Source organism: Acanthochromis polyacanthus, chromosome 18 (genome assembly GCF_021347895.1).
Source record: "Acanthochromis polyacanthus isolate Apoly-LR-REF ecotype Palm Island chromosome 18, KAUST_Apoly_ChrSc, whole genome shotgun sequence".
In the NCBI taxonomy this organism is placed as follows: Eukaryota; Metazoa; Chordata; class Actinopteri; family Pomacentridae; genus Acanthochromis; species Acanthochromis polyacanthus.
In genome coordinates, this window is record NC_067130.1 from 7,574,501 (window position 1) to 7,718,679 (window position 144,179).

The window sequence follows — 144,179 nt, forward strand, 5'->3', positions numbered from 1 at the left end:
TAAAAAAACTATAACTGACATTGTCGGTCTTCTGGATGTGGTATCGTATTTTTATACTGTTTTATACTTGCTTTGCAAGTTGAGTGATTTTAAATTCAGTTCTCATTGAGGATAACGGCCTCTTTCCACCATCATTTGCATTTACTGTTGAACCAGTCAGTCTATTTCACCGTCTTGTTGAACACAATGTAGAACACAACACCATCTGTAACACGGTAGGAACGCAAAGAAAATAGCACTTAGCAGACACACATCTACCTGTTGAAAAGTGCAAATGTAGAACGCACTTGTTTGTACTGTCGTTGGTCCTTTTGTGTCTATTTGTTCCTGCATTTTGTCCAGATCTTTCTGCAACATTTGGCTGATTTTTCTGAAGGACATTAAGCTTTTTGATTGTTTTATAGTAAATAAATGTCATAAAGGTTTGGGTCGAGGCGGATTTGTCTGGCCAACAATATTGTCAAGTGCAGCTTCTGTCTGTGCTTCACTCTTTACTGTTTTTTCTTTACCTGCCTGTGAACTTTGCTGTGGTTGTTCCTAAGTCAACATTTTCACCAGTCAGCATTTGACCTACACATGATGTCATCAATGAGAGACAACACATTGGCTTTCTGGAGGCCTGGTGCAATATAGAATTTGTAATATTTGTCCTCAGCTGTAAGTCAGTCACTCAAACTCTAAAACAACAACAACAACAACAAAAATCTTAGTTGACAAGAATAATTAAATTATCTTAGACTGTTATCATTACTTAATCATTACATTAAAAACTGCATACTGAATGAACAAAATTCTTTGCAGTGTGCAAAGTAACCATCAAATCATGCGTTAAGATCTGATGTTGGTTCCCTGTCTTGTTTCTCTACTAAATCACCCACAGGAAAGTCAAAAATCTATTTACAATTTGTTTTTGCTGCCACAGATAATAAGAAAAAAAACATATAAAGTACAATTTATGACAAATGCTAACATTAGAGGCGAACCTTCCTTTAAGTTTTTGCAGACAGTATTCAGGTTTTGGACCTTTTAACCACTTCAACAGAACATAAATGTTAATAATTCCTTGTTAATGTTTGTATATGTTCAATTTGAGAAGCTTTGTTTAAGTAAAACTACAAAAAAGGACAGATTACTAAAACAGAGACATCATTGAGTAGCTTGAAGGCCAGCAAGGACAGCAATGAACAGAAAACACACAAAAGTGCTTTAGGAAACAGTCTTTGAAGGCTTTTGAGATTCACCAAAACCTCAAAGTCGCCAGCCTCCATTGTTCTGGGAATTAATTAAACATGATTTATTTAGCTGTGAGTCATATGGACACTGGATACCTGACTTGAGTGAGAAGTTTGCCCTCCAGCAGCATTCTGCACCTGTTTTCACTCCAATTCCTCCTCTCATGTCCCTGATACCTGAATCCGGAGAGCTTTTAGGCACGTCACACCTGACAGAAGACCCATTTGTGTTGAGCTGAAGATTTACTGGCAATCTGGTTTAAGAGGCATGCCCGCACGCTCTCTGGATTTTGACTCTCAGGTTTCAAGAAGTTTATTTCCACCAGCAGAATGATGTAAAGCTGCTGGGCTGATTTGTTTATAAATTTGTCATTTGCAATGTGGAGAATAGTCGGCAGCCCTGCAAGCATCGGGACAAATTCACAGCCTAATTGGTCCGACTGCGACTTCATGCTCAAGAGTGTTTTATGACTAGAGGAGTCTGAGGACAAATGTGAAATACAAAGCGTGCTTTCAGATTCTCAGTGACGTCAACAGCCGAGAAGATTTACTGGTTACTTCACAGAAACATATTTGACATTTCTGAATGTTATTATTAACATCAATACCTGCAAGCTTCTTTTATTAAACTTGTTTTGTTTTCAGCTGTGCCGGTCTGTTTCCTGTCGCTGCAGATTAAAAAATGATCCGGTGTGACTGGCACTTTGGAGACAACTTTGACAAGCTCGGCATATTTATCTTTGAATTTCGGGTGTGTACGTTGGGGTGTGTTTGTGTGTCTGACAAGGACGAGCTGAACACATGAGACTTTTGTCATCTCGTGTAATTATGGTTACAGAAATGCACTGTGGCATTGCTCCAGTACTTCGGTATTAACATACTGCTTTGAGCTCAGCTACCTAGATGAGGGTTTATCCCAAAGTGTGACATCTTTCACCTTTGTTGTCCTTTGATCTTTTTCTGGTCTGTAATCCATCATCCGTTCACATCTTATCCACCTACAGACGACAAAACAGAAGCAGACTCCTGCAGCTGGATGCAGAATATAAAAAGAAATTCTCTTTAACATTTATCAAAGGGCAGATAAAATCCAAAATGTTAAATTAAGCTTTTAGGAGCTAATCTGGCAGAGAGGTGATGTTAATTTTTGAATCTTACAGAACCCGTCCACAGAAATGTTGGCGGTAGATATTTCAATTCAGCTTCATTCGGTTTTATTTATGTAGAGTCAGTTTGCAACAAAGGTCATCCCAGAGTGCTTCACATACTAAGGTGAAGATATTACAATAAAGTTAGAAACCCAACAAATCCAAATACGCCCTTTGAGCACCTCTAAAGCAACAACAGGGAAGAAAAAACTCCCCTTTAACAAAAAGAAACTTCCGGCAGAACCAGGCTCTGGTAGGGCAGCTATCTGCCTCGACTAGTTGGGGTGAGGGTGAAAGGTGAAGACAGAGGAGGACATTAAATATTGTTGAGGTTGCTCAGATCAGAAATGTGTAGCTCTGGAGACAAACACTGTTCAGAACAACCAGAATCACATTTTATTTCTCGTAAAATCGGACGCCACCAAACGGTTTCTTTCTTTTCTTTCCTTCTTTTATTTTGCAGTTAGATGTTTTTAATTCAGCAAGTGGTAGCAAAGTAACAGGTCTACAAGACGGCAATTTCACAAGTCCATAAGTTAATGAGTAATGAATAGGGTGATAAACCTTCAAACAAAACACAGAGGAAGAACGTTCACATTATTGCAACTCATAGCAAACAGAATCAAACATTCCTTATATGCAACAATTTCACCTCAATGACAATTGTTGTCTTACTCACTTTGTTTGTCACTTTTCACATAAACCTGAAGCAAACAAATTATAGCATGACTAATTTTTAACTTAATTATGTGCCACATGGATTTTCCTGCATTGTAAAAGACGCCAGGTGTGCAAATTTATATGATCTACCATTAACCCTGTAGACCTCAGCTTGAGAAACTGTTTCATGTTGAAGTTATGAAGAATCTCGGGTAAAACGTCTTCAACTCTGAGTCCTCTGCTCAAATCCAATGGAAAAGTCACAATTTATTTCATTCATGGGACTTTCATTTCAGCTGAAATTACATTTGCGAGGTGTCGGTTGCTGTCGAACCAGGTCTGGTGTTTCTGAAAATATTCAGCCAAGAGGAGAAGTTGTAAAAGCATTGCATGGTGTAAGTCTCCTTGACTGGACTACAGTTCACACTCACATAATGAGAATATAGCACGTGTGTGTGCGTGAACCTGAAAAGCTCCTTGTAAAGTGAACCTGTGAGCCATTCATTATTCATTGCGATCAAGCGTTGCCATGACTCTCCGTCTGCTTGGGAGAACCTCACAAGTTTGGCACGACTCCTTGAGCGTCTGCTTCTGCTGCCAAGTGTTTCTCTGAGTTCAGACTCAGAAAAACACAGTGTTTCTTAAGAGACACATGCCGAGAATATTAACTGTGCTACTGCCATCTCATGGCAAATCTGAAGACAAAGCAGGGAATTGAAGAACAGATAGAGGGATCCTGTCTTTTGATTCATCGGCTCACTGTACAGCAGAAGAATACGAAGAAGTTACACATAACAGTCGAGAAGATATGGATGAAGGTTCAACGATCACTTATTTCAATGTTATTTAAAGGTTAAGATGACAAACCCACACATTCAAAATGTTTTTTTTTAGAATGTGTTGGATATATATTTAATCTCAATAGCGGATGAAAATCCAAAAAGTTTGCAGACGTTCTGTTTGAGGCTCAAACTCTAAATGCTTGGATACCAGTAAATGTCACTCTGTACTGGGAAAATGAATAACGGCTCCTATGAAAATGCTAAGCGGCATTCAGTTTGTTTTGAATGTCTGCATGAAGAAAGTTTTGAGACAGTTTAGTTGCTGTTCTCCAGTGAATTCATTTGGCAATTCTATTAAACTGGAGGTCTCACAAGAGACAGATTAAAACAAGACCTTGTCTCCAGCTCTGCAGGCGTCTCTATCAGGTTGTCCTCAGGCACACCGCAGTGAAATAGTGTAAGAATAATACGGCAAGCTGCTTTGTGTGTTATCTCAACATATTATTTTGCTTTTTGTGTCATTTTGACATTAAATCTAACAATGTAGCATCGATACTCACTCTCTAACTTTAACGTGTAGACATGATACGCAAAATGTGTGTGAAGTGATGTGCTATTTATTTATAATAATATGAATAATTATTAATATTGATGTACTGCTATTATAACAATTAATAATAGTAGTACCAATAGGTGAAGGGTTTAGTTCAGGCAACTGGACTTATTCTTGTGATCTTGAAGACGTAGTGCCACTACCGGTAGTGGTAATAGTAATATTAGTAGTAATGGTGGTAGTAGTAGCAGTAGCAATCGTGGTGGTTGTGGTAGTAGTAGTAGTGTTGGTAGTGGTAGTAGTGTTAGTGGAAGTTGTAGTGGTAGTATTGGTGGTGGTGTGGGTGGTGGTAATAATAGCGTTAATAGTAGTGGTGGTGGTAGTACTTACAGTTGCGGTAGTCAGTAATTATCGTAGCACTGACTTTAATGTGCTCACGATGCTAAAGGAAAGGTCAGAGGATCGTTAGAATCATTAGATTTTATCCTCAGGGCATCATACAGCACTTCATAGGATCTGTGCTGTAGTTGCTGAGATATTTTAATCTGGACTGAAGTAATTGATCGACCGACCAACTGTCTCTGGATTAATACCGATAGCCTGCTGACGCACAGCTAAGTTAGCATTTGTGCTGCTGTGCTTTAAGCTAAATATTAACGTCAGCATCCTAATATGCTTACAGGGATGATGTTAACATGTTTGTTTTGAAGGTTTAATGTTACCATCTTGATTTACCATGTTAGCATGCTAACATTTGGCAGTTAGCACGAAACATGAGCTGCTAACAGCTCAGCTCGGTACACGTATCCTCACCACTACTGAAAAACAACATGTTATCCGTAACAGTAGGAGAGATGTGTTGTTTCCTCTTGCAAAAGTGACTTACTTTTGTTTTTGGGACAGAAATCTTTACAGTTTTTAGCCAGATGTGTTGAATCATAATGCCAGGCACTAAGTGTTTCTCTGACAGTTTTTTAGCTAGCAATAAAAGCGTTGATGTTCAGCTGGCCTTTGTTAGTATTATTGCCATTACTAGGTGACTAAAAATAAGAATTCACCTCATCTAGAGATAGTTTCAATAGTACGTGAGATTTTTGTATGTTTCTATGGTTTTACAACAGAGGCTTTAGTTTGGCTCTGGGTGTTTCCTTTTCAGACGTTTTTCCATTTCCTCTCTCTGTATAGAGGCTATAAAACCAGTCATCCAGGTGCAGCACATTCCGAAGTTCCCATTTATAATCTCTATCTAGTCTTTTTTTCCTCCTCAAACACAATGAAGTATACTTCATTGTGTATATACAATAAGTAATATATTTCCTGATTTCAGGGCCTCGCTTTCCTCTCCTCCCATTCTGTGGTTTTTTGGACTCTTTTCAGCTCACCAGCATTTCTTCAGTGTGTCTAATGAGCTGCCTGGAGGAATTCAACCAAACTAGTCCTTTTAGCATATTTTACACACAGAGACAATTCAGACACCAAACCAAATTTAAACTGCTAATATCATTTAAAAGCACTATATGGTGACAATCCGTTTTATTGTGTTTTGTGGTGTAAAGTAAGAACTGTTAGTATGTATGCTGCATTTCAATACTGCCATAAATCTGTTCTCATTTATTTTTCTATTTCTGCTGTCAGACAACAGAAAAAGTATGAAATAGTGATGAAACACAGCATATTAAGGCTGCACAGTAAGCAGCTGTCACTAAATGGAAAATTTCCAGCTCTGCAGTGCTAAAATACTGATTTTAAAAGCGGAACATCATCTTAGAAAATCACAATACACAAGTTAAAGACAATAACTGTGCTGTGAATTTAGTGATATTTCAGTGTAAAATGATTGCATAGTAAGAAATGTACATCTATGTCTACCATGTGGTCAATCGCATATGCAGAGAGAGTGTTATTCCTGAAGTGGGCGGGGCCAGCAGCCCACTTAGAACAGGACTGAAACCACAGATTAAACAGTCATACTAAAATGAATGATCTTTGTAGTGTTTTGAGATTAAAAACTGAAAGGCACGCTCAAGGCACATGTGAGACTGTCAATAATTTGACAAGAAAGACCACAATGTGACAGCTTTAAAATAGAAACACGTGTCTTGGTCTGCATAAACGCAAGAAAACACACACTGATTGTTCCCTTCGTTCTCAGAAATGGAAATTTTTTTAAAAGGAAAATCAAAGAGACCGCGAACAGTTTAACACATCAACACATTGTCACAGATGCCTTTTCTTAACATTTATATTGCTTAAAGAAACAGCTTATTTATTATATTTAGTTATTTTGCATGTTATTCGCTCATGCTTTCTGATTGGCTTTTGGGATGGCAGTATAATTGGTCTGTCCACAACTTTGGTCCAGACTCAGATAACTCAACTAATCTAAAAATTAGACATATATACACACGTGGACAAAATTGTTGGTACCCCTCAGTTAAAGAAGGAAAAACCCACAATTCTCACTGAAATCACTTGAAACTCACAAAAGTAACAATAAATAAAAATTTATTGAAAATTAAATAATCAAAAACAGCCATTATTTTTGAATTGTTGATTAACATAATTATTTAAAAAAACAAACTAATGAAACAGGCCTGGACAAAAATGATGGTACCTCTATAAAAGATTGAAAACTATTTGACCAGAGTGACATGATTAACTCAGGTGTGTCATTTAATTGACATCACAGGTGTTTCCAAACTCATAATCAGTCAGTCTGCCTATTTAAAGGGAGACAAGTAGTCACCCTGCTGTTTGGTGAAAAGGTGTGTACCACACTGAACATGGACAACAGAAAGCGAAGGAGAGAATTGTCCCAGGACATCCGAAAAAAAATTATAGACAAACATCTTAAAGGTAAAGGCTATAAGACCATCTCTAAACAGCTTGAAGTTCCTGTGACAACAGTGGCTCATATTATTCAGAAGTTCAAGACCCACGGGACAGTAGCCAACCTCCCTGGACGTGGCCGCAAGAGGAAAATTGATGACAAATTGAAGAGACGGATCGTTGGAATTGTATCCAAAGAGCCCAGAGCAACCTCCAAAGAAATTAAAGGTGAACTCCAAGGCCAAGGTACATCAGTGTCAGATCGCACCATTCGTCGTTGTTTGAGCCAAAGTGGACTTCATGGGAGACGACCAAGGAGGACACCACTGCTGAAAAAAACTCATAAAAAAGCCAGACTGGAATTTGCAAAAATGCATGTTGACAAGCCACAAAGCTTCTGGGAGAATGTCCTTTGGACAGATGAGACCAAACTGGAGCTTTTTGGTAAGGCACATCAACTCTATGTTCATAGACTCAAAAACCAAGCATACGAAGAAAAGAACACTGTCCCTACGGTGAAACATGGAGGAGGCTCAGTAATGTTTTGGGGCTGCTTTGCTGCATCTGGCACAGGGTGTCTTGAAAGTGTGCAAGGTACGATGAAATCTGAAGACTATCAAGGCATTCTGGAGAGAAATGTGCTGCCTAGTGTCAGAAAGCTTGGTCTCAGTCGCAGGTCATGGGTCTTCCAACAGGACAACGATCCAAAACACACAGCCAAAAACACCCAAGAATGGCTGAGAGAAAAGCGTTGGACTATTCTAAAGTGGCCTTCTATGAGCCCAGATCTGAATCCCATTGAACATATGTGGAAGGAGCTGAAACATGCCATTTGGAGAAGACACCCATCAAACCTGAGACAACTGGAGCTGTTTGCTCATGAGGAGTGGGCCAAAATACCTGTTGACAGCTGCAGAACGCTCATTGACAAATACAGAAATCCTTTAATTGCAGTGATTGCCTCAAAAGGTTGTGCAACAAAATATTAAGTTATGGGTACCATCATTTTTGTCCAGCCCTATTTCATTAGTTTTTTTTTTTAAATAATTATGTTAATCAACAATTCAAAAGTGATGGCTGATTTTGATTATTTGATTTTCAATAAATTTTTATTTATTGTTACTTTTGTGAGTTTCAAGTGATTTCAGTGAGAATTGTGGGTTTTTCCTTCTTTAACTGAGGGGTACCAACAATTTTGTCCACGTGTGTACATTCATGGTGCCCAGCGGATGAAAGCAGCTGAGGCGAATCCCTACAAAGAGCTAGACATTTTGTTTTGGGATGAACTCCCATCAATGTTAGAGACTCACGGTGCTGAGAGGATGAAGCTCAGTGACTGAGTTCCACTTATAAATAACTCTGTATTTTTAAACTTCCTGCGAGTAGAGGTCAACAATCAGCCCTTTGGAGTGCAGTTTGTGCAGCATCAGCCGCTTTCATTTGAATAAGGCTTACTTTTGTGTGTAATTTGGTACAGATGATATGTAAAAATGACTTACAGCGCCTCTGTTTTATGCGCTGTCAGCCATTCCGCCTTTTGTCAAGCTGTAAATAGAGCCTCGCTGGCAGCCGCAAAGTCTTTCATCTCCTGCAGGAAACAGTCCTCCTGACAACTTTTTAGAAGTTTCAATCTCTCAGTGGTCTGTCTGGAGTGCGCTGTCATTTAAAGCTGACAGCAGTTCCTTCCTGGAGCTCAGCTGTGTGACATCTGGCTGGATAGTCTGTCTGACACGGAAGGATACCACAGGAGGTTTCTGTTTTCATTAGAATCAGGTTTGGGTGTTCAGCGATCACAAGCAGCACTTTGGATAAATCTGCCACAAGTCCCAAGCTGCTGTGCGGGGTTAACAGAGGAATTCATGTATCTTAAAGGAGTAGTTTGACATTTGGAAAAATACACTTCATTTTCTTGCCTGGGGTTCAACAAGAAAGTCAGCGCTTCTCTACTGCCTGCATCCGTTTAGTACAAATTAGCACAAAGACTGCAAATCGGGGGAAACCTGGCTCTGTATTGTTTTTCGTTAAACACAAATTGCAAAGTGTAAAATCCACATTTGAAGTTGGTTTATTCGATGATCAAACACGGTAACTTTCTGGAGTTGGCAAGAACTTTCCAGGATATCTCTGTTCCTGAGCACAAACAACATGTACAACATTAGTTTATACATTTGCTTTTTATTTCACATTGAATAAATGTAGTGCGTGTTAATTGGTGAGCTTTGAAGCTGCCCTGATGCTGGTTGTACCTTCATGTTCAATGAACAAGCATGAGTGAGAACTTCTCATCTATGTGAATATATTTACTGTGAAGAAAAATTACTCGATCTCCCCTTACTGAGGGATTTCCTTGCAGCTTTTAGTGGAAGACATCCCAGAATGTCATGCAGGTTGAATCTGTCAACCACAGTCACCTTCAATTTTTTATTCTAATTTATTTTTTATTCTTTATTTTACCAGGTAAGATCAGTGGAGAACAATTTCTCGTTTACAGTTATGACCTTTCAAGAGGCCCCAGCGGGAAGAAAGAAAACAAATAAACAATACATATATACAAAAAAGACACACAAGTGTTTAAACATAGATTAAAAACACTCTAAATTAAAGCTAGCAATTTAATGACAACATTCAGCATGTGCAGTGGTCAGCCAGGGTCTGCTGCAGCTTCTGCTTAAAAAATGAAGTTGCAAAACTTATGTCACCTTAAATTATCCTATAGATTATCACCTTTGAACCCTGTTCCTATTTGCTTCTTCCAATCTGAGGCTGTAAGCATGTTTAAACCCTCTCTGTCCCTATTATGGCCCTGAGAAAAGCAGCTGCTGTTGGTTATGATTAGATATTGTCTAGTTGACATTCTTGAGCAGACAAGTTGTCTAAACATGGCGTTCCTCCCAACTCCTTAAATACCCAAGATTGAAGAGAAGCCTCAGAACTGGTGCTGGCAATGCTCACATGAATGTCCTTCTTTGTTGTATCACTTCTCTTAATGTCAGCAAACTTTATTCTCAACCTAAGCCATCTGAGTCTCCAAAGTGTGTCTGAGTCTTCCCTAACATTTACCAAAATGATTATGGATCTGTTTGCTTCTGTATGTTGTATTTTTGGGGCATATTTTCCCCCAAAGCATCGATGAGATGACTGTGCAAAAAGATTGGTTAACAAGTAAAGAAAAACTGGGGCAGAGGATGATGTTTTGTTAGAAACTTATGGTAATTTCGGCTTAACTTTTATCCATGCCTACTGTGCAGAGGGACACCGTCACATGTCCTGGAGGCTTTCGAATTTTCCACCTTTGAAATATCTCAACATAACTGCTTCATTTCAAAAACACTAAGTGAGATCTTGAAGGCTTCAGTACAGGTTCATAATCATGTCTTTGGGTCAGTCGGTGCAAGTTTCCCAAAGCTTTTAAAAAGATTGCAAGACAATAACTTTTTTTTTTTTTTTTTTTACAGCAGTCTGCCCAGAGTCTGTCATCACTGGACAGAATCCTTAAACAAACATAAACCAAATGCAGACAGCTCATTTAACTGGACAAATCTAAGTTACTCATACAGACACACACACTCATTCGCCAAATATGGTGGCTGCTTCACTGCTTTGTCTCCGTCCATCATGTATTGTCTTTGGCCTGATTTGAAAGTTAATCATTTCAGTGCTCAGTTAAATGTAGTCTGAGTGACCTGACAAAGATTCCTCACTTGAAAACGACAGACGCCAGCTATGCCCGAGTACCTAACACTCCTGGTAGGTGACATTTGGAGTCATTTTATTTCTCTGCACATCATTTTCACTCCTCTTAGGTGAAACCAAGGTTCAACACACATATACTACACTTATTTAAAGTAATATTTCAGTGATTTTTCCAACATGTAATGTAAACTTTGATTTTATCTGACACGACTGATTTAAAACAAAATGTCTACATAGCATGCCTTTGTCTTTTTCTATTCTGCAGATAAACTGTCCACTTGTAATTGCTATCATTTTTATTGCTGGTATCGGTGGGACATTTCATTTTGGATACTGTGTATCTGTGATGACCTCCCCCTCTGGTGTAAGTGGAACTGCTCCAAAAAATCTGTGTAAAATCTAACAAGTTTAAATACAGTCATGGAAAAACAATTAGACCACCTTTGTTTTCTTCTATTTCTTGTTCATTTTAATGCCTGTTACAACTAAAGGTACATTTATTCTGACAAATGTAATGATAACAACAAAAATAGCTCATTAGAGTTTAATTTAAGAGCTGATATCTAGACATTTTCCATGATTTTCTTGATAATGACCAAAATCCCTTAAGGTATTCCATCAATAGCTATGGCACTGGACTTCCAAAAACAGCTTTTAGGCATTCCATGTTTTCTTTTCTCTCTGTTTTAGTCTCATGATTCACACAGGAGTTAGTACTGATTGCCTAATCATTGTTTTTGATGACTGCAGCCATGCGTCTCGGCATGTTCTCCACCAGCTTCTGACATTGTTCTGCTGCCACAGCAGCCCATTCCTGTTGCACAAATTCAAACTAAATTGCTTTGTTTTTGGGCTTGTGGTTCTCCATTTAGGATTTCATGACTTTCCACAGGTTTTCAGTTGGATTTAGATCTGGTGATTGAGCAGACCAAAACATGGTTCCAATGTTCTGGTTCTCCATCCAGGCTTTAACTGACCTTGCCGTGCGATAAGAGACATTGTCTTGTTGGAAAATCCAGTCATTGGAGGCAGGAAAGAGTTTTCCAGCTGATGGAAGAAGACTGTTTTCAAAAGTAGTCCTGTACATGATCTGGTTCATCTGCCCTGGTCCACCCATCCTGAAACAACCCCAGATGGTCACTGATCCACCCCCATGTTTTACTGTAGGGGCAGATAGTCTGGTTTGTAGCTTCTCCAGGCTTCCTCCTAACCAGTAAGTTGGCTGGAGTGGACATCAAGTGAAAATTGGATTAATCACTGAAGAGAACCTTAGCCCAATCATCAACAGTCCAATCCTTGTGATCCCAGCAAAGAGTAACCAGGCTTTCCTCTGACTTTCTTTGATGAAGGGATTCTTCCTGCCCTGTGTGACTTCAGATTAGCGTCAAGAAGTCGGTTTCCAACTTACCTTGCTGAACAAATCATTTTTCCACAGTGTCCACTCATTTTTATGGTCCCTGGAGGTCTGATGATGATTCCTAACACAGGAACGGATGAGTGACGTTCATCTGATTGATGGTCATCTGATGTTGGGCTTGTTTTTTCTTGGTGTAATAAACGACTGTCTTGGAGATTTTCACTTTTTTCACTACCTGCCTCTCACTCATGCCAATTTCTAGCAGTGCCAAGATGTCTGCCTTTGTGGCTTTAGTTTTAGGCGTTACGTGAGAGCTGAAAACTTGTGAGTCATGCTACAGCTTGAATGTCAGCAGGAAACCACTGTAGGCCTTTGTATGTACAGTGCTGCTGATGACATGAAATGGCCTCTTATATATCCTGGGAATACAATTAAGCTTAAGTATGTCAAATAGGACATAAAGTATTATGGAATCAGCTTCATTTTTGTCGTGTTCATTGTATTCTTCAGGTAATATACCTTTAGTTGTATCAGGCTTTAAAATGAACAAGAAATTAAAGAAAACAAGGGTGATCTAATAATTTTTTCCATGAGTGTAGCAACAAAATGTGTCCATCAGCCACATTAAGTACTGTATAGTACTTTTGTAACTCTGTGTAACTGTACATGTTGTTGTTGCAGTTCATAAAGGAGCTGGTGAACAAAACATGCATTTATAGATACAACCTCTCCCTGGAGCAGTGGCATCTCTCCCTCATCTGGTCCTTCACTGTGTCTATTTTCTGCATCGGGGGTTTAATAGGAGCTCTGGTGGCCGGTTCACTGATCTCAAAATTTGGCAGGTTCGTGTACATGAACATAAAAATCCCAACTTCTATTAATCTATTAAAGAAACACAGAATGAAATGTTTTAGTGTCAGTTTTTTTTTCTCCAAGCAAAGGCCTCTAAGTCTCTGTTCCCCACAGAAAGCGATGCCTTTTGCTCAACAACTTCATGGCTATAGCTGGAGCTGTGTTGATGCTCTTGAGCCAAACAACCATGTCTTTCGAGATGATCATGGCGGGACGATTTCTCTACGGCCTCAATTCAGGTAAACCTCATTAGCTGTCCCTTTTTTTCGGCTGCTCCATCACTCTTGTCTCCACATTTCAGCCTACAGACGATCGATTTCTATTTATACTTGTGACTGTTGTATTTCTAAGACCTCTCAGTCATCTGTCTCACAGTTATTGATCCATACTGAATGTACGATTCCCCCGTGTACGCCTCCAGGAGTCGGCCTTTCTGCTCACACCATGTACCTTCTCGAATGCGCTCCCAAGCAGCTGAGAGAAACGGTGGGTGTGACCATCGCTAGCTTCATCTCCTTGGGGAAGTTCAGCGGTCAGCTGTTGGGGATCAGGTGAGGAAGCAGCCGTCATCTATACTGTGTAGAGTCAAGTATGGGTCAAATGGGGTAGAAGGTTCAAATGACAACGATCTCCTACAGACCTGTGGTGTAGGACCCCTATGCAATATTGATATGTACTGGGACAAAATCCATTTATAGATACAGAATAAAAGAAAATAAAATGACAGAAAAAAAACTAAATAAAGTCATGATGATATTGTAAATCTCGTATTGTCATTTAGCTGTCCTGATAACTCTGTTTACAGTAACCTGTTACAACCATCTTATGAATAGTTTGACAAAATATCTGATGATTGGCAAATTACAAGTGGAGCTCATCAATATTTTTGTGGAAACAAATCAAGTTTATATTATAATCCTTGCAAAAAAGTGAAAAGAAAAATCACTTACAGTGCCTGTTGACAGTGTTCACCCTCCTGGATATATTCACTTTTAATTGCTTTTCAACAATGAATAATGGCCAGTTTAATTTGGCTTTTTTGACAAGTATTTACAAAAAAGACTCTTTTGTATCCAAGTGAAAACAGATTTCTTCAAAATGTACATAGAAATAAAATGTAAAATAGGTGATTGTGTAAATAATAGATGCACTTTTGGCTGCGTTTACAGCACTGAGCCTGTGTGATTACATCTCAGGACACTGTCATTTTATCCAATTCTTATTTGCAAAACTGCTCAAGCTCTGTCAGGTTGCACAGGGATCTATTATATATAGATATATATTTTAATTAATTGACATTACTTTGTAGAAATGTACTACTTTTTGTAGGTGCTATATCCTTGAAAAATGACTTTTACCCATTTTTTCGGTCTCTGAACACAGAATACGTCAAATTTGAAAAAAAAAAATCAGTTTGTCCACCCCTGTAGCCCAGAGTGAAATATCTTAACACCTATTAAATGAATTGCATTGATGTTGTTATTGCTCCAGCAATTCTCTAATTTTTCATGTAGCATCGTCAAATTTTACATTTTAACGTTCGTTCTCTACTTTACTACCAGCTACTTGAAGAAAATAATGAGCACCACTCGCCTTGAATGCAAATTGCTTACCTTGAAATAATAACACTTAAATACTGTGTGTGTATTAGCTCTCTTAATGCACGCTTCCGTGTTGTGTGATCCAACATCATGGATGCTTCAGGTTATCATGTCTTTTTGCTGAGTGTCTGAAAACAAACTGACACAAAACACCTTTAAACACATCTCACCTCATTGAAATTTGAAATTGTTTGTTTCTTATATTTCCTGTAAATTGCATTAATGTCTAATTAATTTCTGGCTTTCAGTTCTTGTGGTATGACTGCTTACCTGTCTGGCCCAGAAAGTTTCTCATCTGGGTTGCACACAAATTTAACTCCCTTTCCTGAGCCCTGGGATCTATGATGGAAATCTTTGGAGCTGATGGAAGAAGGTTCAGATATTTTATTGAAGCTCGATATCGAGAACATCAGAGATGAGCAAGACAACTTATCTCTGTGCAACGCCACCCAATTTTAAAGGTTACCTTCCCAGCGGGGCACATTTCCACCCGTGAAAAACTTCCTACGTGTCTTAATCAGAATGTTCTTCATGGATTGCCACCAGCATACATATGCGAAGTTTCTGTCCTGAACTTTAAAGTCGCGCTGAACATTTCACGCAATATTTTCCCAAACTCATAACACAGGGCCCCGGTGTTACGACTGTTTATTCCCTCGACTGGAGGCTCAGCCTGTCGTATCTTTACGACCTTGATTGTTTATGGCAGCTGCTGTTAGGTATCAGGTCAGCTTGACTTTACTGAGGATAGCTGAGTCTTTGCAGCGAACACAGAGACAGACAATGAGCTACTGCTTTCAGAGTTTACTTAGGTGACCTATGAAAGCTAACCCAAAAATGGAAATATCCCTTCACTGGAACAATTTACAAAAACAAAAAAGAAAAGGGTAAAAGCCAATTGTCCTGTTAATAATTTAGCAGATGTATCTACTGTATGCAACAGAAGTAAATCCACCCTTTCACAGGGTCACTTAACCCTGATGCTGTCCTTATTTATGGGCACCAAAAAATATTGTTTCCTCGTCTGAAAAAATTCCAAATAATCAGCAGAAAAATTCCCCAAATTTCTGAAAATGTCCAAAACCTTCAGAAGGAAAATTCCTATAATTCTTCAGAAGTTTCCCTTAAAAAAACACCCAAATTTGGCAAGGAAATTCTAGTAAATATTTTCAAAAATGAGTAAAAATCTTCCAAAGAAATCCTTAAAATATCTAAAGTGATTACAAACAAATCAGTAAAACTTCTAATACTTTCTTTAAGAACATTCACAAAAAAATCAACCAAAATCCAGCGAAATTCACTGGATTTTGGTTGATTTTTTTTGTGAATGTTCTTAAGAAATATTTTTAACATTTCTTTTTTTCCCACCAAAAATGTTCAAAGATTTCCCAAACATGTTGAAAATGTGGACATCAGAAGTTTCACTGTGAAAATATATTTTTTTCCACCACATTTTCAAACTTTAAAATGGGCCAGTTTTGACCAGCAGGATAACACGAGGGTTAAATATCAAATAATGGCTCTAATTTTAAGATGAAATGTAGGGTATTTGCACTAATGTAAAATAAAAAGCTAAAAATACAGGCCCCACAGTAGGACCAATAGCTGGCCAGGTCACTTTTTCATCTTTGGAAACTCTTGTGTCATTTTCTCAGTTTGCTTGTTTCGTCCTCTGTCAAGCTTCTGCAGACTGGGAATCATCTTATCAGCCAGTATTTTGCCAGTATATCATCTTCCCAACACTTTTTTGCAGTCATGCAGCCCCATGTTTTTCCCCTCACACCTCTGTGTTTCTCTACCAGTACTATGAATTCACTGTGGCAGGCCTGGCGAGAGTCACATCAAACATCCTGGACCTCATCAGAGTAGAACAAATTTGTCTTGGTTCTCAGTGAACAACAGAATATCTTCCAGGCTTCTTTTCATGTTCCTGAGCAACATTTCATCCCGCAGCTTTCTGCCAAAAAGCAAGAAAGAGTCTTTTTCTTGGACAGCATCCAAAGAGACTGACATTATGCGCTGTCCTTCACACTGTCTAAGCTGTCACAGAAACTCAGATTGTGTCTCATAATTCCTGTGCCAAGTCTGAAGCAATTCCCGGTCTATTTTTTTTAGAGCTTAACTGTACAAGTAGCACACTGTCTGCGGTGTCAGTTTAGGAGGACAGGGACTACGGCTCTGATTAGTGGTACTACAGCTGATTACTGATGCAGCTGATTTTAGGCGAACTTTTAGTTGGCCAGAGATCTTCCTGCATTCTTTTCCATCATTGTGGAGTCTCACATTTTTAACATTTCTTTTTTTCCATCAAAAAATGTTCAAAGATTTCCCAAAAATTTTTCTCCACATTTTTAAACTTTAAACTGGGTAAATTTTGACCCGCAGGACAATATGAGGGTTAATACATCAATGAAAATGAAACATCCTCACAGAGCCTCCAGCATGCGTGTTTCTTAAAGGCATTATGGAGGATTTTTTTTTGTTTGTTTAATTTGTCTGATTCACATAAAATGAATATACTGACCTTTAGTGGACTTGTATGTATGGTTTCTAAAAAAATAAAAAAAATAACTGTGGACATGGCAGGACCTGAAAAACATCAGCCAATCATTGCGCTCGGACCGAGGCATTTGGTTTGCTCCCTTTCCTGTCAAACAAAAATCTTCCGGCTCAGGCCTAGTTACGTAGATTACGTACGCCTTGGACTTACGTGTTTTCTGTATGTGTTGCTTTGGTATAACTTCGTAGTGAGCTGGCGACTTGTTTTGCTCATCTTTTTTTACATAATGGCAGCTAAAGATCCAGGGGGACCCAGCCGTAAAAGACAACTTCACGAGTCCTACGGAAGTTTCTGGAGGGGGGCGTTTCTTCGTAAATGTTAAGAGGGGGGAGGTTAGAGGGGGGTGAGGGAGAGATTGTATGTGCATGCACATGCTACGTTCACAGTCGTAGGAAATTAAATCTCCTCTAATGCCTTTAAGACAGGGATGTTATTTTCAAGGTTCTGACCACCTTTTCAATCAGTCATGATAACATTGTAACCATCCAAGTAACTGCTGAGCACTCGGCCAAATCACATAAAACAAGTCAAATGGCTGCTGAGCTCTCGAGTCCCATCTGACTGGTGTTTTCAGAGCCATTAGCTTGTCCGTCTGTTTGTTTGTCTGTCAGCAAGATTATGCAAAAAAACTGCCAGACTGAATTTCATGAAACTAGGTGGAGGAAGGCCAATGAAGGAACTCATTAAAATTTGGTGTAGAATTGGCTCACTTTCTTTAGAGTTTCATGATGGGGCAGTAGTGTTGGCAGAGGGCTGCTCTCCCTGAGTGCTCCTCCAGTTCCTCATGTCAGGGTGTTCCCAGATCTCAGCAATTAGCTTGGTGAGTGCAATGTTGGTATTATTTAGGGGTCTGATAGCACCAAATAATACCCAAGTTGTAATAAAGCCTTACAACTTTACTACTTGGGCTCCTTTAACCCTCCTGTTGTCTTCATTTACAGGCACCAAAAAATATTGTTTCTTTGTCTAAAAAAAAAAAAAAAAGAAATTCAGCAAAAAATTCCCCAAATTTCTGAAAATTTGGAAAGCCTTCAGGAAGAAAATTCCAATAATTCCTCAGAAGTTTCCCTTAAAAGTTTTATTTTAAAAATTTCCACACATTTGGCAGGAAAATTCTTGTAAATATTTTCAAAAATTTGAGTAAAAATCTTCCAAAAAATACTAAAAATATCCAAAGTGATTGCATGTATATCAGTGAAATTCTATTATTCTCTTTAAGAACAATCACATAAAAATCTACCAAAATCCAGTGAATTTCGCTGGATTTTGGTAGATTTTTATGTGATTGTTCTTAAAGAAACATTTTTTTTACATTATTTTTCCACCAAAAAAATGTTCAAAAATTTCCCCAAAATTTTGAAACGTGGACAGCAGAAGTTTCACTGCGAAAATATATTTTTTTTCACATTTTCAAAGTTTATAATGGGTCAATTTGACCCACAGGATGACACGAGGGTTAAGCAATACCAGAGTACCAGAGTGCATTTGGATGCATGTAGTCGTTTCACATTGGGACATCTTGACTATTGGCTAAAGTGGCAACTCCATTTGCAGCGAGTTACTCGGTACAGAGAAGAACTGGCCCTGGTTGCTGGGTTTCATCGGTTTCACGGCGCTGTTCCAGCTCGTCTCTCTGCCCTTCTTGCCAGAGTCTCCCAGTTTCCTGCTGTTTGAAAGAGGAGACCGCACAGCCTGTGAGCAAGGTGTGAGAAAACACTTCAGGGGATTGTTTCTTAGTCAGATTTGTAACTTTGTTGTTGAGATTCTATGGTCTAAATCTCCTGCTTTCTTTTGCTCCATTAGCTGTGAAGAGGTTGTGGGGCAACACTGACTACAGCAAGGAGATAGAGGAGATGTTGAAGGAGAAAGCTGCCCTGCAGAACGTTCGTAGTCACTCGATGTTGGAGCTGATTCAGAACCAAACAGTCCGCTGGCAGCTCATCACTATCTTTGTTACCTTCACCTCACTGCAGCTCTGTGGCATCAACGCTGTGAGTTACACGTCACGTTTCACCTCTTTTTTTTTTTAATAACATGTAATGTGCAATGTGTCTGAATGCACTGCTTTAAACCAAAATGCTGTCTAAATGGAAATATCATCAAGTTTATTGTCTCTCTATGTCCACATCCTTCTCTCCAGGTGTACTTTTACTCTTTTGAAGTGTTTCGTGCTGCAGGTATCCAAGAACACAAGTTACCTTACGCCGCCTTGGGAACAGGACTGTGCGAACTGTCCACCTCTGTTACCTTTGTAAGTCCCATTTCACCGATACCCAATCTGGGTCAATATATAATTGCGGGACTTTTTATATCATAGTGGACATTTTTGCTGTTTTCAGGCCTAAAATCAACATGGCCGCCTATAGCCAAACACCACATGGTATTTTTACACAAAGATTCCTCTAAATATTATGTATACAACTGAGTGAAATAGAAAGTTATTCATAAAGCTATTGTAGTAAATCTGTTGACATGCCATGAATCCACACTTGACTCACACACTACTTTATATTAAATAACTCAGAAAGCCTTGGAGTCTTCCAGTCTTTTCTTCAGGAGGAAATGACATCATGTGGAGCAGGTCATGTGATCTGGAATTCACACACTTCCTAGAGAGGTGTTTTTGTAATGGGGAACTTAGCTGAAAGTGATTTCTGGGACACGTATACAATTTGTTATTTTGCGTTTTAAAATAAGACAATTGACCACAGAGAGACACAAACTGACAAACACAAAATGACCAAAAAAGGGCTCAAAAAAGACATAAAATGACTCAATGAGACACATAATTATCACATAAAGCAACAAAATGACGAGAGATACACAAAATAACTACAAAAAATTGCAAAATGACCACAAAAACACCTAAAACTTTCACAAACAGACTGTAAACAGCCACAAAAAGGCACAAAATGACCACAAAAATGCACAAAGTTATCACAAGAAGACGTAAAATGCCCACAAAACGAACTGAAAATGGCCAAAAAAGAAACAAAATAACCACAGAGAAGCAAAATGATGGGTAACTTAATTGAAAGTCTTGGACACAGATACAAGTTATTTTCCATTTAAAATTTGATATATTGCCAAAAAGAAATATCTGTCATGATTATCTCAACTTGATAAAAAAGAAGCCAATAAAACCATCTCTGAATAAGCTCATTTCATTATTGTTTAGCTAATTAGTAGAACATTTGTTTTGTTGTTCCTCTTGTAGTGACTGATCAATGGGGGGAAAAAACCCTCTTTCTTCTGCTCTCAGAGCTCAGAAATGTTCCTCTGTAAACCATCTGTGACGGCTGTCCTCGTGTGTACTGATAGCTCCCCCATGTGGCTGTTTGATTCTGTACAGTCGCTGCCTGAGCATTTACTGCAGCACCTTAACTGTGTTTTGATGTTGCAGTTCATGATTATTCAGAGAACGGGGAAGAAAGTCCTGCTGTTCAGAGGGTATGTAGGAATGTCTACCACTCTGGCTCTCCTCACCATCACTCTGTACCTGCAGGTAAGTCAAAACAACACCAGCCACGCACAGTCTGATGCATATTTTGATGCAGAATATTAGAACTTAAGCCTAAATCCTTTCACTCTTCCCAGCGTTATCTGTTCTGGATGCCGTACTGCAGCATGGTCCTCATTTTCATATTCATTTTCTCTTTTGCCTGTGGACCAGGTATGTTTGTCTCCTAGCAAATATTAGTTCAGGCTACATATTTGCATTTGAATCAAAGCATCTAACTGCACCATAAACATCCATCCTGTGTTCTTGACCCAAAGCTGCAGGGACGGTTTCTCTTCCAGGGGAAATCTTTAGTCAGGCTTTCAAATCCTCTGCATACACGATCGCCTGCACCATCAACTGGACAAGCCTGTTTGTGCTCGGGATGATTTTCCCAGTCTTAGTGGTAAGCATAATAAATACTGGCAGACTTTTAACCACAGGCTACATAAGATAGGCATTAAACTGAAGAATTTATGTTGGTGAAATAAGGCGAAATGCATCACACACACACTGACTCACAAACGGCCTCCAAATGTTTCGCTTCCAGGAGAATCTGCATTCCTTTTGCTTTATCGTTTTTCTGTTCTTCTGCGTCGTTGCTGCGATTTACATAAACTTCATCCCCGAGACCAGGAATCGGACGGTGCAGGAGATCGCTGCAGAATTCAACAGGATACACTCCAAATCTGCAGCGTCACACAGGATAGCATTCACCGACAACGGCCTCAATGGAGTCAAAACATACGAAACCAAATTCTGATCAGATGTATTCGGCTTGAAGGAGGCACTGCATATCACACTGAGAAGAAATAAATGGTTTAAACTGTTCATTAATGACCATCTGTAAATGCAGAGTTGATCCAGGAGATTAAAATGCTGATTTTTCTGTTCTATAGCAACATTTTTTTTTCTGTTTGTAAGCTTTTAATTTCACTAGATCTTCAGTTATTCAACTTCAGAATGTCCTACAGTGGATATTCACTTTGTGGACTGACAGATATTTCATTTCTGTCCTTATAGATTGTACTTGGTTAATAAATATTAAATAATAAATAATATTAATAATAATTCAAAATGTTTTCCTCCCTGTGTGAGACTGTTGTTGTAATATTTATGCCATTTTTCGTTGGTTTCATGCAAATTCGAGTCTCAGCCGACAAGAAATTACTGTTATAATGTCTTAGACACCAAAATACCTTTGAAAGAGAGAACTTACTACATTCATCAACAAATGGCAAATAAAGAATTTTGTCACAAAAACAATCATGCGTTTTGTTTTTTTCCTGGAAATGTGATCAAACCTGCTGAGTGAAAATTATACATCCAGAAATGTTAATATTGGTTTAAATGTTCTGAGGCCGTTTTCACCCCAACAAGGTTCTAGTTGTATCTTTGACCAATACTCTTGATAGATTTGGTGCAATAGAACAAAATGCATGAGCTTTCTGACACAGACTTGTTTCTTCTTCAGTCTAAAACCTTATTTGTAGCTTGATTTAGTCATTTTTTTGCTACTTATGGTCGGTGTTGGGGTCATTGTTTTGTTGTGTCCGAGGCCCAAGCTGATGATTTTAGGCTTTCTTGAAGAATGAGGAAATAATCCTCTTTTTCGTTATTCATTTTACTTTGTGTAAAGCAACAGTTCCACTGGCAGCAAACCAGAACACAGTAATACCACCACCATGCTTGATAGTAGGTTTGGCATCACCCCACCTTCTCTACTCCAAACATATTTCTGGTCATTCTGGCCAAATAGTTAAACTTTTGTTTCACCTGACCACAGAGCTTTCCTCCAGAGGGCCTTCTATGAGTCCATGTGATCAACATTAAACATCAGTGAAGCTTTAAGGTGCCACTTCTAGAGGAATTACTTCCTTCTTCATGGAAATTTAAAACCGTGGATACCGAATAGTGTGTTCCAGCAGCTTCTAGTTGATTGCAGATTGCCTTTTTGGTCATTTTTGGTTGACTCTTGACCACCCTGACTAATTTTCTCTGGGCAGCGGGTGATAATGTACTTTATACTTACAAACTTTGGCTCCAAGTGACTTTCCAGACTTGTTCAAGTCAATGATTTTGCTCTTCAGACTTTCCCATTGGGGGGTGGCGTGGCTCAGTGGGTAGAGTGGCCGTCTTGTAACTGGAAGGTTGCCGGTTTGATCCTCGGCCCGTTGTGCTCATGTCGAGGTGTCCCTGAGCAAGACACCTAACCCCTAATTGCTCCTGATGGGTTGTGGTTAGCGCCTTGCATGGCAGCTCCCACCATCAGTGTGTGAATGGGTAAATGTGACATATCATCATGTAAAGCGCTTTGGATAAAAGCGCTATATAAATACAACCATTTACCCATTATACTGTTTGCGGATGAGTTTATCAAACAGGCCCTAATTAAATTAACTGAGTGGAATCAGCAGCTCTAGTCAACTTTAATCACTCATGAGAAGTTAGGAGGCTATACCATTTAGAAAATTTGATTAACACAACTTTCTACATCACAAAAACTATTAATTCAAGGTGGTTTATATATATTTAGATCCAGTAGATTTTGTCATATTTCCAGAGGACCTACAATAAATTTATAAAAGAACCAAAATGCATGATTGTTTTCTATGTTTCAGTTATTTTATCTTAGAAAATTAGAAGTGATAGAAGCCATTGGAGAACTGAAGACTGCCATGATATACACGGTCTGTACAAGTGCATGTAAACTTTTGTTGAAACTGTGTACAGATAAACAGTGAGTTAAATACATTCATTGTGACAGATGGAACTTACTGCAGCTCTGGTCTGCTGTTAGCCCCTCAGCTGTCAAAATGTGATCATCTGCAGTTAATTTGCTTTCAGTTGGTAATGTGTTCCAGTGCTGACAGTCCTTTGTGGAGGAAGCTAATTGTCTAAATTTAGATCTATGATGTGATATTTTATTGTATTCACATTGCTCCTGGTAACTCTGTTGCTGTCTTGTCTCAGGATATTTCTGGAAATAGTCTCTGGGGCTAAGCTATTGATGCATCTGAAGACTAATTTGAGAAAACAGAAATGACTGAAGCTCTGAAATCCTAATATGATAAGAGACTAAAAATAGATTCCTCATCTCATTTAAATGAAATAAGAAACACCTTCTGTCCTCAGGAACACGATCAAACCTGCTGCCACTGTAGCTTATGTTTGTGAAGTTTGTTGTTGTTGACTTGTGACACTTTCAGCACATGTTGCCGGTAACGCTGAGCTCTGTAGCTTCTGATGAACCTAAAGCCAAATGATTAAAGAACTAAATGAGTCACAAATCAAACATCTGAGGCGTTTTGCTTTGGTGAACACACTTGATCAGTTTGGGTCACAGCAGGGCCGACAATCATCGGGAAACTCCCACCATGTGCGTGCCCTCAACATGTGTGCGACCCTGATAACACAATCTGCACTCTCGAAGCTGAAAGCGTGAGTCAGAAGCAACAGGAGACGTCTTCCTGCAGCCGTTTGCATCATCGACAAGCATAGAAGTGACGAGGAGGAGCTTCAGTCTGCGTACGAACACAGAAAAAGAGCCACACCTGCAAAGTTTGGGTACATTTGGCAGCTTAAAGGGCTCTCCTCTGACTTTGTGCCAAAAGCGTGAAGAGTTGGACATCAGCAGGCAGGAAAATGGACGAAATGGGCACATATCCCACCATGTACCCCGATCAGCCCAGGTTGAAGAGAGACTTTGACCAAAAGTGAGTCCATTTACTTTGAGTAATATCACAGAATTTGTGGGGCTTTATTATTTTTATGATAATTATTCTCAGAAAAACTTTTTTCTTTTTGTAATTTCTTTGCCTCATTGGTCACAACAGCAGGTCAGGAAATTATTTAATTCTGCACCATTAATATATCACTCTGCATTTTTCCTTATTACAAATTAGACAGTGCATAATGGCCTACAGCATCCTCTGGTGTGTTTTCTGACACGCTTCACCTGCTTCTATCCACTCTGTTTGCACCCGGTATCTAAATATTTAAATCGCTTTAGACAGTGCTCCTGCATCAGAAGAACCTCCAATTGCTCTCAGGAGAAATACCTTTGATGCACAGCAGCGACACATTCACAAAACACGCGCTTGCAGGTTAATTATTTACAGGAACCCTATATGTGAACCGTTGACGGTTGAGAGCGGGACGTCCAGCCTGATGGTTGCAGCAGATTGGCCTCCTCCTTCAAGAAACCAGTTACAGCAACGGATTCTTATCAACACAGCTTGGATGCTTTTAGTTCTAACACACTGTGACGCCATTTGAAACATTTAAAACACGGTGACGGCAGCAGAACGGTGATAACATCTGCAGCCTCCACCCAGCTCCACCCTGCTGAAGGCCCAGGAGGAGAAAACAAGGAGGAGAACATGTGGGTTCAGGTCAAGAAGCAACAACAACGACGAGCTCCCATCACCTCAGATGACTCCTACTCCACTTACACCCAGTCTCATGGTAGAATTGATGCTCACAAGCTGATAAGAATCGAGCTGAGTTTGTGTTACTGAACCTCAACAAACCTCGTTGAGACAAACGCACCACAGATTGTAAAATGATGAATGAATGTAGCACAGCCTCTTCTGTGTCTGCAGGCCTGATTTGTTGTTTGTGTTTAATTGCAGGGTGTTCGTGAACAGAAGCCTGACACTGGAGAACATCAGATGCTACGGCTTCGACATGGATTACACGCTGGCATGTATGTGAAGCTCTGTGTGTAAAACGTTGTGCCACCAGCAGGAGGACTGTCGTGTCTTTGAATTATTTATCACAACTTCAGCGTTCTCTGGAGCCACAGCAGACCTGCAGGTTGAGCACTAATGTGTTTTGTTTTGTTTGCAGTGTACAAGTCTCCTGACTACGAGAGCCTGGGCTTTGAGCTGATAAGAGACAGGATGGTTTCTGTTGGTTACCCTCATGAGCTCCTACGGTACACTTACGACCCCAGTTTCGCCACCCGGTCAGTGTGAAGTCTGTCTCAGTAATCAGTAACAATCAGTTTATCTCATGAGCTAATTTAATTCTCTTCACCCCTCAGAGGCTTAGTGGTCGACACGAAGTATGGGAACCTCCTGAAGGTGGATTCAAATGGAAATATTTTAGTCTGCAGTCACGGCTTCCGCTTCCTCAAAGGGTAAAGTTAAAGTCAGAGCTGAACACGGTGAAAGAATTTTTTTTTTTTGTATTTCTGCTTTGTAAAGACCATCTTTACAAGTTAACTCTGGAGTTGAGCTATATTAACCCTGTAAAATCCAAATGTTAAGTAGTGTCAAAGCAACACAAATCTAAAAAAAAATCAAAAATGAGCAAAAAAAATAAATAAAACTTTTTAAAAATATATATATACATATATATAAAAGTCCAAATATAGAAAAAAATGAGTGGAAAAATAAAATTAATCTACATTTTTTTGTTTATTTATGAGCTGGATTTGTCTCGTTTCATTTATGTTCTGGTTGTTAAATCCATTTGTAGATCATTACAAGATTTCACACACTTTTAGAAATGCTGCTTCATGCACATTTGTTTTCAGCTTTTTGTCATTTCAGGCCGTTAAAGCGTCCTGTGTTCCATTTGTGCTCCACAGGGAAGACATTCACAACTATTATCCCAATAAGTTCATCCAAAGAGGCGACACTGAGCGATTTTACATCCTCAACACTCTCTTCAACCTGTCAGGTATGAAACGTTTCCTCTTTCCTATTGTTGATTGAGTTCATTTTAGCCCTTATCTTTCTAGGAACCTTTTCTTTTCCAAGTATATTATGTGACTGAACTAACGAACACACTCCCCACAGAGACGTATCTGTACGCCTGCTTGGTGGACTTCTTCACCAGATGCACCAGATACAGTAAGTAAGTGGACATTTTTTATTATTCCAGCTCCTCTCTGCACTCTTGAGCCTTGAACAATAATAAATAAACCAATGAACTTCTTCTCAAACCAACTTTTTCATGCTTTTCCTGCTGCAGCCTCCTGAACGGCTTCCAGCACGGTGACCTGCTCATGCCCTTCAGAAGCATGTTTCAGGACCTTCGAGATGCGATGGACTTCATTCACGACACTGTAAGTTCATAAAACAGAACCATATTGCGACATTTTTGTGTTTTTGTGTGTCTAATTGTTGCACATTGCTGTGTTGTTGCACAGGGAATCCTAAAAGAACGAACCATAAAGAATCTGGAGAAGTACGTGATCAGAGATGTGAGTAAACTAAAGACAGATTTTTCACCTGGATTAAATTTAGCTTGAAAATCCTGAAGATATAAATGTTTTCTTTGCAGCCGAAGCTCCCAGTCCTCTTACGTCGAATTAAAGAGGTGGCTAAGGTGTTCCTGGCCACCAACAGCGACTACAACTACACTGAGGTGAACCAGAACCCTGTATTGTTGATCAAATTACACCTTTTTACAGCAAACTATGTGAAAGTAAAGCAGAGACTCTTAATCTAACGTGCTTTTTTCAATGTTTCTTTCATCACAAAGAACATCATGAACTACCTGTTAGAAAGTAACCCTAAGGTAAGGCAATTTTAATTGTGTTTATTAGAGAATATTCAGGATCAATATATAATTGCGAGACTTGTTGTATCATAGTTGACATTTTTGCTGTTTTCAGGCCTAAAACCAACATGGCCGCCTATAACCAAACACCACATGGTGTTTTTTACACAAAGATTCTTCTAAATATTATATATACAATTGAGTGAAATAGAAATTGAAAATTATTGATAAAGATATTGTAGTAAACCTGCTGACATGCCATAAATCCACAATTGACTCACACACTACTTTATATTAAATAACTCAGAAAGCCTTGGAGTCTTCCAGTCTTTTCTTCAGGAGGAAATGACATCATGTGGAGCAGGTCATGTGATCTGGAATTAACACACTTCCTTGAGAGGTGTTTTAGTAATAGGTAACTTAGTTAAGTGATTTCTCGGACACAGATACAATTTGTTAGCCTAGCCACGCTAGACCCAGGTCTGAAGACACAAGGGTCTAGGAACTCTCGACAGGGAGGGAGGCGGGCTAAAAGGTTGTCTTTCAAATCACTCTGCAGCAATTGGGTAGGTATACAACCAATCAGCGCAACGAATAGGCTGACGTAGTTCCTAGAGCGCCGGAAATCAGAGGATGCGGGAGTTCGGTGAAGCCTTATTTATACAGTCAATGGGTGAAGCTCAAGTATATTACAGACATGTTAACAGAAAGATTATTCAGAGTCAGTGCTAATGGAGCTCAACGACTGTTGTCGTTTTTGTTGTCGACCCTGGCAGAGAATTAAATTCGTTGCCGTCGGTTGTCTAGCGCGGCTAGGCTAATTGTTTCCGGTTGTTTCTGTCAGAATCGTCGCGCCTCTGTCTTCACTTAGTTACGCCCGCCTTCTGACTCTACACTTCATGGTGATTTGTCGGCCAGTTTTAGGAGCATCCAACCTCGAGGCTTATGGAGGGTAACTAGACCGACCCTGGCAGAGAATTAAATTCGTTGCCGTGGGTTGTCTAGCTAGGCTAACAATTTGTTGTTTTCCATGCAAAATCTGATATTGGCAAAAAAGAAATATCTGTCGTGATTATCTCAAATTAATAAAAAAGAACACAATCAGAACATTTCTTGAATAAGTTTGTTTAGCTCATTAGAAGGTGGTTGTTATTAAATTCAGACGACATTTTAGTGATATCCAGTCATTTTTTATTAATAAATGATTGTTTTCATGATAAACAATTGTAGAATTTGTGAAGACATGATCATCATGAACATAACATAAAAATGTATGCAAGATATATCCCATGGACTTCAAAAGTCCCTCAGTTATATATTGACCCTTCAACTTAAGACCATCATATAAATTTAATATTTCTTCTTCATTCCAGCCTGGAGCTTCCAAACCGTCCTGGCACAGCTTCTTTGACCTGGTCGTAGTCGACACCAAGAAGCCGCTGTTCTTTGCAGAGGGAACTGTCCTGAGACAAGTGGACACGGTATGAACGAGTGTCTCATTAATCACAAAAGAATGTCGTGTATCAGCAGGTTTTTTAATATAAATGTTGTATTTTGGATGCAGAACACTGGAAAGCTTCGGATCGGGACGTACACCGGCGACCTGCAGCATGGAACAGTTTACTCTGGAGGTGAGATGTGAAAATGCTGAATTTTTATTTATTTATTGTCGTGTTGTGACTGTTTACTGGATTCATAAATAAGAGCAGAACAAGGATTTTGGAGTTTTTTTTGTTGGTAGCTACATTTCTCACTACTTAAAGTGGAAGCTTTTGGACACCCTTAAAATTTTACACAATCTCAAATATTATCATGAAATATTTGTGGGAAACTCCTTTTTGTGTTTCAAAAGGTGTGTCTGCATTAGACAGACACAAACAAATGCAAATTATGTTTTTTTTGTTTATTGCACAAGAAAAACTAACAAAACTAAATTCAACCAAAATAGCCCAATACTGAAAATTTCTCTTTTTATTGGCTTTTTTAAGGATTTGTTTGGTATTATGGCTGTGATTGTACTAAAAGAAATTACACATGAAGACCTAAAAGTGGTTCTTAATGCAATATTTCATAAATTTATAGGTGTCCCAAAACTTTTTTCTATTTAATTTCTCTCCTTTTGTGTCTTCCTGCTGCAGGATCTTCAGATATCGTGTGCGATCTGCTGGATGTTAAGGGTAAAGACGTCCTCTACGTCGGAGATCACATCTTTGGAGACATCCTGAAATCTAAGAAACGTCAAGGATGGAAGACGTTTCTGGTCGTACCGGAGCTCGGCAAGGAGCTGCATGTGTGGGAGGAGAAGAAAAGTAAGAGCAAGAAGACTCAAACTTCTAAGAATTTACAGCTTTATGATTGTTTGATCAGAGTTTTGACGACTTTCTTGTTTTTTTTTTTCAGATCTCTTTGAGGAGCTTAAACGTCTCGATGTCTTCTTAGCTGAACTTTACACGTGAGTCCGTCTGTAAATAAAGCGTTCAACATTTACACACTAAACATCTGGTTTATAATGAGTTAATTTTGGACAGTTTATCATCTGTCATCATTTATAGAGGATAAATGAGTGAGTTATAGACTGAGGATATTTTAACCTGCAATGCTGTCAGGGTGTTTTGTCTGATTACTATTTACTTATCTGTCAATAATGATATGTCAGTAAAATTTTTCTGCACAGAATGTTTGCTTTTAAGGCATTACCTCCACACAGCGACGAGAAGCTGATGCTCAAAAGGAAACCATAAAATCTCAGTGTTAAATAAAACACTTTATATTTAGAAAATAAAAGCTGACCAACAGCGTAAAAAATGTTCTAAATTTTTCATAAATGCTGGAGAGTTACAGACAACATGCAGCCTCACTTTCACAACTGAATGCTGTGTTGTTTTTGCTCCACAAGGTCCTTTTTGTTGTTGGTTTCAGACCGTTTAAAGTATAGGAATAAGGCCTGTAGATTAGTTTGTTTAGCAGCTCCTCTAAACTTTTCATTTGCACAGTTCTGAGTATTTGGATTAGGTGAAAAAAAACATTTATTTAAAAAAAATATACTTTAAACATAACAGAATAATGAATTAACACAACTGAATAGAAAATGATATAAAATAATTAAATGATGTTTGAGCTGTGTTTGACTCTGGCCACCAGGAGGAGCTGCAGCACCGCACTTCCAATGATAAAATCAAATTTAATCAAATTTAATAATAAATTTTGTAATCAGGCATAAATTAAATCTGTCTGCTTTTATTAATTGTACATCATTATGTGTTAAACAATTCATGATAGGATAACAAAAATAAAATGTCATGGGTATGATGAATTGATCATTCATGCTAAAACATTTGGAATATTTTAGAGGTTTGTTGATGTTTTGCAGCTCATAGATCACAAAGAAAAGGATCCATTGCACCTTTATTTACTAGCATTTGTTGCTATGAAAGAACATTTTATTGTCCACTGTGGCACAGTCTGACTGAGTTGTTCTGTGTTTGTTGTTTGAAGGCATCTGGACAGCGGCAGCAAAGAAAGTCCAGACATCAGCGCCATTCAGACGAGAATAAAGGTGAGCGTCACACATCAGAGCTACTAAAGGTTTCTGTTTTTTTAATGGAGGCAAAATGCAGCTGATTTAGCGACATATGGGTCAGTGTATAATTGAGGGACTTTTGAAGTCCATGGGATACATCCTGGATACATTTTTATTAAAAGTTTTTTGTGTTCATTATGTTCATGTCTTTACAAATTCCATCATCATTTATTATGGATACAATCACTTATTAATAAAAAATGACTGGATATCACTAAAATGTCAACTAAATAACCATCCAAATTTAATAACAACCACCTTCTAATTAGCTAAACAATAATAAAATGAGCTCATTCAAACATGGTTTTGATTGTGTTCTTTTTATTAAATTGGGATAATCATGACAGATATTTCTTTTTCTGCCAATATATCAAATTTTATATGGAAAAAAACAAATTATATCACTTTCATCTAAGTTCCCCATTACAAAAACACTTCTCAAGGAAGTGTGTTAATTCCAGATCACATGACCTGCTCTACATGATGTCATTTCCTCCTGATGAAAAGAATGGAAGACTCCAAGGCTTTCTGAGTTATTTAATATAAAGTACTCAACAGGTTTACTACAATATCTTTATAAATAACTTTCAATTTCAATTTTACTCAATTGTTTATATAATATTTAGAAGAATCTTTGTGTAAAAATGCCCTCTGGTGTTTGATTATAGGCGGCCATGTTGGTTTTAGGCCTGAAAACAGCAAAAATGTCAACTATGATGCAAAAAGTCCCAATTATATATTGACCCATATGTGGTTCTTAAGTTGCCTTTTTGTTATTGCTGGAAAGATTTAAACTCGTCATGATGTTAGCACACTGTTCTGCCTCCTTCATTTGTTGCTGACAGCTCAAATCATCAACATAAAACTGTGTATAAATGCACTAGGACACTTTTTAATTGCACTAATACAGGAGAGTTCAGTGCTGCAGCAGAACCCAGAAAGTGTCTTGCTGCTGGTTTGCAGGTGCTGACCTACAGGATGGACATGTCCTACGGCCAGATGGGCAGTTTGCTGCGTAGCGGAGCCAGACAGACGCTGTTTGCCAGCCAGCTGATGCGTTATGCAGATCTATACTCATCCACCTGCATCAACCTGCTGCACTACCCCTTCAATTACCTCTTCATGGCTCCTCCAGTCCTCGTCAGTGCTCTACTTCTGTTCAAACCCCTACACAGGAACAAGCACAAGTGTTGCCTTTTAAAGATAATCACGGCGCTTTTTCTCTTTCAGATGCCTCATGAGGCGACGACGGATCTCACAGTGATCCAGAACGATGTCAAGACCAACAAAACTGAGTAAGAACTTTTATGTATGTACAGACTGATTGATCATTTCAGTCTAAATTCTGTTATATTCTGAAGTAAAACTCATCAATGATGGACATCTTTCTCTCTCACAGTGCTGAAGGCAGCCGATTATACTGAACCAGAAGAAGCAGAACATGAAGATGCTGCAGAGGAATCTTGTAAATGTGTTTCTCCTCAAGGTGACTGCTCACTCGGGTTTGTTGCAGGCAGCCGTGATGTGCCTCCTTTACAGAGAACAAACTTATTGCTCCACCTGCTGGATATGAGTCACTATGCCATGGAGACTTTACCTTAGAGATCCGTAATCCAAGCAGGAGACATTTATTTAACCCTCCTGTTGTCCTTATTTACGGCACCGAAAAATGTTGTTCCCTTGTCTGAAAAAAATCCAAAAATTCAGCAAAAAAAATCCCTAAATTTGTAAAAAAAAAAAAATAAATAAATAAAATAAAATTGCAAAATCTTTTGGAGGAAAATTCCTTAAAAGTTTCCCTGAAAAGTTTTATTTAAAAAAATTCCCAAATTTGGCAAGAAATAAAAATTTAAAAATAAAAATTGTAAATATTTTTACAATTGAATAAAAATCTTCCTAAAAAAAATCCTAGAAATATCTAAAGTGATTACATATATATATATATATATATATATATATCAGTCAAACTTCTAATACTTTCTTTAAGAACATTCACATAAAAATCAACCAAAATCCAGCGAATTTCACTGGATTTTGGTTGATTTTTTTTGTGAATGTTCTTAAAGAAACTTTTTTTAACATTTTTTTCACCAAAAAATGTTCAAAGATTTCCCAAAAATGTTGAAAATGTGGACATCAGAAGTTTCACTGTGAAAATGTCTTTTTTCCCCACATTTTCAATCTTTAAAACGGGTAAATTTTGACCCGCAGGACGACGTGAGGGTTAAATATACATGAGGGTTACTGTATATATGAGTGAAACTTTGTTTGGACAACTAGTTGTGCGGATGCACTTTTAATCAGGAGTTTGTGCAATGAGGTAAATGTATTTATTAGTTGTTTGTGTAATGTCTGTTGAAGTATTTCAATAAATCATTAGTATTATTGGTTTTCATTCATTTCGTTAAAGCATCATGATGTCTCAGCGAACAAAACGAAGACATCCTCATGTTGTGTGACTTATGCAGTTTTCTTCTGTAGAAAGTTCTACAGATGTAATCCTGAATTTTTCAAACCACAAACAAAAATTCTTCTGTTTTGTTGGACAGGGGGCAAAAATCTCAAAAGCTGACACTGTAAAACAAGAAATTAGTCAGATGCAAGTTGGAGCCCAGCTGGTAGTATTTCCCTAAATTCTATCCTTTATTTTCAACATGTTGCAACACGTGATGTCTCCACAACAGAATGGAGGTCATGGGACAACCACGTAGACACTATATTGAAAATGATCATTTGTAAATTCTAAATGGAGTCATAAATTACAGGAACAAGTTATACATTTCTCATAACCGGATGTAATGAAGTTGTTGATTCTGGCTGAAATGTTGCCCAACTCGTCCTAAAGGGCTCAGGGAAGTTGGTGGACATTGTGGGGGAGAAAATTATGGAAACAATCACTTATTCATAAAAAAAAAAAGACTGGATATCACTAAAATGTCAACTAAATAACCGTCCCAATTTAATAACAACCACCAAACATTTGCAAAAGTACAGACATGAGTGGGAAAACTGGAACCCCTGGTAATGGGTAGAAGGCAACTGTGTTTTCTGTTGCTCATGGACTGGCTGAAGTAAGGCAGCATCAGGAGACCAACATGTTAGAAACATGAGAACACAGAGGACCCAACCAGCAGGTCACAGTTTATCATCTCCAACAATAGTAAGAGACATCATGATGAGATCAGCTGGATTTCCTGCAGTATGGTTGTGAATTTACCAGAGGATGCTTATACTCATGCTGATGTGGCCGTAGACTACAGTATTTTAATGACTCAATAAATTCCTAAGTTGTTTATTTTCTAAAATACTTTTTAGTTTTTAATAAACATTTATTGATTTATGTAATCAATAAATGGACTTTGCCTAGATTCGGACTTCCAGCATCAATAACTCATTAGATATAGGTTGTCAAAACATAAACGTTGCCTCTTTCCCATCGTTGTAAGGCAGACAATGTGGGTCTGTGTATTTATCTGGCAGTTCGATTTTCCGTTCTGAAACGGGTATTGAAAAACAAAAAAGGAGTTTCTATTTGATTTTCGTTTTACGATACAAAATTAAAATTGAAATACAAGGCGTTTTCCTTTTCATGATCAAAAATGGATATACGAAAATTTTAAAATTGTTTGATTTTCATTTTATATTTAAAATAACAAAAAAGTAAAACCAGAAAGAGACAGAAGCGAAAAAAAGGTCCGTCTTTTCATTTTCTGAGACCGGAAGTGGTCATCAGCAAGTGTGGAACCAAACAGAGTATGGTGCATAGACTGTATATCATTTTTTTCCGTTAGTTTTCATGGTCAAAATGAGATCAGGTGGCTGATCTTAAAACAAATCAATACTGTTTTTTTTTTTAATAGAGCGCTGAAGTTTTGCAATGCCAGGGGGCGGGGCTACTTGATTGACAGTCTGGTCTGGAATGATTGACAGGTCCTATGGACGAGGCAGCAGAGACTCTGCTCTCCTCGTTTGAATTAACTCTGATATGATCACTGTCTGTTTGTTATGGTCCAACGGTGCCGAAGGACCCGATTGAAACCCTAGGGTTTCTTTTTCTTCTTCTTCACTCTTTTCCCGTCTCTTCAAACTCCACTTTGGCAGCTTAAACATACCCCAAAACGCATCAAACTTTGCATGCACATCAGGACTGGTGAAAAATTTGATATTTTAATGGAGTTGTGCACATGTGTGGCAAAATGGCTCCATAGCGCCCCCTGTAAAATTGGAAAAAGTGGTCATTAGGCCAACTACAGCCACAATGTTTGGGGGGCATGTGCAGCACATCAGCACACACAAAAAAGTCAATCACAGTCACGCCCTAAACCCAACAGGAAGTCGGCCATCTTGAATTAGCTGTAAATTTTTTCTAATTAATAACTTATCGGGGGTAAGTCCGAGAGATAATGATGGGACAAATGAACCGAGGCACTGAGGCGTGTCTCGAGTAAAAGTGGGCGTGTCAGATGAAGCTTTGCTTTGAGGCTCGGGTTGCTTCCGAAAAAGTCACGTGACCGATGACAAACGAGGCCTCGGTTTGTGCAGATCACGTGATTGGTTCGTTCAACGTATCGCTGTCCCATAAAAAGGTTTTGAATCTCGAGCCACACTGTGGGTGTTGTTGGCGTTTGTGGAGAGAGGAGTGAGAGCGAGTTGTAGAGAGAGTCAGAGCTAGTTGTAGAGAGGTGTAGTCAGTGCGAGTTACAGTTAGTATTATTCAGTAAGTATTATTAGTTAGTATTATTCGGTGTGAAATACAATAGCAGCAGCTGGAGGAGTAGGAGAAGTGTAGGGAGAGCAGCAGTTTAGATTATTTCCCCACTGCAGTGCTTTGATGTGAGACATTATATATATTTTTCTTTTACACTGGTTTGTGGGTTGTGTAAGATTATGGGTGTTTGTGTGTCAGTTTTACCATTTGTAAATGTCACTCCTGTATTTGGTGTCTGCACCTTCTATCACCTTCTTCAGTCACATGTGAACTACACACTACTTTGACACGGGTATGTAAAGAAGCCACTGGGAGCCACAGTTCAACAGCAGGGCCTGCAAAGCATGTGTTAGTTTCTGTGTTACCCATTCTGACAGACAACATGTGTAAGTGAAATATGTACAAAAGTTTTATGTATTATTAATAAAATGAGCTGTAAACTATACACTGGTGTTGGATAATGATTAATTCATGTGATGGTGCATATATATATATATATATATATATATACACACATACATACATACATACACACACACACACACACACACACACACACACATATATATATATATATATATATATATATATATATATACATAAGCCGGTATCGGCTTCAAAAGTCATTCCACTGATTAAAATGTTTCACCATGCAGTCATCAACAAGATGCAGACAATCACTTCCACCATTTCAAGGCAGCTAGGTGACAACCTGATAAGAAGTCTCAGGGAACACATAAGCTGCCTGGAATCAGCAGGTGCCCTGACAATGCCAACCTTGTTGGATCCAAGGTTCAATAAACTTGGATTCCAAAGTCCGGCAAAAGCAGATGAAGCTGTAAACGGACTTAAAAATGAATATGCAGTGTTAATAAGAACTGAGGCCCTGTCTGCATCCCCAGACCAGCTGCAAGACGCCCATGTGGATAAATCTGCAAGTAATAGTAAGAAACCCTATCTCTGTATTCTTGATTGTGATGTTGGTATTGTGAATTACACCCCGCTCTCCTTTCTTGTTGTTAGGTGAACTTTGGCAGCTGCTGGATGATTCTGTTAATAGCAGCAGCAGGAGCAGTTCAAGTGTCGTGGCAGATTCAGTCAATGAAGTTGACCGTTACCTGGCAGAGCGTAACATTGGAAGAGCTGAGGATCCTCTGGCTTACTGGAAGATGCACAAAACCCAGTACCCTCACCTTTATACGATAGCGCTTACATGACTATGTTCCCCAGCTTCATCAGTGCCCTGTGAAAGGGTATTTTAGCAAGGCGGGTGAACTGTTATGTAAAATAAGAAACTGCCTGAATCCAGGCACAATGGAAAAACTTTTCTTTTTAAATAAAAACACAAACTCTTGAGATGTTTTCATTGTTATTTTAATTAAGAACTCTGTATCTCTGTTGGTTTCCATATACCATGCATACACTATAGAAACATCCATTATTTATTGTTTCTGCACATAAAAGTCATTCCTACATTTCAGCTCAGGTCATTGTACTTTGGCAATGCCGGTAATGTCAGTTTGTCCAGTAGATGGCAGTATTCACTGTTTCATTAAGACCTCGAGAAGTGAACCTTTTGGTGAAGCAATGGGCTGTAAAGCCTCAGTGATTCATGGGGCTTCATTTGACCATCACTACTGCTGGAAGCTGCAAGCCAACACCTAAAGAACAAACTAAAGCAACGGAACCAAACCCAGTTCAGTGAAGAGAAGCAGAGGAAATGTTTGACTGCAGACATAAAGCAGGAAGACACTGAGCTGCTCAGGTGTTCCTGATAGCACCAAGCAACCACCTGGACAGCCAATAGGAACACAGCTTAGTGGAAGTCCAGAGGGCTGGCTTAGTGAAGTAAATTTAGTTTAAAGTTGAAGCAGAAAGTTAACAGAGAAAGTTGAAAACCATCTTCTGATCCCTGAAATCTCTGATTTTCACACAAAGAACGTCTGAACATGTCAAATTGGTTCCATAGTAGAACCTTCACTGTAAAAATGTCATAGTATGGTGTGTTGCTCAAAAAACATTACAACCGACTGTCTAGGGTCACCGAGGAGCTTATGTTGGTTTAACCAAGTATTCCATCCATATTTTAACATTGACGCTGACGACCTGCATAGAACATTTCAGATTATTTTACCACAGATCAAAGGTACAGCGAGAGGTCGGTAACAGCTTTAATTTTTTCTTACAACTTTTCGATGCCCCCCCCAAACTATCTGGATCCCCCCCTGCATACAACATGGAGCATTCTTTTCTCCTTTTTGTTTCTCTATAGCTTCATGTCATTTGAGTAAAGTTGCATGTTCAGATTGTAGCCCCTGGTCTAAGGAGAGTCTCATCTTATCAGCTTTAAAACCACGCCTTACTGAGGTGTGGATTTACTCAGTGGTCGAGAATTCATTACCAGTTGAACAGCTCCAAACTTTTTCTTGCCAGAATGTTCTAACCACACAATTGAAGTTTCACTAGCTGGGTTTCCATTACCCTTAGATATGCGCAAAATGTAAATAGCGCAATAAAAAACTGGTAATGGAAACACCTGAATTTCAAAAAAGGACTAAAATATCGCTAAAAAGTTTTTACGCTCTCATGAGGTGGTTTTTCAGATGTTTCGATATTGAAAAATATCGCAAAAGCCCAATGGAAACATTTTTCCCGCAATTATACGTCACTGGACGTGACGTACCTGGTCACATGACCAGTTCTCTCGGAGTAAACATGGCGCGGTACGTGTGGACAGAAGAGGAGACCGAGACTTTTCTTGCCATTATTCTTGAGAAAAACATCACTGCCATACTAGACAGCAAACAGCAGAGGAATGCAGAGTGTTATAAGGAGATAGAAGCAGGTTTTGGGTGTCCATCTTCCTGCAGTGAAATCTCGCGGGATATTTTACAAGAGTTACGATGCTTCTGTCCAGAACAACCTTCAATGGAAACACGTTCAAAGCGTAAATATACTTTGTCGAAATTTTAGAAATATCGCTTTTATTTTGCGAAAAAACTGTAATGGAAACCCAGCTATTGTTTCTCTCAGTGGGAAAAGAAAACCGTTTACATGATGCATTTACTGTGTTCCTCAGTGTTTTAGTTCATTTGGGTGAACTGTCCCTTTAAGGCTTCTCTTTCTGCACTGAGTAGTTTTTCCACAGGGTGGCACATAATCACCTCTGCAACAGACCTGAGGATCGATTCCTGCACAGCTCATAGACAGTCTATGGTACGGCTAAATGAGTTCAAGATGATTTTTTGATCAACACAAACACCTAAAAATAGTTTTATCCAACTAAACAATTATTTTCCGTATTCTGTCAAAAAAAATTTCATTGATTTGTTAACAGTAAAAACAGAAAATACATCATCTGATCCTGAAATAGATAGATAGATAGATAGATAGATAGATAGAAGGTAAAATTGATTCTGTTTTTATTAGAGCTGAATCTTCACTGAGAGAAATTTGCTGAAACTTACTGAAATTCTTTCACATTCTTTCTCTTCTACTTATTTCAGCAACATTTCAGTCTGCAGGAAAACCTCAGCTTCATAGCAGCTGCTTTGCTCACATCTGATCAGCTACATTTTGTTGTTGGTTTTTATACCAAAATTCAACATGCAGAACTCTCCACTGACATCAGGAAACTGTTTAAACTTTAGCTTAATGCAGAAAACTTGAACTACAGTTTAAAAAATATGATTTTACCAGTAAGATCTGGTGATGAAATAGACTTATTGTGTCGTGTCGCTGAATTTTTGCTGCTTTCTTTTCCTCTTTCAGCTAATACATGAGAGTCCAGACTAGAACACCTCCACCTCCTGCCTCCAAATACACACTCTGTTCATGGATGATTTCATTTCTTGCATCACGGCTATTTTCGTTTGTTTGGATTTCCTTCTCCATTGTCTGTTAGTCAGCTGCATTTATTGTTTTTGCCTCTTAATTCATTTGCATTCTGTTTTATTTTCTCAGCTGCACATATCCTCGTCTTTCATCTCTGCTGTATTTAATCTGTAATCTGTGTTTCATTAGGAGACAAATTAACCCCAATCCCAGCTCTTCGTACCTAATTTGATGCAGAATTCTTTATTTAAACTCAATATTTATCAATTGCATATGTGATAAATGATAAATTAATGATTATCTTAGTCACTGGTTGCCTCTGCACTACAGCTCCTGTCCTTTGGATGGCATTAAACTGCCATTCTGCAGAGGAGGGGGTTTAAAAATCATTTTTAAAAAGCATTTGAGGAGCTAAATGATGAGTCTGACCACAGATAAACTGTTGCATAGATGCTCTGTATCTTCATTTATCTCTTAGTGAACAACAAATCAGAAAGAAACTAAAGGAAATAACTTTTAAATTTTAAATGTTTAAGCCCTGCTGGTAATATTTAGTCTGCAGTCGAGTACTGCAGTAAATAGCGCTTCAGAAATGGAAGGAAAGAGCATAAACAGAGCAAAAATTAAGATAGAAATCAGAATATGTGTCAAACAAAGAAGTCTTTTATTCTTTAACTTCAATCTTTCTCTCTGTTAGGAGCTGAAATGGACTTTTGGTGCCACTCGCGTAAACACTTATCCTGACAAAAACACGTTCATTTTATTATTTTTCCTTCAGTTTGCAGTGTTTCGGATTCACCTAAACGTGATTTTTAGTTTAATTGCATCAAACAATTTGAGAAACCCTTTCACACAGATCATAGTGATCCTGAGTGTAAATATGAACCCCAAACCTGCATCACACTGCGTTCTACAGAGAGAAACTCAGTGTTCAGCCTCAGCAATAAAGTAAAGAGCAGCACATTATCAAAGCAGTCAGCATCTCTACGGCTTCATATTTGATTAAAGTATCATTTGGGGTGTGTTTTGGCCAGAGGCCTTTCCTCTGCATTAGCATATTATGTTTGATCACAATGTAAAAGATGTACGTTTTTCAAATTTAAAATCACACATTTTCTTTATGTTCACCTTTTGAGCACACAGTCTCTCTTAGAATTCACGTTTAGTTTAATTTGCATTTACAAAAATTTACACTTTTCTACACTATCTGAAGCTAACATCATGTTTTTTAGCCTTCTTGTGCAGTAAAACGCATAAAATCAACACATTCTACATGTATTGAGAGCAGTATTTTACAGACTTTTGCCCCTTTTATAGTTAGTATTTAGGAAACTTCAAAATAAGGTCCCACTGACACACTATGAGTTTAGAATATTAAATATATTTATTATAAGTCGATCATGAGGTTAAAAAGACTTTATTGAGGGAACTGAGTTTGTTACTAAAATAAAACAGACTTGGGAGAATAAAACACACATATTCACACAATCTTTGAAGCAAGAAATCCATTTTAGGTGTGAGATTTTAAAGTTTAATTGCATTGAAATTTCAGTCATAATGTGCACCAACCAGTGTCTGTTCTGGTTGACAGTAAAGTGGATATTCTATTCTTCTGTTCTAAACTCACATTTTTATGAGGAATCTTACTGATGATTGTTTTTTTTCACTGTTTTTAATTCTTTAACAAACTGTGTGGGTAGAGTGTAAATAAGTCCAATTTTTAAATCAGATTTTTACATCTGCTAGACACTGAGATAATACACACAAGATTTAACTCTTCTAAAAGTGTTTTTGTAAGAAAATAAAGAGGAACAAATGAGGAAATTCACTTCATAGCTTTTATTCAGAAGTCACAGCGGAACAGAACAGCAGCTTTTTAAATCAGAAATGTTTCATGAACCGCTAAAAATAAAAAAATATAAACACAAATGCACATTTCGATGGGTTTATTATTAATTACAGGAATGTTTTCATAAGAGCTTTTCTTTTGTTTCCAACACTTCATTTGTTTAACATAAATTCATTCCCAGCAGCCAGAGTGAGCAGCAGCCCCAAGGATAAATTCTAACACTTTTCTGACTACGTTGTGTTTGTGTAATTAATGAAATGCAGATGCCATTATCTCATTAGCTTTGTGTTTTTCTCTGCGGTTTAATGTGCGCTGTGGGTCCTCAGAAAGGCAGCGCTGACATGTTGGGCTTCATTGCAGGATACTTGCAGCTCTATGCAGTCAGATAACTGCAGAAGCACCACCGTCCCCCATTCCACACATTCCAGGATTTCCCAGCAAGCATTGCAAGCAAGCCTAAACAAGTCACGTTCTTTACTCAGAGAGAATTTCACACAGTCAAGTGACTGAGGTCTCCTTTTGCTTTCCCTTCAGCCTGCGATCACACAAACACACTTCTAGTCACTTTATCCATCATTTTCCAGGCTAATTTTTCTTCTTTTTTTAACCAACAGCAAACAAAAAAAACAACAACCTTCTTTCACCTGGAACTTTTTACCGCAGCAGGGTAAATCTGTGCCCCCCACCCAAAAGGAAAAAATACGCTTCCTGTCTGCTTTTAATAACGACTTGTGTCCTTCTGCGGCAGCTTGTAACAGCAACTGGACTGTGGTTAAACATTTCCACCCAGAAAGGTCCGCTGACAGTCATCAAAACAAACAAACTTCTTACGTTAGGGTTCAAGCCAGAGGCGCACACGGGAGCACTGACACAATCTCAACGCAGGGAGGAAAAGGACGAAAAGAAAGAAAGAAAGACAGAAAGAAAGGCGAGGGGGTGAGAGGGCCTTTGCTCCCTACATTCCTCCCAAACCTCCCCTCCCCCCGTCGACCTGCTCCCACCGAGGATGCTCAGAAACCACACAAATCGACCTCCCCCCTTCTACTCCCCCACCTCTTCCTTTTCCTTTTTTTCATCTGCTTATTTTACCCTCATCGATACTCAGTGTTTGGTGTGACGACAAGACGACACACACAGGGAGAAAAAACTGGAAAACAGGAGGATTCTTCCACCACAAAACCTCTAAAAACCAAGTGTCAGTATAGAAAAAGACACATCAGAAGTGTATTTTCCACATCATGTCAGCTTTAATTTAAATTTATCTGCAGTGCCCTCCATAATTATTGGCACCCCTGGTTAAGATGTGTTGAAAGCCTTAAAATAAATTCAATTGTTATTGCAGAAGCACGCTCTCACATTGAAAAATGCATTATAGGAGAAGATTAGGTGCTGTTCTGTTGGTCAAAGGGAGTACTGACATCAGGGTGCTAATAATTGCAGCACACATGATTTGATGTAAAAGAATTATTTCTTAATGTGTGATTTTTGCCCCACTGAATAAATGCACTTGAATTAAAGGTTGGATTTTCCTCTTTTTTTCATTGTGGTCCTATATTATTTAGAAAAAAACTGAATTTATTAGAAGCTAAAGAACGCATCTTAACCAGGGGTGCCAATAATTATGGAGGGTGCTGTATGTGTTTAGGCCTATTCTTCCAAATTCACAGAACAAAAATCTAAACTCCAGGTCAGATAAGCCACTATGTGAAACATTTTCATCATTTTCATTCTATTTTTACTCCATTTTTGCTCTTGTCAGCCCCTAAAAATGCATCTGTCTCTAAATACACTACAGCTCAGGAGGATGTTTTTTTGTTATTTTTTTTTGCTCCACCACCTGCTATCAGCCATCAGCTCCACTTCTGCACAAACTCGTTTGAAATGAGCTCCCTTTTAGTGTCGCTTTAGCGTGAGCTCAGGCCAAATGCTATGACAATACTATTGCACTGCTAGAATGGATGGTACAGTAGTGCAACATTGTCAAAGCAGCTGACCTCAGCATGTGTCAGCACGTGGACGTGGGGACGGCCATTCCTCACTGCCAAACTCAAATCACATTTCAATAAATGCTGGAACTGCTTTTAAAAGCCTTCAGATTTTTGCTTATAATTTGCCTGGTTTCTTTGGCGTTCAATGGCAAAATGCAGCTTCTTTAAACCGACAGATAAAGCACATTTCTGGCATTGGGAGGCTCAGATTTAAAGACACATTTACAGCTCTGTGTGTAGCAGTAAAGGCAGACGTGGATCTTTTGTTATTTATCAGCCAATGCCCTTTTAATATTGCACTGCTCATCTCAATGTCCAGTAGTGCAACAGAAAAAGGGCAGTGGACAACAACATGGACTCCCACTGCACATACTGACTCCTTTTTTATAAAAAGAAAAGAAAATCACTTGCATTTTTATTTTTAAAAAAATTGTATGACATGAAAACTAGAGTTAGAACACATCAAGCAAACTTTAATGTTAGCTCCCCTCTTTGTGGTTTCTACCCATTTCTCTTTTTAACCCTATAATTATGCATCTGTGGGAGACAAAAAAAAGTTAGGATGTTACAGATTAACAATACAACTTTTCAGCGGTGGAAGTTAAATGAACTTCCCAAATTAAACTGCATTGGTTACTCTCACCCTGGGAGAATGGGAATTTCCCAGCATGTGGGCCCATACTATTCTCTCCAGTGAATGACATGCATTCTAATTTTGGTGGAGAAATGGGAGGTTGGAGAGACAGGAGCAGTAGGGGGAGGAAAAAGGGGGGAGACTCAAAGCTTTCAGAGAGGGCTGACACCCTCAAAACTATCAAATACATTTTTTTAGAAAAAGAATCTCCTCTTTAAACTATCATTTCCTCTGTTTTCATTATAAATACACAAATGAATAAAAGCAAGGAAATCAAACGAACTCACTTCTTCAACAGGAGGGGAAAATATAAGAAAAAAGTTGCTGAATTTGAGTGAAATTACCAAACAATCAGCTGTGAAAATAAACTGAAAAGCTGCAAGTTTGCACCATTAAGGCGTTGTTACACAACATATAGAATCTATAGCATGGCAGAGGGGTGGAAAAACGAGCCTGGAATCCTCCTAGAACACCATGAAGCCTTTACTAATGCCTCATAATTCCTATAAAACACCCCCAAAGGGTGCTCTTGGTTTTTGTTTTCGTTTTTTTACCTGCTCTTGGAAGCTTTATCCGCCATACATCAGAGTGAGCGGCCTATACGCCTCCTTAAAGCAGCGGATCTGCTCTGCAAAGCCATTCCGGCCAGCTCACAAACCCACAGTACAATACTGACGACTTGTTAGATTGCACAACAGCACACACGGGGCTGTGCACATACACTCGGGAGGGGGAAAAACACGCCACAACCGTGAAAATGTCCACCTCGCTACACGCAGCGCCCCACGACAAGGTGCAGGACGCGTTTTTAGTCCGTCCACGGGGCGTTCAAATCCTGATCAAGTTTTTTGAAGCGAGGTTTCCAGATGCGCAGCGCACACGGTGGGGTTGGCTCAACTCTTACTGCTGCCTTTTCTTTCCCTTCTTCTTTATTTGCTCTTTAAAAAAATTGCACTCAAATCTTTTGCATCTCGATCTTTGCAACTTCTAAGTTTGCGCTGACAATTTTACGCACGAGAGAGAGACAGAGAGAAAATCGGCTACAACTCACAGTGGACAACCTCCCCCCACCTCCTCCTCCTGCTCCTCCTGCCTGCTCCTCTCCCTCCACAAACCTCCACCTCCTCCTCCAACAAGAGAGAGAGAGAGAAAAAAATCCCGAATAGTATCTAAAGCCAAGGGAGGGACAATCCGTTATAGGCGAGAAAGACAGAAGTAAAGAGGGAGAAAAAAAGTTGTCCATAAAACAAAGAGAAAAGCAGCCCCTCTCCAAAAAAAAAAAAAAAAAAAAAAGAACACGCGTCGCGGTCCAGCTCCTTGCGTGGATCCGCGCCGTCATCCCGTAAAGGCTGCGAGAGAAGCTTGGATCAAATCTGCGGCGCTTCGAAGAGTCGCGGAGAGAAGAGGGAGAAGGTGGGGGAAAAAATCGCAAGTCTCCCCCATGCACAAGCACACGGCCTCGCAGATCCGGACTCCATCTTTGACTACTTGACATTCAGAGCCTGCCGGAGCAAATTCCTCGTTTGCATGCCTCCCGCTGATTGGCCTCTTCCTGCGCTAGTCTTTGCTATGTGACGCGCCATTGGTTTGGATTCGGCGTGTTCAACATTTCCAGGCGCCGCCGGATTGGCTGCGCGCGGGGCAGCGTCACACCGTACAACGAATACCTGATTAAATGTGTCCCATTCACAAATTTCTCATCATCATCATCATCATGTGCCCCCCCTCCTCGCGCTGTATCTGGATACTTGATCGCTAATTACTTTATTTACTTGGTGGCGCACAAAAAAAAGGAGAAAAAAATCTTTTGTGCGTTTATAATGGGGATTATATTTAGCCTGTAATTGGTCTCTGGAGGGACAGTAAGCTTCTCCAGTGCGGACTATAAGCCGGGCTTATCCTCAGACATGTTGAGCGAGGATCAGGCCCGCAGTGTTGGGGTAAAAATTAAAATAATCGACTTAATTTAATTATGAAAAGACGCGCGGAGATTTGGGATTTCCGTGCGTGAAATCCAAACTTTTGCAGGAATCAAATAAAGTCGGCGACGACGAGCGTGACGAGGTTCTGAAAGTCGCGCAGAGTTTGCGTAAGAATCTGCAGAATGGGCACGTATGGAATAGTTGGTGGAGGGGATCAATGGTTGGATCGGATCACACGGTGCTGGAGGCGGATCCATCGGGCGCCTCGGCCCCTTGCGAAGCTTTGATTGACGCACAGAGAGGAGTAGCGGGCTGTGAAATTTGGCATTCCTGGCCAGAGGAGCTGAAATAATGGCATTATCCAGTGGGAGAGGGCCCACTTTTTACTCCCCACACACCCACCCTGACTCCAGCCCACTCAGAAGGGATCTGATTGTGCAGCCAGTCGGCAAAAAAAAAAAAGAAAAAAAAGAAAATGTTTGATGTAAAGGCGGGGCGATGATGGATCCGGTGAAGGCTTTGGAGCAGTGATGCCTCCTCTGCCTCACTGTGGACTGTCAGGCTGCTGTCAGAGTTTATCACAAAAACTAAAAGTCACCCCCTGAAAGTGGCCACGAAGAGATTTGATCTAATTATAACCTCTGATTTCACAGCAGCTGATAAAAAAACATTTGTGGATATTTTTCCTTTCCTCATTCACAGCCTAATGAAAGCAGACAGACAGAAAACACACTGATTGAGCTGTTAAATGAATCTTCATGGACACCCAGAGGTTATTTATCTTAACAAAGAGGCGAGAAGCTGAAGGGAAAGAAGTAATGTTAAATGTAAAGAAAAGATTTGGCACATTTTTGAGATGAAATTCAGTTTTTACAACAAACCTCACAAACTATTCGAACAAACAAAATCATTCCATGTTGGTTCAGAGCTGGCTTAAAATTAGAAATCTGGTTTCAAAAAGAATAAAAATGACTCACTATTTAGCTGAACATTTTCCTAATGTCCTCAAAAAAACCCTTCAAAATGTTAAGAAGTGCTTCTAAAAGTGTTCAAAGTGATTAGAACATTTATTTCAGTTGTTTTTTCTCTCAAAAACCCTTCTAGTGTAGAAACAGAAACACAACTAAAAGATAAGATAAATTTATTTGTTTAAGCGGTTAGTTGTTCACATGCTTAAAGTTCTTTAGATGTTGGAGAGACATTTTACCTCCAGATTTATGAAATTAAAATGCCAAATCAATTATAGATTTAGATTTTTAAACATCACAAGTTTGAAAAGACACAATTTTTTCCTCATCTAATTTACAGATATCCCAAAAATCACTCTTATTATACAGTAGATTGAGTGGAGCAGCTGTTAAAGACAAATTTAATGATTTCAAAAAAGCAAAAGACACCACCTATGAATAGCCAGAAATTAACAGAGAGAGAAAACGGAGAAAACGCAGACAAATCTCAATAATTAATTCTAAAATGTGCCTGTGTTCAGAGAGTCCACAATGAAAAGACACTGAAACAATTTTCTATGATTCATTCAAACGTGCATTTTCTAATTTAAAAGCCACATTCGGCTCTGATTTATGAAGTTCCCCAAACACAGCATTTACATTTTACAATTAAACAAATGCTTAATAAATGAAATATGTTTTACTGCTACTAAGAAAAAAAAAACAGCTCAAAAACAGGCCAAAAAAATGTGGATATGAATTGAAATAAATAGCAGCAGAATTCCTGAGTGATTAAAGAGCTTTAGAGGACATTTTATCCACATGCTGAGCAGATTTTCTCCCATTAAATGACTGGTGTATTTAGACGTGTATTTATCTCATTTGCACACCTTTTTCTGCCTTTTAAAATCTTTTCTAGAATCAAACAAAGGTAGTTTAATCAAATTCTAATCAAAGATGTGAGGGGGAAAAGAAACATATATATTAAAGTGTACCTTACAGGAAGTAGAGGAGATTAAACAGAGCAAAAGAGCTGCAAAAAAATTCAGTTTCATGTTTTGGCAAATGTTTCCTGAGCCTGAGGGGGAAAGTGCCACAAACCAGCACTCCCTCCTGAAAGGCCTGACTTTAAACTGCAGCCTGTGTGAGGTGTCATGGGGGCTGAGAAAAGCCTTTTAAACATGGGAGTTATTGTTCCCTCTCCTTTTCCCAACCTCCCATCCTCCGAAAATGTACCTCCTTTCTTCCTCTGGCCTTTAACCTCTCCCCAACCCCCTATCCCACCATCTCACGTCTCTCCCTCCACATTTCCTCTCTGCTCTGTCGTCGGCTGAAGACCAAACAAACCGTGATGGATCGTCATTGATGATTTCCCACAAGCAAGAAGAGAGAGGGAGGGAGGAAAAAAAGGTTAATGGAGAAGTTCTAGGTGGGTGGAAAAGAGGGTTTTATCTTTTTTTATGAAGTAGCAGCAGCAGCAGCAGACCCCACCTCGAGCACCCGGTCTCTTCCAAAGAGGGTTCCTCCCCACCCCAGCCTCCCCCCTTCAGCCTCCCCTCTTGAAACAGACTCTATGGACTGCATGCATGACATTCCAGCTGTGTGGGTGGCACAGGACTTCTTTTTTTTTTTTTTACAGCTTCTCCAACGGTACACAGAGGCTCCTGAAGCACAACAGCAGACCAAACCCATGATCCATCTTCATGTTCTCCACCCAGGAGCTCGGCCTCGTTCTCCTTCCACCTCCTCCACCTCAGTTCTACCGTTTGTTTGTTTTACACCTGAGAAAAAATGTTGATGGTTTTGTTGTCTAATGACAGGATGCGTAAAACAACACATGGCTCTGCTGCTTTATCTCTGACTTCCACTGATCGCCTCCTCAGGCCTCCTCCTCTAAACCTGCTCACAAACAGGAATGTTTCCTCACCTGCATGACTAAAAACATGTGAGTTGGTTTGATTAGCACTCTTAGAAATTTAAAACAACTGATTTTCACATGTAATAGACAACAAAACCCTTTTCAAATCTAAACAAGTGTATTTAAAGCTCTCTTTTTGGAGTTTTAGAATCATTTTTACATTGCTATGCTGCACAGCATCCTGTGAATTTGTCTTTTTATCAAACTAAATAATATCCCCTGTAACATCTATTTCCTTAAACACAATACTTTAAGGTTATTTTCATGATTTTTCCTTCATTAAATGTGTAGCAAAAGTGAGAATGAGCCATTTTCTACAAACTGAGCGATAAATAAAAATGTTTAGAGACACCAGAAGCTGACTTTACAGTTGTTTCAGCCTTTATCAGATATTTAATAAATTGTTTCTGTATGTGTTTCAAAATGTATTAGTCAGAAATCAAAAGAACATCTGTCAAAAATGCATTCAAAAGTGTAGAGAGGCTGGTGTGTAAACGGATAATGAATGAAAATGTAGGAAAAAATTGTTTTAATAATATAAATTAAGAATTCATTTGATTCATTTAACCGCTGCATTAAAAACACTTAAAATGTTCTGGGTGTAACTGCATTATTATGTGTTAGAATGTATTTATTAAATGTTCGTATTGTGCTTTTAAATGCAAAATAATGAGAGTTAAAGTTACTAAAATGTTTGCACCTACAGCAGTGACGGAGTAAAGACACTGTGAAGAAAACACAAGCTCAGAAATGTGACTTTTTACATGAAAAGTTGTGGAAACTGTTCAAATTTGAAATGCTAATATGTGGATCTTTGCGCATGATAACTTGTGATTTCATGCTTGTTATTCTACGTTTTGTCCATATGTCAGTTCAGTTTTATTCACACCACATATCAGTAATGTGCCTCACGGGGCTCCATCTGTAGCTTCAGCAGACGACGCCTTCATCCTCACATCCTCACATCTTACACCCAAAACCTCCTCTTGAAAATAAAACAAAAAAAAAGCCTTCAATTTAACTGATATTACTGCCACCACCAGCAGAGCTGTGAGGGCAGCAGCCAGTGGACGAAACCAAACAAGCTCCTCTTCCTCCAACGCTTCCACTCCACAACACCCTCCATTAAATCAATTAGTCATGATCCCCGAAGATCAGCGCACGAGTTTATTGAAGCTCAAAATCTGCTGGTGGGGGACATTGATTTTTAACCGCCGACAATAAACAACAAACCTCGCCCATAACTCACAGCTAAGAGTACGTCAAGCTTGTTTTTTCCCCACTTTTTTTTTTCTTTCCTCTACCGGGTGAGTGCAGGAGCAGAGTCCAAAGGATGAAAAAAAGAAAAAAAAAAAACTCAACCCCATTAACTGAACTTCAGAGGAATTCCTCACTTTACATACTGAATGCACATCGGGTCAAAGGGCAAAGGGCCAGAGGGGAATCCACCCGCGCCCAGGCAGGCAGGCCTTATTTAAACAAGCCAGGAATGCCTGTTGGAAGAGAGGAAGAAGAAGAGGAAGAAGAAGAAGAAGAAGAAGAAGAAGAAGAAGAAGGAGGAACCTCTGTGCCATTAAAGTGAGTGGGGGCCAATAAATACCAGCGACTTTTTAAATTACCTGCACGGGCTGACTTCATGTGCTACTGACTCTGAAATTTATTAGGAGCGTTTCCCGGTTATATATTTACTAGTTAGAGTGGAAATGTGTTCTGCTGCTGCAATAGAGGGGAAAATCCAGACGTGTGTTCCAATGTGATGTGCAGGAATCAGATTGTGGAAGTGAAATCAGCGTCTTAAACGTACATTTCACCTTAATGTTTTACCTTGAAATAAACTCTGAAGTTGGAATCATTTCATTTGTTGCAGCTCTTAGGTGAAGTTTTTAAGACCACACTGAACTATTCTTGATGTTTTTACATGACTTTTTAACACGTTCCTGCAAAATGCATCCAGATATATTTGGTGTTGTTGGAGACTTTTGTGTCTTCTCTAGAATTTAGGATAAGTTTCTATTTTTCACTCTGAAATAAAATTTGAAGTTGGACTATATATAACACAAAAAGTGCCATTTTTAGCTCATTTCAAGCTATTTTTGGAGAGTTTTCTATTTAAAAACAGTCTCTGGGAGCTAGCATTTTCAGATCATTTCTCCACCTTCCTGCCAAAAACGAGCCATCTGCAATAAACATTTCCTGTAATAAAAAAAAAAAACTTGAACTATTAGAGTTTTTGGCTGAACTGCAGGCAGTGTTTCCATGACAACAGAAACTGAGAGGAAAATAAAACAAACTGGACCAACAAAAAGCTTTAAATTGTCCATCTGTCTGACTTTACATAGAAGGTCTTTAAGTTATATTTTTTTCCAAACTGATTCTATAATTTAAAAATGGTTAATCTGAACACATTTGAACTCATTTTTAAGTAATTCTGGACAGTTTTTGTGTTATCTCTCTGTATTATCACATAGATTTGGCTTGTTGCAGCTCTTAGGTGAAGTTTTTAAGAGACCACACTGAAATATCCTTCATGTTTTTGCATCATTTTTTCACACGTTTCTGTAAAATGCATCCATACACATTTGGTGTTATTGGAAACTTTAGTGTCTTCTCTGGAATTTAGGATACGTTTCTGTAAGTTAAAACACAAATTTGTATTGTTGAAGGGGTAAAAGGAAAAACTCCACATGCTCCTGTTGTGTTTTTTTGATGTTAGTAAGAGGTAGAATCCAGATAAATGTTAAAATGTGTTGTGCAGGTAAGATACTGTGGAAGTGAGACCTCTTAAACATACATTTCATCTATTTTTCACACTGAAATAAACTCTAAAGTTAAAATATATACATAAAACAGTCGGTATTTCATATAGAATATATATAGATCTGGTTTGTTGCAGCTCTTAATTGAAGTTTAAGGGAAATATTCAAATCTAAAGCCAGTGTTTTTGAGGATTACATTGGAATTTTCTTGATGTTTTGCATCTTTTTTCACACGTTTCTGCCAAACTTTGCTTGTTCTCTCGAATTTAAGCTTAATTTCTGTTGGTTTGAATGATTTTTAGTGCCACAGGACAGATTTATAATGACAGAAAGCATGCTAGTAAGGTTAAAGGGGTTAAAGAAAAAGTGCATCTCCACATTTTTCTTTTGTGTTTATGCAATGAGCTGCTTCAGTGCTCGTTATAAGGAAAAATTAGACTTCAGTTGCAGTGATTCCTGCAGCAGATGCCTGCTAATTGCTGCTGCCCTATCACCTGCAATTTCAGGATCAATAGGAGAGGAGCGCCTCTAAACACAAAACCCTGCATTCCAGCCCAGGGCCAACCTCTCCGTTTTAGGACCATCTCGCCAAAAGTTTCTTACAAATGACATGCTACAATCCCCATGGCCGTGGTGGAATTCTGTCCACTTCAGGGCTTCAAAGCTGCACAGGAATTGCCGGCAGCTCTGGCCAATAGGTGCCGAGGGGTGGACCCTGCCTGCCTTGACCTCAGCGACCTTCCCCAACCTCCCCCACCCTGTGTCCTGCTCCTCATCCCCCCAGCCAGCCACTCCATCCATCCATCTAGCGAGGCAGTCAGTCAGTGGGTCAGGCTGCTCGTCTGTCAGGCCGGTCGGAAGGTCTTTCAGGGGCGTCTTCAGTCGATGAATATTGAAATGAAGAGCCAGAATTTCCTTTCACTCGAGCACAAAACCCACAGATTGTACCTCAGTTGAGCTTCAAAATTCACATCTTTTCACTGAAGCGGCTGTTGGCGGGAGAATAAATTGCTTTGCTCAGTGAGCGTCGTTCCCTGTTCTGCTCTTTACTCCGCTCAGGCGTTTATCAGACATTTTATTACACTGATTGTCATGTTATCTTTGAGCTGCTGCAGCGGATCAGACACACAGAATGCTTCATATTCCGCCACAGATAGATACAAGCGCAACACAAGCACAGAGGGAAGCATTGGTGGATATTATTCCCTTTCTGCAGCAGCCTTTTCTCTAAACTCTTGACTCAGCGTCTTTGGTCTGTCATTGAGGCAGCCATTTTCCCATTAAGGCTCATGAGATCTGCCCTGCAGGAACCAATTACCTCACTTTGATGAGAGCTCGCCTTTCATTTCAGCTAACTGCCGGATCAAGGGAAGATTTCTTTCTTTTTTTGTTTTGATTCTGCAACTTTCCACGTCTCACGGAAGGTGAAGATACGAACGCTGTGGTTCGTGTGCATGTCGGTGGATTCAGCTGCAGCGCTGCTAAAAGGTGGTTTTACTGGAAAATCAGCTACAGATTTGGCTGGTGAGTGAAAATACACTGGTGTGTTTGGATGCAGATTCCACATCAGGCCTTTTACAATTGTCTGAATTCTCTGCCAGGGTTTTCACGTTTGTACTCTGTTGCCATCTGCTGGAAAAAGGCGAAACTACACAGATTTAAACTCATCTCCATTTGATGGATCGTCTCGATTACTGTGTAAAATTCCTGAAAAGCAGTGTTTATGAACAACACCGGAACCTATTTTAAATGTAGACAGTCAGCTAGAGTCAGTCAGTGAATTGATTAGTTAATTGGCAGAGAAATCATTTTCAGTTTTCAGTATTTTTTCAATTAAAAATGTCTTTTTCAGCCTCTCATTTCTAAGTATTTGCTGCTTCACTTTGCTTTATGATTACCTTCGGATCTGGGGATTGCTGGTCCTCTGAGAGTCTTTTTCACTCTTCTCTGGTATTTTATTAATCAAGAAAAAAATCGACAGATAAATCAATAATGAACATTTCCTAGCTGCAGCCCTGAACAGCTCTCATTAGTATTCCTGTGGAAAGCAGCACACAGATTAAAAACACTATCTCAGATATACTTTTCTTTTACAAGGACAACTGCAATTTAATTTCAGTAGAAAATGAATAAAAGCAGTTCTGGGCCACATCAGAACTAAGTAAAATTCCAATTTGTGCATTTTAAGCAGTTCAGACATCATTTATCTTTGTACAACTGCTAATAATAAGGTGCCACAGTTTCAGAAAATTTCTCTTTCACACCATTTTAAAAGCCCTGATACACATCATATATATTAATTAGACACAAAAAAAGATCTAATCTGGTTTCCATTCTGCCAGCAAAGATGGTTGAGAGTTAATCAAAGCTTTTCAGAACCATGAAAGATGGGGATATTCTGGTTTGGGATATTAGACAGCAGTGTTGCAGTTAATAGCTTTTATTAAGCTGTTCTGTGGATAATATAAGCTGCTGTTCTACAGTGTATTGTATTGTAATTCACTGTGACTTTCCATAACATTTGAGGAAATTTGTGCAGCTGTGTGTGCAGTTCCACATATACAGACTAGGAAAGCTTACAACAGGTGTGCATGAAGTTCTATTCATATGACAATAGATGGGTCAATATATAATTGCGGGACTTTTTGTATCATAGTTGACATTTTTGCTGTTTTCAGGCCTAAAACCAACATGGCCGCCTTTAACCAAACACCACATGGCATTTTTACACAAAGATTCTTCTAAATATTATATATACAATTGAGTAAAATTGAAAGTTATTTATGAAGATATTGTAGTAAACCTGTTGACATGCCATAAATCGACACTTGACTCACACACGACTTTATATTAAATAACTCAGAAAGCCTTGGAGTCTGGCCAGTCTTTTCTTCAGGAGGAAATGACATCATGTGGATGATGATCCAAAAAGTCAGATTATATATTGACCCGACTAGTTTGCACGAGCTACAGTGAGATCTTAGAGCAACACCTTCTAGAGGAAGCAAATGTGGAGTTACTTTTTTGGGAAAAAACCTGAATATGCAATTTTGATACACATAGATTAAGTTTTAGGAAACCAAAGAAAGTCTTTAAATCCACTTAGCTCTCCCTCCTTTCACAATGATGGCATTTATGTTGGTTAATTAAAGGGATTTAATCAATGCCCAGAGAGGGACTTTCACATAATTAAGTGTATGTCATGTTGGATTTAGTCGACGACAAACTGCAACTCCAGTTAAATGTTGGAAATATTTCACCAGAAAACAGCCATGTGAGATACTAGTGGCCACAGAAAAGCAACCGCTGGAAGACAAGCCAACATCCTGAACAAACAGGTGACCCAAAGAAACAGACGCACTGTTGTTACAGTTAGAGTCATGTTTATTTACAGCAGAATCCTGAATGAGGAGGAAGAGAAGGGGGCAGGGCAGGGGGAATTGGGTTAAAAGGAGACAAAGTGTTTTAGATCAAGCGCTTCAGGATTCATGTTTTCACTACACAGTTCTTAATTTATTTTATTCACCATTTTTCTATACAGAATCCATTGAGCCGTAATATCAACGCGCCAGCAGAGCCGGAGTCCTCTGCTGGAGGGGAGAAGAGGTGGAAAGAAAAATGGGAAAAAAAAAAAAAACTAAAGCACTAAAGAAAAACAAACAAGGGTTTAAAAAGAAAAAAATTCTATAAAAAAAGAAATTTATCATCATGATCGTCAGCAGTTATTCATAGATGTATATATACACACACATATATATGTATATTTATATATATATATATGTATATAAATCTATATATTTTCTTGTCATGTCCATGAAGAAGTGAAGGGGGTTTGTAGTTCCATGACGTCAGAGTTTAGGCGACTGCAGCGGTTTGCCAGACGTCCCAAACCTGACAGCATCCAGGTCATAGTTTTCAGCCTTTGTGAATCAGTCAGAGCTGACCAATCGCAGTCCTTCTGACACCCACTGACGTGAGCTCATAGGTCCAGTGCCTCCGTGTTGGTCAGCAGAGCTCAAAACCGCAGTAGCCCTGTTAACGCAGTCTGAGAAATGATACACTGTACACTTAACATGCACGGTCAGATAGCATAAAAAAAGTAAAAAAAAAACAACAACAAAAAAAAAAAGCCAGCAAACTGCGTCGTCCGTACGTCTGTAAGACTTCCTGCCGTGTGCTCACTCACACGTTTTCCAGTATACATTAGATATTAACTGACAAGCACCACAAAACAGTGGAAAGACAAAAAAATGACTGTCAGGTACCAAATGGCGACAGTAAAAACATCCTGTGGGTTCATTTCTAATTTTTTGATTTTTGAAGGGCGCGACTGATTCATAACTCCCCCTTCATAGGTCCAAACAGATTTTTATTACATAATTTGATCAGGCACACGAACACACACACACACACACACACACAGTTGACCATCCACCCAGAAAACCCCTTAATCTGCCTCTACACAAATCAGACCACAGTACGCCTTCATATCCCACCGACCCTCATCTCTGAGCTGCGAGTCTAAACTCTCACAATAGTCAGGTCTTCATCGACTGAGGTGAAACACTGACATGTACAAAAGTTCAGATGAGACGCGCTGTTCATCTCCATCGACTTGCCTTTTATCAAAAATTCTCTGATATCATCATGCTCAGACATTTACAGACTACTGAAAGTTGAAATAGGTTTTTTTTTAGTGTTTCCACGGCCATAAATACATGTAAACTCAGGATGTGCACAACAGAATTTCAGTACAAAACCCAGCAAGACGTATGATCGATGTGGTTTCATGATAAAAGTAACATTGGATACCTTAAAATTAATTCAACATTCATTTATTTGAAAGAAAACACTGTTTACATTTCCGCCTGTCTGCAGAGACCCATAAAATAAAAATTGACCCCTGTTGTGTTTTTTTCTTTACAAGTTAGATACAAACTGTTTCCATTAGACCTGTCGTGTGTGTGTACGATACTCTTTGATCCAACACGCCCAGCTCAATGCAAACCTGACTATTGTCAATGTTTTCAACAATGTTCATGATTTCAAATTAAAACCAAGTAAAACGCTCATGTGCTCTGCTCACTCACTCATACACACAACACACACTCAAGCACACTTTAACACTAGAGCAGGAAACTAACTGTCATCGACCAGCAACAAATGCAGATGTTTTGTTTTTTTACCCCGAAAAAAAATCCATCGGTTATGTTTCTACCGCACGAGCCAACACACTTTTAGAAAACGGCCTCCGAATGACGGACACTCAACGCAAACTGGCAGCCAAATTTCACCCAAAAATCCGGCTGTTGGCTGGCGTCAGTTTCCCACCCTGTTCAACATGCTCCCAAACACAAATACAAACTCAAGATACCGCAAATACATGTGTACACATATATACAAATAGAAGCGGCCCCTCCAACGCCGGGGGCAGCTTAACAATTTATAATGCATCATTTCTGTATATGCCAAGAATAAAACTTTTCTAAATAAAATACATAGTTATCTGTGAGGGCGGGGAATGAGGACAGCAGATGAACAGAGAGGAGGAGGGTCGGGGCTGGCAGGGAGTGTCGGAGGAGGGCGGGAGAAGCCACCGTGGAGGGAGGATGGAGCGCATGAAGAGAAGCCAGGATGAAAGAGGGAGACGGATGGAGGGGGAAGACTCTTCTTTTGCTGTGTCGCTGCTCCTGGGCACTGTCCTGTGCTAGAGCAACACTCCACCTCTTCTCCGTTTTGTTTAAATTGTTCCATCATCATCATAATAATAATAATAATATTAATAATAATAATGACCACGACAATGCTAAAAAAATATATATAAACCCCAGCCATGTCTCACAACCGTAAGTCCACAAAAAGGGGGGAGGCCTGGCCCTTGAGTTCATCTGAGACAAACGGAGATGCAGAGGAAATTAAAGACGAAGGAAAACGAAGAGGCCTAACGAATGGGACGGGCCATGTGAGGGAAGTGGCAAAACGAGACCAACTATAGAAGTGGGGAAAAAGGAAAAAAGACAGGGAGGAGGGGAGGGGGGAGGGGCAGAACAAAAACAGCACAGGCAGGATGTGCTATAATGAAGAGGAAATAAACAGCAAAGAGGAAGCAGAGATGAAACAGGGAGGATGCAGGGACCAAAGATGAGTCGTGTTGGGGCGTTGTGATCCACACACTGGTGTCCTTCTGAGGGTGTTCACAGAAGATTGGTGGAAAGCATGAACAAGTGATGACAACATGGCCTCACTGTGAGTGCGCCCTCTCTCCTTCCCTCTCAGTAAGGGAAAAGATCCGCAGTCTTCCCCGCGCTGGTCGTTTATCCCAGGGTGCATCATACCTCCAGGAAGCGAGAGCTGCTGGCCTTGGCGTGGAAAGGCTCGGACCACATGCGCCGCAAATCCCCCTGAGGACCACAAACACCAGTTTAGACTCTTGAGTCAAGTGTTTCCTGCTGCATCCTCAATGACCGGGTCAGCTGAGACAACTCTGTTTCTAATTTTAATAAATATCCTTCTTCCTTTCACTCTCCTGTGCACTTAAACCATACAGGAAGTCCTCGATTTACGACGTCCTCGACTTGTGTCGTTTTGCCGTTAAGTTGGAATCGATTATGGGCCGGTCCTCGGTTTAACGTACGGAGTTTCGTCGTTATGTCAGAACTGGTTCAGTGGAACTCGTTGGCAAGTGGAGCGCACAAATACTGTACGTACAGTAGTCATGTGGCGCTATAAGACAGCTTTGTTTACATTTGCTGCCACATTGGCTTATGCTGCATTTGCTAACTTCATTGGCCGCGTTCATATGAAACCTTTAATTCCTCTTTAATTCGGAATTAAAGTTAATTCCGCTTTAAAATCTCCTTGTAAACACTTAATTCCAAATTCCGAATAAACTACCTGGTTTATTCCGAATAAACTAATTCCTGTGTACGTTTTATTCATGTATACAGTGAATTCTGCTTTAGTTAACGCCGGTCATTCTGCGCATGCTTGGCTCCTCACGTAACGATGACGTAGTGACGTACACGTTCTGCGACCTTACTGGGGTGAACATGTTCAAGTGACGCAACAGAAGTAGGACGCCATTGTCGAGTTGCCGTTTCAAAACGACAATAAAAAGCAAAGCAAAAACATGCCTTTTAGTGGTTCCTCCATGTTGTTGGGGAAAAGAAATGCCGCGGCAAATGGAGTTTGTTTTCTCCTGATAAACAGGGATACGACACGTCCACTCCCTGTCCAATCAGAATCCTTTCCAATGCCCAAACGTTAAAGCGGAATTAAGGAAGGCGGATAAACATGTGGTCCATGTAAACCTTAATTCAGAATTAATATTTCCATGTAAAGCACAAAACTTTAATTCCGAATGAGTCAATTCTGAATTAATAATTCAGAATTTAAAAAAACTTTGTGTAAATGTGGCCAATATGGCTCCCACGTGCAAGTCAGACTTACAGTTTACATTTTCACCGGTATTTTCCTACCGAGCTGCCAATTAAATCGGTCGATTATAGCCCTGGAGATTTGCCGATAAAAAGCCGATACATTCTTAATTTCTCATAAAACGGTAAATGCTGCTAACTGTCGGAGTCGTGCAGAATGATGTCCTTGTGCAGTTTGTCCAACACATGGAGCTCTGAGTCCATCAGTCCTCACCGCTGTCTTCTCAGTAAAGAACAGGTGTAAACTACAGCCTTTAACATTACAGGAGTGGGCTGAGCAGAGCTTGCTGACAGGTAAATTTGTTACAGCATTAACAGTGACTCAAAATGTCTTCCATTTCAGTTTAACTCTTTGATTTGAGTCTTTCATTTGAATCCTGACTTCACGGCAAAGAAAATAATGGAGTAGAAGAAATGTGATTTAATGTTAAAAGGCATCAGAGGGCTGCAGAAATGTTTTTCCAGTAACTTCACTCATCATGTTGCTTATATACGGCATATATATATATATATATATATATATACACATACATACATATATACACAAAACCTACGTCTAATTTGCAGAAACAAGAAGTACAACACCAGATGTATTTCATCACTCATTTATAGATTGACTTTTTGAAGGTTATATAATTTCCCAGAGGTTTAATGCTTTGTTGGATTAAAGAGTCCTCTCTGTTGTAAAGTTAAACAAGTACTAAAGTACAAAGTATGATACAACAGTAAAATGTTCTGCCTGTAATTCATGTCTTTGTTGTTGTAAGTGTTAACAGACCAAAAAAAAAGTTATTTTATTCATTCTACATTTTTTAAACTAATCGGCCGATTAATCGGTTATGGGTATTTTTTCTGGCAAATATCGGAATCGGTCTCAAAAAATCCGTATCCGTCGGGTCCTACTGAGTTGTGTTTCAGTGTGAGCTAATGACTGTTTGTCATTACTGTAGTTGTACAAATATGTAAACTGATTGATATTGCGATTCACGTAATGCTTTGTTTACATTTTCACCGGCGTTCCGACTTACGGCAAAAACCAACTGATGTCACACCATAAGAACCGAACTCCAACGTAAGTCGAGCACCTGCTGTATCTTTTTTAGCTGTCTAAAATTCTGTGACTATCTATTAGACAATTCATGAGTCAGTAAGGGGGAACTAAGAACTACAATTACAAATTATTCAAGTATGAACCAGATTGTGCATCCCAGTTCATCTTTTGTGTTTTCAATTTCCCTAATTTACAGTCGCAATCGCAACCAGTCTGTTACATAAAATTCTGCAAGATGTGAAAAACAGACCTTGTGTACTTCAGCAGGATGCTACCATTTATAGAAACTAGAGTGCATTACATAATTCCAATCAATAAAATGTAAAGTTGTCCTCTTTTGATGGTTTCAGTTTTTTCTTTACAGCTAAATGCATGCTGTGCAACTTTTTTCTACTCAAAGCTCAAAGAGAAAGAGTGCTTATTTGTTTTATAACTTTTTACTAAAGATCTTTCTATTCAATGTGTAATGCTAGTGAGAATGAAACAAAAAAATATCTTATGTACACTGGCCATATTTAAGCATTAATTTGTTGAAGTTACATGTCTTACTTGAAGTTGTTTCCCTTGATTTCAAGTGTGTGTGCAAAATTTAGCTAAACTTGCACAGCTGGACTTTACTTTCTTGCACAATAAATGTCTGTGCTCCAGCCTGTCGACGTACCTTCAGGTAGGCCATAGTGAGCAGAGGCAGCAGGGTGAAGGGCACCAGGTAGAGCAGAGCGGGCTGAGCAGCACGATGGATCCTGGAGGCCACGGTGGCAGTCAGCAGACCTGCAGAAACACACCAAAAACATGTTTAGAATACTTAAAAAAAGATGAGAAACATAACAATTTATATACGATACATTTAACCTTAGAAAGTCCACGAGTTTTAGAAAATACAAAAAATCATCCCTTCCATGCTCCCCATCACTGAATGAATGCAACCTTGACCTTTAACGTCCATCCGCTCATCGATTGACTGCTTACCCACAAAGTATCCGATGAGAGTGCAGTGGAAATAGGAGACGCGCTGCATGCGTCCGGACATGTTACCAGGCCCCGGGACTTCCCCATTGGCTTGCTTCTTGTAGTTATCGTAACGCAGGACGAAGCATAACAGCAGCCCCGGCATCACGATATCTCCTATTCCCAGCATTGAGAAGTGGCTTCCTGTGGAACTGCGCAAACGTAAAAAGCAGAAACGAGGTTGAAACGCAAGACGGACACGAGAATCACGGTGCTTTGCCAATTCCCATGTGTACCGTTTCAACTTCAGGGCCTGACTGGGTGTTAAACTGGAACTAGTTAGAAGTCAGTAGTCGATTAGTAGCAGATTAGAGAAGAAAACCAACTGCTGGGGTTTTATTTATCCATTAGGAAACTTTGAGATTCCTTCATCTTATATTAGTCAGACGAGAAAAATCACTTTACTTCGCAAATATTAAATTTCCTCAAATAGTGACCTTTTCTTACCAGAGCAGCAGGAGGTAACAGGTTTGTATTTGAGGGTATTTATGCATATTTTAAGTACAACGTCTCATTTTGATTGACTCCCGTTTGCCCGTTAAGGTTTCTGCATCATGCTGTTAATCCAAACTCAACACTGTCACAGTAAAAGCCCTCTGGAATTTCAGAGGACAGAAAACCTTCAATTCTTGGAAGAGTTTTATTGCGATCTATTTGCAGAGATACTGTATGCAACATCGACTGAATGATGGATAAAAGGAGTTACACATTCTGTGTTTTGTCCCTGCTGTGTATTTTTCATCTACTTGTTTGTGTCGACTATGTCCCCAGCTATTATCAGAGCTTTTGATTCACATTTATTTGAGGAAATACCATAATTATACAGTGTCTGTTGTTGTACGTCAATCTCAGTTTTGGACTCGGCAGTTCTGATGCTAATATCTTAATGTCACCATTCATGTTAACTAAGGTGGCAACTAGCAATTATTTTCTTGATAAATCATTCAATGAACTGTCACAACTTTTTAAAGCTCAGGATGTCATCTTCACATATCCTGGACTGAAATATAATCCGGTTATTATTATTATGAGAGAACAAACTGAACAACTAAGATGCCAGGACACCAGAGTGTTTGGCATTTTAGCCAGAAAGAAATCCATTCATCATCAAAGCAGTTGCTGATTAATATTCTGTAAACTGACAAATCCATTATGGCTTCAGCTCCATTAACTACTGGATGTTAAAGATGTTTAACATATGACATTTACCACGCTAGGCTAGCATTAATCTCAATGTCATTACTTTTAGAGGTTCCCTCAGTTAAAGGAAGTGTAAGTCTAGTGTGAGCTTTGACTTGATGGTGGCACTAAATAAACTTCAGGAGATGACAAGATTCTTTCGGATTTATCCACTGGGGGCCTTAAGCACTGACAGACAGACGGCTTCTTTCAGAGTAAACAGTATTAATAAACTTAAATGTCAGAAAGCAGAGCAGAATAATGAAGTGAGAGCCGGCGAGTGAACACAGGTCACACAGCAGAGGTCGATCAAAGTAATTAACTGCATGATTAATGTCTGAGTTACCTGGGAAAGACCAGCTTGCCGGGTAATGAGAGGCGGGGTACATCACGGCCCATCCCCGGCCCCAAATGGAGCTTCCTGGACAGAACATCTATGGGATTTTCAGCAGGCTGGGTGGCAACTTTGACCATCACATTACTATTGAAGATGTAGGCTGAGAAAAACACCTGGAAAGAGTCAAGCAAACAAAAAAACATCACATTTAGAAACCAAATCCATGTTGGGTTTTTACTTTTGTCTGACCAACAGTTTAAAAAATAAGTTTACAGTATAAAGTTATTTGTAAAAAGAAAGAAAATCCTCACTTTTGAAACACTTACTGTAACCAGTGTGATATTTAAACTCGTTTATCAGAATGATCATCAGTTCTTTTCCTATTATTAACTTCTGTGCTTCACCATCGTCTCCAAATGTTATCAAAGTGAATGACTGCTTTGTGCTCTCAAAGCAGACCCCAAGCCAATGAGAAAAAACAAAAAATCATTTGTTGAATTCATTTAATGTGCTTTTATTACAACATAATGGATGACACAAACGGTCACAGTATCAGCAGGGAAGTTAAAGTGAAGGCAGTGGGGTGCTGGCAGGTCGCTCAGTGCTCAATGTGGTAAAGATTAGAGCAAAGGCTGAAAATGGACTGACTGGTGGAACATTAGCAGAGCAGCATTACAGGATAAGCCACAGTCTCTGCATACTTTAAACCGCAGGTGTGCAGCTTTAAAGTTTCGTGTTTAATGTATGGAAGGCTGCTGCAAACCTGTCATTAGCACAGGCAACACAACATTCTGCAGTTAACACAAAGCATCTCGCTGCCCTTTTCATTGCATCTCAGCCAAGGAATTACACTAATCTCATTTTAAAGCGATCATTAATAGGATACTGACTCTCCTTGACTGTGGCGATACTTCAGCTGTTCATTGTGATGTTGTTTTCCCCTCACTGTAGTGGCCAATTCAAACCACTGACAAATTTGTCTTTTTTTTTTTTTTTGCTCAGGAAGGTTTCCAACTGAGTAAAATGACACAAAGCATTTCAGTGAGATCCATGAGAAGAACTGGTCAAATTCTCTCCATGCCAAGGAAAGCTGCTTCAATGTTTCCTTTCTCTGATAGCATAAGATGCACTGGTTCATCCTTTACTGAAGGAAAGGAGAGAATGTCATCTCTCAGTTCCTTATGGCAGCAAGTCAACATCAATATATTCACTGAATATCCACTGTTGTAAGATTACGTAGCCTTGTGTAAGTGCAGTTGGATTATCTTGGCAACGAGATTGTTTCCAGGTTTTCGTCAATTCTGCTTCACATCTTTCCTTGACCTTGTGATGTTTTGCATTAAAGTCAAGGGAAAAGTGTTCAGTAAAAGACTGAAAGTCTGAAACGATTGCCTGAGTTATTTGATTACTAAAATTACTTGAAGCAAAATTCTCGAGGCTTCGTTCTAATCCACTACATACTAGACACCAGGTCACCAACTAGTCCAGACCTAGACTGCATCTGATATGGACCTGGACCTAAAATCAATAAATTAGGGATTTTTTATTTGATAGGATGCTTCTATTTTAACCGGCACAGCTTTTCGAGTGTTCCTAGTGACCGGAGGACTGAACTACGAAGGCAGTTTGACATAGACCTGTGTGTCAGTCGGCTCGACAAAAGCTAAAACCTCAGCCAGAGTTAACAGGTATGAAGATGATTTTCAACTTTCTTTGTTAACTCAGACTTTCTGTTTCAAACTCATCACACAAACAGAAGCGTTTAACGTTTCATTCGATTCGTTTTCTGCACAAAATGAACCAATTGTGTGCAGCTGCTTCAGTCAACACATTGTTTTCATGAGAACAACGATGAACATAAAAATTTCTGACGGCAAAAAGCGCCGTGACTGGAAATGAAGTAAGACAGGAATGCTGGTAGACAACTGCTAAACATGCGTTAATGTATTTAATTTACTGATCAGTGCAGCTGGTTATTTCTAACAGACAGCTGCACAATAAAACTGTCAAAATTCATATATTCAAACACGATATTGAATTGAAGTGCATGCAGGTCTGACACTGTCTCATAATGAAAGAAATCATTTTAATTTGTGGCCAAATCAAAGTGAAACTAAAGTTACTGACTGAATGTTCTCTGTAATCAATACAATAAACTAATCAGTTATCTTATTTGTGTTCTATCAGCTGCAATAGCTGTGGGTTCAACGGACCAACCATAAAAACATATTCATGTAATTTCTGCATCAACAATGAAATACATGTAGGTTACCATGGCCTTGAGTTGTAGCTAAATACCCCCCTACTACACTAGACATGTACAACACCCCTGTACTATACTATATATGTACAACACCCCTGTACTATACTATATATGTACAACACCCCTGTACTATACTAAATATGTACAACACCCCTGTACTATACTATATATGTACAACATCCCTGTACTATACTATATATGTACAACATCCCTGTACTATACTATATATGTACAACACCCCTGTACTATACTATATATGTACAACACCCCTGTACTATACTATATATGTACAACATCCCTGTACTATACTATATATGTACAACACCCCTGTACTATACTATATATGTACAACATCCCTGTACTATACTATATATGTACAACATCCCTGTACTATACTATATATGTACAACATCCCTGTACTATACTATATATGTACAACACCCCTGTACTATACTATATATGTACAACACCCCTGTACTATACTATATATGTACAACACCCCTGTACTATACTATATATGTACAACACCCCTGTACTATACTATATATGTACAACATCCCTGTACTATACTATATATGTACAACATCCCTGTACTATACTATATATGTACAACACCCCTGTACTATACTATATATGTACAACACCCCTGTACTATACTATATATGTACAACACCCCTGTACTATACTATATATGTACAACACCCCTGTACTATACTATATATGTACAACACCCCTGTACTATACTATATATGTACAACATCCCCCCCTGTACTATACTATATATGTACAATACCCCTGTACTATACTATATATGTACAACACCCCTGTACTATACTATATATGTACAACATCCCGTAGATGTCCGTCCGTGCTCCACCAGGACGGTTATTTCTGCTGTACAATGCGCTCACTCCTGCTTTTGATGCTGTAACACATGCCAAGTGCAGAATCTGATTACTCGAATAATGGCCAGAATAATTGATAAAATACGCAATTACTAAAATAACTGATAACTGCAGCCCTAGAAGAGACATATTACATACTTTGTTTCACTATTCCACCACAACCAGTGTCAAATATGGCTAGTAAACCACAACTAGCCAACAGTGACAAAAAATTATAACTGGACTTTAATGTGATCTTCATCCTAATTCTGGCTCAACGAGACAGCTGATGTCCTTCATTATCTAGTCACACTTCCTTTAAATCATTCAACTGTGTACTTTCCTTGAATGTTGTGTTGTTGTGAAGATTGGGTTTTTGTTGGTAGTTCTCTATAATTTGCTGAGCCGTGCTGGGAATCACCGCTATCAATGCTAACTACCCAGTTTCGTCCAAACTTCCCTGCTGTTGAGTGTAAAATGTAACTGTCCAGGGGTCTTAAAAACAAATTCGCAGCCTTTAGATTAACTGAATTATAATTACAGCTGACATGTGTCCTCATACAGTCTGTTTGCTGTGTCTCATGGCAGATGTGATGCAGATTATGCTTGGGGAGGGAGCATTTCTTACCCAGAATACATCATAAATGAGCAGTCCTGACAGCAGCAGGCAAGACACCTTCAGACTGGGGAGCCGTACGAAGGCTATCATGGCGACGCACAAGCCCATGGCTAATGCTGCAAGGAGAAAAACGCATGATAGTTAAAGAAAAATACACATTTTAGCAGAAAGTAGCTGAAAATAACAACATAGGAACAAGTTTATTTCCAACTTCATATTTAGATTTTCAAATTCCTACTAAACTCATTTCAAAAATTAGTTCTCCGTTTAAAAAAAAGCAGCTACTAGTTATATCTGTGCAAGCATTTTCATGTTTGATGACAAATTATTACAAATTTTTCCAGGGCTGCAATGTTCACAATATTCAAGAAGACTGTCAGCAATACATACCGAGTCAAATATTGAAAATACAAGACCTGCAGACACTTTTCTCTGCTTTGTCAGCTTGTTATTAACGTCCATGAAGAGCAGTCAGCTTAAATGTCAGTTACATTTTCCAAAGCAGTTGTCTAAGTACATTCTTCTGCTGCTACTGCTTGAAGATAATGTTACTGAAATCTTCACACTGCATGAGTCATGACAAGTTCCTTCTGTCCAAGAAAGATGATGAAACTGAATTCTGTCTTGATTCTTGCCTTTATAAAAAACTGGGACGGTCCAATCTTTTTCCCCACTAGCATTGTAGTTCGCAACCATGCTACCATATAGACTACTATATTTACTGTATTTAATATTTTTGGGCTGATATTTCATTACCGCACCTCATTGTCCATTGCTGCATAATTCTTAATAAATCCATCATGCTCTACTCTGCAGCTCAGAGAAATGTGTCTGTATCTGCACAGTTTCATGTTACACAGCCTGCAGCAAACGTGCTTTCTATGAACCTCGAAATAAGCTTGTAATGTGCACAAGAGCCTTTTCACAGCAACGCACCGTCCATAAGAAGCCAGTGTCCAGTCAGCACCCAGATGAGCACCAACATAACAGAGAGAGAGAAGGACAGGAGCTCAGCCAGAGTGAAACGCCCACAGCAACCAAACGAAATCCTGCAAGAAGACAAACACACAAAGGAGATGCACTAAAATCACATGAAGTACACACACAGGAAATTATGGAACATTTAAACATTTACTGGGCAATATATGCAGTGATCACAGAGCAGACTACGCACACTCAGTGATGTCCAAAGGTGAGAGGTAATGAATGTTTGGATGTGGAAGTGGGCAAATGGACACCACTAAAGATAAAACCTTTATCTCACTTCTCACTTGCCAGTCATGAAAATGATTCATTCATGATTTGTGAATGAAACAAAACAGAGAATGAATGTGTCTAGACACACAAACAAATTAAAAAAAAAAATTGTCAATAAGCAGAAATGGTTTAGGGTATGAGGTGGAGTTATTACTCACTCTCTACATCTGTAAGTAGAGACGTGATGTTCGTGTTGTTATTGAGTATGTGGGTTATTTTGTTGGTAATTCCCCCAATGTTGGTTTGTGCACATTCAATACGTTCCTCAGAACCTTTTGCAAGCACTGGTTTCTGGTAGGACCAGTCAGAGTGGGACCTCATTATTATATATCGGTCATATGTGTGACAGACAAATGAACAATCTCCACTTCTTTTAGCATCAGCTGGAAAACAAAAAACATGCAAAAGTTTATTTTAAATTTAATTGTAAATACATTCAGGCGTCAAGGGGTTAAAGTTTTAAATATAATCTGTAATCAGTAAGAGAATGAGAGAAACAGTAAAGGGCTAGTCCATCCAAACAACAGAAAAGATTTCTGATTTAATGCCTGCAATCAGGTTTAGGTTTATTTTCCAGCGTTTAGTGTTTATTGGTATATCAATATTAGAATGGCATTGCAAAATCCCGCCATTAAAAATGACACGATAGCAAAGTTTATTAGTAGTGATATTTAAAGAATGACAGTGTTTTAACAGAAGCTGTTGTCGATGTGTGTTTCTGCTTCCACTTCCTGTGCCCACAGTGGGACAAGCATGTTTTCTCTCTCATATAGAAGCTGCAGCTTTCACAGTAACATAACGAGATGGATACAAATACAAGCACTCTAGATGATCGTCAACAAAGCAGATGCACGATGTGAAATACAGCATTTTTCCATTCACACAGCCAACAGCCAGGGTGTGACCAGAGTCGCCACAAAGACCGTCTGTAAAAGATATTTTAAACCTACACAGACCAAAGAAACAAACACAAGCATCTCTCTGACAGACATGAGGACTTATTCAAAGAGCAACAGGTTAGCGAATGTGGAAGACAACATTATTACATCATACCATCCACTATGAGTCGAGCGAGTGAGATTTATTTGGTGATAAGTAAGCTTTGTTTTCACCTTTGGAGTTTGATGAGGCAATAAAAGCAATGATGACTGTAGGGCTGGCCCGAATAGTGGCTTCTGGCCTCCGAATATTCAGGCCCTATTAAACACGAATATCCAAATATTCGGACCCGTTCGTCTGGTCTCCCGGGTCCAAATGTTGCCTTCAGTTAAACTGAAGAATTCCCATACAGCGGAAGTCTTCAGCATCTTGTCTTGTGTTTATGCAACGAAGTGAAGCGTGACGTCAGAGTTGGCAGCCACCCGGCCATTTGGGTGGCGTTTACAACACAAATGGAGGAGCCGAAATCAGCCAAAGAACACGGCGGGATGAACCGAAGTGGGCCGAAGGTGCAGGGAAGAGACGAGCTCCGAATATTTTCATCTGTTGAGAGGAGGGGGTGATCACATAGACATATGTGTATATGTCTATGTGATCACATGATGAGATGAGCCGATAAGTGCCGATGTGGGCCGAAGGCGGAGGGAAGACAGTAACGCCGCATATTCTTTCCGCCCGGTAACGTCCGACGGGGGGGGGGGGGGGGGGGGGGGGGGGGGGGGGGGGGGGGGGGGGGGGGGGGGGGGGGGGGGGGATTCGGATACCAAAACTAATAACCGGATAGTGCCGTAGCAAACGAATATTCGGATATTCGGGTCCAGCCCTAGATGACTGCTTAACCGGGCTCATGTTATCTTTTGAAAACATCAAAATTAGTAATGCAGTAGTAATAACTTCACCATAACTTCCAAACTGTAAAAAAAGACCAAAAAAAACGGGCATTTAGACATATGCAGAAAAATAGCACAACTGAATTCCTGCAAAAGGGTGAAAATTGGTGAAAGAAATGTTAAGGATTTAAACTTTGTAAGCAACACTTTGATATTTGAAAGTGAAGAGATGTGAAAGAGCAGATCTTCATAAAGAGTTCCTCTAGTTCTCAATGGTTTGGTCTTAAAGCGATTAAAACATTGGTACTGTAACATTGTATTGTTGTTTCAGGGTTTATTTTAGCATTGTCCACTGCTCTGAGTTGACATTAGCCAAATATCTTCAGTTCTTCTTTTTTGTTTTTAATAATCCAATCATTCTTTTTAGTTCACTGTTCTGTCTTTTGCTTCTATTACTTTTAATTTATATCTTCTTACCTTTCCTGATGTCATGTTTTGCCAAGGTATTATTTCAGTATTGGTAGTAAGATATTTCAGCTGGTATGTTTTCCTTTTCAAGTTTAAAAAGATCCCCTTTATCACAATGCATCTGAATCATAATCTTGCCATCACAACAGCACGGTACAGCCTTTTACTGATTCGACAACTGTTGCACACAAAGACATACAAAACAGCACGGAGCAGTTTCAGCAACATTTATAGACACAAAGAATCCACATGGTTTCCTTACTTGTTCTGTGGGGAGCAGGGTCTGGTCAGATACTGGCACATTGGCAACAAGAGGAATGCAAATGCGATTGTTGCAAGAACTGAGGAGAAGAACAAAGCACAGCAGTGAGACCGACAGCTTTCACACCTACAACGTTTGTGTCCCGGTCATTTCTGTCAGTTTAATGTGGCAGATGATGGTCTTAAGTTTCAATCAGCACATAAAGAGGTCTTCCCCGGTGTGTAACTACTAAACAGAAATTTGATAGCCTCATAGTAAGTCTGCAGCTGTAGTGTTTTTGTGTTACGGTAAAGAGCGACAATTACCTGCTGTGCAGATGGTGAAGACCACCTGTACGGAGTCAAAGAAGAAGAACATGACTAGCAGAGACACAGAGGCTCCTATGGGCAGGAACAGGGCCTGTGTGGAGTCTATAGTCTGAATGCCTGAAAACAAGCAGAGCAGCTCATCAATCAGTTATAATCACTTCAGAATCCAAGAAGATATGTTGTCTGTGTGTAATAGAATTCTGTCATATATGAAATGCTTACTGTTGTTTGTGTTGCTGTTATTGAAAGACCCCGTTGTTGTAGGGTTTCCATCTTTATCCTTCTCCTGGTTCTCGCAATCCATGTTTAATGACCTGCAGGAGGGAGGGTCAGAAAGAGAGGAGATGGTGTGATTTAGGCATCAACAATCAGACACAAAGACTCAAAAACAGAGCTTAATTTACAGTGAATGAATGACACAATGGCCCCTGAAAAGTAACAGCTCTTATACATATGAATATTCTGTCAACAGAAGTTGTCATAACAAAAAATACTATATATATATATATATATATATATATATATATATATATATATATATATAGAGAGAGAGAGAGAGAGAGAGTGTCATTTTCTATTGACATTAATGACGAAGCAGCAGGCAATCAATGGCTAAATTTTGCAGCGTGGGAGGTCTGTTAACTTGAAGTCAAATGTGGCTCTAAAATTAAATCTGCAAAGTAACTCACTCATACCACCTCACAGAATAGTTTCATGTGACTTTAATAATCCTAAAAATAGTCACTAATTAGTTATAAGAATGATACATGCTTAAAAATACTTCATTGAGTAAAGTGCCCAATCATGTTCTAAATCCCATAGTTGTTAATACTTTGACATGTCACAGCAGTTACAGCTAAATTGTATTTAATCGATCTGGTTCCAGAGTCCCGGCATTGAGAATAATTGCTCACTCTCACACCATCACGGTTTATTGGGACATTTGACTAGACCAGACCAAAGTTAATTATGTTTTAGTAACACTGTCACTCAATATGTTTGCAGCTAAACACACATGTGACTGGAAACATCATGGTGAGAGTGCAAAAAGTGGAATCCTTAAACATAGCTTAAGTCAAATTTCCATCCAAAATGTTGTGCAAATTTATTCCAGATTCAAACTAAATGAATACATTTCCCCATCCATTATGCTTATGCATACTAAGCCCATCAAGATGAACAGCTTGTGGCATCAATTCTCCACTCAGGTGCCATTAAACCGTTCCACAAGAGGGGGGCAAAATTAGATAATGAGATTAGAAAAGTCACAGTCAAACTGAAAATGTGGAAACATTATGGAAATATGACATTTATGTTGAATGTTAAGCAGGCTTTATACTATCCATTGTAGCAAATATGCCCAAACGTCTTGTTGGATATCTTTGGAAAGCCCTCATACACCTTTTCAAATCCTTTTTATTTTGTTACTCAACTGTTGGTGGTATTTTCCCCATGAACTAGGTGCAGCACTTTGAATGAGCTCCTAAAGAGACTGTGAAAAGGTGTGTCGTAAATGATTTTGCCTCACGACAGCAACTATCTCAGCCCAGGATGACCTCAGAGCAACTTGATCTGATCAGTTATTTCTTCCAAATAATAACTACAATCCACTGATGACTGTAATGTTCCCCAACCAATTTGTGTCTCAGTGTGCCATCCGAGCTGGCCTGTATCGTGGAGTGAAAATGGAGCATCATCAGCACCGAGCCGACTTCTTTATATTTGGACGGTAGATAAAACAGTTTGCATCAATACCCCGCGTATTCATGCAGACATACGACAGATTGTCCGAGAGATGGACACCAGATTGATTCCGCAATTTCCCCCGACAACAGATGGAAAAGCAAAACATAACTGTCTCTCAATTCAGCCTGAGAATCAAAGTCTGTGAAGCCATTTACCTGCTAATAAGGCTCCTCTGAAACAAATGTGTTTTGGTAATACACTAATGCAAATAAATCAATCAAAACACCATTAGGTGCAGGACTGTAGATCTTTTTTCAGTGCACATAATGCACCAAAGCCAATTCATCCATTTTGTTCATTGGGTATATTTGCACTATGACAAAAGAAGTGTTTTCTGCTCAGTTTAAGCAGAATATATGCATTTTCCCTAGATTGAACCCTGAGAAACAGACCCATAAATCAAAAGCATATTTACAACAACAAACCTTTGTGTTCTTAATTTCCTGCAGCCTGGGACCAGGCTTCTCCCAAACAGAAAATGAGAAAAACTGCCTTCAGAACAGGACATGCAAGTGTTTTTGTTATGCGAGCCAGCAAAACTGCTTAAAAGTGTAATTAAAGGAATTAAACATTCAGCTATAAGTTCTGCTTACAGCTCTGCAAACAAAAGCTCTCTGCAAGTCATCGTCCACTATCCCCCTGACAGCTGAAGTAATTATTTATTTATCGACGCTCACCTGAAGCTGCCATAGACGATGAGGAGAATGGAGATGAGGAAGGTGGACACCTGGCTGGAGTCTACTAGGGAGTACGCCCTGTGGGGAGAAAGAAAAGCATGGTTAATATTTCTGAGCATATCACTTAATGAAGACAACAGTAGTGTTTATGCTGCAAAAAAAACAAAAAAAAAACAACACTCTTTCTATCCCAACTGTCTTCAAACTGACATGTGAATGAACTGTTGCAGCTTGCATTGTTAGGTTTTTGATAAATACATCATTACCCTAAACACACTAAGAACAGCAGGAAGACTAAAATGATTTCCTTGACTTTAAGCCCACATCAATCTGCTGCTTTCCCCCTTTTTGTCAGTCCTAACTGGAATCTTTTACACACTGCAAGTTGCACAGAAGCTTGCCGGCTGTCAGCGGTGTGATTTGGCAACAGTCACTGAATGACTTTCCGCATTTTCCCCCCGCAAACAAAATAAACATTTTCTGAGCAGACTCTTTTCTCACTGCAGTGAATAAAACCACGTGTTGTTCGACTTCAATGCCCATCTGATACAATCAGACTCAATCATATTTTCCTTTCATGTATGTCATTTCTGTGATTGCAGTTTTTGAAAGAGAAAAACGTGTCCCACAGCTATTTTGCTCTGTATGCTTCCAAGTGTGTTAGTGGGTTTTCTAAGCCCAAGGATGAGGAAATACTCCGCAATATTTAACTAAAATTGTCTGGTTGTGAAATTAAACATTTATAAATTCTAACACATCTAAATGTCCACTGAGACACACAAGCTGTAAGGCAAATGAAAACAGAGCCCTAAATAACTGTGAAAGAGGAAATCTGAGCTCCAAATTCTTAAATTATAAGTGCAAAAAAATCCAACCTCTGGAACTGTTAAACTGTGGTGAATGTCGTATATATCAGTTTCTCAGGGAATAAAAGTGGTTTTCCTGCTGGATTGTACTCTATAATCCATTCAAACTGAAGAGTACACACCCATGCGGACATACAAATCATCATTGTGAAGTCAGAATAGATCCCTGTTGCACAGTTCTTTCCATTATTTTTTTATGCCATCATAATGAGAAAAATTATATAAATGGTACTGAAGTGTTAAACTGCAATTTGAGTCAGTTATTCGGATTTAATAGTTTGAAAATCTCACATTGGTTGTGGCAATTCTATCACACATTTCCCTAAAAAACTAATATGCTGGATGGTGTAAAATTCATATAGAAAAGCAAGTGTTTCATACAAAAGCCTGTGCACAGTGTGTACGAGGAGAACTGGATAAATCGTGTTCAGCTTTAGCTACTTAGACGCATCACAATGGCCCATCTTCACATAAAGAATTAAAAATCCCTTTTTAGTGACTAAAAGGAACATATAAGAGAATGTGAAATCATTTTGATTATATACATACACATATATCACCGCTCAACCCACTGACACGGCACATCACATGCAAATGGTGCTGCACAGAGCTCAACATATTCTGTACCCTTGAGATCACAACAAAGCCAGGAGAGTGAAACAACTCGATAGTAAAATCAGAATTGCAAATTTTGTTGTATTTTTAAAAAGAACTGGGAAAACACGAGTTATTGATTATGAAAATCAATAAGGCAAATGGGATACACAGCTCTAGGAACACTGCAAACTGCCTACCAAGGAAGGGGATCTTGGGTTTTATTTTTTGTACAAGCTTAAATTTTGATAAGGTCTGTTGGAAAATGACTCCTATAGCCTCAGCCTTAGACTAGTTTAGCTATTAACAATGAATAGTGCTGAGGCATTAAAATCTGCATTAGATAGTGGAGAATGGCATGTATTATGGTATGTAGTGGTAGTATAGGGTAATATATCTATAGGAACCCCAGAGCTGAAATGTCAACGTGATCATTGCATTTTCCATGCATGAGCTATCTCTGATGATACAAAAAATTTCTAATTTCACTCATGCATAGGATTCGTGTAAAACTCCTCTATGTAATCTTTACATTGCACAGTACAGCAGCATATCAGTCTGGGACAGTTGCAAGTAATCTGTCGACCTTACAGATATGACACTTTTGTAGTAACTCTTTGACCTATATCCTCTCTGCGTTTTACGTGTATGTTTGAGATATGTGAAACAGACTAGACAAAATAATGAGCTGATGAAGGACAGGATAGTGCTAAAATCTCTGCTCAGGGTTGCCTTTTAAAGAGCATTCAGACTGAAGATAAGGTCAGAGAAACACGCACTGCACTGTCTTGACAAAGGATGAGTACCCCTTTAAAAACACCATTCATCCAGTTCTATTTTAGCTTGTCCATCAATCATTATCAGATTTTTCACAGCTCTCTAAGCCCCAACATTTCATACACATGTAATCCTAATAGTTCCATAAAAGCACCTTTTTTTTCTCCCAGACAAATGTGTAGTTTCCAGATTAACGTTGCATCTAATCACCAAACTGTTCCCAGATCAGTGATATGCAGCCCTGACATGCGATCTTATAATGCAGGCCTTTTTCTGGGGGCAGAGACAAGGCTGGCATTGTGATGCATCTGTCTCCAGTTAAGAGGTGCAGATTTGACCCTAATCCTGACCTGTCTGTCTCCTGTCAAACGCTGGCTATTGATAAGGAATGCAGGCTGTGGTTCAGAAAATGCAGAATTAAACTTGTGTGACACCACACCAATCCGGTACTATGCAGAAATACAGAATTTGTTCACATTAAATGTTTGCAGAAAACAACTTCCAGATAATTTATTTAATCTTGCTACAAGATTTTAAAGCTATTTTATATGCCTAAAAAAAACCAGTCTCACCCAAGCTGCCTTAATTAGTGTTGAATTGCTATTATTTACAGCTGACTATAGAGAAACGAATGGATGCACAGAAAAGGTGGCAAAGTGGCAGACACAAATTCTTAAAATAACACATGAAACACAGGAAAAGCAGGCATGCAAAGAGGAACAACAGTCACAAGTGGACCACTGTCAACACTGACTGACATTTAAGACTAAAAAAAAAAAATCACACGTCTACAAAATAACTCAGTTGAATAAACATTGGTAACCGCTTCCGTTTGTGTTATTTTTCCCTTCTACTTGACCCGGCTACCTCTTCTTTATTGCAGTTTGAAGCTTGTGAGGTCATTTACTCAAATGCCTCCCACTCTATTCCACCTGTAGTCAGCAACTGTAGTTGTGAACAAAAGTATGTACACTTGTTCAGACCATATATATCAAGGTAGTTTTCAGTTTCCAGTGATGCTTTTAACTAGGACGTTTTTTTATGATGGAGTAATTAAAACACATGCATCTTTGTCACAGAAAACAATAATGCATTTTGGTTCTTTTATAAATAAAATAAGGGTCTTCTGGAAATGTGGTCAAATCTTGTGGGTCAAAAATACACATACATCAATTTGAATTATTAGTTTTAGCGATGCAGAAAGCTGTGACAATCAAATTTCTTAGCGGCATGGCCTCATAACTTCTTGTGACTGATCACAGTCAACAACAGCTCATGACTTCTCCAAGTCAGTTTATATAAGCCTCATCTGATACGCTCATTAGACAAAAGGCTTTAATGGGGCAGTTAGGGGAACTCAGCAAAGATCTGGAAAACACACTATTGACTTGAGCAAGTCAGAAAAGTCACTTGGAACCATTTCAAAGCAGCAAAGATCCCAAAATCATCTGTGTAAACAATTGTAAGTATAAAGTATATAATCAGGAACAAAGTGCAAGCTATCACCTGCCGCTGAGAGAGAAATAGTCAGGATGGTCAAGAGTCAGCCAAGAATCACCAAAAACAACTTTGAAATGAATGAGAAGCTGCTGCTGGAACACACATGTCAGCGTCCACAAGCAAGCGTGTTTCACATCACCATGGTCAAAGGAGCTGCCATGCAAGAAGGAAGTCCATTCTCAAGAAGCAGCAGCTTAAGTGATAGTTCTGTGGTCAGATGAAGCAAAAACTGAGCTATTTGGCCGTAAGAACAACAAATATGTTTGGAGAAGAGAATGTGAGGCCTTTACCCTCAAGAACAAAAGACCTACCACTAAGCATGGAGGTGGTATTATTATGCTTTGGGGCTGGTTTCTTTACCCAAATCAAATGGAATAATGAAGGACAGTTACCTTTACATTCTCAAGACAATGGCCCAAAACATACATCAAAAGTAGCAAAGAAATGGCTAAATCGGGCTAGAATTAGGGTTTTAAACAGGCTTCCCTAAAGTTCTGACCTAAAACCCATGAAGAGCTTGTGGACTGTGCAGAAGGAACAAGTCTGTGTAAGAAAGCTAACAAATTTATTTAAACTGCACCAATTCTGTCAAAAGGAGACGTCGAAGATACAACCAAAAAACCTCATGAAGCTTGTGAACGGCTAGCAAAAGTGCCTAGTTGAGGCGAAAATGGCCAGGTAAACCAAATGTTAATATTGCTGTTTGTATATTTTTAACCCAGCAGATTTTCTCATATTTCCAGAGGATCTACCATAAATGCATCAAATAACCAATATGCATGACTATTCTTTGTGACAAAGACGCATATTTCAATCAGTCCATTACAGAAAATTAAAGGTTACAGGAAATTTTAGAAGCTCAAGATCGCCACGGTCTTCATAAATGTATATAAACCTTTGTTAGCAACCATACATCCTACCTAGTTACTAAAAAGTAACACAAAGAAACCAAAAAAAGGACTTCCTTTGCAACATCCTGTGTAATGCAGGTGTGCATTGTCAGTGCCAGTAGAACTTAAAGGAGTACATTACAACTTACTGCAATCATAAACCACAGAAACCTTTGTTTTCTATAAATTACATGATGATCAACGCTACTGTGATATGAACTGGGATGTATTTTACTTTGTCAAGAAAAAAAGGCTAATTCATTTGAAATTATTTAACATGGTACTAAAGTAGACACCATTTCTCATGGGTAGGAAAATCCTGGAATTAAAATCTGTCCTTTGCGGGCATGCAGTGAACACTGTTTGAGTATAGCTGGGCTGCAATGCTAGTTTTCTTCCAAGCACTGATAAAACAGCCGAGGATAAAGAGACCGAATGCTTCAAATCATTTTTCATTCTGGTACGCCTCTGACACCAGAATTCACAGATTTCATTGTGATGCTTAGGGGGAAAAAGCAGGAATCTTCTGTCTCTTTCATTCATTCAGTAAAACAAGAATGACTACAGGGTGTCTAGGCGAGGAGAGGTAACATGTAGTTCACTGTGGAAACAGGACACCAGGACAATGCTGCCTCATGTAGCTTTGCTTTGGTCTTGTTTGTCCAACACAGGCCTTTACTTAATGACTTAAAAACAACTTCAGCTGGTATCATCTTTACAGATACTTCGAGTTACAATAGGGCCTGGCTTGCTTGACCCAAGATGTAGGTCATAATCAATAGCTAACAATATAATATACCTTTTACAAATCTGACACCCTATTCAGCCAACTGTTTCTTTTGGATTACGTGTCCTACGAGCAGTTTGACTTCAAGCATTAAAAGCGATTAAGAAACTGACCTTGTTCTGCAACAACACTGACAATTATGATGTCACTGCTTCACTGTCAACGCAGCAAGCAGCTAGACGGCTAGTTTAATCTAGCACAGGCCTAATTCATATTCTAGTATCGAACTGGTTTGTCTGAATTCTGTGCACAGAGCCTGTAGAACATGGGTGAGATAGATGAATGGAACATTTACAAACAAAATACAATCCCGGACTGTTGAGGGCTGGATGGCAGCCCAAAGTGCCATAAGACGTCCTTGTTCACTGACAGACTAGGTTTTCAATAACACAATTCCAATACCGTCCTCCATCAAACCAGTTGCATGCATGACTTGAAGCTCCCAGGTCAGGACCAGGCCGCAATGAACATTTCTGCAAATGTCACAACTGTGAGGAGTGGATATTTAAGACAGAATAATATCTTACTGAGGTTTGTCCTCAAACAGATACATAACTCAAAATAAAACAAATTACAAGTCCTCTCCTGTATATCTTACCTAATTTGGTTACAGACTTTACTCTAATTAACACCTGCTTACAATAGCTACTGGGTGCTGGTCATCCAATTAGGAATTAACATTTATCTGTCTCCGCTCTCTGATCCAATTATGGATGTAATGGTTTACAGCCATCAAGACAAAGAATGCAGTTTGTGACCTTTTTGCTTCCATAAAAATAAGCATTCCACCCCTGTCTTGCTGCTCTGGGTTTACACCTGTGTATATCATTTTTTTTTCCTTTCTTTGTCTGAATGAGAGCTGAAAAGGGATTTACAAAGAAACACACAAAAAGGACTGCCATTGAGAGCACGGGAGGTTGTGGGCTGGGTTTTTCTGTGATGTTACAATTACATGGCCAATGCCTCAGCTCAAAGTCACAAGAACGGCCTCGAGCGCAACGTTGAAAGGCGTTTGGGAGTGGAAACTGCTGGTTACACCTATCAAGATTCAGGCCACGATCTGATAATATTAATTTTCTCAGAGCACATGAAGATCATGAGCAAAAACCTCAATCTCAAAATTTAGACTGCGGTTTCTCCAAATTAAAGCTAATCGGGCTTTTAACTTCTAAAGGATAATCTTAGCGGCGCTTCTGTTCAGGACACAGGCAACAGGTGCTTTGGTAATCTCTCAGATTTATACAGATCAATGTGCGCTCTAAAGTGGATAATTTGGCAGCCTTAGCGGTGTCTCAACAGTTGGAATGTATATCGCAGATTCTCAAAAACTACAATGTCTCCAACACTTGATGTAACTTCTTTAGGTAAAACAGGGCTATTATAAATGTGCAGAAGTCAACTTTCTCAACACAACTGACTTTGTAGGTTGTGTGAATGATTAACTCACAACAGCTGAGACTAATTTGACTGTGTTGTGATTGTCTAAATACTAGGAGCAGATTTTTGTCAGTTTTCCTAATGTAGAATGCTTTTCTTCTTAAATTCATTAATGCAAAGATCTGGACTTTTTGGTCAGTACAGACCCGCAACACAGCTACATTTTTAATTTCTGCTTGCTGTAGCATGCATTTTTATCATGACAGTTACATTAAAAACACAGGATCACAATATTTTATTGTATTTATGGTGAAGCTTGGAAAACTGCTCGTGTTGCTAATTGCACAAATAGTCACACACCATAAAATGACAGTGGCTAATGGGAGACAGCACCTAGAATCGATTAATTGCCAAGTAAAAAACATAAACTACGACTGTTAGACGACGACCCACAGCTCACTCTGGACATCCTATCTCTACTACTGGCATAACTTATTATGGGACTGCAGGAAAGGAAATCGATGGAAAATAAACTGGCATGTTAGCTATTAACCTCTGCTCGTTCCCATAAATATACATTTTACAAGTACAGAACAAGACCACTGGTTGCCTCTGCTATATACCATCTTTGCAAGGCAACAGAAATGACTAGAAGTTGTGAGTTTAACAGGTAGCCTCAATTAGGTGTCACTGAACGCTGTAAAAAACACTCATGTGCTTAAGCTTGTGACTGTATTTCCATTTGTCACCTTCTGTAAACAGTTTGCATATCTAACATAAAACTTGAGTAAGAGAAGGCAATTCCTTAAGAACATTATAAATCAGCATCATATATTCTGGTTCCTCCTTAATTTTAATCACCTACTGGAAGGATTCCACACCCTCAGTCACTAGCAAATTTAAAATCTTTGAGAAATCTCACAAGTAATAAACAAGAAAAATGCCACAATACCAAAACTGTTAAAACCAGAGACTGTCATAAATAACGACTGGACAGAGATAATTTATCAACTGATGCCAGATAGATACCATTCTTTATAGCCTTCCATATATAATTCTGCTTGCTAATCACAACGGATACTTAGGAAATGTTGCAAATTCTTCCTATTTAGGTCAGCAATTTAGCGTTTTTATGTCTGTATTTTTACATCATATTTACCTTATTATGAACTTGGTTATGTTTGATATCTTTCTCTTTTTAGACACCATAAAACTCCTGTCTTTCTTGTAAATTTTGCTGAGTATGAGATTTCATTATACCAGATGTGTGGCATTACTGCTACTGAAATTCCACAATTTTTAATACCAAATTCAACATTCAAAAATAGCATCGATCAAGGGACTGTAGTTCAAAACAAGCTCTTACTCTGAAAAATTGCTATGCACGCAATGTTAAATTTTGACAGAACAGCAACTACAGCAGCTTAGCAATATTGAGCAATCCTATCACTACATTGTGTGTTTTTAACACATGCCAGCTGTCGTGATTCACAAACAAGAGCAGTGACTTATCAGGACATTCTGATGACATCTTGTTAATGTAAAAATAACAACTGACTCCTTGAATTTTGTGTACAGATGTGGATGCCTGATTGAGATGCTCAGTCAGGGTGCTTACTCCAAGATGCTCTGACACATTTGCATACTGACTTTTGGTTGTTTATAATGAAACTTTTTTTTTTCCAACACATTGCAATAGACCTTCTGCAGAACCTATAATTTCTGCTACTATTCCACATGTTATTTCCCCTGTTCTCTAGTACTTACAGCAACTATGATACCATGTAAAAATAAGTATGGTCGTATTTTCAGAATTTTGGCATCATCTTGGGACCAAGTGTTGGTTTTTGTGACATGCAGCTAAACTGCATCAACATTTAGTACAGACAATCTTTTAGCAGATCAACAAAGCATTTAATTGAGATAATAAACCACTCCAAAGGCACACAGTGATCTGCACAGATACGCTGACAAGAGCAGAAATGTAAATCAAAATTACACAGAAGGGAAGCCCAATATTTTGTAACGTCTATATATATATTCTCCCTGTGTTGGCTAGTGGTAGATCTTAAATGGTTATGGTGGAAGGATGTGGTTATAAAGCCTGGCTTAACAGACCTTTCACAAGATGGCACCAATAAATGCAGTACCTGATCAGTTTCTGTCAGACCGAAATTAGAAGAGTGGGGAAAAGCATTTGAAACTTGCCAGGATGAACAAGTGAAAGTATACCCAACAACTTCCTTGGTCTGCTCGTGTTTTACATGTCTGTGTGACTGACTAACAACATTTTCATTCCAGGAAGCAACACTTACACAATTTAACCTCAAATGTGATGGTTGAAACGTTCTGGCATAGCACAGCTCTGACAGCTGCAAAACTGAAAGTGAGGAACAGAAACTAGAAGAAAACAACTACCAATGGTTAGCAACCAAACAAGCTCTGAAGATCCTTGCTGTTGTGACATCGAACTACAACCTGCCAACTTTCAAAACAAGACACCTTCAGAACTGTACATTAGCCAGCTGGTTACCATGAGCCTAAATAAGAGCTTGCTGCAGTTTATTAGCAAATTATCCAGGCAGCAGTATAGAAGCTATAAAACTAATTGTGCACAACAGAACCTACAAATGCACCCTATGTCTGCACACTGTCACAGGTCTTCAAATAACTACTTGGTGCAATGCCACTAATAAAATCAAGCTTAGTATGTATGTGGTTGTTTAATTGAACGTTTTAGTATCACAATGCATCATTACTGTGTTTTAAATGCTCATGAAGCAGAGCCAGTACGTGTGAGGCATGTCACAACTCTGTGGGTGTTTGTATTTCTGGTTTAAACGTGTTTGGGGCTCGGGCTGGCATTCAGCAGCTTAAGATACGATGATGTCTGGAGTTGGCCTCGCTGCTCGTCTCCTGGTAAGTGACAAGAGGTGGGGGCAAACAGACAAACACAGACAGACGACACGAGCAGAAAAGTAATTTACGAGTGATTTGCTGTGAAAGGTTGATGCCATTTGCGCTAGTGGATAAGCCTGATACAAAACTAAAACTACTGAAGGTACTTGCTGTGAAAATGTATTAACTTGCTGATAGGGATATGAAGACAAAACCCCACCTACTGATCAGGTAATGGGAATGACAATAACAGCCAAACAGGTGTGACCTCATCAGCATCTCTCACACACAGTTACAACTAAAATGCAGTGTTTCTAGTCTTTCTACACATCCAGCATGCAGATGAATACAAGCAACCTTGTGAAACTGCTGAAAAACACTGTTGTAAAAGCCTCTACGATATTTTGTCCTCATTCATAGTCTAAGCACACTGCAATGATGAAAGCAAATGTGACTTATCAGTTTGGCTGCAAAGCAAAACTTTTGCCAGTGTGAACATACCAGCTTTGATTTAACTGTAAACTGCATTGCCACCATTAGTCTAGAGTCGTCTCTGAATTGCCTCCGTGTCACTTACGTTATTTCTTGCACACTAGATGGTTTGCTGTCCTTAATGTTTTTCTGCCTAGCTTGCATATTAACACAAGCAACCACATATTCAAGCCTTCTAAAGGTGTACCTCTCCTGCGGTGAAAAATATTTTAAGAAATACACTTGTTTGCTGTCTTAATAGGTGTTATTAGATGAAACAGATCCAAGACATGTTTAGCTTTACTTACAACATTTACAATACAGTTGTGAATCTGCTGGACAGTGCATTTCTATCTTTTTTCCTCTTTAATGGAGGCCAGCGGTTTTCCCTTGTGTTTCGCTTTGGTTAAAACCATATTTTTTAGCCCCCAACCTGAATCTGGATATGGAAACAGAAGGAGTAAATGCACACAGAATGTATTTTGATAGCAGACCATCTGATATTTAGCCACATCTGGAGGTGGCCTGGCGAGCACTGTGATGGAATCTCAGCCAAGTCTTAATGCCATCTGTACAGTGAGAAGACCCAGCAAGTCGTAAGGTCAATCTAATTTTCTTTTTGCTATGATTATAAAGATTCCAAAAATCTTCGAGTAGTAGCAAGCGTCTGCAAAACTGCCCTCATAAATACTAATGTTTTTGATAAAAGAATGACCTTGCCACTGTTGCCTTGGGGCTTGCTCTGGAGGTCAGGCATATAGGTTCTGTAAGGCGTCTTGAGACAATCTGAATGTAATTGGCGCGATATAAATAAAACTGAGTTGATTTGAATTGAAAATTGAACCCTTCCCCCCCATCCTTAGCAATGCTTCTCTTGACCTCAGACGCACTATGTTTGTTGACAAGTAAACCAGGTGGAATTAATATAACAACAACAGTTATTAACATCAAATATGAATTCAAAAGCTTGTGGATTGGATGTAATTATCAAAATAATGTAAACAGGATTTTAAAAATGAACGGCAAATTATTGTAGATTAACTCTTTTTTTGACAGACACTGTGTTTTGCTCAATTCATAAGTTCAAAACAAACGAAACACATACAAACAGGACAACTAAATCTAATTTCTATCTTCATATTAGACTTACATTGTTTCAGTGTCACCTGTAAACTGTTCTCCAGTGAACATTTCAAACCATTCCCTCAGTCTCTCATGAAATACACCCTCCAAAGTCTATATTATTTAAACATTAATAGATAACTGTTACGGAAAGCTTTGGGGAACGACTGTAAGCCCAGAAGATGGATTTTTCCATCCATGACTGTCAGTTTAAATTCCTGATAAAACTGAGCTGTTTTCTGCATGCTGAATACTGATACTTAAAATGGTTGTCCTTATAATTTCCAAGTAACAGAAGAAAATGCAAGTCCATTTCAACACAAAGAAAACTAACCTCCTGTTATCAGCAAGCCAGATAAATGAGATGACGAATGAATAGGCAAATGCGAGCAATTTCCCTAGCCATACAGCCTTGCAACAAAGTGTGTTAAAATTCTCAATGACACAAAGAAACTCAATTAGCAAAGAAGTTGTTTAAAAGTTACTGTGTTTACTGATATCCTAATAACGGGAAAAGCTTTGGTTGACTTCTTTCAAACTGATACGTTGTTCAAATCACATGAAATAATAGAAATACAGATATTTCCAAAAAACATCTTACAAAAAAGATGCCACTAAATACAAGTTGGACAACCTATATGATAGAACACAGTATATCTGTGGACCTTCATCATTCATTGAACCTCATCTGCTCCTGGAGACTCGTTGATTTGAAGCACTCAGAAACAAGCCGACATTGTCCTAAAATTGATCCAAACACTGGACCCCTGTTCCACAGATCAGACAAGCATAATGTAACCTACATTAATTAGCCGGGCCCTAACAAGGTGGTCATTTTCATTCACAGGGACAACGCATTTCACACCATCTCTGTATGGCTTCGCTCATTCTATACTTCACCAAGCTCGAAAATTACGTTAACCTGGCCTTAACTATAGGCACCTCACAAACCCAAATATACCGTTTGTTACTGCCTGTCGTGTGCCACAATAAAGAAATTGGCATTTTTGTGACATGACTGCGATGCTAGTTTAGCAATCTACGGCAGAACCTTTGTTATTGTGTGCAGCGAGTCGACGACGAATGCTAACCAGCTAATCAGCTAACCCCAAATTGGTGGTACAGCTAACGTCAACTAAGCTGCTTGACACTGTCATGCAATACTGCGTTTATTGTGCAAGGTTACATATTTCTAAAAGCAAGTGGCCATATCGTGAGCGAAAGAATATTTCACCAACTGGCAGTGTGCTTATGAAGCCGCTAGCAGAGCAGCTAGCTCTTTAGCATTCGCTCACAATAGCACCATTGGATTTGACCGGAGCAGGCTAACGTTAGCACAGCATCAGCTGGTGCTGCTGATTAGCCGCGGCTAGCTAACCAGTCAGCTAAAGCTAGCTGTTTGGAATATCTCAGCTGCAGGAAAAAAATATTTGGATGTATGACATTTTGCCCCACAGACGGTGATAAATGCATTAGGAAGCATCAACGTTAAGAGCCCAGCATTCCTGTGAAGTGACAGATATACAATTCATTGGTTTAATGACCTATTACATTCAGACTTGGTAGTAGCAGCAGCTAACCCTCGGTAGCTATTACTAGCCAGTAGCGCAACGCCTGTGCGCACTCACCAAGATGAGTAGCCTTGCTCCGCCATATCGCCGAAAACAGTGGGTTCCGCGACTGTGGCTAACACAGATTCAGGTCCCGGTGACAACCCGTTGGGACCTGGGAGAGGTTTTTCTGCTTTTCCTTCACAATCCGACGTCCTAGCAGTTACTTTTAGGTGACAACATGATGATACATCCCGGCGGCAGCTAGTAATCACTAGCTGAATATCTTGCAATTGAAATGAGAATGATGGTTTGCTATCGTTAGGTGGACAAGACAAAGCACCCCGAGAAAAAAACCACAGATGTTATTTTCGTCGGTTTCGCTAATGTCCTGCCGTCACCCCAGCCGAGAAGGCTCGGTCTCCAACGATGCTACACCCACTGTAAATCCATATTCAGCCTGGTGTGTCCAGAATAAATTCGGATATTCCTCCGGTCTGCACCCCTAGCTGTTATGGAAGACGTTCAGCTTTGTTTTCTATGGCGAGAGTCCACGGGAACGCGCAAAATCGCCCTGCTGTAGAGGTTTACAAGTAGGACGTGCACTGAAATGCTTTCATGCGCTGAAAACGCTCGCAATGGTTTCCCCTCAGCTGGCAGCATTGCAGCCTATCATACACACCTCCAACTAAAACCGTGGGCATTACGTCGATTGTAAAATGTAATAATGCGTGGTTGTAATTTAATTAACCGCCCGATCATTTGATTCAATCACGAAATGTTATTTTAATTACTGTCAAAAACACTGAAAAACAGACATCCCCTCAAAATTAAATTAATTTAATTAACTATTAAGATGAAAAATGGCTTTAAAAAGAGAGAGAAAGGCCAAATTAAAACTGAATAGTTTCAACAGAATAGATTTGGTATAAATTACACTTGCTTTAGGCGTCTTTTTTTGGCATTATTTTGCAATGAAAGACTCATCCATGGACACGTAGGCTCAGAAGCCTATCACAGAAATGGTTTACAGAGTTATTTGAACAATTTGTAGATTGCTATCTGTATCAGGTCTTTTTAAATAATTTCAGATTGGTCTGCATGCCTCTGGTCATAACATAGAAAAGACTGGCAGTAATACAAAGCAGAAAGCAGCGAGACAGTAAAATAAAAAGAAATAATGAGTTGGTCAGTTGAGTTGTATAAAATAAAATAGGGTCTACCTTTTATTTTTTATTTTTTGTAAGAAGAAATTTTGTGGTGCCAGTCTACAATGGGGAAATTGCTAGAATTAACTACAAAATATACCTGTAGGGCCCTTTATTCAATGCTTATAAACTTTTTTTTTTACCTTGAATAATTCCCGATCACTCACTATCCTTACTCTTTGCTCCAAACTAAGCAATAATTGTATGGATTGCCATGCAGCATTATGATATTAACATATTTCGCACATACATTTATGGTCTCAAGAGGATTAACCTAATGGCTTTGGTGTTCCCCTACCTTTGTATGCAGCAGGTTGACGTTTTCATCCACAACTGTTTAATGCATTTGTATGCATTTGATGCAAACATTTGGTGATTTTGTGAACTTGTTTGTCTCCCAACTCTTCATCTAGCACCATTATGAGGTCAAAATTTTCACTTTATGCAGTAATTTGTTTTTCTCAGCCGTGAGCCCCAGAGCTTCACAGAGCCTTTAGTGCAGCTCCACGCTCTTTGTCTTGTTCTGTTAAAGGAGCCTTATCAGCACGCAGCACAATGAAAAGAGCACGGCATCATTAAAATTTAGGTTTGTTTGCTTTGGGGAAAACACAGAGACTTGGTAACAGTCCCTAACAGCCAATACAGCGATCAGAGAAAGTTTTCAGTTGTGACTAAAGGTGTATTTAAAAAAGGAATGCAGATGGCATCATTTATCCTCTGGGCAGAAATGTGTTGAGTGAATTCAATGACAATCTGTCCATTAGATGTTGATGTTCTCAAGTGGATGTTTTGACCAGATGGTGGTAAAAGAGGAAAGGTCAGGTGGTCACCAAAAACATCAACAACTCCTTCTCTGGTGGAGGTTTGGAAGACTACAGAAAATGTACAATTTGACCAGAGGGATAATTGAAGGACAAGAATCCAAAATAGAACTGGTGACCTCGAGGTATCATGGATTTGGTCCGTAAAGTTTATGGTAATTCTATTAGATTTCTTGTTTTTAAGTGAAAATGCTGAAAGGCTTTGAAGATCAATATAGGATTGTCAAAACATCTGATGACTAACTGCTAAAATGTCTTACTATATATGAAAAAACTGCATAAAATGTGCTTATATAGGTGCATGGATAGATGGAATAAGTGAAGGGGGAGAACAAGTGCATCTGTAAGTACACACCATAGTTTTGTTCAATGCTGTAAAAGCAACTTTCTGTTTTATTTGTTAACAAAACGATGTTGTGAGAAATAAAAAGTAGGCCTCAGGTCAGAGTGGGGAGTGCTTTACAGTAACGGAGCTGTTGCCTGGACAAAGGGCACTGCTCATAACAACATAGTTTATACAACAAATATAAATAATGTAATAATCCTGGTGGATCAATATGGGATCTAACCTGACAAAACCTACTAGTGCACACTGTACCCCGATTTGACAATACCTTCTATCAATATGATGGAATGGAAAAAGAAAAAAGCTCACGGACTAAAGCGTATAGACCTCATCTGTCAAGCATACAGTGCGCTGGTGGTTTGGATTTCACTTGGAGTATGTCTGCCAGAGGAACTGGCACACTGGCCCTAATTGATCATGTCACTGCTGACAGAAGCAGCAGAGTGAATGTAGAGGTGGACAGGAGGCGGCTGTTTGCTCAGATTCAGCCCAGAGCGTAAAAACTCATTGGACAGATTTCATCATTCAGCAGGAGAGCGATCCCAAACATATGGTCGAAGCAAACAAAAAGAATGAAAAGGCAACTATCTTAGAATGGCCAAGCCAGTCATCTGAGACGCCACAACAAGAAGAGGCTGCAGTGAAGGCCTGGGGGAGCGTTATCAGGGCATCTGGTGATGTCTGTGGGCCTAAGCCTTCAGGATTCTCAACAAAATATCAAATATTTTCTTTGGGTTGATGTGTGTCTGTTCAAAATGTCTGTTTTCTCCAATAGTTCTTGTGACCTTCATGTCAAATTAAAGCTGACACCTGGTACTTTAATGCAACAGTATCCAATATTTCATTCAAATTGAATTACCAGAACCTGAAAAGCTGATACACACGTGGACAAAATTGTTGGTACCCCTCAGTTAAAGAAGGAAAAACCCACAATTCTCACTGAAATCACTTGAAACTCACAAAAGTAACAATAAATAAAAATTTATTGAAAAGTAAATAATCAAAAACAGCCATTACTTTTGAATTGTTGATTAACATAATTATTTAAAAAAACAAACTAATGAAACAGGCCTGGACAAAAATGATGGTACCTCTATAAAAGATTGAAAACTATTTGACCAGAGTGACATGATTAACTCAGGTGTGTCATTTAATTGACATCACAGGTGTTTCCAAACTCATAATCAGTCAGTCTGCCTATTTAAAGGGAGACAAGTAGTCACCCTGCTGTTTGGTGAAAAGGTGTGTACCACACTGAACATGGACAACAGAAAGCGAAGGAGAGAATTGTCCCAGGACATCCGAAAAAAAATTATAGACAAACATCTTAAAGGTAAAGGCTATAAGACCATCTCTAAACAGCTTGAAGTTCCTGTGACAACAGTGGCTCATATTATTCAGAAGTTCAAGACCCACGGGACAGTAGCCAACCTCCCTGGACGTGGCCGCAAGAGGAAAATTGATGACAAATTGAAAAGACGGATCGTTGGAATTGTATCCAAAGAGCCCAGAGCAACCTCCAAAGAAATTAAAGGTGAACTCCAAGGCCAAGGTACATCAGTGTCAGATCGCACCATTCGTCGTTGTTTGAGCCAAAGTGGACTTCATGGGAGACGACCAAGGAGGACACCACTGCTGAAAAAAACTCATAAAAAAGCCAGACTGGAATTTGCAAAAATGCATGTTGACAAGCCACAAAGCTTCTGGGAGAATGTCCTTTGGACAGATGAGACCAAACTGGAGCTTTTTGGTAAGGCACATCAACTCTATGTTCATAGACTCAAAAACCAAGCATACGAAGAAAAGAACACTGTCCCTACGGTGAAACATGGAGGAGGCTCAGTAATGTTTTGGGGCTGCTTTGCTGCATCTGGCACAGGGTGTCTTGAAAGTGTGCAAGGTACGATGAAATCTGAAGACTATCAAGGCATTCTGGAGAGAAATGTGCTGCCTAGTGTCAGAAAGCTTGGTCTCAGTCGCAGGTCATGGGTCTTCCAACAGGACAACGATCCAAAACACACAGCCAAAAACACCCAAGAATGGCTGAGAGAAAAGCGTTGGACTATTCTAAAGTGGCCTTCTATGAGCCCAGATCTGAATCCCATTGAACATATGTGGAAGGAGCTGAAACATGCCATTTGGAGAAGACACCCATCAAACCTGAGACAACTGGAGCTGTTTGCTCATGAGGAGTGGGCCAAAATACCTGTTGACAGCTGCAGAACGCTCATTGACAAATACAGAAATCCTTTAATTGCAGTGATTGCCTCAAAAGGTTGTGCAACAAAATATTAAGTTATGGGTACCATCATTTTTGTCCAGCCCTATTTCATTAGTTTTTTTTTTAAATAATTATGTTAATCAACAATTCAAAAGTGATGGCTGATTTTGATTATTTAATTTTCAATAAATTTTTATTTATTGTTACTTTTGTGAGTTTCAAGTGATTTCAGTGAGAATTGTGGGTTTTTCCTTCTTTAACTGAGGGGTACCAACAATTTTGTCCACGTGTGTAAATGTCTAAATGTTCAATACTTAAGGTCTGGACTGTGCATGTATTGATCCGAGGTGGATTTTACACTCCAGTGGAACAAATAATCATGCTTGAACATAGAAAAACTTCCCTATTAGGGCTTAGCCAGCGCCAGATAAGACTGTGTCTTTGCAATGGATAAAGATGCCATCGGGTTTAGAAAGGGGTCAGTGGGATTCCCTCTCTCAAAGAGTGAGGGGATTACCATAGTCTGCAAAGAGCTGATTTTCTTACAGATTATGTACAATCTGTTCTCAGCAACAGAGACACATATTCACAAGATACAGAAGCAGCATTAACAAAAAGCCTTATTAATTCAAGGTCAACTGAGGTTTTTCCACAGCCTTCATCAACCTGTAGTCAGATACCTTGTGAAACAAAACCGGTGCTAGTTGAGTTTTATTAGAGGCAGTGTAGCCTGCCACTTCTGAAAAAAAATAAAATAAAAACAGCTAGTCTGTACTTTCAGGTTGTTCTGCTTCAGGATCAGTTTGGAAACATTCTTGTGTCATCATTATAGACACCAGCTGGAGGGGTTGCGTTCTCCCATCAGGAGCTGCAAAAAGACACAAACGAACGAACTCCTAGCTCTCACTCACTGCAAGAGCCATGGAAAAAAAATTAATAGACCAGCCTTGTTTTCTTCAGTTTTTTGTTCATTTCAATGCCTGGTACTACTAAAGGTATATTACCTGAAGAATATATTGAACACAACAAAAAAAAAATGCAGCTGATTCCATAATTGTCATATTTGACATGCGCTTAACTATGTTCCCAGGGTATATAAGAGGACATTTCATGTCATAAGCAGCACTGCACATGCAAAGGCCTACAGTGGTTTCCTGCTTACATTCAAGCTGTAGCACAACTCACAAGTTGTCAGCTCTCACATAAAGCTTAAAACAAAAGAATTATGTGAAGCCACAAAGGCAGACATCTTGGCACTGCTGGAAATTGTCACGAGCGAGAAACAGATAGCGAAAAAAGTGAAGATCTCCAAGTTCATTACACCAAGAAAAAACAAGCCCAACATGGTACTACCAAACTGCTAGCTGGTCCTGGCAGAAACATCTTTCTACCTACCAGATGACCATGCGCTCATCTGTCCGTGTGTTAGGAATCGTCATCAGACCTTCAGGGATATTAAAAATGAGTGGACACTGTGGAGAAATGTCACTTGTTTGGCAAGGATGGTTGGAAACCAACTTCTTGAAGCTGCTCTGAAGTCACACAGGGCACAGAAGAATCCCTTCATCAACAAAAGGCAGAGGAAAGTCTGGTTACTCTTTGCTGGGATCACAAGGATCGGACTGTTGATGATTGGGCTAAGGTTCTCTTCAGTGATGAATCCAGTTTTCACTTGATTCCCACTCCAGCCAACTTACTGGTTAGGAGGAAGCCTGGAGAAGCTGCAAACCAGACTGTCTGCCCCTACAGTAAAACATGGGGGTGGATCAGTGATGATATGGGGTTGTTTCAGTCTGGGTGGACCAGGGCAAATGAACCAGGACATGTTTGGGGCTACTCTTGAAAACAGTTGTAACCTGGGTAGATAACCTCAGGTTATTAAAAGTGTGTTTTTAGCCAGTATTTTGAGTTAGTCCCTTAATTTGCATTTTCTCTCAGGAGAATTAGTACCTTAAATTGGCCACGAGGTGGTAATAGAAGGCCGTTATTGTCTTTAAGATTGACTTTGATAGGTTTGTTTAGTGAGTTAATACACTCAACAAAAATATAAACGCAACACTTTTGTTTTTGCTTCCATTTTTTTATGAGATGAACTCAAAGATCTGAAACTTTTTCCACATACACAATATCACCATTTGTCTCAAATATTGTTCACAAATCTGTCTAAATCTGTGATAGTGAGCACTTCTCCTTTGCTGAGATAATCCATCCTACCTCACAGGTGTGCCATATCAAGATGCTGATTAGACACCATGATTAGTGCACAGGTGTGCCTTAGACTGCCCACAATAAAAGGATCTTTCTGCATGGAGTTTGCATGTTCTCCCTGTGCATGCCTGGGTTTTCTCCAGGCAATCCGGCTTCCTCCCATAGTCCAAAAATCCATCCATCCATCCATTCTCTATACACCGCTTTATCCTCACCAGGGTCGCGGGGGGGTGCCGGAGCCTATCCCAGATGACTCGGGCTAAGGCAGGGGACACCCAGGACAGGTGGCCAGTCTGTCCCAGGGCTACATATACTGACAAACAATCATACTCACATTCACACCTATGGGCAATTTAGAATAATCAGTTAACCTCAGCATATTTTTTGGACTGTGGGAGGAAGCCGGAGTACCCAGAGAAAACCCACGCATGCACAGGGAGAACATGCAAACTCCATGCAGAAAGATCCCAGGCCGGGTTTTGAAAGGCGAAAGTGCTAACCACAACTCCACTGTGCAGCCCCAGTTCAAAATTATGTTGAGGTTAATTGATTACTCTAAATTGCCTGTTGGTGTGAATGCGAGTGTAATTGTTTGTCTGTATATGTAGCCCTGCCTTCGCCGAGTTAGCTGGGATAGGCTCCAGCACCCCCTGCGACCCTAGTGCGGATAAAGCGGTGTGTAGAGAATGGATGGATGGATGGATGTTTAGTGCGAGAAAGTGCTAGGGGTGGCCATCTTACCGAAATATGCCATCTTTTTTTCTCTTGCCTGCACGCAGTCCCATGTGGATGCTACGCTGTTGCTGGAGTTGGATATACTTAGAAACCAAACCATAAATGAGGTATTTCGTCACTAAAGTCAACTACAGAAATTACGTAAGTAGACAAGAATCATCAAACATCCTTTAACCTCATAGAAATCGATATTCCGGTGAGTAATGGGTGCTCTTCCAGGTTTTACCGTAGCATGCTAACGCTAGTGCAGTGAAGCTAACAACGGGAAACAGGAGCCCTGGGTCTAAAAACACAGTCGAGATAATTTTGAGAGGAATTCAGTGGTTTTCCATTAATATTTGTTGACTGTTTTATGTGTTTTCTGTTGTATGGGGTTACTACTTGAGTAATTTACTGTGTAAAACGAAGAATCGCCACTCAGCACTGACTAATTAGATGATACATATATGTTCAAATGCTAGAGTACATTTCATGCAGCTAGACTGTGACTTACTGAGTCCTACTCCGTAATGTGTTAAACTGTAGGCTGAGGGAAGGATTTATTTAAATTCAAAAGGTTGTCTTGTTCATCTATGATTTTTGAGAAGTTGTATAGACCTTTTTGCGAAACGTCATCATCGAACGTCACCGCCGGTCACCGGCCCTAGCAACGCGAGTCCGCCATTTTAAGAGGGGTATGCTTTGCCTTGACGACCATTACTTTCCCACGTTTCCCTCCCGATTTGAACGACCAAAAGCAGATATGCCCAAAACCTGCGCTGTTTTTGGCTGTGGTTCTCAGTCATGGAGCAACAAGAACATTTCCTTTTACAGGATTCCGACTGAAAAGGGCCAGAAAAGGAGTTTATGGCTCACAGCATTGAGGCGGATTAACAATAATGGGACCACATGGAGCCCACAGTCAAAATGGTCCTATGTTTGCAGTCAGCATTTCATCAATGGTATGTTGTGTTTGATGAAATTATTACCCCTTAACTGATTTTATGAAATTATTAATTAATAAGCTTAACCAGTTGCGCTTCAGTGTCCCGCCTGCGGTACACTTTGAAATCTGCATAAGCAATTTGCTAAATGTCTGAAACTGCAAACGCGATTATACAAACCCTATACGCCGATGGAAAGCTTAGATTCTCATGAATCCGCCGATATAAACCACTTTCAGATGTGATTACCACAGCGGGTAATATAAACACATTTGTCCGACAAACAACGAATATCCATCCATCCGTTCTCTATACACGGCTTCAATGCACACAGCGCGACTCGACATTTCCGGGTTCATTATTACACATAGATGAAAATATTCCACAAAAAACGGCCATAATCCAACCTTGGACATCCAGACGAAACAAGCCAGTAACATATTTTGTCCAAAACATATCTTGAAGTCGGTATATACTCCACGAATAGGTCGTTTTCAAGGAAATGCACCTCACGATGCACGTCCAATATTCCCTGTATTTCTCGTCATATTTTTATTTACAAATAGAATATTAGCGATTTTTTTTTTTTTTTTTTTTTTTTTTTTTTTGTAGTACTGAAAGTGGCTGGAATTGACTGCAGCTTATGATGTCTATAATTATCTGAAATGTTGAGGGCTAGCTACTTAGCTTAGGCTAGTGCTAGCTGTGCTTCCCACAAAAAGTCAGGGGTCTTTCTACTCGCACTGCTATTTTTAAACCTTCTCTCCTCCCTTTCGTTCTGCTAACTACTATGCTGTAATCAGCAGCATTGTCCTCATTATTGTTAGCACCTCATACCCTTGGGCCTAGGGTGGGTAGAGCTCATTTACAGGTATCTGACTCTTAGTTTTGATAATGCACATCTAACTAATATACATACACTACTTCCACTTGAAATTAAAAGGTGTAATGGCTCACCCCGTTAGCTTAACATTAGCTTAGCATAGCGGAGCTGGTGTAGCCGTATCTTACAAGGCATTTATCATTCTGACATTGACCTGTATGCACAAAAACGTATAAATATAAGCATACCTCAAAGAAAACGTATGAGTCCAGGCTTTTATAAGTCTTCATCTTCTCCATTGTGTGGATGCCTGGGCTGTTGATAAGGTACTCGTAAATGGAGTTCCATTGAAGATCTGGACACGTAGTAGGGTCGTTTTCCCATGATCCCAGTGCAATTTGGTACGGACATGACTGCAAACCTACCAGTTCTATTTTTTTCTTTATACCGTAGCTTGGCTTTTGGCTCAAGATTTCCGAAATAATCACCAGACGTTTTTCTCCGGGTCAAAACCGCGTGGTTTCGGCGGTCAAATTACGGTTGCTAATGACTTTGTTGCCCCCTCTTAAAATGGCGTCGTGCGTTGCTAAGGAAGGTATGGTCACGTGTCCCAGACTCTGACGTCACTGCGAAAAGGTCTATTGTATACAGCCTGTTGTGAGCCAAGAAAGGACTGGCAGAATGGCAGCTTTTTTGAAGTAAATGTAACGGACACTTATTTTGGATTGTATGAGTAATTGCCCTGCACATCCGTGTTTTCCCATGGATTCTCTTCAGTGGGATTTCGATCTTCATCCATCTGCCACTGTGTGTTGATGTCCATATCTCCATCTCCATCAAGCTGGGATCCGCCATCACCTCGGACGGTCTCATCGGACCTTCATTATGAGGGGGCGGTAGGATTTTTCTGAGTGCACTCAACATTTTTTTGCTAGACAGCTCAGGGGTTTGGATTTTCCTGGCTGGCCAGTTGTGAGTGGGGGAAAAAAAGACATTTTTGTCTTTGAAATTGTTGGGAACTTAATTGTGTTTATCGTGAACTGTCACTAGATACATTGTTTTGGTCGTTTCAACATTCATGAGCTCAATTTTGTACGTGGGTCAATATATTTTTTCTTAAAAATTTACAATCTGTTGTCATTGTGTGTTTTTGGGGTGACTGTATTCTTAACAAAATTACTTCCTGAACCTGAATTACACCTCAAGATGTTAGAACCAAAAGGGAGGATTACACAGTCTTTTTCCATCAGCTGGAAAACTCTTTCCTGTCTCCAATGACTGGTTTTTCCAACAAGACAATGCCCCTTGCCACACAACAAGATCAGTTAAAGCCTGGATGGAGAACCAGAACATTGGAACCATTTCTTGGTCTGCTCAATCACCAGATCTAAATCCAACTGAAAACCTGTGAAAAGTCATCAAATGCAAAATGGAGAACCACAAGCCCAAAAACAAAGCAAATTAGTTAGAATTTGTGCAACAGGAATGGGCTGCTGTGACAGCAGTACAATGTCAGAAGCTGGTGGAGAACATGTCAAGACACATGGCTGCAGTCATCAGAAACAATGGTTATGCAATCAAGTACTAACTCCTGTGTGAATCATGAGACTAAAACAGACAAAAGAAGACATGGAATGCCTAAAAGCTGTTTTTGGCAGTATAGTTTCATAGCTACTGATGGAAGAACTTCAGTGATTTTTAGTTATCAAGAAAATCATGGAAAATGTCTCTCAGATTTTAAATGAAACTCTTATGAGCTGTTTTTGTTGTATTCATTATATTTGTCCAATCAAATGTATCTTTAGTTGTACCAGGCATTAGAATGAACAAGAAGTTGAAGAAAACAAGTGTGGTCTAATAATTTTTTACCCCCTGAAGGGGTCCTTTGTAATCACGAGTACCACAACAGTCATTGTAACTTCAGATGTGCTAAAGCTTTTAAATTATGCAGCTCACATGATGAACTTGTTGTGGCTATCTGATGAAGTAGAACCTCTGAGAGAACCCTGCTCTTTGATGAGTACATATCAGAGTTCTCGCCAGTGCATTTCAGCATAACGGGCCGTTTACGCTGTCGCACCGGGCTGTTACACTGTCAGTTTAAAAGATGATTAGACCCGCTACGCTGTTATTTTGACAGATAACGCCATGTGCGTTTGTTGTTATCGACTGGGTGCCTATCTAGGTTAATTTATGTCTCCCCACCTCAGCCGTATTTTCCTGTCGATTGACCCGTTCCCGTCTACAATTAAGAGTCGCTTCCAATTTCGGGGTTACAATTGGCATGTCTCGGTTGTTTCCGTGATGCCATGTATGGTGAATAGTGACCTAAATCATGAGCATCTGCGTGACGCTCATTGGCTGACATCTGGGCCGGCTGCTCGCGAGATTTAATGAAGGCTATTGCGCGTGTGCGGGAGGACCTGCCGTTACGCTGTAAAAAAATCCTTGTGAGAACCCTGCATATGAGATAAAAGTTTGTATTTAAATTTTTAACATCACAGGCACCAAGAGGGAACATTTATTGCAGCTGTGGACATTAGATCTTCTTAAGTAGGACTAAATACACAGAACATGCAGCCATAAATCAAAAATCACTGGTCGTTCAAACGTCAGTTCTTAGCTTTAGTCAAACACTGAAGGCTAAAGATATGCAACTGAAAATCTAATTTTCTCTGGCTTCCATTATCACGTCAACTATGACTTAATGAGCGAATAATATTAGGTCTGATACAGAGATTATTAGTGAAGTCTCAATTGCTGCCAGGATGTTTAATTTCCATCTTTCCATTGAATGCAGTTCATTTTAAAAACTCATCTTTTCTCACTAATCTCATATTAATGTCAGTTACATCACAGCTACAGTGTTGCCTATAATGTCAGTGTAAATGAAAATGCCATAAAAATGTAGATAAGAGTATACTAGCTCGCTCACTATTGTGTGGTTGTGTGCACTAAAGATAAGGACAGGGGTGTATCCATCATTAAGCAAATATATGACTAACCTAAACATCAATGTGAACCAACAAATCTGAATTCTGTTTAACCGTATGACTCATTTGTCCTCAACCTCTGATTACAGTCAATCGGAACATCTTCTGAATTATCAACCGGCCTTTTGTGGCAAAAACAAATCGCATAAATAATTAAGCTTAGGCACAAAAATGTGTTTACATTTAGTGAAAGACCGATATTTGGTTTAAAAGAAGAGGATGTTTGTCGTCATGGTCACAAGAATAAGAACAGGATTAAGGTTATTGACTAGTCATGGTAAGAAACGAGAGAGAAATAGCAGTCACCTGTGTTGAAAAACAGATTTATTCACTCACCCCTCCACCCCAACCTCCTCCCTATGATGACTATGTAGCTCCATACCTTAATTGTCAATGCAAGATAGTTTCAACAAAACAAACGTAGTGGGAAGGTGACTCTGCTGTGATTGGTGCTTAAGATTAAATTGGGGTTTAGGATTGGTTATTAGGGTTAGGGCATGAACAACAGAGCTTGTGCAGTACCAATTTAACATCAGTTATTTAACTTCCTCCTGTCATAATTAATATGGCCACAAGATGGCACTCGATAATCTCTAACTGAGTTGTAATGAAGAGCTCGTCCTCTGGGGTCGTTTATCTGAGGAAACACACCTCCGTTGGATATTATCTTTAGTTCTAATAACTTATGATTTAATAACAGCTTCCTTCATTGGAGGTTTAATGAATAAGATTTTTTGTTATTCATAAAAATCATATTCTATGATCTATATTTTTGTTTTTAAAAAGTGTTCATATGTAACATGTTCCCTTTTAGCAACACAGTACTCGAGCTTTACCACCAGGTGTCAGCATTTACAATGAGAATAAACTAAATGCCATTCAGCAAGTCATACAAGAGAGTTATGCATGCAAGTATTTATATTCATTACATCACTTGATTTCTATTTTCATTTAAAGAAACATCTTGCCATATTGCTTTCATTATCTTAATGTTACAATAACATTAACCATTACTTGGCGTCATGATGGAAGCAGTTACCTAATCAGTTACTTTGATATAAGACCTGGTTGCACAATTTAATCTTCAAGCTAACATTTTTAAGATGAGAATAATGACAGCAGTGATGTTATCACAAAAAATGTTTCCTTGGTTATTTCCAGTTGAGGGATGGAGCTCATTCTAACAGGTAGTGACATATTACGTATCAGATGTTGTACATCCAGACTGACCCTGCTAAATGCTCCATTTCTCTGGCTGATTTAAAGCACCTGATTACAGTTGTGGACTGATTAAATGAGCAGTCTGAGGACACTGTCAGTGTTGTTGTGGATCTGCAGAGAGCTCCAACCTGCAGGTCATGTGGCTGTAAGAGGGGAAAACCTTTATGTACCATTTCTGTTGGTTCTACAAGGTTACATACTTTGCCAATTACTTTTTAAAGTCATCATGCTCTGTGCAATATGGATGGAAACCTGTCGACTTAAAATATCTGCACCAGTGTCCAAAGTCTGAAGAGAATCAAACTCTAAAAGACTCCGCTGTTGAGACACTAAGTTATTCTGATGTTTGCAATACTTCTTGAAAAGTTTCAAGTACTCAGTCCAAGTCAGCAAAAGCATTTTTGCAAAGTTTCCCTCCCTTTTTCCAAACATTCTCAGGTTTGGATGTTTGGAGTAAAATGCGAGCATATAGGAGAAGTGACATTGGCGCAATGCAGTTCATGTGTCTTTTTTTCTGACTTTTTTTAGATGCTCAGTAGAAAACTGATCTTTGAAGGAAAGTTCATTTTTGTGTATTTGTGCCACAAGATCACCAGGTGTTTTTTGACATTCCTCCCACTCGGGCACATATTATCCCTGGCCGTGGATCACAGCACTAGAACACCAAAGACACAGATTCAATGCTGGCTGTCAAGGACACTACTGAGAGAAGCAGAAGTGACTTTCACATCTCTGTGCTGTTCTCAGACGCAAACAGCTTTATGCTCGTTTCCTGATCTCTTTTCCCACAGCAAGTTTAGTTTGTGTGAAAAAGCATAGGTGCCATCGCAGCTAAACGGTGTCAAGTCATGATGCAAATGTTTCCGAAATTTAAGACTTGTGTCAAAGCCTGTAGCTGGCAGTTGAGACAGGATCTCTGCAGCCTCTCTTTCCCCTTCCTCTCAAGCAGAGTCAGAGGGTGAACGCCTGTTTGAAGCTCTCCCCTTGGGCTCCAGGGTTCTGTGGGATCCGGGTGTGCTGACACTGTTAGCATGCCTGATATGAGGGCCTGATCAAAGCTGGCTCATTCTGCCTGACCGATTTCCACAGGATTAAGGATTAGGGAGACAGGAAGCTGGGAGAGGCACAGAGACAATCTGGGAGAGACAAAAAAGGGATGGTGAGGGTTATGGAAAGTGAAAGGGATGGAGAAATGTTGAAGGAGACAGAGGGGTCAAAGGGACTCATGGAGGACTTCTTGAAAATCACGAGGAAGAACACAAGTTACGCAAGAGGGATGAGCTGTGAAATTAGGAAATCTGTGCACTGACAAACAGCACTTTTAAAAAGAACACTGTTAAAAGAAGTGTCAATGATGTGTTTTTAGGAGACAGATTCAGAAGACAGTCTTGCAGCTTTAGTGTGTCTGACTGGATCTTATGGGGTCACCTTCTGCTACCAACCAAATTCTCCTCAGGGACCAGACTGGAAGACAAACCCTGTTAGGCTTTAACGGGGAAATCTTGAAATGGAATTTAAAAAGCGCAGGCAAACGCCTAATAGCGGTGGTTGTTTGTGCTGTTGCTCAAAAGGGAATCTCATGTTAGAAGGTGCTCATCTTTTCTTTCTTCGCTCTCCTCTCACTGCAAATAGCTGCCTTGTCTGAATCTAGTTCTATCTGAGGTTTTCTTTCTCTTCAAAGACCACCAGGTGCAGATCACTGAAGTTATGATTGGGCACTAAACATTGGGGATGGTGGTGCAGAGGTTAGCACTGTCCGGCTGAGTTTGCATGTTGTCACTGTGCCTTTGTGGGTGATTTTTTTTTTTTTTTTTTTTTTTTTTCCCCCAAAGTATGGAGACATGCATGGTAGGTTAATTGGCAATTCTAAATTGGCCGTAGATGCGAGTGAAGCTGGTTGTTTGTATCTCTGTGTTGGCCCTGTGATGGACTGGAGACCTGTCCAGGGTGAACCCCGCCTCTGATCCACTGCCAGCTGGGAGAGGCTCCAGTGCCCTGCAACCTTTGGTGATAATGTGGGTACAACACTAGCTGATGTATGAAATGAAGGCACTGATGCTATTTTCTATGGTCACCAAGTGATCAAAAGAAATATCAAAAGTTGTTATCAATAGACTTTATGTTGCTGGATAAGAAAACAGCAAAGTCTTAATCATAAGGTTTGCTGTTACCAATCAAGCAATCCGTAGCAATAAAAGGGTCTGTGATTGTTAAAAGTAGGTTGCAAAACTCGAATGTTCTTCAGTGGCCATAAAGGTAAGAGGAGGCCAGATGCCATAAAGGTAAGCAGTTTTAGGACTCTTTCAAGAGGGAAACTCGTTGCTAAATGGTAATATTTTGTTTCAAAATCACTCAGGTCAACAGGAACTTGCCTGGTTGTTGTTTTGTATTTCTATCAGCCAAAAAGATCCTCATTTACAGCAAGAATGAAACCTTTTTGTATGCGTCAAAACATGCATGATGCAAATGTTTCTACTACACCTTGAGATTTATCTCCCACTGTTGGTCAGGTAGATCGTCACAAGTCTGACATTTGAAGGCGAAGTGTCAACCACAACTATTGAGTCTTCGTGGAAAAACTGACCTACTTTGGAGTCAAGGCTGTTGAAGGTGGCGTCTTGTCTGAACAGGCACTTTCTTTGTACGTTGTTCTCTGTGAACCGGTAAAGACTCTGAAAATGGCATCCTGTTAGACGTGATTTATACAGATGGGGACTTTCTGAGGTTTTATGGTTGCTTTTGGTTTTATGTGCCCGACTTACAGTGGGCTATTGCAACATTGTTTGTAGTTTCTGTTCTCGTTTTCGAGGGGGTCAGAAAGCCCCAGTTGAACACCAAAACCGAGAGATGCTGCATTTCCGCGGTATTAAATGGCTGTTAAAGACCAAAGGTCTGGTTGTTTAAAGTAATTATTCATATGCAGCACATGGAACAGGGTCATGCACAGTGAGGGAGAAAGTGACAGGGGAAAAAAAAAAAAAGGAACAATACACCACCTGCACGCCAGACCGGATTAAAAGGCCCAGATGAGAGGTCAGGGAACCGCAAAGTTGTTCACCCCCACCAGATGTGCACTTGCTCTGGCCGAGCTGATTAATTATCTCACAGTTTATGGCACCAGTGTTGGTGTCCAGGCAATTCTATTACACTACACACCCTGAGCAACCTGATCTGGGGATTTTTCACGCCGGACACAGTGTGTATTAGGGTGTGTGTGTGTGTTTTAGAAATAAGGGAGGAGTCTCTTTACACACTGGTGGCATCCATAATGACAAAGCGATCGTGCTGCAGCGGTGCAACCATTACCGTTCTGTGTGGTCATGCATGTGTCCTCACCACACATGAACACGTTCTCTTTTTTCTGTTGTTGTTCCCCGAGATTAACTAGAAGAGGAAGAAAACGCGTGAAAAAGAACCACCCATTCACACCCTGTGACATGCCGCCTCATTTGCCCGAGTCTCTATCAGTTCGTGGTTATAGCCAATAGCAATAAAGGAAGTGGTCCCACTGTCACAGAAACAGTTGGCACGGAAACAGCACATTACACCATCGTCCAATCCCCCTCCCATTCCTTTGTCGTCATTTCTCCCCTCCCTTCCTCTCCTCTGTCCGGTCTCCTCCTCCTCCTCCCTCTCTCCCTATCTTGTATGTTTTTCAGTCATCAATGAAATCACAACCAATCCTGCTGCTGGCCTGTCATTAAGCATATAATACCTCGAGGAGCCACTCGCTGTGTTGCCTCCATTCTCACCAGCACAGCTCAGATTCCTTAATGAGCAATGTATATTTTATAGCATGAAATAAAGACGCAGTGGATGCTGTAGCTACCCCATCAAAGTCTGTTTTTCCCCTTTCTCTCTCTCTCTCTCTCCCTCTGTTACTTTCATGATTTAATCCTGACCATTTCCCCCTTCTCTCTCTCTCTCTCTCTCTCTCTCTATCCCTGCTGACTCCTCCCTCCATTTCTGCCTTGCACTCCCTCTCTCTGCCTCTGTCTCTGACACACTCAAACACACGCACACATATATACACACCCTCCACCCCCATCGCTGCAGTGTCTCAACTGCCTTGGAGCAAACAGAGGATATAGAACACAGACGCTAATAAGACAAGAGAAAGAGGGGAGCTGAAACACACACACACACAGAGACAGAGGTGTGAGTGTGTGTGGTGTGTGACCCTGTGAACATGAAGGAAGATATGAAGATGGAGCAGCAGGATTAAAGGTGGATTGCACACAGCCTTTCTCTCCCTGCAAGGGCTTGTCTGCAGTATCCTTTGTAAATGGATGCTGGCTTGTGAACACGGTAAGCTTGACTACTCTCACACAGCTTTTGCTTGTTCTTCTCCTTTTTTTTTAAGATGGCCAGCTTTAAGCCTGAAAACTGATATTTCACTGATTCATTCTGTGAAAGGCGACTGATAAAACAGGGAAGGTGATGTTCAGAGATGGCACCAAGGCAGGCAGCCTGTCCAGTCCCCTCCTCCACCCTGTTATCTCTGTGCCAACGGACGCTGCTATCTTATGCTTGCAATTTGACTCATCTCCCCAGAGCATCCTCGATGCTTATAGAATGCTTTTTACGTGAACGTGGCGCTTAGTTCATATAATTACCGTATGTAGGACAAGTGGAGGATGCATCAGTGATGGGCTTGTGGGAACGTCTCTGTGCTCTGTCCAGGCCACGACTGTAACAGAAAGAGGGGGAAATGAGAGAGTAAAGCCGCCATCACACATGATCAGGTGCTCAGTGCTTACAACTGGCTATACAAGACATTGAATGTGAATGTGCAGTGGGAGGTGTACGGATCCCGTGGAGCTCGGCTCTGCAGGCGCGGGGACGAGCAGGCAAATTGTGGCCCAACAGTGGCACAGGGACGTTGAAAGATTGGCCAGTGGAGCCGGAGCGCCGACTGCTCTACAGGGTGAATTTACATCAATTAATAATCTCGCACTTGAACTTGGATTCATTCGGCGTATTTGCGTCCAGCTGTTTGTGTCTGCTGAACAGAAATCCCAGCGATGGGAAGGAGGGAGAGAGCAGAGCGTGGTCATTACTCAGCAGGCAGAACCGGATGATTTGTGACATTTTCTGTCTCAACAGTCGTTCATGTTTTCAACCGAGCACCACCGTAGTTTTTATTTTTTTCAATGGGAAGGAGGAGGGGGGAGCTGTAGCATCAGGAGAGCATGTGTATTTGAGTATACCGTATGTGTGTTTGTGTTACATGCCTGAGAGAGGGAGAAGGAGCGAACCAGCTCGGGGAGGGGTTGAGGGGCTGGGGGGTTTAACAGTAGGGAGGCAGATGGGGCAGAGGGGCGGAGGTTGATGCAGCACAGAGCAAGAGAGAGAGAAAGAAGGCAAGAGAAGATTTGGAACAGATTGGATGGATGGACGGATGGTAGGGGGGAGTGGGAAAGGAAGGGAAGACCGTGGTAATTTCACGGTGGTAGAAAATAAGACGGCGCTTTTTCTCGAGCATGTGACACAGAAAGAATGCTGGATCTGTCCGTGAGGCCCTGAGACATCTGTGAATCAAGGCAAAGATGGTGGAAATTCCACCACGCCTTTCTTCCTTGTATCAGAAATGTTACACTCATACCTTTGCTGAACCCTTTGTAGTGTTGCCTGGTTGGAGTTTGTGGCGAAAAAAAAGAACAAAGTGGATAGAAATAGTCGTAGTGTTATGCTAACCATTTGGAATGAGCCTTCTGGGCAGCTGCAAGTTGAATTTAAACACTATGATTATTTTCTGAGCAGGAGTTTACTGAAGAGACTGTAAAGCTAAGCATATTAATCTGCAATATTGGTTTAATTAAGGCTTCAAGGGTTCTGAGTTTTGATTTAAGATGGAAACCAAAATCTGCTTGTCATGTTGTTGCTACACCAGTCAGAAGGAGAAACAGTGGGCTGTAACATCGCAGCTACAATCAGAAGTGGGTGCACAACAAAAAATGTTTTGCATGCGAACAATATTTTGCAGGCAACACTTCCCCCGTCTATGTATTGCAACCACAAGTCAGTGTCCTTGTCCAGCAGAGATCTGGTTCTCCTCTCAGTATATCCCACTTCTGCCTCAGTGACAGGTTGGTGACCATCAGGAAGACAAAACAAGGTCACATTCACTGTAGTACAGAAGCTCTAATGAACCCTGCGAGCTGCACTAACAATGAGTTCATCTTTTCCATATCAGCTGTAAAAATCTTCTGTTTCTCTCTGCAGCGTGTTGGGGGGGGAAAAATGGTCAGAGGTCACTGATGACCTTGGCTTTAAAATGATGGACGACAAGTTCCAGTGTGAAATATAAAGGTTAATCACACACTTACATAATGGGCTAAGTTTCAGATGCAAACACACACACAATGAAAAATGTCATCATGCCCTTACTTGGACTGTTTGAACTTAACGTCGGAACAAACCGAAATGCTCTGATTTTGATTAAGTAGCCTTGTTCAGACAAACACACAAACCTCAGGATGCAAGAATCCTAAATGAGCTGAATACACGTCACATAAGTTAAGCCTCTTCTAACAGCTCGTTGTTGTTGTTTTTGTTAAAACACTGCTATACATGCATGTTGCAACTCGAGTGGCATGTATGCAAATAAAAAACAGAGCAATAGTGTGGCGAACCCCGTGCTGAGTTGACCTCCTTCCACCTCTTTTGTTACTTGCTACATCCATTCCACCGGGTGACATAATGGCAGGGGACAGCAGGGACGCACTCGGCTTTAAAGCGACAGCGGCTGTTGAGGTGGCAGCTTGTGCACCGAGGAGGCCAATGTCACCGTCCGGTGCACTTTCAGCCATTTTTAACCTTGTAGGTGAGCACACCACCAGCTTGGACAATTAAACTCAGCTCTATTACAGTTAAGTACCAGGGGAGCCAAGCGTAGTTCCCTCAGCAGCCTACTTAATAAAATGATTAATCTGAGGTGTCATTTATTTCCTGGAGAGGGACCAAGCAGAATTATCACGTAGCTCCTATACATTTGTTTTAGCAGCTGTGAGGCTTAACATGGAAACTGATCTTTAACACCGTGCAGAGCAAAGATAAATATCCCGTAAAGCCACAGAAGGGGAAGACGTGTCCCTGAGGTTCATGCGTCTCAGCTGCTTTGTCACTCCGCATGTTGAGACGGGGTGCTGCTCTGATTCAGCTGGCTCAGCACTTGTGTTTGTTGTGGGTCTTTAATCCCGGCCAGGTAGCTGGGACCTGAGTGTCATCCACACACAGACAGCTGTAGGACACGTTTTGGCAGCCATTTCTCTTTCGGCAGGTGCTGATGTAGAGAGGACTAATAAATTACTTAACAGTGAAGCATCGGCGAGGAAAAAGGCTGTCAGCTGAATCGAACAAAAGCCCCGTGAATGAATAAGGATTAGGTTATCTTTTAGTGTTACATAAAATAACATCAGCTAAATTCATCCCTCTCTCTCTCTCTCTCTCTCTTTGCCCTCCTTTTCTAATCGTTGCTGCTAGTCGCATACAGGGGCCTGTCTGTTTTCCTGAGGCCGGCGAGTGAGAGGGCCTTACTTCCAGCACTCAAATCTGAGTGATGAGAGGGCAGAGCAGAGGGGACTAACAGAGCAACTTTGTGTTCCATTGCACACACATAACAGTGGTCATATGACAACAAGGGGGTGGTGGGGAGGGAGGGAGGGAGGGAGGGAGGGGGACGATGAGGGAGAGCTGTGGTTTATACCCGGTGGTGAAGGATGAAGGTCTGTGCTGAGACAAATTAAAGGCGTGTGTGCATTTGCATATTAAATACACATGCATGTGCAATTGCAGTGTCTCGATACAGGTTTCTTAACCCTCCTGTTGTCCTCATTTGCGGGCACCAAAAAATATTGCTTTCTTGTCTAAAAAAAATTATAAAAATTTGCAAAATCTTAAAGAAAATTCCTTAAAAGTTTTATTTTTCAGGAAAAAAATCCCCAAGTTTGGCAAGAAATAAAATTTAATTTTTTTTAAAATATTTTCAAAAAATGAATAAAAATCTTCCAGAAAAAAAAACTAAAGTGATTCCATATGTATCAGTAAAAGTTGTAGTATTTTCTTTAAGAGCATTCACAAAAAAATCAACCAAAATCCTGTGAATTTCGCTGGATTTTGGTTGATTTTTTTTTTTGTTATTCTTAAAGAAACATTTTTAACACTTTTTTTACCACCAAGAAAATGTTCAAAAATTTACCAAAAATGTTGAAAGTGTGGAAGTCATCACTGTGAAAACACACACGTGCAATTGCAGTATCTTGATACATGTTTCTTAACCCTTCTGTTGTCCTCATTTATGGACACCAAAAAATATTGTTCCCTTGTCTGAAAAAAAATCCAAAAATTCATCAAAAAAATTCTCCAAATGTATAAAAATTTGCAAAATCTTCAGGAAGAAAATTCCTTAAAAGTTTCCTTTAAAAGTTTTATTTTTCAGGAAAAAATTCCCAAGTTTTGCAAGAAATTAAAAAAAATTGTAAATATTTTCAAAAAATGAATTAAAATAAAATAAAAATATCTAAAGGATTCCATATTTATCAGTAAAAGTTTTAATATTTTCTTTAATAACAATCACAAAAAAATCAGTTTATTCAGTTGATTTTTTTTTTTTGGTGATTGTTCTTAAAGAAGCATTTTTTAACACTTCTTTTTTTCCACCAAGAAAATGTTCAAAAATTACCAAAAATGTTGAAAATGTGTAAGTCTTCACTGTGAATATATATATATATATATATATATTCCACATTTTTAATCTTTAAAAGGGGTCAATTTTGACCCACAGGACAACACGAGGATTAAAGTTTACAGCAGAACTATTACCTTGTCTAGATGAGGGCATGCAGGTCTGTGTTCCCACCTGAAAATGGCGACAGGCTGTTGGTGTCAGTCAGTGACCTCCACACTCCACTGGCATCCCTCCTTCCTGCTTTTACAGTGAAGTTTCTACAATAAATAATGTGACTCCGGTGTTGTACAACAGGTGACATTTTCTCACGTCTCCTGCTTCGACTCGTCCTCGAAATAAACCTATTTAAGCCTCACTTGTGCTGTTGTCTGTTAGCGGTTTTGGCAGCACAACTGGATTAAAATATAATTTAATTCAGGAACAGCTTTGGCCCTTCTGCGCGATCACTTCATCATTCGCAGGAATATCCGCCTCATTTCAACATGTGATATTTTACTCCTAATAATTTGTGATTTAGTAGCTTTTCCACTTAACACTGTCCTCACAGCAGTTGTTTTACAGAGGCTCGTTGGGTGGATTGACGAGGCTTATATTGTTGCATGTGCTGCAGATATTTTAGCTTTTCCTGTTCCAGTTATCAAATCACCAAGTGCAGATAATGTCTGTGGGTTGTAGAAGCCTGAAAGTGTCTGTTACCCACAGTTTCCTTCTGTTGCAGTAAGCGTTTATCTTATCAGTCATGACCCAAATGAATATTGTGCAGGGGTGAGTGTTTGAATGTAGATTAAAATGTTTGTAGCACAAACCTGAGATGTTCGAATTTACTTATCGTGAAAGAATTGCACCTTCCCTTAACCATAAACCGGCAGTGAATTTATGACATATTCCAAAGGCTCACGTGTGTTCTCACATTTGCTTGTGCACGCCAGGCGTAAACTAACCGTGACGTCACCCGTTGGTTTCAACACCGAGAAAATGAAGCCCGGATTTTGCTATTTCCTGGTCACCATTTTGGATTTTTTGGAGCCAGTGACGTAAAAAGCGTCATCAAACAGGCTGGACCGGAGAGCAACTAGGGGCAGGACCAGTCAATGGGACTCTCAATCAAGTATAGCCACGCCCCCTGGCTCCGCCAACTTTAACAATTTATTTAAAATTCAGTATTGATTTATTTTAAGATCGGCCACCTGATCTCTCATTTTGACCATGAAAACTAACGGGAAAAAAATCCTGAGCTGTAGAACATCAGTCTATCAAATTTTATTTTTTCCAAAAATGAATTGGGGTCTATGGAGCAAAAGCTTTTTGGAGCCAACCCGAGCAGACGGCGTGATATTGCAAGTTTTTGACACTTCCGGGTGGGCTTCAATTTTGGAGCCAGATGCTACGTCCATCTTTATATACAGTCTATATTGCACGCACACGGGACTCTAGTGTCCACCTTGTGCCATCTTATCCCTTCACATCAGACAGCCTACCCATAGTTCAGCCTGTGCACAAACATGCCATTGTCATCGCTGGCTGGCCTTGTGACTCAGTGTGACCCGCTGGATCGGAGAAGGGGGAACACAGCCGCTGAGATCAGGAACGTTAAACAGAGCATTATCAAGAAAAAGCATCTAGCATACAGGGTCCTCACCCCCGTCCCCGCCCTGTAAACAGCCCTCTGTTTTGGAGGAGTCGAGAGGAGAACACTGCCCATCATTGTTTCCCCTAATGAATGAGTAGTGTCCTCACATGTGTACAGTATACAGGCATCTTTCTCTGAAGCCCGCATTCAGGACGGCATGTCGGAGAAGTAGTAACACGAAATGTTGAACAAACAGTTGTGAGAGCCGAATTAGGAGTTTACAATAACTATACAATAATTATAGCTGATGAGCTTATGTGTGATTCAGCCTGAACATAATTATTCATAATGAATAAGTAGATTCATATCGGTGGAAAAAAGCAAATGTGACATGCTTTCATGCATGTTTTAGATCTGGAACAGTTAAAGTTTAAGTATGTTTAATTACAGAACTGATCTGGGAGATTTGCAGTCCACTCTACCACCTCCCCACCCAGACGGACGGTCTCTCGACACATGATTCTGGAGCAACTGTGCGGCCATTAGAAGCTCTCAGACACCTCCCCTCAGGAGCTGCCTTGTGGAGAAATCTCAGGCACACAGTTGCCGACAAGCTGATTCTTGAGTCTTTGACAGCCCATTCAAATGCGTCTTCGCTGCATAAATGCAGTTAACTAGCTATCTTTGCTCAGCCTGAATGACAAGGCCTCGCGCTTGTTCAGTTTTCACTGTAATCCAATCTATTCGCCCGAACCGATGACAAACGAGAAGAAGATGGAATTTTGTGTTGAAATATGAACTGGATTATTATTATGGGGGAAATGAGGGCTAATCCAGACGCAGCGCTTTTAGGATCAAATTTGAAATGTAAAATGATGCAAACTGTTGAATGGAGCAGAAGATCTCTGCCGCCTGCGACCTACATCTCATATGATTCTGACGTCGAGCGCCACAGACCTCTGACTCATCACAGAGGCAGGCCTTGTAGGTTGGAATACTTCATTTATTCAGTTCCACTGTGCAGCAAAGCATGCGTTTGGGTTATTAGTAGCAACAAGACCTCCAGTATATTTTTCCAGAAGCATCCCATGATGCAGCATTATCTACAGGATCTGTGTGAGCTAGTGGCATTGGGGTGACATTGATCCATCATAGTACAGCTCCAAGCATTAAACTGACCGTCTGCTTTTTTTGCCCCACGTTCTATAGTTTTATAGCTGCAGTATATCCATTTTATGGATTTTACACAAAAAACTATTCAATCCAGTGCCCTGTAGATCACCCACCTATATAGTTTACATGCATATTCACCATCTTGTTCATTAAATTGCATTTTTTTGCCTTGCATTTACAGGTTCACATTACACATGAATCAATTCTTGTTAGGGTATGAAGAATCAACTATCAATCCCAGTCAATCTCAGTTTCACTCATTAGAAGCAGCATCTAGTCACACAGTAAATATGGTATGGCAAAAGAGATTATCAGGAAAGCTGGAAAGGACAGCAGTCTTTTTTAAACTTATTTATGTGTGGCTTCCCACATTCAGGGTGGCTAAAGGATTTTGGAAGATTAAGATCATTATCACCAAAGTAACCAATTCCCTCTTATCAGAAAATCGGACTGTACATTAGCAGCTAGATGCATGAATTCTGGAAACCTTCCCAGACTGGTAACGTCTCCAGCGCTGCTTCCAGTAGATCCAGCAGGACTGATTTAAGACTTCTCTCAGCTCGGCTCTTCAGCAGCACATCTAAACAGAAAGCAGTCGGAATGAATGAGAGCACACAAACAAGACGGTTTGATTAAATAACGTACACAAAAGAAAAAATAACATGCAGTTATGTAACTTTGTGTACTTATGTCATGCAAATTTGTCAGAAGAGCTGTCTGTAAAATATTGCTTTCACAAGGCTAAAGTCAATATCGTCTTCCTATTTTACGCTCTAAGCTCCAACCCTGAGTTTAAAGTTTGATGACAAGAAAATCAATATTCTTTGTTCGGTCTTTGATCAAACATCCTGGATACAAACTGTATGGAAAATATTAGACCTCTCAAGTTCACTTTATGAATATTTGAATATTTTTCAGTATGTTTTATGCAGCCATTATAAAATGATTGAATTGTGTCTCGCTTCTAAGTAGTAAAACTTACACGAACTGGTAAACATTGCTGCCATAACAGCAGATTAAGAAACACTGAAGAATTGCTTTGTAATATAATCCAACATGAAACACTGTATAATAAACGTTGAAGTAAACCTTTTCTGTGTCAAGTTTAGTTGTGTTGACAGTGTGTCAGATGGGTGCTGGTCAGTTTATAGGTAAATTGTTTTGTGTTGTTCCTATGACAATGTTGCTTTCTATAGTGTTTCTCATATATTAGTAGCAGCGAGTTTGAGCTTGAGAGACTTGATTTGAGTCATGTGTCATCCATCAACCACAAGGATGTTGTGCTCCAGAGTGTTTAGCATAATACTGCAAAGAGTGAAACCTCATGCCTTCAATTTAAACAGTTGATTTGTAAGATTTGTTCCAAATAAAATGCTTGTTTGTGCTGAAAATGGAATATTTAGGGTTAGAGTGTTTTAATAAAAGGCAGAATCAGCTAGAACATGTCTGCTCCTGATTAAATAATCAAAAATCTGAAACGTCAGGACTACAATTTGTCACTGAGCAACCCAGCAGTGCTTAAATATGTCAATATAATTTAATACACCCTTATAAAAACATCAATTTGTGTCTCTTTATAGGTGACACACTGTAATGAAACTTCAGCTTGCTTTTGAAGCGTGTGCCCTGGTTTTGTTTGCTGTTTCTGCAGCTCCAGATGATATTCTGATAAAGTGTTTTCAGTATCAACATTGTCTCTAGCAGAGTTGAAATTCATCAGTCCGTCAAAGAAATGCTAACGTCTGTGGAAACTTCTCTGAACGTTCAGCAGGTGTGTAGCTGTGATGCTTCGCTCTGCCTCAGTAACATCAACACAGACCTGCATATGTCACCCTGACCTCCACCTACGGGGTCAACAGCCTCTGTCATCTTCACTCACTCCACTAAAGAAATTATTTTATTGCATTTCACTCAAACAGTTGTGACATTTCAGTTTGAGGCCTCAACCCGCCCTTCACTTTTCAAATTGCTGCACTGTGCGGAAAAGCTGCCAACAACCATGTTTATCTGAAAGAGGATTATTTAGCCACAACATCCGTTTACCAGATTTTCTGTTATATATGCCTTCATTTGAGAATGACAGCTTTCGATGTATTCAGTTTTTTCTCCTTTCAGTTCAAATCAGTGAAATCATGACCTGTGTCAGTGTATAATTGAGGGACTTTTGAAGTCCACAGGACATATCTTGCATACATTTTCATTAAAAGTAAAAAAAAAAAACCTAAGGTTTTTAATGTTCATTATGATCATGTCTTTACAAATTCTACAATTACTTATTATGGAAACAATCACTTTTTATTAAGTTGAGATAATCATGACAGATATTTCTTTTTTGCCAATAACAAATTCTATCACTTTCCACTAAGTTCCTCATTACAAAAACACCTCTCCAAGAAGTGTGTTAATTCCAGATCACATGACCTGCTCCACATGATGTCATTTCCTCCTGAAGAAAAGACTGGCAAGACTCCAAGGCTTTCTGACTTATTTAATATAAAGTAGTGTGTGAGTCAAGTGTGGATTTATGGCATGTCAACAGGTTTACTACAATATCTTCATAAAAAAAACTTTCAATTTAAATTTTACTCAATTGTATCTATAATATTTGGAAGAATCTTTATGTAAAAATACCATGTGGTGTTTGGTTATAGGCGGCCATGTTGATTTTAGGCCTGAACACAGCAAAAATGTGAACTATGATACAAAAAGTCCCGCAATTATATATTAACCCACCTGTTGGTCAACTACTATTTTTTGATTTCTGTAAAACTGCCACCTCTCTTTTCACCAGCTATGACTTTTGCTGGTTGAATACAACAGTATCTGTGGAATGTTTGTCTGTACTCTCAGGTTTCCACTGCTTGTGTGACAGCATATGAATCTATATTAGGCAATCTTTTTCTTCAGAGCCTCAGAGGCCTTGTCTGATTTTATCTGCTTATTTCTAAGTACTTCTCGCTCTATAGCATCACTTTTTGTATTTCCACCCAGAGAAGTGGAGCTTTTACGCAGTTCTGAAAATGTAGAACTGAAAAATGAGTTGCTCCTGACAGCCGCCACAGAGCTCATAAACACCCGACGTGGCCCGAGGGTTTGATCACTGTTTCGCTCTCGCAGCTTAATCTTGACACAATAGCGGGACTTACTACAGATCGAGGGATTAGCTACTGTTTCACTCCTGGGGTTTCGGATATTATTGCAAAAATCACTCTGCCAGATTCCAGTAAGACAGTGGGTGTGGGTAGTGACCACACAGTCGTGAGGGTTTCAGTAAGCTCTTCTGGTGCAGCTGCCAGGGGAAAGCTGGGCAGGAGCATGAGACAAGCTTTTAGCAGCTGAAACAGCTGCATTTGGATGAGAAAGCATCAGCACCGTAAGGTATGTGAGATGTTGTTTTTTCTATGTATGTTAGCTTGCTGGAGGCAATCAATCACGGACCTTCATCAGTAAGAGGGAGTTTATTTTTTATTGGTATTAATTTAATGTTTATGGCACAATATGTGGTGTGCCGTGAAAAAGCTTGGATGAGGCTTCAGTAGACCTGCTAACCACTGGAGTATGTACATTAAAAAAAAATCACATTTGCTTATATCACCACAGATTTATTAACCCTCTTGTTGTCCTGCGGGTTAAAATTGAACCGTTTTAAAGTTTGAACATGTGTGGGGGGGAGGGGGGAGTATTTTCACAGTGAAACTTCTGATGTCCACATTTTCAACATTTTTGGGAAATTTTTGAGCATTTCTTTATGGAAAAAAAATGTTTAGAATGTTTCTTAAGAACATTGACAAAAAGGAATCAAGCAAAATCCAGCAAATTTTGCTGGATTTTCGTTGATTTTTTTCTTTTTTGTCAGTGTTCTCAAGAAATATTAGAAGTTTTACTGATCCACCTGTAAACACTTTAGATATTTTTACTCATTTTTTGGGAAGATTTTTCCTCATTTTTTGAAAATACAAGAATTTTCTCGCCAAATTTGGGGGATTTTTTTTAATCAAATTTTTAAGGGAAACGTTTAAGGAATTAAAAGGTTATGCCACTCTTCACAATTTTAGGGCATTTTTTTGCTGAATTTTTGGATTTTTTTTTTCAGACAGAAACAATATTTTGTTGGTGCCTGTAAATGAGGACAACAGTACATGCGCCATTCCGTGTGATCTCCGTGAGAACACCGACTGTGCCAGCATTTCTCAGGCGCTTTCCCAACACAGGTGCCAGTCCCCAGGTTGCTGCTCAGAAGTCCTTGGCCTGCTCAGCTGTGATGAATGGGCTATTTTGCTTGTCATAGTTAGTTTTCATGCAAATGGGTACCGGTTAAGTGGCTCACAAATGGGGAACATGATTGCCTGCCGGTCGCCGTTAGACACAGAACTGCTGTGAAGGAAGGGCAGCATTGTTCCTGGTGCCCGTCCGTGGCACGTCAACTCCTCATCCGATCCGTCGTGAAATGCAAGCCTGTTGATCGCGCTGCCGACACACACACCTGCACACCTCATTCATAAACCATTACAAGATGACTAAAAGCACACCTATGCCTTTCACCTTTCTTTTGACAAAGCACAGTTTTGCTTTCCATTCATAAAAATAATAGGTTTTCTGCTCCTCTGTCTCTCTGGAACAATGATCTCCTGCATCTGTGAATCTCATCATTACACATCGCAGCACTGGGCCAATCCACTACCTGCATTTTAGTCCATTCTTCCACATAATCGGTGGTATAATTTCATTTTGTTTAAATTTCTTCAGTGGAAGTTGATTTTGACACCTGAACATTGGGCTTTTTTTTATCTCAGGTGTTAAGTTCCTAGAAATCTAGATAAGGCTATTTAAACATCCCCACTCCCATGTGAGGAATTCTACATATACGCCCTCAAATTCTACCCAAACCAGCACGGCTGACTGCAGACTGCATTTTTCCTTTTAACAGTTTTAGTGTCTGAGCAACAAATTTCAGCCTCTAATGGATTAAAATCAATCTGATGTGATTGACCCTAATTTTAATACCATTTTTGCAGACTAAACAACCTCAAGAGGACAGCAGAGGAGGCTACACAGCAGACGCACAGTGTGGCGACATGACATGTGCTCGCCTCTAATAAAGGATGCGATTGTAATTATTTGCAGCATGGTGAATTAATAATAGGAGGTAAGCACCGGGGAGAGCGGTGAAGGCGGGGGAGCTGATGGGCCGTGTGCAGCAGGAGGTGTGGAGGAAAAGGCTGGAGAGCGACCGGGCTCGGTCTCATGTCGGCTATCAAATTTCCTCGGCCCTCATGATGCATCGAGATGTTAGCCTCTCTGCGTGGCCCCTGTGGCTCTGCCTTCACTCATCACTCTGCCACTACTCACTGGCTGTCCTCGTAACACTCCTTTTTTGGAAGATAGTCTGATGGACAGTGCAAAAGTGTCAGGTGGCAAAAAGAAATGCAGAATCTGAATCAGAAAAAACCTTTATTGCCAAGTGAGTCCACACAAGGAATTTGACTTTGATATATGGAGAGCAGTACCTCGCAACAACAACAGACAGTAAAGTAGTATTTTAAATAAGAAATGCTACAAGTATAAGAAGTTTAAGAAGTGCTACATAAAAGTAAGACATAGATTTGTTTAAACCAGGGTAGTAAATTAGAATATTATTTTTAGACCCTCCAGAAAAATGCGGGCTAAAATCCTTGATTATGCGAATAAATATGCGGGGTTTTATGACATTTTATGCGGGGAAATTGCAGAAAGTTGCAAAGTATGCGAATAGTTGTGAAATACGCAAAAATATGCGCGATTCATCTGCCGTCTGGCCGCGGAGGGATGTGTCCTCTAATTAGACACTGGAACTGCTGTGGGGTTACTGGACTGACAGCCTGTGCTTTGGGAGGGGGAGAAGCTCACAGCAGCACCTGCTGCTCGTTGAAAACAGTAACTGCAGAATGATCCGAATTTTCCTGTCAGTCTCCAAAATGGCAGAAAAAGTCGCTAGATTTGTGGCTAGTCGCTTTTGACAAAAAAAAGTTGCTAGGACGCTTTGGAAAGTCGCTAGATTTAGCGAGAAAGTCGCTAAGTTGGCAACACTGGCGCCGTGCTCCGCATCAGCTCGTGCTTCTAGTGTGTGTGTGAATGAACTGATGACGTCAGGCCAGGCGTCACATTAAAACTCACAACTCCATTTATATTGGTTATAGTTTTCTCATTTTATGCGGAAATTGTGAAATCAAGCGGGACCCGCATATTTCTCTTTTTTTTCATGGAAATGTGAAATTCTTGCGGGAATTATGCGCTGTTTTGCGGGGATTATGCGGCCTTTTGGGAAATAATTGACCCCCACATAATCAGCGGCATTTTGGTGATTAATGCGGGAATTCATGCGATCGCATAATCGCGTTTTTCTGGAGGGTCTATTTTTTAAATTACAATATTGCACATGAGGTTGAATGCTGTACATGTATTGGATATTGCACTGGTAGTGGCATGAGTCCTTAATTTTCTGGTTTATTGTTCATGAGGGATATGACCTCAGGGAAGAAGCTGCTCCAATGTTGGGATTTTTGGTGCAAGAAAGAATGCTTTCGAAATATAATGATATGAAGAGTTTCTGTTTATTAATTTGCTTTGTACAAAATGAATTAAACATAAAAACTGACTCAGTAATTGTGGTGACCATCCTAAAGGCCAGTTTGAAACACAGTTAGCGCTTTCAGTTCACTCTTTCAAGATACTTGGCAGGTGGGTTTTAAGACTTTGACACAGTTCTTCGGTAGATTTGGGTTCCCTCTCAGTTGCGTATGTCTTCATGTCATCCACATAGACAGTGTTTGAAAACGAACACATTCTTCATGACACCACCTATAGCAATTTTGTGGCTCTGACTGTCACCATTATTACAGTATCTGCACACCTTCAGACTAATCCAAAAACAAGCAAAGACGTGGAGCAATGTCAACATTTCTGAGCCAGGAACTGCCATTTGACGGCTCTAATCTGTCACTAAAAGCAGCCACACCTTTAATTATGCCTGACTTTAAGCCCTAATGCATTTTAAATTGGTGGGTTATACAAAAAAATCTCAACTGTGCAATTGTCAGGAAAATTAATTGTGCAAGTTTTTATTCATACATTTCTGTTCTGGGATGTAAATTTGTTTCGTTCTGCTGTCAACTGTAGAATGGAGGTCTATGGGGATTGGCTCATTTTTGGAGCCAGCCTCAAGTGGCCTTTCGAGGAACTGCAGCTTTTGCAACTTTGGCATTGGCTTCATTTTTCAGTCCCGCAGGTTTTTACTCGTTAATCCTTGGCTCTGTGGTCTGTGGAGGCCACACCATCTGTTGGCTGTAGGTTTAGGGTTGCTATAGTCCTGCAGAATGAATCAGGGGCCAATTAGGCTTTGCTAGATGGATAAGCATCTAAAACTTTGTAAAAAAAACAAAAAACTTTGCACGAGACTGTATATAAGGACAAATGAAAACTACCAGAACCTAAAATGTATTCTGTATGATGACACTGCGGGCATTACGTTTAGTCCTGCCATGAAGACACATTTTCTTGGACAGTTTGTTGTTTGCAGCTACTTGCATGAGGAGCCATTTCAACCTAAAGTCAGACTATGTAATTTGTTACAACGAGTAAACATGTTTTCATCCCGCAGGCACTTTCTTAATTAATTTTTGTTTACTTTACGTTCAAATTTTCAAAGTTCCACTCATTTCATCCCCGCTGTGTTGTGCTCCACTTATGACGGTGTAGGTAAGAAACAGGCCATGTTCTTCTTTATGCAGCATAAAAGCACGCAACATTATTTATATGGATTTAATGTGATAATAACATACACTGAATTTGCCCTGCCAGCGTACCACTTTCATGGCAATTACCAAGCGAGTGGTATAACTTCAAAAAGTGCAGAAGTGCATGTGCTGCATATTTCTGAAATGGCAAATTGAAATGACTTCGCACGCAGCTTTAATATGTTTCATAGGCTCTCAGAATCAGTGATGTGCATTAACCGGTTTGGCTGGCTATGCCATTTTGAGAGGGTAGTCAGGTGCCTGCAGCCAGGAAACAATGCTCTCCACTCTGTATGTGTTGTGATGCTTTGTTATGGCTTTGTTCTGCTCTGTTTGTCCTCACAGTCTTTTGAAGAGTGGACCTCACTTGCTGTACTCTGAGAAAATGCTCTCTCGCTGGCTCTCTCTCTGCATCTGACAGGTCTGCAGAGCATAGTTTCGCCAACCAAACTAGGCCACAGTATGATTTCACATTCGCTGCTCAGCCAATAGCATATAGCCTGTTTCAGTGTGCATCTTTCTATCACAGAATCGAATGTTTCTCCTTCAAATTTCTCACACACTATAAGGCAGAATTGTATTTTAATGCATGCAAGTAAGCTTCGAATAAAAAATGATGTTCAAGCAGAGGCAGAAAGAGAACAAGCAATTCCCGGAAATATTTGTATTCATCTTCTGATCACAATGCAGAATTTAAAGGATAACAGCACAGATGTCTGGGCAAGCAGAGGGAGCTTTACAGAGGCATGAAAGCATGAGAGGCACCTGCTGGCTTGAGCCTGTTATTTTCCACTGTGATAGTAAAAAAAAAAAAGAGCGAGAGAGAGAGAAAAAAGCAATTTTGCAGAACAGCAGCGGACGACAGAGCAAAAAGTGGAGCAGACAGAGGTGCCTGGTTGTACGGTGAACGGATGAAGAAGATGCTATTGGTCGCATGGAATTGCATTCATCTTGTTTATACTGCATCACTTTCCTTTCAAACAGTGGCTCTGTTTTCTTTTCCCCGCCTGTTTCTAACCGTATGTTTGACCTTGATTGTGTATATAATGAGTCTGTGTGTGGTGGTGTTAAATGGGTAGGCGTGGTTAGCTAACATCTACTTTGGCTCAGAGTCTATGGTAACACAGGACTGCAGACGGAGAGAGCTGCTGTGTGTGACTTTTAGGAGGAGAAACCCGAAGTGGAAATGTACACAGAATATGGATAACATGGTTGAATGGGAAGTGTGCATGTTAGTGTGACTGTGTGTGCTTTCACTGCCTCATTTGTCGCTTCCTGTTTGATGAACACAGTATCGCATTTAATTTTTTTTGCTTCCTCTCTAATAGATCGGTTAATTTGTTTTCTTTCCAAGAGTGAGATGAGAAGATTTATATCACTGCCACATCTGTGTGTGTTCAGTGTGGAATTAGAGCCGGGATGCAATTAACCTAGCTTAGCACGAGCCACTTTCAGACACGTACTCCTTGCCATTAATCTGACTGTGTCGGCTTCACCTTGGTCACCTGTTTGCAAAGGTCGCAATCTTAGCAGGTCAGACCTTGTAACATTTCCCTATCTCTTTCAGCGTGGCACATATCTGACACGCACAAGATAGCTGCGTACTGATGCAGGGTGCTGTTGGGTATAGAAGGAGAGGTGATAGTCTAGGAAGTGTCAATGGAAAAGGTGGGCCCTAATCCTAATGTTAGCTTCAAGTGTAACCGCAATGAAGACTTGTTTTGCTGGAGTCTTGATGAAAAGAGCTAAAATGTCTTGAAAAGTCTGACCTCATGTGTTGTATTTCACTTGATGATGATCTGTTCTTGCACAAATGGTCAATGTTACTTTCATACCGTGGCTCTCTGCGTCACTGTCATGGACGTGTCCCAATAAAGCTGTAAGGAACTATTAAAAAATAGGTGACGTATGACAGATTGATGATTGATGAAGCCAAGAATGTTACTGTATCTCTTATGTGAAAACAGCTATAAAGACAGAGAACAGTGGCAAACTGCTAGCCTTGCTCTTGCCAGAGTTCAGATAAACACCCACCAGCGTCTCCAAAGCCCGCTAACTGATGCATCATGCTGTCTTTGTTTAATCTCTTCAGGTGCAAAATGATAATTTGTTATTTACCCATCCACCAAACACATCTGTGCCCCTGAATGTAAGTGGGATTTGTGGGTTGCCTGATCTGCATGCCAGGTCATCTACCACCTACACCTTTTCAGTTGCATTTGTTCACTATTTCCTGTAACTTTCTGAAAAAAAATAAATAAATTGGTCCAACATTCGCAATATGACTAGCTAAGTGTGTGGAGAAGACAAGTGAACTGTGCATTATAGGTCTATGTGTCCTATTAGTCCTTACACCCCCTTCTATAATTTATTGGCTTTTCGCTATAAATACATTTGAATCCTGAAATGGTCTGAGTGTCTTTAGAAACCGTTCTGGAACCATATCATCATCATTTTCACCGGTTAATTGACCAGACTATTAAAATACATGTTTATTACTGATCCAGCACCCCCACGACCCTAGTGAGGATAAAGCGGTGTATAGAGAATGGATGGATGTTCATTAGTGAGTACTTGCTTCCAAGAAGGCTAACCAAGCTCAATATTTGCAATACACTGACATAAGAATGCCGTTGATTTCATTGTAACACTCAGAGAGACCTTGATATGTGCCAAAATGTTGAACTAATTCTTTAACACAAAGGTTGATGATAGGGCAGAAAGTGATATAACTGTTCCTGCTTATCTCGAACTTGTTTTTCATGCCTCTTCTCTGTCTTATGTGTTGGCAGACTCAGAAGCCACCAGTTGTCTGGGAGATATCTCACTGCAGAAGAAGCAGAAAAGATTTCATAAGGAAGATCAAATCAAACAGGCTAAATATCCAGCTGAGGTGGATGGTTGCAGAAGCCAAACAAGGGCAACACACCACTAGAGCCATGTGGGAGGAGAGCGAGGAGGGTTTGCTATTCACACGCATCAAGCCCAAACTGTTTCTCTACTGACGTACTCCAGAGCTTTTCCTCAGGGGGAGCCCCTGCTATGAACCCCAGCTCCATTGGCTTCAGCAGGCAGTCCAACCTCAGTGCCAGGCGCTGTGTGGGCATCCCACAAGTCTGGGTTCTGCCCACACAGAACTCACAGACTGCCCCTGAACAAAAAGAATGAAATACTCCTGAGTCACTTCTCTGTGAGGTGGCTTTCCAGTCCAGTGTTAAATTGGCCTCTCGTGAAGTTTTGTCCGCCTCCCGCCCTGCGAGCTCGTACTCACAAAACCCCTCTCCAACGCTTCCACCAGCTCCATTTAAGTCCCCACTTCATTATAAATTGCTCTCCCATCAAGCAGCAGCACGAGTTCCTTTGCGCTTACCACGTGGTGGAGGACCATGGGATGCCGTCAGAGCTCGGAGGAGAAGGAAGCAGCGCGGCGCTCACGGCGAATCGACCGCCACCTGCGCTCAGAGAGTCAGCGGCAGCGGCGTGAGATCAAGCTATTGTTGTTGGGCACCAGCAACTCTGGCAAGAGCACCATCGTCAAGCAGATGAAAATCATCCACAGTGGAGGCTTCAACCTCGAAGCCTGCAAGGAGTACAAGCCTCTCATCCTGTACAATGCCATCGACTCTCTCACCCGAATCATCCGTGCCCTCACCACCCTAAAGATTGACTTTCACAATCCTGACCGCGCCTACGATGCCGTGCAGCTCTTTGCCCTCACAGGCCCTGCTGAGAGTAAGGGGGAGATCACTCCAGAGTTGCTGGGAGTAATGAAACGTCTGTGGGCAGACTCAGGGGTCCAGGAGTGCTTTCAACGATCCAATGAATACCACTTAGAGGACAACACTGCCTACTATCTGAATGACCTGGACCGCATCTCTGCACCTGAGTACATCCCTACTGTAGAGGACATTCTCCGATCCCGTGACATGACCACCGGCATTGTGGAGAACAAGTTCACCTTCAAGGAGCTCACCTTCAAGATGGTAGATGTGGGTGGACAGCGTTCAGAGAGGAAGAAGTGGATTCATTGTTTCGAGGGCGTGACTGCAATCATTTTCTGTGTTGAGCTAAGTGGCTACGACCTCAAACTCTACGAGGACAACCAGACGGTAAGAAAATTCAGTCTTCGAGGGCTACTTATTCACTCACATTGAGTACAAACATACAGTATGTACACATTAATACACAAATACAGACTTGCATGCGGAAGCCACTCGAAGCAGTTTGAGGATGAAGACAGATATCAGTTCAACTAGTGCAAAGTCTATATATATATATTCTCTCTTGTTAAGCTCAGTACCACTCAGAAAATGAGCATGAACATTGATTAATAGAGAATTTATCTCTTACATACAACACATTCTGCGATGACGTTAGATAATACTTAAATGAGCGACATTCTAGTGCATGCAGTTTTGTTGAAGTGGTACTATGCAGGAATGGTTAACTGTTGGTTTATAGACTATTCAAACATAGTCCCTCTTACAAAGCTGAACGTGACCAGATAGCTCCTGTTCTTGACCTGACACACAGGTCCCAGTGTACCACCTGCAGCATCACATCAGGCATTGACTCATGAATGGTGTACCTGACCACCTGAATATGTAAATGCTCATCACAGTAATTAGCTTGCAGGCCCACTACTGAAAGCACAAATGTCCAGCCTGCAAATATGTATACAGACAGCAGCTTTGAGTTTACAGTTACCAACATAAATGCACACATTTGCAAACCTGTCAACAGCACAGAGTCTTTGCCGACAGACTAAAACACTGGTTTGGGCCTGCAGCTGTAACCACCGTGTCTTCTGTTAGATAGAAAGTGATTCAAACTCAGCACTGCAGACCTCCAGGTTACTTTTTTTTTTTAAATTTACAGTTATTTGCATTAGTCTGACTCATCAGATACACATTGCAGGTACAAGGCTGCCCACTCAATACACATGGCTTTCTCCTCCGGGAACCTACCTTGCTGAAAATTTAAAGTTTTGATGAAGGTTTGGATCATGCAGTAAAGCATCCCTGCTAGTTTGTTTTGGTGGTAAATTATTCATTTTAATGGAAGTCCTTGCCTTCCTACATTCAAAAATTCCACCAAATCACTACCATCTTGTTTATAGGCCTGCAAAAGCTACAACAACTGATTTAAAGAAATATATACATGCAGATTAATAATGTGGTGCTGCTAGATCATTCTCTGTGTTGTCAGTGCTAGAGAATGGTTTGACGATGCAATGTTCCATTTGCATTATCTGAGATTAAGACTTGGTGTGCTTTGCAGTGCAAGCTACTGTTAGCTAGCTAGCTGCTAGCACCTATCTGTCCAACAGAAAGTCTAAAAACTCTTCACTCCAATCTCCTTTGTGGCTTGCCAGCAGATAAAAGCCAACCGTTTGAACAAGCTTTGACTATTTTGCATTTCACCTTGTGGTTTTTTTTTATTGTCGTGCTGTGCCTGCCATTTTCATATCTACTTATGTCTCAGACTCACCTGCTGTTAAGAACAGCTACAAAGGTCGCAGCTCAGAAACACCCCAAACACAGCAAAATAAGAAGAAAGTAAGAAAATACAGACAGACAGCAGATAAATTCTCTGTGGGCGGTGAAGGCATGATCTACTCTGTCATTGTTCGGCTCATTGTGGTGTTCTCTCCTCATGCGTAAATCACTCACCACTCAGGTAGCACTTTCCTCATGAATATTAATGAACTTTTCCACCTGCAAAAAGAACATGTGCCACATACGTCCAATGGGTCCAAAGTAGTGATTGACTATAATAACTTTTTTCTCTTAGTCTGTACACATCAAGGAAAGTCCTGCATAATGTTCCTTTAAAAAAACTGACAATGAAGAACAACTACATTCAAGAAATATCAATTTCAAATGATCATTTATCCTATTTGTTACAACCCCTAGTTGTTTTCCTTGTTATGAATTTAGGTAAAAGGTTGCAAGTTGTTCATACTATCAAACAAGTAAAATTTCCAACAAATGGTTTAACTGTTTTCCGAGAAGCATAGAGTACACGGGCCTGTTCTGCAGAGTCATTTCCTCTCTGTACATCCCCTTCTACGGTATAAACAGCTCTGGTGTGGCCACACAGATACCCCAGAACACAATGACATTTTTTTTCTCCTTTTGTTTATCTCAAATACTTAAAATCGGCTGCAACATTTTGTTTAAGATAGTGTTTAAAATTAATGACCGACACTTAAATAAAAAAGCTTCGTCTGCGTTGCTTGATGATTACTTTCAATTAAGGCAACGCTGTTTTGCATTTTTAACAGAGGAAAGAGTTTGACTGGATTGAAAGAACTGCTTTGACTGCTCTTCTTTGCATAATTTACAGATCCACTGCCTCATGTCTACTTTTTTCCATTTAACATTCCCTTGCTTTCCTTTAGACCATATCAAATGAACACCTTGACACCCAGCTGTCTAATGGAGACAAATGCACAGTTAAACTTCATTCCACTAAGTGCTCTGTTAAGTGGACCTTGAGCTGAACAGGAGTATGAGTTTAAGACTATAAAATTCCCTTTCTATGTGGAAATAATTCATATACCCACATTTAGGAGGTCAGAGGTTGCGTGACCTTTTTGTCAGAGAGAAGACTACCAGATCTGGCGATTACACCGCTATCTTCTGACTTTCATTTGGATTTATTGTAACAATGTGCCATTTTTCCTCTAATTTCCTTCAAAACTTTGTACTGCATCAGGCAAAGATTTTTCTGTCAGGATGATTGATGATTTTAATCGAGGATTTTATTCTTGCTGTTTAAATTCAAGACAAAACATTATTTTAAAGAAATAGTTTTCCTGATTGAAACTATATGCCCTCCTCCAGAAACGAGATTGATCAGCACTACTACCAAGGCTGTTCTACATATTATAAACATTGTAAAACACTAAGAATTATGCGTCAGTGAAAATAAAATTGCATCATGTTTTTTTCCTAGTGAGAAATAAACTTCCTTGTCATGCAGAGCAGTGCTGGAAAGTGAGGAAGCTAATGTTAGCTGTGGTTCTGGAAATGGGAGGAGAGGTTGCTTTTGAATCTCAATGAGACACACATTGATTCCACTGTGAGCTTTTGTCTCAGGTGCTGGAGCAGGTTTGTCATGCTGCCTCTGGGAACAGAGTTTTTACAAACTTTACACAGCATGTAGTCTGTTTAATATTGAAAAACACTTTGCAAAACCGAGTCCTATTGTTGTGGACAGCCGCTGGTCTGTTTGCAGTGGTGGGAGAATAAGTTCAGTACGTTCAGTTAGGTGCTGCACTTTTGCACAGTGTTGGGACACTTTAACCCTCGTGTTGTCCTGCGGGTCAAAATTGACCCGTTTAAAGTTTGAAAATGTGGGAGAAATATATATTTTCACAATGAAACTTCTGATGTCCACATTTTCAACATTTTTGGGAAATCTTTGAACATTTTTTTGGTGTAAAAAAAAAGAAATATCAAAAATGTTTCTTGAGAACATTCACACAAAAATCCATCAAATTTCACTGGATTTTGGTTGATTTTTTTGTGAATGTTTTTAAAGAAAATGCTAGAAGTTTTACTGTTATATATATATAATCACTTTAGATACTTTTAGGATTTTTTGGAAGATTTTTACTCTTTTTTTTTTTAGATATTTACAAGAATTTTCTTGCCAAATTTTTTTGTTTTGTTTTGTTTTTTAAATACAACTTTTAAGGGGAATTTTTAAGGAATTATTGGAATTTTCTTCCTGGAGGTTTTGCAAATTTTCAGAAATTTGGGGAATTTTTTGCTGAATTATTGGATTTTTTTCAGACAAGGAAACAATATTTTTGGTGACTGTAAATGAAGACAGCAGGAGGGTTAACTTTACCTGAATATTTTCGTTTTATATTTCATATTTCACTACATTTAGAGGCACATATTGCAGTTTCTACTCCAGAACATTTACCTGACATCTTTAGCTGCTTTGGAGGTGATTTTAAAACACTCTTAAAGGTTAAACCAGTGGTTTACAATCTTTTTGGTTTCTTACAAAATTCCCAGAGTCATTGTGGCCACACATCAGAAGTGTAGAAGTTGTTAACAGCTCTATTAAACTGATTTTCACGTGGTTTCATTTTAATAAATGATGAAATAATCCAGTTACCTAATGTCAAACATTAGAGAAAAAGTCTAAAAATAGAAAACAGATTTGTGTGTCAGAACTTTTCTTGTTTCCTGTCAAATTAACCACTTTATGACCTCTCAAATGTGTTTCACTAAATAATAACCTAGGGATTTCATATGCAATAATAATTTATTCAGAGGGACCAAACTATTAATTAGACTTTAGTATTTCAACTATATTTTCTTGCTACTTAAGTAGGATTTTTCATGAAGGGCTTTTACTTGTAATGGAGTATTTTTGCATTGCTGTACTAGTACTTTTCCGTAGTAAAGGTTGTAAATACTTCTGTGTTCAAATGGCAAAGCACATGTGTGCAAGTATCTCTGGAAAAGGCAAACAGCTGATGTTACCGTTGTAAGTCCAGAGAACAATAACTGCTGGTGTTTGAGCTTCACATACTGCAAGGATTTAAATGAATCAAATCAAGTCAGTATTTCCTGAGCCAACTCTATGCTTGCCCTAAATAACACACCGTAATTCCTTTTCATCCCATTCAGTTTTCTTTGATAAACAGTTTGGAAAGCCTTCTATAAATTGTCCGGTCCTTATCATGACAGGAATATGACAGGACTGATTTATTTTTAAATGGTGGAATGCATTTGCTTTGTTTTAATCAAGAGCAATCAAAGTTATTTTAAGTCTGTTTAAATGAAGAGAGCTGCTGGTGTTTGTCATCTTTCCCTCACAGTTGTGGAATTTGAACAATTTCCTATCCATAGCATTATCCGTGTTCTTATCTGAGTGTTTTGGGAAAAGCTGGGCAGTTATTGCTTGTTTAAAAGCCTCGATGATAATGGAAGATCAACAATGGAATTTCTTTTTACTCTTTCTGCATTTTTTTTTTCCCCTGGAGAGATTCCTGTATCCATGTTCACCTCGATGTCTTACAGTCAACTCTAGAAATAGTCTGAGCCCAGAGGAAACTTTGTCATCACTGTAAGTGAACTGGCCTGATAATTCGCGGGTTACCCGGATAAAACAGGGTGTACACTGTGCCAGGTTGGAACATGAAATCAATTAGTTTTATAGGTTAAAAATAAAGTCTGAGGAGAAAATGCAGTATGGTGTTAATTGAGTTCACAGAATAAAGTGTGAGGTTGTACCTGTGAGAATTGGCAGATTGTGCAGGCACTATGTAGCGATGGGAGTTAAGTGGTGCGAGAAAAAAACAACTTTTATTATTCGAAGACAGAAGAAGAAGAAAGTAAAGCACCTGAAACAGTAGCTGCCTTACTGCTGAGCCTCTTAGAGTGTATAAGAGCCAAGAGGAATGACTTCCATATTCCATTTTACTGTGCAAGGCCTTAGCTCATGAAACCATTTTTCTCTGGAGTGAATAAGATTTCTGCAAATATATTTTTATGAATAGTTCACTACGTTTACAGCTTTCTAGATCCACACAGACAGCTGTAGATTTATCTTTCCTAGTTGCTCCTTGGTAAAGTTGTGATTTAGACGTAGTAACATTAACTGTAACTTCTTTCAGAGGCCAGACTCTGGGATGCTGCTTTATCTGATTCAGGTGAAACCTCTCCAGAAATAGCCTGCCTTTGTGCTCCCATTAACTGCATCGGCACCGAGTAGATGGGACATTTTAGATTCAAATGTTTCAGATATCGTCCTCTGCATTGTCACTGCAGAGGTGTTTGAGATGCGCAGCGTTGTTCTTTAGCTGGACGATTCACACTTCTTCACTTATTCACACTTCCTCGCAATCATTCCCTAAATGACGGCAAATTCCTGTAATTAATATTCATGCATTTTATAACATTACAATTGAGAGGTTGGGAACTATCCGAGTATGTAATCAGTGAGAGGTGGAGCACATCTGCAGCAGTCTGTCAGTCACATCACTTAATTTCAGTCCAGTTCAGTTTTTTTTCTGTAGCCCCAAGTCATCTCAGCGAACTTCCCATCGTAAAGTGAAGATTGTACAATATTATATTATTGAGAGAAATCCAGCAATCCCAAAAACTCCCTTTTAGCAACACTTTGGAAAGAAAAAGCTCCTTTTAGTGTGAATAAACCTTCAGCAGAACCAAGCTCAGGGTGGACGGCCGTCTGCCTCGACTGGTTAGGGTGAGGTTAAACGAAAGAGAAAAGAAGATAGCATAAAGAAAACAGACATAAATCACATAAAAGAACAATAAACATTGGGGATGTTGGTGAGGCAAATAGCTCCAGCTTAGAAACATGTAGGTTCAGCTCCAGAGATACCTTCATTTCAGTTCAGTTTTATTCGTTTAGCACCACTTCTCAGTGTAAGTATTCTTAAAGAACTTCACATAGTAAAGTGAAGATTGTACAATAGTATATTACAAAGAGGAAGCCCAACAAATCCAAAAAATTCTATTGAGCAGCTGTTTTATGGCAGTAGGAAGAAAAAAAATCGTACAGAACCAGGCTCAGGGAGGGTAGCCGTCTGCCTCGACTGGTTGGGGTGAGGTTAAAGGAGATACGTAGACAAAGAGATAACAGATAAATATCGCATAAGAAAACAATAAAATCTGGGGGTGTTGGTGAGACAAATGATTGCAGATCAGAAACATATGGATCCAAATTCGGGGACACTCGCAGAAAGGACAAAACACAAACTACTGCAAACAGAGGACACAAAGTTAATGGCTTGCAGTAGTGATATTTCAGTGTATGGAGTCGGAAAGGGAGGAGAGCTGCTCAGTGCATTATGGGATGTCTCCTGGCAGTCTAGGGCGATAACAGCATAACTAAGGGAAGGCTGAAAGTCATTCGAGCCAGTTCTAACTGTGAAGTTTGCAAAAAGGAAAGTTTTACGCCTAATTTGATTCCACAGCAGAGGAGTCTGATATGTGAGTCCGAGTCTGCTTCTGGAAGCTCCAGTAACCACTAGTAAACAAAGTGCTCTATTGAGACAATATGGTCTGCAAGAGATGATGCAGTTTGGTCATTAAGAGCTTTTGTTGTTGGGTAAAGGATTTTAAATATTATTCTAGATTTCACAGAAAGAGAAACTAATATGGGAAAAAATACGATCTCTTTTACTGGCTCCTGTCAGAACTCTGGCCGCAGAATTTTGCTTTGGTTTTTCAAAAAATTATTGGGACGTCCTGACAGCAAACTGTTACAGTAGTCCAGCCTAGAAGTCACAAATGCACAAACCAGTTTTTCGGCATCATTCTAAGACAGGATTATCTAGATTTTGATAATATTGTGCAGGTGAAAGCACTGCATGAAATAATTGATGGAAGCATACCAAATACAGTGAATAAATGCTTTTCCCCCTGTGGGCAGTATGGTTGTTCAGTGGACAACACTCTGCTGTGACTACACTGAGAGATCACAAACCAACCCTGCTAAGAAATCATATATGTGTCTCAAACATAAATCAGCATACAGCCAACGAGATTGAGGAAAAACTAGTGGCTCAAGTTTTGTGCCGTTAAAGTCTAACTTTTCCTTCTACTCATCTCTCTATGCATTTGTCAACAATGGCAACTGACATTCTTATTATGACCAAATGTTCTTAGCTAAATTTGTTTATAAATGAGCTAAAAATGATGGAGTTAAGGTGTGAAGTGCAGGTCTGTATTATACTGATGACAGACCAACCAAAATCTAATCTGACTTCAAAGGAAATGCGTCACTGGTTGAATTATTATCCAACAAGGTATGTGGGAGATGTACATGCATGCGTAAATAGAAGAAATTATCTGATCTACTTTACAATTTCTTCACTCCGTGGATGATCTTATAATGGATACAGCTGTGACTTTACATCCACATTTTGATCACCTTTTACCACACATAGACTGGTACTAAAAGAGACTGCATCGCTCATTAAATTACTAATCGTGATCTGAATACCCTCATTATATGGCGATATCTCTACATCAGTCTGCGTCAGATAAGACTGACATGCATAACGTAGCTTTGCATCAGCGGCTACATACTTTCAGTTATGTAACTATTTTTGTTTTCCATTTAAAGAGACAAACTGAAGCAGCTTGTGAGTTGCTGAAAACATTTTAGTCACAAATTATCTGCAATTTGTAGCATTTTACAGTTGAACTATTAATTTTTATGAATATTTTCCTTGCATTTCTATTTGTGATGCTAGTCGATGCAACGTACGGTCAGGGTAAAACAGAAATTCCCTGTGATGCTCTTTCTTTGAACACCAGTGTCCTACATATGTAAAATGAAATTTACATCCCGTATTCAATCGAGTAAAATGGAGGCTCTAGAATACAAACGCTGGCTGTATAGTACACGCCACGCCCCAATAAATCTACAAGATGATCAGGCTGCAGCTTTAGTGCAGCAGCAGTACTGAAAGATAAACTGATAGCAATCAGCTACAGTACAAAAGCTGTCTGCGACAGAATATTAAACAGAGCGTTCAGAGGAAATACGTGCACGTATCTAAGAAAATGACAGTTACATTTTCCATCTGTTTGTTCGGCCTGTACAAAAATGAGACTGCTGAGTAAACTCAAAAGATTTGCAGATAAGAAGCAAAGACCACATCCTTGCCTTAACTTTTTGCAAAACCAAGTTTAGCCTTACAAAGGATACTCAAGTTGAAAAGGTCTGGCATGAATTTAGTTATTAGATTGTACAATACACAAACTAGATTTACCAGCTGGGGCCATATTAGGAGACACTGTGAAGGAATGACCTAAGTCACATGTGTTTGTTTAAACCTATAATGAGGTAGAATCCCAGACATGCTGATAGCATTTGTAGAAAAGCTTTTTGGCTGTTTACTTGATAATGTGTCTCCTATTGATATGTTCTGACGTTAAGTCCTGTTTCAGTAATATTTAACCTTAAATCTGTGAAAATCCCAACCTCTGGTAAGAAGATTAACATCTGGCGCTGCCACAACTCAGTGATTACGTGTAGCACTTATTCTTTACAGCAAACATGAAAAACAGTTAATTGACAGTTTAATTTTGCAAGGAAATGACCCTTTAACACCACAAAGCCTCAGATTTAACCTTTCAGACCAGAGGTGAGCAATCGATCTCAGTTCAAGTGCAACTCAGACTCACTTATTTCTTCTTCTAAGTTCAAAGTGCTACACATCTGCAAACCACAGCACCAGGATGCTTTGAAATAAACATGTTTGAATGGAGGCCCTATCTTTATTCAAGCATAATGATTCGATGAATTGCATCCTGTCTAATGAAAAACAACACAGCAGGACTGATTATGGATGTTGAATGGGGGCAAAGCTGGGCATTTGTTGAATAATTCAGTCACTCCTATAATTCTCAGACATTCGTTGTTTTTATGTGTGGGGGATGACCTCTGATTAATGGCTCCAGAGTAGTCGGTGTCTGTATACAGGAAAGTTTCAGCTGCTTCAAAGAGAAAAAGGTGCCACTTTTTAATGATGTGTGTGATTATCACTTCAGAGCTTTATTCATCGACAAAAAAGCAGAATAAACAAAAATTCTCCGACCAGGACGACAAAGGTTCAGTTTCAATGCACCAACTCGCACCAGACAGAAAATACACCATAATAATTACAGTACATTTACCCATCAACCCATTCCCTGATGCATTTTCCTTGTCCCATCCCTGTCTTCATAATGAATCAGTTGCCATGGCTACTGTTGCTTAGCAACAGGCCAGTCAAATGCTCCTAATCCTGCGCTGTTGACAGTGAGCTGTGACTAGGGAGGGGAGGATGAGGAGGGGAAAGGAGTGGAGAGGAGGGGAGGGGGTTTGTACAATAAACAGCAGCGCTGGGGAGAATAGACGAGGTGTGTGTGCATGTACATGCACGCATTGTGCGCCTGTGCGAGCGCTTGTGTGTGTGCGTTATTATGAATATGCAGTGCAGGTTTGTATGCAACAGCTGAGCCTGACCGCATACAGTGAATTGTGTGTCTGTGAGGTGACAATGAACAGCACAGATATGAGGATAGCATTTGATGGAGCTTGTGTTAGCCAAACATCAGCACCGACCGCAGCTCCGTTTCCATTGTTTCAATTAATAATCTCTCAAACTGGACTTAATTACATTTCACGTGAAAGAAGACTGGAAATTAATTAATATCGTTTGATGTTTTCACGTCAAACTTCGTCATGTGTGCTCTTCCTTCCGAGCTGCAGCAAAGACAATGAATGAACTGACGTGAATGTGAAACAGCCTTTTCTCTGTTCAGCGACGTTAAATCACACTGACAGTTGTTCAGAATCACACAAGCATCAGATTTGTTTCAGACCAGCGTCTAAACAACCATTCAAGAGTATTCTCAGACACAGCCTCTTAACAGGCTAATGGGTTATGAAAGGCATCACTATCATGTAACTAAATTGTTTTATAATGGAGGTTTTGAAGAATAGATTTACAGAAAATGGAATGAAATTGTCCAAGAAGTGAAAAATAAATTAACCTAATTATACATGTTGCTTTATCATCTAGATTTTACATTTCTAAGTACAAATATATCTAAAAATAAATTTGTTCATTTTCCAGATTTGAGGTTTTTAGAATTTTATATAAGGAAATATTTAGGTTTAGTGCAACACATTACAGCTACTACAACTGTGCATGCCATAGTCACCCATGCTAGTCTCTCAGATAAAGCTATTATTTGTCTTATAATGAATACAGAAAATAGATTTTTCCACATTAGAATCTTTTTCTGTGAACTTCTCTGCCAAAGTATTTTACTGTCAATGCAAACAAGGTCAAATTAAACAGATAAATGGATATAAAACTGCAATTTTCAGGAGAATCTAGGACAAACATAGTACTACGTACTCCTATATAGCGCCTATGTTTGTTTGCTTGTTTTCACCCTGCAGTGTTGCAGCCAACAGTAAAGACATTAGTAATTAAACAGAGAGGGAAAACAGAAAGCGAGCGGCCTGAATAATGCAATTCTCAGGTACAGCAGCAGAAAAAAACAGGGTGACATGGAAAAATCATCTTGGCAGATAAATGCAAAGCGACCCTCCTTGTAAGGCGGTGACATTTAAAACGAACCTTAATGAATAACGGAGGGATGACTGCGCACTTTAACGACTCATATTTATGGGAAACAAAGCAATGACACTGTGATGAACTTCCTCATTAATAGTTGAGCTTAATTAAGGCCTGCGCCTCTCTCGAGTCCTGTGACAGGAGGAGGTGAGGGGGAAAGCAGCGGTGTGTGTGTGGATATATACGTATGCATGAATCAGTGGGTGTTTTGAAGTGAAATAGGGGGTTCTGCATGCTTTAGTGCCCCTGGGTGCCACCCAGCAGCACCCATCCTCCATCCTTACTGTACTGGAGCGTCCAGGTGAAGACGGAGACTCCCACAGCAGCTGGGCGTCTTCTTCTGCTTTGAAATAAGAGAAGGAGGAGTGAGGTCAAACAGCCTGACATGACTTTGTTAACTATACAATGTTTAGGGTTGGTCTCAATTCCCTTAGGATGCATTCTTACAGAGAAAGGAGGGTTTGTGTTTCGGTCTTGTGAGACAGTGACACCAGAGAGGAAGACATATGGACAAAGAGAGAGCCATTTTAAGGCTCCAGCGCTGATCACAGTCTGCAAACACAGTCTTATGCAATTTGTATTGAACAAAACCCCACATTATCCCCTGTCTTCTTCCTGTGGTGTCTCTTCGTATTTGTTTAAACAATGAGCTAATTTCTTAGAGAACTTCTAAACAGTATGTAGGGCTCAGCCAGCAGCACACGTTTCAACAGACTTCAGATTCTTTTGCTGTTTTTGGAAACTTTACCTGTCGTTCAAGGCTGCATTTGTCAGAGGCTTGTTTGTTAAATTTTGCTTTAACCCTTCTGCTGTCTTCATTTACGGGCACCGAAAAATATTGTTTCCTTGTCTGGAAAAAATACAACAATTCAGCAAAAAAATTCCCCAAATTTCTGAAAATTAGCAAAATCTTGAGGGAGAAAATTCCAATAATTCCTTAAAAGTTCCCCTAAAAAACTTTATTCAAAAAATCCCCCAAATTTGGCAAGAAAATTCTTGTAAATATTTTCATAAAATGAGGAAAAATCTTCCAAAAAAATCCTAAAAATATCTAAAGTGATTACATGTATAAAAACTTCTAATATTTTGTCTAAGAACATCCACAAAAAAAATCAACCAAAATCCAGCGAAATTCGCTGAATTTTGGTTGATTTTTTTGTGAATGTTCTTAAGAAACATTTTTAACATTTCTTTTTTCCACCCAAAAATGTTCAAAGGTTTCCAGAAAATGCTGAAAATGTGGACATCAGAAGTTTCACCGTGAAAATATGTATTTTTTTCTCCACATTTTCAAACACTTTAAAACGGGTCAGTACATGAACCATAACCTAGCTGACAGTGCAGTATGTTCGACTGATGGGATGGGGATTTGGATAGTTATGTATCCAGACATATTTGATACTGTATTGTTTGTGTTTTATTTATTCAGTTATCTCCTAACTTGTTATGTACTCTAGCACATATACATATACATATATATATATATATATATATATATATATATATATATATATATATATGTATATATATATATATATATGTGTGTATATATATATGTATGTATATGTATAGTGCACAGGTGTGCCTTAGACTGCCCACAATAAAAGGCCATTCTGAAAGGTGCAGTTTTATCACACAGCACAATGCCACAGTGCACTAATCATGGTGTCTAATCAGCATCTTGATATGGTACACCTGTGAGGTGGGATGGATTATCTCAGCAAAGGAGAAGTGCTCACTATCACAGATTTAGACAGATTTGTGAACAATATTTGAGAGAAATGGTGATTTTGTGTATGTGGAAAAAGTTTCAGATCTTTGAGTTCATCTCATAAAAAATGGGAGCAAAAACAAAAGTGTTGCGTTTATATTTTTTGTTGAGTGTATGTACGTACCTATAAATGGTGCATATAATTCTACTATTATTATCATTTTTATTTTGTGTTTGATGTATTTGTTAGAGGTGGAACGTGATTCAAAGAATGAGTCTAATTAGAGGCTTTGTAATAAAATGAGTCGCATTTTTGTCAAATAGCAATATCTGACACACGCAAAGTTTTTCAAATCAAATTTTGGTTGAAGACGGAATCGATGAACAGACATATACGTGAACTTAAGCAACAAAAATGTTTAAGTTTCATTTCTATTTATCTGCATTTTTCATCTGTCTACTACATTCACAGATTACTGCAAACTCAAAGTTCAATTATAGCGATTATATTTAACATTTTAAGACTTTTTGTAAACTCAAGCACTTTCAATGTCTTGGTGAGTGGTCTATTATGGGATGGCTACATCGTTAGCTGGTACCAGGACTGTCGTAGCTAATGTCTCCACGGGATCGTCAGTTTCTTGTGTTGCAGCGTTTCGAGCTGCGTTCTGGAGCGTTTCCCCAGAGCTTATTTGCATAAAGTAGACTTCACTTCTACTTAATGCAAATTACATGGTCACAGAAAAGGTCAGACGCGTCGCAAAATATTCTTTAAACGTCTAAATTAGCCGTCGTTGAACTACAACGAGGACAGATTCAGCGACTTATTTCTCGCCTCAAATGCTTTCAGGAATACTTTTTGCTTCCTTGCTTGTGTACCAACAGAGAAAGTTTCCAGCCGAGCGGTCATGTTGGTGTGACTGAAGCTAAAGCGCTGTCATGTGACCAGCTAGTAGCCCAGGACTGTGCGTGTTTTTCACAGCTGCCAAACAGACTTTAGGTTCATTACCGCCACCTACTGGGCTGGAGTGTGCATCAGAGTTACTGGTGAGACAGAAATTAGGGAACTGACAAAGGTGCGATTAAATGTGTTATTTTTTTCCCTGTAATTAATTAATCAAAATTAATGCGTTAAAGTCCCAACCCTCGTATTTACCTTTGGTCTTCTGTGTTTTGGATGTTTCTAGAGTAAATACTAAAAAGTGTAACTGAGAAAAAAAAGTACATTTTAAAAACAGGAGCTCCTTTTATGTGCATAGTTAATATGGTACAATAAACTTTTCAGCCCTAGCACTTTTCAGGCAATACTAAAAGGGCAACTGTAAACGTTTCATCATTATCCAAAAATACTGCACTTACGCTACCGAATAATCAGGGTTTACTCTCGATCTGCACAGTGATGGTCTAATTTCTCACCATTCCCCTCAGTGTGTGTGTGTTGTTTGTTTGTTGTTTTATTACGCTGCGCAGATCTTGTGATTTGCTCAGAGCGTCGTGTTGTTTCTGTAACCTTTTAAACAGCAGTCCTCCATCTGACAACCTCGCAGTCACAAGCTGCCGGCCAGTGGCCACATGCCAGCAGCTGCCATGAGCAGATCGACTTTCCCTTTCTTTGTTTTGTGTTAAACATTCGACATCACATGAGCGCAAACTGTAAGGAAGGCCTGTATGTATACACACACACACACACACACACACACACACACACACACACACACACACACACACACACACACACACACACACACACACACACACAAGAATATTCACAGAAGCCATTTCTTTTTCGTCTTCATTAAAACCAGCATGTTTCACAAGTCTGTAAGACAAATGTGGCAAATCAAATATTATTTTATTATATATTATATTATATATTTATTATTTTATTTATTTCTAATCATTTAATCAAATGAGTCACATAAAATTAAAGCTGAGTGCTAAAGTTCTGCTTTAATGCAGATCCCGGTCACATTGTTCTTTTTTTTTTTTCCTGTCAGTGAAGCTCCACTGCTGCTCCTCTGTGCTTCACCCCGTACTGTAACTCATGACTAATTTGTCTGCAGGACATGCAGGCATCAGTGATTTCCATCAGCCAGTTGTGGAATAAATTTCCACCCAACTCGGGAGAAAAATGAAAATTCACCCACATTTGGAGGAGCTCAGACATTTATTTATCAAACGTAATAGCTGAAGGTGAAAACGTTATTTTAGAGTCAGAGCAGAATAAAAGCATATTTAATCTAATTTTTCATGATAGCGTTGAGGCTGGCACCATTTGGAAGAAGTCAGTGTTGCCTCTATAAGCTTTTATAAGCAGTGTGTGAGTGTTTCTGTTATGAGAAACTATTTAAGGTTACAGCTATTTGTCGTCAGTGTACACAAACCCAACCTGCACAGGATCCACTCAAATTTTCATGTATTATAATAATCAGTGCCAAATTTATTCTTCTGCTTGGAGTATTCTGTGTCAGTGGTGAATGTAAATACATCTTCTGTGGCTCAGTCCTGGATTTGGAGAAAGTAATTGGTGGTAAATTTTTTTAAAAAAAGAAGAAGAATGTGAAAGTTCAGTGCCGGTCTTAGTCTGTCTGAGTCTCAAATCTCTGTTGACACAACAGAAAAAGTCGTACCTTTGGTTAGACAAGTGGATATCTGTGGTGTGTGCTGGGTGGTTTTACACCTCCTCTTGTCTTCATATTCATCGTGAAATATCGATGTAATATTATTCGTTTTTGCCACTCAGCTTAGTGGAATAGTTGTTTAAACTGGCCGATTTTATGCTCGGATCATTCAACCTCAATTCACCAAATTTTAAAAACACCTTTCCATGTTCACTTTGACAGATTTTTGTTGTGAATATTCATTGGATTGACCATGTGTGAAATCTGAGGACATATCTAACTATAGATTTTGAAGAAGGTGGTGTCATGTTGATTTTGCACCGTGTTCTCCACGCCAATCTGTGGATCAATGTTTGAATTGCCACAACTTGAGAAATGATGTCGCTACAGTCCTGAAACTTTGCAGGCTCATTGATGTGTTCACATGGTCTTCAGCGGTACAACCATGCTTTGATAGAACAATGAAAACCGGTTATTTGACGGTGCAGGTTTGGCTAAAAAACATCCATGTTTGTCTATGCCGATAATCCACCAACCATAAAAACTTTATTTTTCATCCTAAGTGGCTGTGATTGGTCCCAATAGGAGCTTTAAAATTATAGAGTAAGGTGGCACACATTATGAGAAAAATTATTGAATTGTGCATTTATGGCCAATATTAACCCTCCTGTTGTCCTCATTTACGGACACCAAAAGATGTTGTTTCCTTGTCTGAAAAAAAATCCATAAATTCAGCTAAAAAAATTCCTCAAATTTCTGAAAATTTGCAAAACCTTCAGGAAGAAAATTCCAATAAGTCTTTAAAAGTTTCCCTTAAAAGTTTTATCTAAAAAAAAATACCCCAAATGTGGCAAGAAAATTCTTGTAAATATTTTTAAAAAATGAGTAAAAATCTTTTGAAAAAAAATCCTAAAAATATCTGAAGTGATTACATATATATATTTTCTTTAAGAACATTCACAAAAAAATCAACCAAAATCCAACGAATTTCGCTGGATTTCGGTTGATTTTTTTGTGAAAGTTCTTAAGAAACATTTTTTAAAAAGTTTTTTCCACCAAAAAATGTTCAAAGTTTCCCAAAAATGTTGAAAATGTGGACATCAGAAGTTTCACTGTGAATTTTTTTTTGTTTTTTCCACATTTCCAAACTTTGAAACTGGTTATTTTTGACCCGCAGGACAACACGAGGGTTAAGTCAATCATTGAACAGGTATGATAGATGAAACCACTCCAAAGGTGGCCCCAACTGGAAGAGTTTTGAATAAAAAAACACTGAGTTTTTGAATTCACAGTGCTTCAAATAATTTTGGTCTCACCTTCTATCCATCTATACTCCGCTATATCCTCATTAGGGTCGCGGTGGGGGAGCCTATCCCAGTGGACTTGGGGTGAAGGCAGGGGACACCTGGACAGGTCGCTGGTCTGTCACATTTGCATTCACACCTACGTGTAAATTAGAATAATCAGTTAACCTCAGCATATTTTTGGACTGTGGGAGGAAGCCGGAGTACCCGGAGAAAACCCACGCATGCACAGGGAGAACATGCAAACTCCATGCAGAAAGATCCCAGGAAGGAAACGTGAACTGGGATCTTCTATCTGCTGTTGCGACAGTGCTAACCCCCACTCCACTGTGCAGCCCCTGGTCTGATCTTCATTTTTATTAAATTTCCTTTCTCTGTCTTTCTCTTTCCCCATAGAGCCGCATGGCTGAGAGCTTGCGTCTGTTCGACTCCATCTGCAACAACAACTGGTTCACCAACACGTCGCTCATCCTCTTCCTCAACAAGAAGGACCTGTTGGCCGAGAAGATAAAACGCATTCCCCTGACAGTGTGCTTCCCCGACTACAAAGGTCAGAACACCTACGAGGAGGCGGCCGTCTACGTGCAGCGGCAGTTCGAGGACCTCAACCGCAACAAGGAGACCAAGGAGATCTATTCGCACTTCACCTGTGCCACTGACACCAGCAACATCCAGTTTGTGTTCGACGCTGTCACGGACGTGATCATCCAGAACAATCTGAAGTACATTGGGCTATGCTAGGGCCTGACGCTGGCTGGGAGCGGGTGGGGTGGTGGGTGGTGGGCTAGGGGTTGAAGCGGGGCCACTTGGAAGCGGTCGGCCCGCCATTGGGCTGGATAAACAAAGGCACGTCAGTCTGCCTGGCGGTTTATCTCTGTGAAGAGGTGCAGCAGAGAACTGGAAAGCAGATGAGGTGGTCAGATGGTCAGGGACGGACGATACTGTAGATCCAACTGTTTCTGTGGAAGCAGCACCGCTGATGGTGAAGATGGGATTTTTAACCCTATGTGTTTGCACTGAATATGAGTATGCAGAGACACCCAAACACACACACACACACACACACACACACACACACACACACACACACACACACACACACACACACACACACACACACACACACACACACACACACACACACTGATCCTTATTGTTTGTTCACACACAAGATCTTTGGATCAGTCAAGCACTTGTTTGACGAGGCGACACTGGAAATTTTAGACAGCTACCCCAACCTGCCTGCCAAACCTGAGACTGAGTAATAGGTCTGTGCTGGCGGTTTTCAGTTACTTTTGTCTTCTTTCTTTTATTTGCCTGAGTCAATTAATGCTGCTTTATAAAAAAAGAAAAAAAAAAGATAATTTTGACAGAATCAATGTTCTCTTTTTGGATTTTCACCCAAACATTAGTAAACAGTGAGTGCACCTGATGAGAGCCTGTATTCCTGTGGGGGGAGTCATTAGACATGATGTCACTGGGTTTCTGCCTAACAGAGGAAACTGCCACAGTCTAAAGTTGAAGTGAAATATGTTTTCTACACACTTATTTCTGTTCTGTCCCCCGGTCGACCCTCTAATGTTGTCCCTCTTTCTTTAATCTTTTTGTGCTTTAAAAAAAAAAAAAGAATATGTCTCTGAAGCCTGCCTTTTCCAGCAGGACACTGACTTATAATACCAGGAGTATGTTACACTCGGCAGAGTCAAAAGTATTTATGATCATTCCAGTTTCCAGCAAGAGACAACAAAAACAGTGCCAAGATCAGTCTGTAAATAAATCCAGATCCCATCCATTATGTTAATTTCACTTAATTTTATTTAGTTTTTTCTTTTGTTGTTTTATTTTTATGGACGAACACATTAAAACATGCATGATTTTGTTACTTTGGGATACTAATATGTTTTCTTTGGGTTTCTCTTTTCCTAGGTTTTAAATAATATATTCCCAAAAATATATATATAAAAGTCAAACACTGTGTACGATTGTACAGTTGTCAGAGAGGAATCTATTGAAAAGAGTTTTATCAATATAATAATGGTGATCATAATTTTATGATGATGATGATGATGATGAAAAAAGATGACAGTGATGATGATGAAGACGAATCGGTGATGATCGTGATGATTACGATGCTAACAAGGAAAAACCTCACAACAGAGTTAGCATGAGAGGAGAAAGTGGATCAAAGGAGAACAAGACTGTAGAAGAAAAACAAAGAAACAAACCTTGAAAGTTCAATCTTCCTTGCATTATCTAAGTGGAAATTGTTAAACAGTCAGTCAGTATGATGTGTAAATATACTGTAAGGTACACTGTTTGTTCAAACAAATGAAAATAAAGGTTGAGTTGGGATACTGCGAGTGAGATAAAGAGAGAGTGAGAGATAGAGGAGGAAAAAAAAATCCCACTCCGCTCCTCCTCTTACCCTTTCTTTTCAGTTCAGAGAACAACTCAGCCAAGGGCTTCAGGCTTGACTTTATGGGATGTCCACTTCAGCAAAAGACAAAACAATGAAAAAGGAGAAAAAAAAAGAAATATAAAAAGGACAATAACTATGAATAAAACAACTTATGCAAATTTTTACGGTGTAGTAAATGTGTTTTTGGGTGCTGATTGTCTCGGCGGTGCTTCGGGGCCAGACAGCAGACCGGCTGCTGCAGAGCTTCTCATCTCTTTTTTTCCTTTCATAACCGCGAATCATTTGCAACCTGGAATGGAACGTCCTGTCCGGAATCCTTTGGTTCCAAAATCATGACATAAAAAAAAGCGTTTGTCCTCCTCATACAATGTAGCCACTGAGGCAAGAAGAATTCAGACATGAAGTGTGCAATTAAATTACTCCTGAATGAACTTGTGTGATGCAGTGACGGCGCTACAGATTCCAGTCTAATTAGTGACTAAACTCCTAATAGGTCCTGATAATTTTTCATCTTTCAAGAGCTCAATGTCACGAGTTCATTTTACAGCATGCATCATAAATCTGAAGACATGTAGAGAACATATATTATTATTAAATATTGCATTAGCTATGATCAAACCTGCAGCAGGAAGATGTGTCCACGTCCTTCTGGTGTGAATGTTTTCCATTCTTAACCCTCGTGTCGCCCTGCGGGTCAAAATTGATCCGTTTTAAAGTTTGAAAATGTGGAAAGAATATATATTTTCACAGTGAAACTTCTGATATCCACATTTTCAACATTTATTGGAAATTTGTGAACATTTTTTGGTGGGAAAAGAAGAAATGTTAAAAATATTTCTTAAGAAGATTCACAAAAAAATGACTGGAGTTTGGTAGATTTTTTTGTGAATGTTCTTAAATAAAATATTAGAAGTTTTACTGATATATATGTAATCACTCTAAATATTTTAAGGATTTTTTTTTGAAGATTTTTACTAATTTTTGGAAAATGTTTACAAGAATTTTCTTGCCAAATTTGGGGATTTTTTTTAAAAAATAAAACTTTTAAGGGAAACTTTTAAGGAATTTTCTTCCTAAAGGTTTTGCAAATTTTTTGGCTGAATTTTTGTATTTTTTTTCAGACAAGGAAATAATATTTTTTGTTGCCCGTACATGAAGACAACAGGAGGGTTAAGCATTATTTAACTATTAATTCGGCTGTCAGTATCTCCCACACACAGGCCTGCAGTTCATTCGTCATTTATCTGCTGTCTCATGCTCATTTTTACCTTAGTTCACATCCATATGTGGCAAACATCCCTCGGGTCATTTACACAGCAGTGGGAATCCGTTTGAGGCGTGAACTCAAATGAAATTCACTCCCGAGAAGGGAGAGTTTTGTTGAAGTCACGCCGTATGACTGTCATGTGGTGCGAGTCAATGCCAACTATAAAAATGACTGAGTTCAGAATGAGAAAATAGTTGCAAAATCACATCAAAGGAGGTTTAGAAAAGCCCCATATTTACTCATTCCAATCATTCGGGAGGAGGATTGCCTTGAGTTCAGTTTTAGGTGGAGTCTGAGCAGCTGTTTGGTTCATTTTTTTTGTTTGTTTGTTTTTTCAGGGCTGTTTTGTCACAAGGTGGTGCTAAACAGCTGATGGTGAAGTCACACATTTTCTCCCAATATATGTAATATTTAACCATATAGTAGCAGTGAAAAGGCACGGTTATATACTATAATCCCTACTAACAACTGGCAGACAGAGATGTAGAAGAAACAAGACTGAGGATCATATTAGGATTAAGACGGATACGGAAAAAGTTTCTTTCTACCACAAAATAGGATATCTCTCTTCTGTTTAATGGTCTGAGTTCTCAACATTGTGTGGAATTTATAGCAACACTAAAACATTCATGGGGCACATTATGTTGAGAACGGGTCATATGGCATAAAGCTAATGGTGAAGGCTTCTAGTGAGACGTGCAAATGAATCAGACAAACGGAGGAGATGATAACGACGTGTGATCTAACATGTCAGAACTGGGCCGTGTTCTTTTTCTGAGATAAAGACTCTAGAAGCGTAGAGTTTGGGAACACTGGAAAAAATGCGCCTCCCAAAACAAGGAAAATAACCTTATTTCAAGAAACTTTTACCTTGAAATAAGTAATAAAATCTGCCAATAGAGCAAGTGAAAAATGGCTTGGTAAGATTTCTTGAAATACGATATGATATTTAGAATACTGAGATCTGAAAATTAGATGGGAAAACTTATTTTTATACCAGGATTGTCAAGCTTCGGTGTCTTAAAATAAGTCAGACATGCTAAAAAAAAATGGTAGTTTTTCACTCAAAAATAGATTTTTGCTTTCATGTAATCTTGTAATTTGACATCTATTAACCCTCCTGTTGTCTTCATTTACAGGCACCAAAAAGTATTGTTTCCTTGTCTGAAAAAATACAACAATTCAGCAAAAAAAATTCCCCAAATTTGTGAAAATTTGCAAAACCTTCAGGAAGAAAATTCCAATAATTGCTTAAAAGTTTTAGTTTTAAAAAAATCCCCAAATTTGGCAAGAAAATTCTTGTAAATATATTTCAAAAAATGAGTAAAAATCTTCCAAAAAAAATCCTAAAAATATCTAAAGTGATTACATATATATCAGTAAAACTTCTAATATTTTATTTAAGAACATTCACAAAAAAATCTACCAAACTCCAGTCATTTTTTGGTGTATGTTCATAAGAAACATTTTTAACATTTAATTTTTTACACCAAAAAATGTTCAAAAG

General features: G+C 39.5%; 3 protein-coding genes across 5 annotated transcripts; 2 read left to right on the plus strand and 1 right to left on the minus strand.

Moving 5' to 3' along the window:
• Window positions 1–20,664: 20,664 nt before the first annotated feature.
• Window positions 20,665–32,806, plus strand: nt5c2l1 (5'-nucleotidase, cytosolic II, like 1). Of its 3 annotated transcripts, none has more exons than XM_051938358.1 (18): window positions 20,665–20,772; window positions 25,401–25,474; window positions 25,618–25,735; window positions 25,814–25,909; window positions 26,363–26,454; window positions 26,574–26,631; window positions 26,749–26,842; window positions 26,927–26,980; window positions 27,061–27,144; window positions 27,262–27,297; window positions 28,653–28,760; window positions 28,844–28,910; window positions 29,418–29,588; window positions 29,680–29,731; window positions 30,775–30,835; window positions 31,823–31,999; window positions 32,090–32,154; window positions 32,259–32,805. In XM_051938358.1, exons 2-18 carry the CDS (start codon window positions 25,456–25,458, stop codon window positions 32,281–32,283), a joined length of 1,377 nt encoding a protein of 458 aa, XP_051794318.1. In that variant the 5' UTR covers window positions 20,665–20,772; window positions 25,401–25,455; the 3' UTR covers window positions 32,284–32,805. The 3 variants fall into 3 exon arrangements, with proteins under 3 accessions (XP_051794318.1, XP_022065671.1, XP_022065672.1); XM_022209979.2 differs by lacking the exon at window positions 20,665–20,772 and adding an exon at window positions 21,530–24,482 and having other exon boundaries at window positions 32,259–32,806; XM_022209980.2 differs by lacking the exon at window positions 20,665–20,772 and adding an exon at window positions 24,552–25,233.
• A 21,972-nt stretch (window positions 32,807–54,778) lies between these two features.
• Window positions 54,779–86,179, minus strand: sppl3 (signal peptide peptidase 3). The gene is made up of 11 exons (XM_022209975.2): window positions 85,590–86,179; window positions 72,680–72,757; window positions 70,479–70,570; window positions 70,254–70,373; window positions 69,949–70,027; window positions 67,129–67,241; window positions 66,202–66,308; window positions 62,436–62,599; window positions 60,872–61,062; window positions 60,564–60,673; window positions 54,779–57,816 (listed from the first exon to the last, which is right to left on the minus strand). Exons 1-11 carry the CDS (start codon window positions 85,613–85,615, stop codon window positions 57,745–57,747), a joined length of 1,152 nt encoding a protein of 383 aa, XP_022065667.1. The 5' UTR covers window positions 85,616–86,179; the 3' UTR covers window positions 54,779–57,744.
• A 16,816-nt stretch (window positions 86,180–102,995) lies between these two features.
• Window positions 102,996–141,567, plus strand: gnaz (guanine nucleotide binding protein (G protein), alpha z polypeptide). The gene is made up of 3 exons (XM_022209977.2): window positions 102,996–103,318; window positions 121,007–122,323; window positions 139,383–141,567. Exons 2-3 carry the CDS (start codon window positions 121,601–121,603, stop codon window positions 139,725–139,727), a joined length of 1,068 nt encoding a protein of 355 aa, XP_022065669.1. The 5' UTR covers window positions 102,996–103,318; window positions 121,007–121,600; the 3' UTR covers window positions 139,728–141,567.
• The last annotated feature ends 2,612 nt before the right edge of the window (window positions 141,568–144,179 follow it).

Bases quoted from the DNA above. Each gene is read 5' to 3' on its own strand.
- nt5c2l1 (XM_022209979.2), top strand. From the start codon at position 24,412: ATGGACGAAATGGGCACATATCCCACCATGTACCCCGATCAGCCCAGG. The intron at 25,475-25,617 runs GTATGTGAAGCT...TTTTGTTTGCAG, and splicing joins CATGGATTACACGCTGGCAT to TGTACAAGTCTCCTGACTAC. The intron at 28,911-29,417 runs GTGAGATGTGAA...TTCCTGCTGCAG, and splicing joins TGGAACAGTTTACTCTGGAG to GATCTTCAGATATCGTGTGC.
- gnaz (XM_022209977.2), top strand. From the start codon at position 121,601: ATGGGATGCCGTCAGAGCTCGGAGGAGAAGGAAGCAGCGCGGCGCTCA. The intron at 122,324-139,382 runs GTAAGAAAATTC...CTTTCCCCATAG, and splicing joins TCTACGAGGACAACCAGACG to AGCCGCATGGCTGAGAGCTT.
- sppl3 (XM_022209975.2), bottom strand. From the start codon at position 85,615: ATGGCGGAGCAAGGCTACTCATCTTG. The intron at 70,374-70,478 runs GTAAGCATTTCA...GCTTGTTTTCAG, and splicing joins TAACAGCAACACAAACAACA to GCATTCAGACTATAGACTCC. The intron at 61,063-62,435 runs GTAACTCAGACA...ACGTTTGCGCAG, and splicing joins GGCAAGCTGGTCTTTCCCAG to TTCCACAGGAAGCCACTTCT.